Here is a 144,179-nt window from a genome sequence, read left to right as displayed (position 1 = left end):
CCTTAAAAAATCATTGACGCTTAGGGCAGGAATTTACAATTCCCATAGGACCATATATATATATAGTACAGACCAAAAGTTTGGACACATCTTCTCATTCAAAGAGTTTTCTTTATTTTCATGACTCTAAAAATTGTAGATTCACATTGAGGACATCAAAACTATGAATGAAAACATGTGGAATAAAATACTTAAAGTGTGAAACAACTGAAAATATGTCTTATATTCTAGGTTCTTCAAAGTAGCCACCTTTTGCTTTGATTACTACTTTGCACACTCTTGGCATTCTCTTGATGAGCTTCAAGAGGTAATCACCGGAAATGGTTTTCCAATAGTCTTGAAGAAGTTCCCAGAAATGCTTAGCACTTGTTGGCCCTTTTGCCTTCACTCTGCGGTCCAGCTCACCCCAAACCATCTTGACTGGGTTCAGGTCTGGTGACTGTGGAGACCAGGTCATCTGGCGTAGCACCCTCTCCTTCTTAGTTAAATAGCCCTTACACAGCCTGGAGGTGTGTTTGGGGTCATTGTCCTGTTGAAAAATAAATGATGGTCCAACTAAACGCAAACCGGATGGAATAGCATGCCGCTGCATGATGCTGTGGTAGCAATGCTGGTTTAGCATGCCTTCAATTTTGAATAAATCCCCAACAGTGTCACCAGCAAAGCACCCCCACACCGTCACACCTCCTCCTTCATGCTTCACGGTGGGAACTAGGCATGTAGAGTCCATCCGTTCACCTTTTCTACAAATCTACAAAGACAGGGTGGTTGGATTCAAAGATCTCAAATTGGACTCATCAGACCACAGCACAGATTTCCACTGGTCTAATGTCCATTCCTTGTGTTCTTTAGCCCAAACAATTCTCTTCTGCTTGTTGCCTGTCCTTAGCAGTGGTTTCCTAGCAGCTATTTTACCATGAAGGCCTGCTGCACAAAGTCTCCTCTTAATAGTTGTTCTAGAGATGAGAAGGTGTGTCCAAAACTGTTGGTCTGTACGGTGTATATATATATATTTTTATATATATATATATATATATATATATATATATTGTGGCCAAGTGTGAAGTAAACATTACGGACATTCCCACCACCACATGCGCATATTTTGCACCGTTTTCTGTTTCTTGGCTATTCAATAAAGTTTCTACATCAGCTTTGTGTCCCACAACTTTTTGCTCCACATGATAATACTATAATTTGTTTTTTGTCTTTGTTCTGAACAATAAATGTTAGAGAGGAGTAACTCACTGTGGCAGATGGTTAAACTCAAGCAGAAAGTTTCACCACAAATCCCAACACTTTCTATTACATGTATAATGAATCTGAAGTTTTCTGTATTGGTTCACAATGATTTTATATGCTGAGGTCTCTACTAATGTACGGTGTGAAAGTACATTTGTAATTTTATTCTGAAGCATGTCAAATTTTAAGCAGCAGAAAGATTTCTGTTTGGCAAAGAAAGGAAGGCTGGTAGCATTTTACCCCTCATTAAAGCATCAGCCTGACACAGTCCATGTACTCTTTATGTCCAGGAGTTTGTTAAACACCGGGATTCCTATCATTTTATTGGCCTGGCACAAAAATGGCTTTTAACTTGCTTAATATCTCCATAGCATTTTCCACAACTGGAAAATACCTAACTGTACTAGAATTGAGTGCTGTAGGATGAGGATTTAATATCCCAATAGTTAGTGCAGGATGGATTATACCCATGCTGCAATTTTACATTTGTGTTTATACTATTGTTCCAAAACCATTTAAAACCGTTAAACCAATTGTATTCCTACATGGACAAAACTGTGTACAAATGTGTGCCTTGTGTTATGTGAGCGTTCTTCTATCCTTTTATCACTTTAAGGGCTAAATGATTTTGAATTGTTACTAACTCCTTAAAGGACTTTTCCAGATATAATTTTTTATATAGGCTTGCAAAGTTTAAAAATAGCAATATGAGCTACTCATGACAGGCGTTCCAGCCATGCGATTCTGCTGCTGCCCCTGGCTGCCCTAGTGACAACACAACTATTGCACTTGACCACTGCAGCCAATCCTTGAGTTTAGCAGTCATGTCAAAGATTGTTTCCATTGGTTCCATGCTGTTGTTGTGACCTCGCCTCTGCAGCTGTGTCAACAAAGATTGGGGGCAACGGCAGAGAGGTAGTGCTGGAACAGTGGTCAGCCAGTAAAGCTTATTTTGTTATTTTTAATCTAGGTAATCTTATGGGATAAAAAAGTTATATCCAGAAGGCACCTTTGATAAAATGATGCCACATTAATCCTTTATACGTGTGATTCTATTTAAAATAAAGGCCTCTCAAATATGACAGGTAGGGTGCCACATTACAGTGCCCTCCTCAGCATTACAGCCACAATCCCAATATAACTTTTACGACAGAGCCTATTACAGCACCAGCATAGTGTCTCCATAACCTTGTTTTTTTAATATTCTCATTTTTACACTATTATGCAATTACTCTTGTTCCACAGATTGGTTCAGGAGTTAGACTATGCAGAGACAAAGGTTTTAGTGGATTTTTAAATTTTTCTGATGGATTTTCATCATTACCTGCCTTTACCTACTCTACCCATTCCCCACAATGCCTTCCTCGTCCCTCTCCATTCTCCTAGTAAGTTGGAAAGCCTTGAACAGTATTTACATATGGTATTTTTTGCCCATATAAATTTACTGGCTTGTCCTTTTCTGTTATTACAAGGCTACATTGGGACTCATTTTGTTTATAATTGTATATAAATACACTACAGTTCCAAAGTTTAGGGTCACTTAGATATGTCCTTACTTTTGAAAGGAAAGCACATTTTTTTTTCAATGAAGCTAACATTAAATTAAACAGAAATACACTCTATACATTGTTAATGTGGTAAATGACTATTCTAGCTCCAAACGTCTGGTTTTCAATGCAATATCTACATAGGTGTATAGAGGCCCATTTCCAACAACCACCACTCCAGTGTTCTAATAGTACATTGTGTTTGCTAACTGTGTTAGAAGGCTAATGGATGTTTAGAAATCCCTTGACATCCCTTGTGCAAGTATGTTAGCACAGCTGAAAACAGTTTTGCTGATTAGAGAAGCTATAAAGCTGACCTTCTTTTGCGCTGGTTGAGAATCTGGAGCATTATATTTGCTGGTTCCATTAAACACTCAAAATGGCCAGAAAAAGAGAACTGTCACGCTGTACAAAGGCTAGTAAGATGTAGTACAGCATATTCCCCACTAGGTGGCAGCAGAGTAGTGAAGGAGAGACAAAGAAACACTAACAGAAAGGCAGCTGAAGTACAGCAGAGTAACTTCAGCAGGCAGTTAACAGGCAAGCCACCAGGGGGCAATAGAGTAGTCAAACAGTCAGGGACTAGCCAAGGAAAGTCGAGTCACTGCAAAGGGAGGATCAATATCAAGTCAGAAAACAGAACTGAGTCGGAAGCTGGGAGATCAGGTATGCAGAGGGAAACACAAACAACAGACAAGAGTGGGAAGTCAGGAACCGGGACAGGCAGACGAACAGGGGAGGGTAGAAGTCAGGATACAGCAGCAGGGAGGCAGGACAGATCGGGAACACTCACCAGAGGCAGTATACAAGCTGCAAGGCAGAAATATCACTAGCACTGAACCATAGGTAGAGAGGCAATATATAGTGTCCTGGGATTCAGAACCAGGCAAGGGAAGTTAACCCCTGACATGACCAGGCTAGAGCTGGGTGTAACCAGCGGCAAGGAAAGGCCGGCCTGGATCATGACAAGAACTTTCATGTGAAACTCGACTGTCTATTCTTGTTCTTCGAAATGAAGGAAATTCCATGCGAGAAATTGCCAAGAAACTGAAGATTTCCTACAACGGTGTGTACTACTCCCTTCAGAGGAGGGCACAAACAGGCCCTCACCAGAGTAGAAAGAGAAGTGGGAGGCCCCACTGCACAACTGAGCAACAAGACAAGTACATTAGAGTCTCTAGTTTGAGAAATCGACACCTCACAGGCCCTCAAGTGGCAGCTTCATTAAATAGTACCTGCAAAATGCCAGTGTTAATGTCTACAGTGAAGAGGCGACTCAAGAATGCTAGCCTTCAGGGCAGAGTGGCAAAGAAAAAGCCATATCTAAGACTGGCTAATAAAAGGAAAATATTAATATGGGCAAAAGAACACAGACATTGAACAGAAGAAGGTTGGAAAAAGTGTTATGGACAGACAAATCGAAGTTTGAGGTGTTTGGATCACACAGAAGAACATTTGCAGAACAACTGAAAAGATGCTGGAAGAGTGCCTGACGCCATCGGTCAAGCATGGTGGAGGTAATGTGATGGTCTGGGGTTGCTTTGGTGCTGGTAAAGTGGCAGATTTCTACAAGGTAAAAGGGATTTTGAATACGGAAGGCTATCACTCCATTTGGTAACGCCATGCCATACCCTGTGGACAGCGCTTGATTGGAGCCACTTTCATCCTACAACAGGACAATGACCCAATGCACACCTCCAAATTATGCATGAACTATTTAGGGAAGAAGCAGACAGCTGGTATTCTATCTGTAATGGAGTGGCCAGCCCAGTCACCAGATCTCAACCCTATTGAGCTGTTGTGGGAGTATGTTGACCGTATAGTAAGCAAAAAGTGACCATCAAGCTAATTCAACTTGTGGGTGGGGGCTTCTGGAAACATGGGGTGAAATATCTCCAGATTACCTCAGCAAATTAACAGCTAGAATGCCAAAGGTTTGCAAAGCTGTAATTGCTGCAAAGGGAGCATTCTTTGACGAAAGCAAAGTTTGAAGGATAAAATTATTATTTCAAGTAAAAATCATTATTTCTAATCTAGTCAATGTCTGGACTTTCTATTCATTATGCAACTCATTTGATAAATAAAAGTATGATTTTTCATGAAAAAGACAAAATTGTCTGGGTTACCTCAAACTTTTGAACTGTAGTTTATATAGACGAATGCCGGCGTCACACGGGACGATTTATCGTGCGATCGCATGAGCAATCGCACCCGCCCCCGTCGTTTGTGCGTCACGGACAATTCATTGCCCGTGTCGCACAAAGTCGGTAACTGCCGTCACACGTACTTACCTCCCAAACGATCTCGCTGTGGGTGGCGAACATCCTCTTCCTGAAGGGGGAGGGATTTTCGGCGTCACAGCGACGTCACACAGCGGCCGGCCAATAAAAGCGGAGGGGCGGATATGAGCGGGACGTAACATCCCACCCACCGCCTTCCTTCCTCATTGCCGGCGGCCGCAGGTAAGCTGCAGTTCATCGTTCCCGGGGTGTCAGACGGAACGATGTGTGCTCTCTTTGGAACGATGAACAACCAGAGCACAGAAGGAGGAATGACATTTTGAAAATGAGCGACGTGTCAACGAGCAACAATAAGGTATTTTTGCTCGTTCAGTCGTTCGGAGGTGTCACACGGTACGACATCTCTAACGATGCCAGATGTGCGTCACAAATTCCGTGATCCTGCCGACATATTGCACGATATATCGTATCGTGTGATGCCATCATAAGGCTATGTGCGCACGTTGCATTTTTTCATGCGTTTATGCAGCGTTTTAAACTGCAGCGTAAACGCATGCATTCTGCTTCCCCAGCAAAGTCTATGAGAATTAAGAGAATTCAATGCGCACGTTGCGCTTTCAAAACGCAGCGTTTTGGATGCCAAATTTTTGACAAAATCGATGCATTCTAAGACTATGTGCGCACGTTGCGTAATTTCAAGCATTTACGCTGCATATTGCACTGCAACATAAACGCATGCGTCCTGCGTCCCCAGCACAATCTATGAAGATTGTACATAATCCATCCGCACATTGCGTTTGAGCGTTTGAGAGTGCAGCGATTTGCATGCTGAAATTTTGATCCAAATCTCTGTGCTCAAAAAAGTAACATGTCACTTATTTTGTGCGCTTTGTATGCTGCTCCCATTCTGTCTATGGGAGAGGAAGCATCCAGAGCGCATGAAATCGGAATCTATTCTGCAGACACACTGCATCTATTATGCAGTGTTTCTTCAGCGATTTGAAGCGCACATGCACTGCCAAATCACTGCAGATTTTTCAGCATAGACACTACGCAACGTGCGCACATAGCCTAAAAAGCAACATGTCACTTATTTTATGTGTTTGGGATGCTTTTCCCACGCCGTTAATGGCAGAGCAAGCATCCAGAAAGCATGAATTCTGCATCCATTCTGCATTCACAATGCATCCAAAACGCTGCTTTTTGGCTGCGTTTTGAAATACACCTGCAGTGACAAAACGCTGCAGAATATTTGTCATGGCAGAACGCACCGTGCGCACATACCCTAAAGATCCAAACCCCACAGTCCCTAGTGGTTCCTGCAAGAGTTGGAATAGCCTTGACCACAAACTAAATGATGGCAATTCGGACCTATTCTGCATGATCGGCCGTTGAGTGCTCGACGTTCCTAAAGAATCAGGGGGCAAAGCAGAGAGCAAATTACCTAAAGGAGGGAAGGTGTGCTGAAGTAGAAAGTGATCCCAGAGCGAGTAAGACAAACAGAATACCAAAATACAAGAGAGGGTATATATTGCTAAACAATATGCTGCCTACTTAACAACAAACAGAAGATATGTGCAGAATAAGAAACAAACAGTACTATAATAAGGCAGCAGAGTTACTCTGGACTCTGTTTGGCCTCTGTTTAGCAGTGCCCATCTTTTCAAAGGTGAACAAAACTATTGATGACCACACTTTAATGCATGTCTAAAAAGACACGTAAAAAGATGGACACCACTGGACCACAGTCCAGATGAAATAACAAAGTAACTTTTTCTGTCTGATTATATGGAATTTTTCATTGGGAATTTTGTCTGAATCACGGTTTTCAGAGATTTACATGCAATCCCCATTGTAAATGCTCAGTGTAGAGCGCAGGATAAATATGAGCTGCACCGTACTGCAATCTTTGGGAGGCAGAATGAACAAACAAACAGCAGTTGAAGAATTGGCTTTTTCTATTTATTTTTTATGGCACACACAGTAAGGTATAGGTGATTAGGTGGCTTTATTCCTCGGGTCAGTATGAATACAGCGATACCAGAGTTATTTCTTTTTTTCGGTTTGGCTTTTATGGTATCACACTAAAAAAAAACACTTTTTTTTTTTACAAAATAAAGGTTTTTTGCATCACAGAATTTTAAAGTCTATATTTTTTTTATTTTTCTGCTGACAGAGTCATGTGAGGGCTTGATTTTTGCAAGATGAGTTGGAGTTTTTCATTTCTACCATTTTGGGCCACATAATATTTTTTGATCACTTTCTGTTTTGCTTTTTGTGAGGCAGAATCAGGAAGAAACATCAATTCAGGAATTTATTTTATTTTACACCATTCACCGTGTCATAAAAATAAGACAGTTTTATTATTAGTACAATTATTATTATTATTATTTATTTATAGAGCACCATTGATTCCATAGTGCTGTACATGAGAAGGGGGTTACATACAGAATACATATACAAGTTTCAATAGACAGACTAGTACAGAGGCTTACATTTTAAAGGATTTTGGGGAGGAGGCAGTAGGTGGGGTGTAGGTTGGGCGGCAGCTCCGCACGGTGGTGGGGCGGCAGCTCCGCACGGTGGTGGTGAGCCAGCTCCGCACGGTGGTGGGGCAGTGGGGTCATTGAAGACTATAGGCATTTCTGAACAGATGAGTTTTTAGGTTCCGTTTGAAGTATGCAAGTGTAGTAGATAGTCTGACGTGTTGAGGCAGCGAGTTCCAGGAGACTGGGGATGCTCAGGAGAAGTCTTGGAGTCGGTTGTGTGAGGAGCGAATGAGAGAGGAGGAGAGCAGGAGATCTTGGGAGGACCGGAGATTACGTTTTGGAGTGTAGCGAGAGATTAGTTCAGAGATATACGGAGGAGACAGATAATGGATGGCTTTGTAGGTCAGTGTTAGCTGTTTGAATTGGATACGATGGAAGATTGGGAGCCAATGGAGGGATTTGCAGAGAGGAGAGGCGGGGTGGTATTGAGGAGAGAGGTGGATCACAGTTACAGTGATACCACATTTATATGTTTTTTTTAATGTTTTGTCACTTTTACACCATAAAAACAATTTTATAGAAAAAAAATGTTTTTGCATTGCTGTATTCTGAGAGCTATTATAGCTTTTTTATTGCCTTGCTTATGGAGCTGTATGGCAAAACATATCTCATGCTCTATTCAAGAAAAGGAGCATAAGAGTCTCTCATTAAGTCCACCTGGGAACACAGTGCAGAGTCAAAAGATCCATTGGCACTCACGTTTAGCCAGTGCCTTTTTAAGATCCCCGCCACGAGTCCCGAGGTAGATTTTGTCAATTCCGCAAACCATCAAGTTAGATTGATCACAATTGTGTTGGAGCTTAAAATGACGCGGAAGCGTCTTCAAAGGCTCAATTGACTCGACCTCAGGTCACTGATCACCAGATCATGGAAAATTTGGAGCTGTGGGCAGAGGGACAAGGGAGGGAAAGTGGTGGTCCTCTGGAGTCACACACTTTATTTCTCCTTTTAATACTCAATGGCAAACGATCCAACAGATCCTTACTAAGCATTGGTGTGTCTTAAAGACAGACCCTTGCTTACGGGGTTTCCTGTCTGATCGTCCTTTGATGACGGCGAGGCGAGGCAGGAGCCTGAAAGACCTATTGATCCATAGTCATTATGTGTCTAAAACGGGTCTTCCTTTTTACATGGGCCATCCCAAATGCGGCTGCTTCCCATGTGGCTCCTACCTTGCTTGCCAGAACATCACTTGTGCCACTACTTTTAAAGCAGCAAATTCTGATAGGTTATTTGAAATCCATCATTACATCACATGTAGCACGAGTGGAGTTATATATCATGCCACCTGCAGTTGTGGACTTATTTACATTGGTTTGACTTCTCGTGAACTATGGAGGAGGACAAGTGAGCATGTCCGCGACATTATAGCAGCGGCAGAGGTCGAGTCAATTGAGACTTTGAAGACGCTTCCGCGTCATTTTAAGCTCTAACACAATTGTGATCCATCTAGCTTGATCGTTCGCGGGATTGACAAAATCCACCTGGGGACACATGGCGGGGATCTTAAAAAGGCACTGGCTAAACGTGAGTGCCAATGGATCTTTCGACTCAGCACTGTGTCCCCAGGTGGACTTAATGAGAGACTCTTATGCTCCTTTTCTTGAGTAGCGCATGAGAAATGTTTCTGGTCCAGTTGCCCCTTTGGCTTTTCCCCACTTTCTCTAGTCCTATATCATATGACTTGTGACTTCTCGGATACTTTTGCAGGCCTTTTTCCCTCAACGTATTGATTGTCATTTTTTTCTACATATTTTATCTGTCTATATATGCTGCTATTCGTGTAACACCAGCCTTCATTGTTTTATTTTGTATCGTTTTTAGCAGTGTTTTCTCATTCATGTTTTTCTTTTCACAGATGACTTTTTGTTATATTTTTACAAGATGGATATATACTTTTCTGGTTACTTCTCCCTCGTTTTATATCAATTGAGACGGATTTGGTAGAATATTAAAATCTACCTGAATATTCAGTGACGATATTTAATAAAATGTATTTTTTGTTGCTATGATTGTAATTCTTTGCAGCAAATTGATATTTATTCTTGCTGATTTTCATTAATTGTATTTTTCTATTCTTTCTTCCTACCTTTCTCCTATCTGTGTTTTTATTTTTTTTTTCATCTATGGGGGAGCCTTTTTATCAATATGTGATTGTTTGCTATTTGCATTTAACCTTACCAGCAGCAGACATGGCCGCAGCTGCTTAGCGCGGTCTATGGAACACTGGTGCGTGTGCACTCTGTGCCAGCCTCTATACAATGATTTCTGGGTAGTTGTTGATGTCACGGAAGTCATTGTGAGCGCCGGTTACTGCAGTGAAAGCCTGCACAGCTGTCTCCTAATGCAGCGCTTATTAAAATCAGCCACATGTCTGCTGCTTGATACTATATATATCCATCCCCTCACTGCTGTGGCCTATGGTCTTCTGATGCAGCACTCGCGAAACACGTGTCTGGACCTTTCCCGTCCCAGAGCTGGCATACCCTTTGTTTCTCTGACAGTATGTAAGGTCTCCAGGTGCCACTTCACCACCAACTTCTTTCTATTCTTGATATATTAAAGGGGTTATCCGGCTTCTTTTGACTTTTTTTCATTATTACACCATTGGGCTACATTGGGGCAGGTAAGTAGATAGAGACCACTTACCTGCCCTGCTGTCAGCCCCTCTCTTCCGGCTCAGAGTGGTCATGTGACCGCTCCTGCCGCGATTTTGCTGCTTCCGATCATTTCATGTCTACATGGGCAGGGCCATGTTGACATGCAAATCTGGAACAGGTTTTAATATTAGAGAGTGTAGGTACTATCCCAACTGGGTACACCTTGACGTTTGGTGGGATAGCTTTATGCTTTTTTTGATCAAAAACAGTGTTTACTAAGTACCCTATATTTATATGCACTATGCTTTTATTTAGTCACAGCAGGGTATGTTTTCACAATTTTTTTCCTTGGTTTCTCTTAGTCTCATGGCCAGTGTGAACATGGTCTCACAAGTTCCATGTATACCATCTCATACTCTGGCTCACTTTTTTGTTTTTATGTAGTTTTTTTGTATTCAGTACAAACAGGGAGTGGCCCCCTTCTCAGCGAGCTGGACATTTCATTCTGTGAATCCCCCTGACTGTGTGTGTCCTGTTGGGACCCGGTCGCTCTCAGCCCTTAGCCACATTGAGGCCTATTTTAGACCCATGGTAAGGTTTTAATATTAGAGAGTGTAGGTACTATCCCAACTGGGTACACCTTGACGTTTGGTGGGATAGCTTTATGCTTTTTTTGATCAAAAACAGTGTTTACTAAGTACCCTATGTTTATATGCACTATGCTTTTATTTAGTTACAGCAGGGTATGTTTTCACAATTTTTTTCCTTGGTTTCTCTTAGTCTCATGGCCAGTGTGAACATGGTCTCACAAGTTCCATGTATACCATCTCATACTCCGGCTCACTTTTTTGTTTTTTGTTTTTGTTTTTTTTTTTGTTTTTATGCTTGATACTATATATATCCATCCCCTCACTGCTGTGGCCTATGGTCTTCTGATGCAGCACTCGCGAAACACGTGTCTGGACCTTTCCCGTCCCAGAGCTGGCATACCCTTTGTTTCTCTGACAGTATGTAAGGTCTCCAGGTGCCACTTCACCACCAACTTCTTTCTATTCTTGATATATTAAAGGGGTTATCCGGCTTCTTTTGACTTTTTTTCATTATTACACTATTGGGCTACATTGGGGCAGGTAAGTAGATAGAGACCACTTACCTGCCCTGCTGTCAGCCCCTCTCTTCCGGCTCAGAGTGGTCATGTGACCGCTCCTGCCGCGATTTTGCTGCTTACGGTCATTTCATGTCTACATGGGCAGGGCCATGTTGACATGCAAATCTGGAACAGCATGTCGCCGCCCTGCTGGGCTGTACAGTGCGTGGAGTAACCACCCCCGTTCCTTGCACCCTCCCACACATTCCCCTGCACCCCGTACTCTGCCCACAACCTCCCACACACTCCGTAGTCTCCTTCCCCCGCCTCCTGTGCCCAGCTACGTGCGCCCTGAATTCCAGCCGATTCAGTGTCCAGTTCAATAAGGCAAGGAACACTTGCTGTCAGATACACTGTCAGCGCTGTGTCCCCAGCGCTTTATGTTTACTGCCTGACGCCCTGGGAACTGTCTCCCCCCCTCCCCCGTGCGCGCTGTTTGTGTCATCATGGGTCACCTGTGTGTGTGCATCAGTCTGTGTCCCGCGCCAGCCCTGCGGATGCCCGCACTGCAGCGTGTCAGTGTTTGACCCCCTCTGGAGTATAAGCTGCTTCTCACCCTGCAGTGCGTGCAGCCGCGGGGATGACGAGTGCTGCTTGTCATCACTGCCCGTGCAGTCTGTGTCCCGCTCCCTGCCAGCCCCGCAGCTGCCCGCACTGCAATGTCAGTGTCTGCCCGCAGTATCAGCAGCTTCTCACGCCGTGGGGCTGGCAGGGAGCGGGACACTGACTGCTAAAGGTGGTGTCACACACAGCGACAACGACAACGACGTCGCTGCTACGTCACCATTTTCTGTGACGTTGCAGCGACGTCCCGTCGCTGTCGCTGTGTGTGACATCCAGCAACGAGCTGGCCCCTGCTGTGAGGTCGCCGCTCGTTGCTGAATGTCCAGCTTCATTTTTTGGTCGTCGCTCTCCCACTGTGACGCACAGATCGCTGTGTGTGACAGCGAGAGAGCGACGAAATGAAGCGAGCAGGGAGCAGGAGCCGGCATCTGGCAGCTGCGGTAAGCTGTAACCAAGGTAAACATCGGGTAACCAAGGTGGTTACCCGATATATACCTTCGTTACCAGCCTCCACCGCTCTCACGCTGCCAGCGCCGGCTCCTGCTGTGTGCACATGTAGCTGCAGTACACATCGTGTAATTAACCCGATGTGTACTGTAGCTAGGAAAGCAAGTAGCCAGCGCTAAGCAGTGTGCGCGGCTCCCTGCTCTCTGCACTGTGACATGTAGCTGCAGTACAAATCGGGTTAATTAACCCGATATGTACTGTAGCTAGGAAAGCAAGGAGCCAGCGCTCAGTGTGCGCGGCTCCCTGCTCTCTGCACATGTAGCTGCAGGTTAGATTAGATGAGATAATTACCTGCTGTGATGATCTCCTGCCTCCTGACGTCATTGCCTTCTCTGCCCGTCTCGCGGGCGGCCCAAGAGTGACACTAGCAGTGACGTCACGGGCTCTCGCGATACTGCGTAGAACGCGGCGGGCATAGAAGTCAGTGACAGCGCTGACGTCAGGAGAGCAGAAGATCGTTACTGCAGGTAATGATCTCATCTAACCTCCTGACGGCAGCACTCGGCATCTCCTGCAGTGACCTGGGCTGACCTATTGATGTTAGCTCAGGTCACTGCACGGCTCTCCCAGCCAATGGGGAACATTTTGTTCTTCATTGACTGGGAGTCTCATTGACTATGGTATGGATCGCCGTGCGACCCCCTTATTGGATTACGCCGGACCCGGATTGGATTGTTCTTGTCAATAAATTGTTGAAAGAGGGAATGTGGGGAGTGTTTTTTCAAATAAAACTTTTTTTGTTGTCTATTTTTTATTTCTTACTGACTGGGTTGGTGATGTCGGGTATCTGATAGACGCCTGACCTCACCAACCCCAGGGCTTGATGCCAGGTGACATTACACATCTGGCATCAACCCCATATATTACCCCATTTGCCAACGCACCAGGGCAACGGGATGAGTTGGGGCAAAGCGCCAGGATTGGCACATCCAATGGATGCGCCACTTCTGGGGCAGCTGTAGCCTGCTATTTTTAGGCTGGGGAGTGTCCAATAACGGTGAACCTCCCTAGTCTGAGAATACCAGACCACAGCTGTCCGCTTTACCTTGGCTGGTGATGCAATTTGGGGGGGACCCCACGTTTTTTGTTTTAAATTATTTATTTAATTTTAAATAGCGTGGGGTGCCCTCTGTTTTGGATTACCAGCCAAGATGAAGCTGCCAGCTGTGGTCTGCAGGCTGCAGCCGTCTGCTTTACCCTAGCTGGCTACAAAAGATAGGGGGGACCTCACGTCGTTTTTTTTTTAAATTATTTATTTATTGGCTAAATACAAGGCTAAGCACCCTTTAGTGCCACATGAAAGGCACTAAAGGGTGCCAGCTTAGAATATGCGGGGGAGGTAGGACATTATATTGGTCTTTCTCATCTATTATCTATCCCTCTATCTGTCCCTTGATTCATTCATCCATCCATCTATTTATCCCTCTAGCTATCTGTCTCTATCTATCCCTCTATCTATCTAGCTGCTTCCGTTTTTTTGCAGTATGAAAAAAATAGGAAGGTACGCAGATGACACACAGACCATATACAGAACGGAACGGATGCCACACAGTTGCATCCGTGAAAAAACATGACCATTTTTTTGCAGACCGCAAAAACGGGGCAGTCCTGTGAATGTAGCCTAATCAAGAGGCTTATGAGGGTGATGTATTTAATTACAAAAAACTGTTTTTTCTTGGTGTATGTGTTTATTTACCGTCACTTACAGATCACTAAGGGGGGGGGGTGTCTCATAGACCCTGACGATTAATATCTGGCTTAGAGGCAGCTGTGGACTGTGATTAACTTCATATTAGCCTGATTGCCACCGCCCCAGAGCAACCAGGAAGAGCCAGGTAAAGTGCTGGGATTGTCACATCTAATGGATGTGACAATCCTGAGTAGCTGCAGGCTGCTATTTTTAGGCACGGGGCGGCTCAATAAATAGGGGTCTCCCCAGCCTGACAATACCAGCCCCCAGCTTTTGTGGTTTATCATGCCTGGGTACCAAAATTCGGGGGGACTGAATTTCGTTAATTTTTAAATTATTTTTGTAAATCAAGAAAAAAGCCGCATGCAGTTCCTCTTATTTGGATACACAGCCAAGATAAGCGCACGGCTGGGGGCTGCATACTGTAGCCATATGCTTTTTCTGTTCTTGGTGTCATAATATGGGAGAAAAGCACAGTGAAAAATTGTATGCGTTTTATACCACAATAATGATCCGCAGAGTTGAATTGCTTTCCCGCTCATCAACCGTCTTGGCGCACGTGATTGGTTGTAGGCAGATGCTGTCACATACGCTAAGGGTGCGTCTGACTGCAACCAATCACAGGAGACAGGACAGCCGGAGGACGGGGAAAGCAGTGCATATGAATGAGCAGTAATTAGCAGCCCAGCAAGTGAAGGAGAAGCCACGGGAGCAGTATACAGCTGCAACGGAGCCTCGGTCAGTATGAAGCGCTTTCTTCTTTTTTTTTTTTTACTTTACTATTAATTTTTAATTTCACAAGTGCCTGATCCTGATCACACATCCGGAATCCAGGTCCTGGTTCTGCCCAACAATAGCCTCTGATACTCTGAAAAGAGGGCTGTTTACCCCTACACTGACTGATAGAACGAGTTTTTTCAGTAGCTACTCTGAAAAGATGACACAAAGTTTCATGAACCTCCATTTTCAACAACCCACAAAGTACAGTTTCATCAACACAGTATGATAGCCCCGACACAACCCACCACATTTTATAATGGCTCACACACAGTATAATGCGCTTCACATAGACATCCAAATACTATAATGTCCCCCTCATACAGCCCAGCAAACTATATTTTGGCCCCTACACAGATCAAAACAGTATAATGGCTGCCCCACCTAATGATTAAAAAAATTACTCATCTCTCCCCATTCTCCCGCTGCTCCAATCTTCGCAGCAGGTGTCCTGAATGTTCGGCACTGGTCTGCAGAGGGTGCGTTGAAGTGACATCATTGTGCCCTCTGCACTGAGACATCAAAGCTCATAAGCACAGGGAGAATAATGGAGGAGGGAGCCGTCAGATCATTGCTTTCAATTATATTGCCATTTATCGTTCAGTTGAACGTGCAATACAGGACGGAGGAGGGTCCAGTGCAGGCCCTGGAACTGGCCCCCTGACTCACAGGTCCCTTAGTAGCAACGTGGTCTGCCGCCATGAGCGGTACACAACTGTATATATCTTTCAATTTTAAATAAATATTATATATATATATATATATATAATCTAATATATAAAGCTGAGTGTGTGTGTGTGTGTGTGTGTGTGTGTGTGTGAGTCCGCTAAAGGAATCCGCACTATCTCATTTACAATAACGTTTTTTTGCACAGATGACCCATGTGACCCAGGGAACGTCGTAGAGTATGGTTTCACAGGAAAATTTAACCCTGCGCTTTACAGTTACTCTCCAAAATACATGACTCCATTAAAGTGAATGGAGCCTGGAACTACAGTTTATTAATCTCAGCTGTGGTTGGTTACTATAGTAACAAAGGACAGTGTTAGTATAAGAGGTAATAAGATGTCAGTGGGGAGACGGATAGAGAGAGACAGACAGGGAAAGAAAAGAGACGGAAAGCTAGAGACAGACAGAGACAGACGGTGAACGAGACAGACGGTGAACGAGACAGTGCGGAAATGAAAGCCACCTCACAGACCTACATCATGCTAGTAGTGACATAGGCATGCTGTGATGTATGACAGCATGACCAAAATATCATGCAGCCCAAGGAAAAAATAGTGGTCAAGATTTTTCACAAAAATCTGCAGTAACTATATTTTATTGTAGATGATGATGATTATTATTATCGCACTATTTCTTGCTTGCTGCTGCACAGTGTAGATATGTGAATCCTCACATCACATGCAGCAGACACAGTTATCGACAGTCAGAATGAATGGTCATGTGACCACTCGTATGCAATCTGCACACTCTACAATCGGAGCCCAATGTGTCAATTCACATAGTGACACATAGAGGGATAAGCCTGGAGAATCTATGTGCATATATATCCATGTGCATATATATATATATATATATATATATATATATATATATATATATATATATATACATATATATATACACATAACTATATAACACAAACCACGCACACACACACATGTACCATACATACATGGCGTATATATCTACTATAGACTCACATTGGGTGCTATATATAGTCTGCCTTAGGCCCGTTTCACACGTCAGTGAAAAACAGTGACGTTTTTCACTGGCGTGTAAAACACGCACATGTCCCTGCGTGTGCCGTGATTCACGGCACACGTGCGTTGTGTATGTGCAATCCGGGCTCCGTTCTCCGTGGCCCGTGATTGCACTTAGTAATCAACTCACCTGTGCCCGTTCCCGCTCTCCATGGTGCTGATCGCTCCAGCATCCGGCCGGCACTGACCCCCGCAGCAGCTGCTTCCGGGTCGGCTGTGTCGCGCATCATGAATATGTGTGACAATAATGAGCCGGCTCAGAAGCAGCAAGCTGCACGGGCTGCAGAGGACATCGCTGGACGCCAGGTGAGTTAAATTGTTTTTTATTTTAAAAGCATGTTTTTTTCTGGCACGTGTTTCACGGATCACACCACTGCGTGGTCCGTGGGACATCAGTGATGCCAGAAAAAAATGGACATGTCTCCGTGCAGCAATCACGCACACGCGGGTACGCCGCACGGAGACAAGTGCAGTGAAAAATCACTGACGTGTGAGCAGACATTGATTATAATGGGTCTGCGTATGTCAGTCATTCTGGTACGTTTAAAAAAAAGCACAAACGTACCAGAATCACTGACGTGTGAAAGGGGCCTTACACAGTATTCATTTATCTTTAAGGGGTGAGGAACATGTAACAACTCTTTCTGTTACCATTGTGGATGGGATGTGAGCTGATCGCTGTGTCACAGATGAGAGAAGCTGGATCTCTGCTCTGTCACATGCTGAGAGGTCAGGTGCTGGGCAGAATACTGACAGCCATTGAATGTGCAGAGGGAGGGCAGGGGGCGTTTCTGGACACTGAGGCCGGGCAGGGGGTGGGTCTGGACACTGAGGCCGGGCAGGGGGCGTTTCTGGACACTGAGGCCGGGCAGGGGGCGTTTCTGGACAGTGAGGCCGGGCAGGGGGCATTTCTGGACAGTGAGGCTGGGCAGGGGGCATTTCTGGACACTGAGGCCGGGCAGGGGGCGTTTCTGGACACTGAGGCCGGGCAGGGGGCATTTCTGGACAGTGAGGCCGGGCGGGGGGCGTTTCTGGACAGTGAGGCTGGGCGGTGCCAGCTCTGACTGAGGTTTGGCAACCAAGAATACAGGAAATTGTCATGTTTGTTGGAGCTGAATGTAAACAAGGTGCTACAGAGAATAAAGGGTGAATTCAAGAGGAACAAAAGTTAGAAAACTAAAAATAACAATGTAGGGGTGATTTTATATGACAATACAGCACAGATTAGCTTACAATTTTTTTTGGAGTGTATGTCGGATAACTCCTTTAAGCTTTTGCCATATATACTTTTCAGAATAGATGGTTGGTATATAAGCAAGTGGCCCTGTGTGTTTGACCTCCTGTCTTTTTTAGTGTTTTTTATTAGGATTGTTATCCTTATTATTGTATTAAACCCTATACCCTATACTTCTAGGACATGCCTTCTGTCATATGGGACTCTTTTCCTCCTCATACCTCGTTTATCTGGTACAATTACATGTATTTGATATTTTAAATTCACCTGCCATTTCTGGCTGTAACTAATGTGCACTTTTTCAAATAAAAAGCAGCTTAAAATAATCTTATATGGCATATTATTTACTTATACTGTAATGGCCCCCCTTTTTCTTTTGTTTTGTTTCTATGATGAAAAGATAGTTTTATAGCTCGGGTTGTTATGGAGGTGACAATACTAAATGAGTGTACTTTTTGAGGGGGAGTTTAGATAAATTTAAATATGTATTGGAATTTTTTTTTGATCTTTGTTTTCAGATTGGTTAAAATATAAAATATAAAAAACAATTGTTTTAACTTGTTCAACTTTTTTACTTAGTCCCTTTAGGCCCTGTGCGCACGTTGCGTTTTTTCATGCGTTTCCGCAGCGTTTTGAGCTGCAGCGTTTTAAAGCAAAATTGCATGCGTTTTGATTTCCAGGCAAAGTCTATGGAAAATAGGGATTTATTGTGCGCACGATGCTTTTAAAAATGCAGCGTTTTAGTTGCCTAAAATTTGTCAAAAACTCTGCGTTTGAAGAAGCAGCATGTCAATTGTTTTTGCCATTTTGGCAGCGTTTTGCTAACATTAAAGTCAATGAGAATGATCAAAACGCATCCTAAAAGAAATTTCTAACATTTTACATGCTTTTTTGATGCTAAACGCATGCTTTATTGACAAAAGAAAAGTATGCGTTTTTGGCATTATAGTGAGGTCAAGAGGTTTCCATTTGCCCTCACATCCATTCCGACTTTAAAAAATGAGTGAAACAATAATTTTACTTTAATTTGAACATAATTAAATCTTATTAATCATTTTCGGTAAATTATTATTATAGTGTTTGATTTAAAACATTTTTTTTTTTATTTTTTCCTACTCTTTGAATGATCAAACTTTATTTAGTTGTGTATTTGTATTGAAAATGCATCTCAATTTAAGCACTGAAAATGCATGTAAAATGCGGTCAAAATGCGGCAAAAACGCTATAAAAACGCTTGCATATTTCCTGCGTTTATGTGGTCAAAACCAAATTTAACAATGACAAATTCTGCCAGAGGATGCGTTAATTTCTGCAAGGTACTGAACGCAACGTGCGCACATGGCTTTATGGAACATTACTTTTCATCACTTTAATCATTCATATTATCCAACGCCATGCTCATTCATTGCACTGGATTATACAGTGCCTTGCGAAAATATTCGGCTCCTTTGAATTTTTCAACCTTTCCCACATTTCAGGCTTCATCCATCCAAGCTTTCATCTCAAAGAAGGAGAAGACTGATCAGAGATGCAGCCAAGAGGCCCATGATCACTCTGGATGAACTGCAGAGATCTACAGCTGAGGTGGGGAGTCTGTCCATAGGACAACAGTCGTACACTGCACAAATCTGTCCTTTATGGAAGAGTGGCAAGGAGAAAGCCATTTCTCAAAGATATCCAAAAAAGTGTCATTTAAAGTTTGCCGCAAACCACCTGGGAGACACACCAAACATGTGGAAGAAGGTGCTCTGGTCACATGAAACCAAAATCGAACTACACCGTGTGCAGAAATATTAGGCAAGTTGTATTTTAGAGGATTTTTTTTATTATTGATCAACAACTATGTTCTCAATCAACCCAAAGGACTCATAAATATCAAAGCTTAATATTTTTGGAAGTTGGAGTGGGTTTTATTAGATGTGGCTACCTTAAGAGGATATCTGTTTGTGCAGGTAACTATTACTGTGCAGAATTATTAGGCAACTTAATAAAAAACAAATATATTCCCATCTCACTTGTTTATTTTCACCAGGTAAACAAATATAACTGCACAAAATTTAGAATTAAACATTTCTGACAGGCAAAAACAAAACCCGAAAAAATTAGTGAACAATATAGCTATCCTTCTTTCTGATGACACTCAACAGCCTATCATCCATAGATTCTGTCAGTTTCTTGATCTATTTATGATCAATATTGCGTGCAGCAGCCACCACAGCCTCCCAGATACTGTTCCGAGAGGTGTACTGTTTACCCTCCCTGTATATCTCACATTTTATGAGGGACCACAGGTTCTCTATGGGGTTCAGATTAAGTCAACAAGGGTGCCCTGTCATTATTTTTTCATCTTTTAGACATTTACTGGCCAGCCACCCTGTGGAGTAGTTGGATGCATGTGATGGAGCAATAAGGTAAATAAATATAGCTCCGGCACTCCTTTGGGAAAAATGCAAAAAGTCTCGGGTGGTGCTGAATGCGTTTTTATTAAACCAAGAAATGAAGTCTGTCCCTTCATTTCTTGGTTTAATAAAAATGCATTCAGCACCACCCGAGACTTTTTGCATTTTTCCCAAAGGAGTGCCGGAGCTATATTTATTTATCTGAGGTTGTTTTTTCTCCAGAGCACCCAACTAGATAGTGAGCCAGGATTATTTTTTCTATGTGATGGAGCAATGTCCTGCATGAAAATCATGTTTTTCTTGAACGATACCGACTTCTTCCTGTACCACTGCTTGAAGTTGTCTTCCAGAAACTGGCAGTAGGTCTGGGAGTTCAGCTTCACTCCATCCTCAACCCGAAAAGGTTCCACAAGTTCATCTTTGATGATACCAGCCCATACCAGTACCCCACTTCCACCTTGCTGGCGTCTGAGTCGGACTGGAGCTCTCTGCCCTTTACTGATCCATCCTCTGGCCCATCCATCTGGCCCATCAAGAGTCACTGTCATTTCATCAGTCCATAAAACCTTTGAAAAATCAGTCTTAAGATATTTCTTGGCCCAGTCTTGATGTTTTATTTTATGTTTCTTGTTCAAAGGTAGTCATTTTTCAGCCTTCCTTACCTTTGCCATGTCCTTGAGTATGGCACACCTTGTGCTTTTTGGTACTCCAGTAACGTTGCAGCTCTGAAATATGGCCAAACTGGTGGCAAATGGCATCTTGGCAGCTTCACGCTTAATTTTCCTCAATTTATGGGCAGCTATTTTGCGCCTTTTTTGCTCAACACGCTTCTTGCGACCGTCTTGGCTATTTGCTATGAAACGCTTGATTGTTCGGTGATCACGCTTCAAAAGTTTGGCAATTTCAAGACTGCTGCATCCCTCTGCAAGACATCTCACAATTTTGGACCTTTCAGAGCCGTCTATTCTGACCTATTTTTGCCAAAGGAAAGGAAGTTGTCTAATAATTAAGCACACCTTATATAGGGTGTTGATGTCATTACACCACACCCCTCCTCATTACAGTGATGCACATCACCTTATTTACTTAATTGGTAGTTGGCTCACAAGCTTGGAGTAGGACAACATGTATAAAAATTATCATGTGATCAAAATACTCATTTGCCTAATAATTCTGCACACAGTGTATGCTCAGAGTGGCGCTGATCGATCCTTGTGGCTAAGGAAATCAAGGTCTCCAGGGTAGGTGGTATCTCCATGGTGGCCAAGGCATTTTTGACGTGCCCCGCAAGACTTCACCAGAACACCGGTAACAATACCGTGTCTGGCCACTCGAGTTTGGAAGCGAGTGTGCGGAACTCTATGGTATAGGTGTTGACCAATGCAGAACACTGAACCAGATCCAGATGTCATAAGGCAGTGTCATGAACTACCTGGGGGCCCAAAAACACAAAAAGCCATGATGGCAGACAGCAGCCACGTGTATTGGATGCTATCACGGAGGGATCTATGTTACTTGTGGTCTACAAGAAGCAGCTGAGTTCACCGCGGGAACAGAGGAGAGGTGAGAATAATGTTTATTGTGTGTAAACAACGGCATAATAGGGGACAAGAAGGGGACAGGTAGGAGGGCATTACTAAACAATGGGCTCATTACTACAAGGGGACATTACTAAACAATGGGCACATTATTCTAGGGGACATTACTAAACAATGGGCACATTCCTCGGGTCGGCTTATACTCGATTGTATACGGTATATCCTAAACTCTATATTTTAACTGGAAAAGTTAGGTGTCGTCTTATACACCCAGTTGTTTTATATGCCAGAAAATACGGTAGAATCCCAAACAAAGAAATAACTCCTCAGAATTTTGCACCAATAAGTGCTGCAGGGGTGTGTATAGAAATGTGAAACTTTCCCGCCCATCAGTGTTAGCTAAGTCCTATGACATCATTCAGTTATAAGACAAGATAGTTTCAATAAGAACAAAATTGATTGTATTCTTTCACCTTTTGTGATTAGTTTTGAGTATATCAGGAGGTATGTAGGAGCATGCTACCTGCGTCCTCGGGACTTTCCTACCTGCTTCACCTTAGTTTCCTACCTGGATACCCATAATTATATCCCTTAAATAAATAGATAACAGAACAAGCGCACTATGAGAAGTATCCGTGGAAACCTTTTAGCATTTAAATAATAAGAACTGCTCACCTTTGCTGGTTGTGCGCCCCCGCACAACTTCAGTGAAAGCTTATCAGTCTGGAGTTCCTCCGATCTGAATCCTGTGTTCAGGCTTAAAGAATCCAGACTTGGGGTATCGTTGTCGGCTACTGAGCTCCACCGGCACCATGGAATTCAGGTTTTTTTGGTCCTCGATCCTCCAGCTAATCAGCTGGATTCTTTAATGGGTCAGCAGGTCCTTTGCAGCTATTACCGATTCCCAATAGGGAGAAGGTATATGGATAGATTGCTTTCGGTCAAAATATAGCGCAATAAGGACGTCTGCTGGTGATATTTGTTGTACTTTATCAGATACCTGATGAAAGCATTTCTGCTGAAACGCGTTGTATCAATAGGAGTACTTAATTAATTAATAAAGTACAACAAATATCACCAGCAGACGTCCTTATTGCGCTATATTTAGACCGAAAGCAATCTATCCATAATTATATCCCAACACTAATGGATCTCTTCTTGTCTTGTTTCCGTATTCCAGGATCAGGAGTTATTTGACAGGATTTCCTGTACTGATGGACCTGATTACCTTTTTGTATTACACAGATTAGCACTTTTACGGCTACAAATACCAACAAACAAACAATATCAGTTATATACAGGTGTGTGTCATCCATTGCCCACTTAAACCCTTAAACTAATTGGCTAGCTCAGGACAGAGAATGTTTCTCCCACCATGAGTCCTTGTTTGCATTGTGTTCCTGTAATCATTGTTCCCTTGTTTTGCCTATTTCCCTTATATCAGCCCCAATCTGAGGATATCCCATAAGGTCCTATTTGAGATTGTCCACCACTATGGTGTGTTGAGACAATCATTCTGTTTGTGCTGTGACTCTTTACAATAACTGCTGTGTATTCAGATGGTTTTTCCCTCAAGCTTCATCAAAGTTTCTGTGGTTAGGAGAAGCTGAATTGGATCATCTAATCTTGGGTCATGGCTCTTTCTCACTTGTCTTTTTAGGATCATCCAGTCTCCTAGCTCTGATTTAAGCCAACCTGTTCCTGGGGCTGTGGGAGCGGGACCTCTTCCTGTCAGATCAGCTGCCGTCGATGGACCTCGTCCCCTTTTGGACGAGGTACATCGACGACATCTTTTTGATCTGGCAGGGTATGGAGATTGATCTCCATGATTTCATGAAGTCTCTTAATTCCAATGATTGTAATATCCACATCACGTATACCCTCCATACACAGTCGGTCTCCTTCCTAGATGTTAAGGTCTCGAAAGATTCCTCTAATGTCATCCAAACTGACATCTTTCGGAAGGAGACAGCAGGTAATATGCTCTTACATGCATCTTCTTCGCATCCTCAATATATGATTGAATCCATTCCCACAGGTCAATTTCTGCGATTACGCAGGATTTGCTCTGTGGACTCGGATTTTGAGAGGCAAGCTCTTGATCTTAAGCACCGGTTTTATGCTAGAGGGTACAGTAAAAGATGCGTTAAGAGGGCCTATAATAGGGCCAAGTATTCTACTCGTCATTCTTTGCTGTATACCCCTAAAAAGCCGCAATCACAGGACGTACTGAGATTTGTGACCAATTATCATGGTCAGTTTTCAGCTATGCGGTCTTGCCTACAAAAGTTCTGGCCAGTCTTGCAGGCTGATCCGGTCCTTGCCCGCATAATTCCTAATAGACCCATGTTAAGCATCCGCAGGTCCAAAAATCTTCGCGACCACCTCGTTACCAGTCACTATGAATCGGTTGTTCAGCCCTCCCCTTTTGGATCTCTTAATCCACGGGTGGGATGTACACCTTGTGGACATTGTGTGGCTTGTCCGAATGTGGATAGGGCTAATTCCTTTACAGATTCGGCTTCATCCCGCACTTTCCACATCAAGAAATTCATTACTTGTACCACAACAGCCGTCATATACTATGCCACATGCCCCTGCCCCAAAATATATATCGGTTTGACAACCAGACAGTTTAAGGTGCGGATTAGAGAGCACGTGAATGGGATAGTGGCTGCGGCTGATTGTCTTGATATTACATCTCTCAAGACTATTCCCCGTCATTTTAAGTTACACCATGGATCCAATCCAACATTGTTAAGAATTAGGGGTATCGATCATCTTGACCCTGGTATTCGGGGTGGTAAAATCAGCCAGAAATTGGCGCGTATGGAAACCAAGTGGATCTGGACCCTAAAAACTCTTCACCCCAGGGGCCTCAATGAGAACATTTCATATGCCTCCTTTTTGTGATGGTCGTGGTTTTGGGGTGCTCTGTAATTCAATTTTTATTGTATTGTTTTTAATTTCATGTTTTTATATTATTCAGACATCAACCTCTCATCATATACATTACATCTTAAGAGCTGTGAGTCCTTGGCAGGATGAATATCTCCCCGATGTCCTTATCATCTCTTTTCTTACATACGAGTGGACTCCTTTTCCTTCAATCAATTTTTCATTTTCCATTTGGATTTTGTGGGACTCCGCATCTGTATCATACATTTATCTCCGAATTTGTGCAGTGTATTTCAACAGTTGTCCTTTTAGTTCACTATATGCTGTATAATTTTGTGATACCTGTATAGCTTGTCATGCCTTATAGATAAGTTGACCTGTCTAATCCTCAAAACATTGGACGTCTGACCTTGTATAGCCCTATATGTGCTATTATGTATGATCAGTTGCTATTACCTGGTTTTGGTTAATAACTTTGATCATAACCCACTGATATTGGTAATGTAGATGATTTAACCAGGTGGTGCGTTTTATTTAGAGATCTATATAGACACATTTTCATTGTGCCCAGTGGTATTTTTACATATGATTGATGTCTATGCTGGTCATGCGTACCTATGGCATTCCAGTGATGTTAATGATGGATCGCATCCTGGAGAGCCATATGTGCATATTCATTTGGTGTCCAATGTGATTTGATATGCATGTGGATCTATTTGATGCCCTGATTGATACCATGTACTGATGTTATTCCTATGTTTTGATGCACTTATTTGGGTGCGATGCATTTAATATCCCACTATCCATGATATATAGCTATCCTCTTTGGGCACAATTTAATTATATTTATGTGCCTATATATAGTATATTATACATTATATATTATATATATTATATAGACGGAGCTATTTGAATTCAGTCCCTTGATTTTGTATTTCGCATCACAAACTTCGGGTATAATGATGGAGGTATTGATTGCTTTCCTCCTCTCCTGCTAAGTCATCTCCGCCGGGTGTGTACGCATGCGCCTTGCTGGCACCAGGACGTCATCGCTTGGCTGTGTTGCTATGACTCCCTGTATGACGTCTGCTCACGTGACCGCCGCCCGGCTGTCATGTGACCGGAAGTGTCGTGCACGGGAGTGACGCGGCCAGCGAGTGGCGTCCCTGGTTGCTGGGAGATTGCATGCGTCACTGATCACCCGCCGAATATGATTGGTTGATGCTCCTGTTTTATACGAGCACCTTCCTCCACTAACCACTCCCCCTGACGAAGGCTTTTGACAGCCGAAACGGCCGTCGGGCAGACGCTAGTCTCCACATACTCCAGGACCATCCTCCCAGGTATAACCTCCCCCTCTTTTGGGCGTTATAGTGGTTTATTTATACCACTTTGGTGGGTGATGTGGTTCAACTGAGGGTTTCTTTCGGTTCTCATATCCTTTATGAGTTCCTGCTTTACATCAGCCCCCTCTGCTTTTTTACCTTGCGATCACGTCCCAATCTTGGTTTATTATTTACTGTTTACCTGGTTGTGATATGATGTGCTACTGTTCTCATGACCAATTGTGGTTGTAAGTCAATAAGTATATATATATACATTAGTATATCAATTGTCACAGTTTTCTATTTGCACACTCATATTGTGTGCAAACGGATCCTGGAGATACGGTGACCTGCTGTCGCACCTGTATCTTGTGCCGCAATTTCACCTACCCTGTGTGTTTAATAAAATTCATCACTTTTTCACCTACTGGCGTTGTCACAAATCTTCCTTGTTGTTTATACTATATCCTGTGGAATCTTAAGTATCTGTGGGAAATATACTCATGTTCTAGGTGCTAAACCAAAACAACATCTTATATAGAGACCTATTTATTAAGACGAGATAACAAAACATTCATTCGGTCCACGACTTGCCAGTTTCCACCTTTACCTTGTGTATGTTTACCTTGACTGTCCCATTCAGCCTTTCCAGCTTTCTATAAATTATGCACTTTTACTACTTCTGGAACCCCATTATTACATACCACCTCCATCATGTATTTTTTAGCAATCACATAGTTTTCAGGACTGAATAAGCCTCAGATCAAGCCTGGAAAGATATTTACACAACATACACAAACTTATATAAATGCACTCAGGGTATATGTATATAATCAATCTGCAATCTCTGGAATGGGCAGCGCAGATGAGGGGTGTGTTTCTGTGGGCTCTTTACAGTTTTTCCTACATTGTTTTAAGCACACGTCTTACAAGACTGAATGTGTCCGGCCATCTGGGTACTGAACCCTGGTGCGGTCCATACCTTATCTACCAAAGCACACACTGATCACTGTGTTTCACAGGTGTAACACTGGTTTTACAGAAAATATGATTTTTTTTTACATGGGTCCATGGGTTACCTGGCCATCATTGAAAATAGAGTTCATGGCAGAGAAAGCTTTCAGCCCTTTAGCCACAGACCTTCCTTAGTCAGCTAGGCTCCCTGGGTCTCACTTTAAATTTTCTGCTGAATTACTTGTTTCCGTAGGGATTTAAGAACATCAGGGGTGACAGATGACGCTGAAGTGATAGGTGCCACTGAGGTGCTGGTCTGTATTGGTAAAAGACTCAACTCTAGCCCTACTTGCAGCTTCCTTGTCGGCTGCATCTGTGCAAGCATCTCCTCTGGTTCCATCATTGTCAGCTCAGGTCTGAGATTTATCTTCATTATGCCAGGTTCATTTGATGGTTGAGTTCTGCCGTCGTTTTAGGTTTCTCATGTGGCATTTGGAAAGATCTACCGCCTACATACACATTTGACTATCTTACCCTTTTCCACTCTACATGTCCCAGAGAGGGCATCTTCATCTCTGCCTCCTGTACCAATAGGAGGGGAGGGAGTGATTCGGCCTTTTATTACCTAAGGTTTTGTACACCGTAGTATATCCAATGTAGAATTGACCAAGATCTTATGATCTTCTTCCATCTATGAAAACAAACCTTAAAATTTGCGTTAGATCATTCTATAACTTTGACTTTGACTATGATACAGTTAGTGGTCATCTGTACTTTAAATGGTTGAAGGAAATAAATAAATAACATATAGGACAAGATTTTCCTATTTCTCACTTTCTCATTTAGCAGACATGCTTCTTACTAATCCAGGAAATATGACTGTTGTGGAGGAAGGGCCAAGTTTAGGGTCTCTCTAGCATGTATATCTGCTGCACCCTTCACTTTAGGAGAATATAGTACGTGACATCTTTCCCAGCTTTTTAATTTCAGTATCCTCTTTATAGCTGGATTCAAAACATAATATCAATTGAGTCCCACAGTTATGGCATGAGGAAAGGCACATTGCATCTAGATTATCATTTAGGCAATTTATATATATCTGATAACTTTGTGTTGTATCAGACCTGCGCCATCCAGAAAATCTATGACACAGCATATTTTGCTTTGTGTTACTACATTATTGGCTGATCTTTGCAAGCCAGTTCTTTTCCTTCCTTTTCTTTCCAACCAATTTAGCAAAGTCTACGGATTATGGCCTCTTTAAACTATTATTCTGTAACCAACCTTTCCTCTGTTGAAATGAAAAAAAAAGAAAAAAAAGAAAAGTAGTAACAAATTTCGTAAGATGTGACAGGACAGCAGGCAATAAATTATCTACATACTATAAACTAAAGCAACACAACCTCTGGATATACGAAGTCCATTTATATATATTTCTTTTCAGAATTGATTTCATTGCAACAATATACATTGTCGGCGAATTTTGGGTACCTCGTGATAACATGGTCCATGTATACTGTAAACTATATTCGTGAAAAGAAAAAAAAACAAAAACAAAATAAAATACTGTCAGACTGTGAGCAGATGATTGATTGCTCTCAGTGAGAGAAACAAAATTAAAATTTTGTAGTTGTGATACCTTTTAATGGCTAACTAAAATAAAAATAAAATATGATGTTATAAAGCAAGCTTTCGAGACATCTCAGGTCTCTTCCTCAGGTCAGATCCCTAACACACAGAAGGACTATAAGATTCCTGGGATATTCACATGATCCTCTTCCAACGTGGTGTACTTAATCCTGTGCACTATATGTCCTATTGGGGGCCTCTATGTTGGAGAAACAGGACAGAGACTGAGAGCAAGGATGAGATCTCACCGGCACACAATTACAGACAAAAAAATCCATTTACCTGTGGCCAAACATTTCTATGCTCCACGACACAACATAAACCACATGAAAGTTGTCATATTAAAAGGCAACTTCAGATCACAAAGCCATCGCAGGGTCTGGGAATAAAAATTCATCACAATGTTTAACTCTGTGGACACAGGACTCAATCTCTCAGAAGGATTTATGACTCATTACAAAATCTGAGAGGTCAGCTCCAGAGACTGAGGGCACCAGGCCTCTAATCCTACATGGATATTGGGACAATAAAACTCACACCAGTAATCAAAGCTAATTAAGGATTCACTTTCCAAGCTCAGTGTTTGTTTATTTAAATGTCCTTTTACTATGCATCCCTCTGCCCTGTTTTGTGTATATATTTGTGTTTCTTCAGATATTTTGTCATACCATGCCTGAGGAAGAGACCTGAGATGTCTTGAAAGCTTGCTTTATAACATCATATTTTATTTTTATTTTAGTTAGTTATCACAACTACAAAGTTTTAATTTTGTTTCTCTCACTGAGAGCAATCAATCATTTTTCAACTCGCTAACACGGTACCCTTAGATAGTCACTGGTATGCATACCTTCTCTCCACATAGTGATGTTTTTTTAGGATGCAGAATTTTTATACAACACTGCAGTCATACCTAATAGCCAACAAGAAAAAGAAACTCCACAGACTTCGGCTGAAAGCGGAATTCTTCTCAAGCACCAGCCAAGTTCCTTCTAAACACAGCAGCATGAAGCAAAACTGCCAGAGGGACACAGGTACAGTCAGCTGTGTTATTAATTTGTCATCCCACAAACCCACTAATCTAGAACTCAGTGTGCTTTCCAGAGGTCTCACATTTTGTCCTACAAAACCTCTAGACAAAACACAGCTTTGTGATATGGAACAATATTTCAGGAGACTGAGACTGAAGGAGTTTTTTGATGCTAAAGAAGACTTGAAGCTTCTCAACAGCCAAACACAAACCAAAACAGAGAACAAGAAAACGTCTCACTGGACACCTCCTCCTTACCGCACCACCATTTTGGACCAGTATATTGACTCATTTAGATATTCAGTACAGTTCACAATATTGGACAAAAAAGCAAAAGAAACATCTAATATCAGTGTGCAGGAGAGAAGGGCAATTCACAGCCTGAAGAAAAACAAGGAGATCACTATTAAGCCAGCAGATAAAGGGGGCGCCATAGTTCTCCTGAATACAACGGACTACATTAAAGAAGCAAACAGACAACTGACGGAAATACAGTACTACACCAGACTGGATGATGACCCAACCCCAAAATATATGAAGGAGTTGAAAAAAGTCATCAGATGTCTGGGTACAGATTCCACAAACCTTCTGGACCTAATACCTGAGAATCCAAGGATGGGAGTTTTCTATATGCTACCCAAGGTTCATAAACCAGGTAACCCAGGGAGGCCGATCATCTCAGGGGTGGGAACGCTCAATGAAAAAATCTCTGGGTGGGTAGAAAATGTCCTTAAGCCACTGGTAAGGAAGACCGCCAGCTATATACAGGACACCACTGACCTTTTAAAAAAACTATCTACAATAGGTCCTCTACCCTAGAGTACCATCTTAGCCACCATGGATGTGGAATCCTTATACTCTAACATCCCACATGAAGATGGACTAACCGCCTGCCAAATGTTTCTTGAGGCTAATGGGATCTCTTCTGAGTCTGTATTAAGACTCACCAGATTCATCCTCACACACAACTTTTTCTCTTTTGGCCAGGAGCTATATCTACAACGCACAGGAACTGCTATGAGAAGCAAAATGGCACCACAGTATACCAACCTTTTCATGGCTAAACTGGAAAATGACTTTTTAGCATCCTGCAACCTCAAACCATTGGCCTATTTATGTTTCATCGATGACATCTTAATAATCTGGACCAAAACTGAGCAAGAGCTTCTAAAATTTCATGAAAAATTCAATCAATTTCATCCAACCATAAACTTGACATTGGACCACTCAAAAACAGAAATCAACTTCTTGGATGCCACCATAAAAATTCAAAATGGCTCAATCCAGACATCAGTGTATCGGAAGCCTATTGACTGTCCCACATACCTTAGATGGGACAGTTTCCATCCCAAACACATTAAAAAGTCCATTGTCTACAGCCAGGCCCTCAGAAATAATCGCATCTGTTCCAGGCCAGCAGACAGGGATGAACACTTAACCCATCTTAAAAAGACATTTTTAAACCAAGGCTACCACCCCACCTCCATTGATGATCAGATCATTAGAGCCACAAGGACCCCTAGAAGTGAACTGCTTCAATACAAACAAAAAGAGGAAAACAGTCGAGTACCTCTGGTGGTGACCTACAACCCACAGCTTAAGGTACTGAGAAGTACGGCCAAGAAACTTCACCACATTCTACAGCCCCAACACTACGCCGAAGTATTTCTCTACGTTGGGGTCCCTAGCTAGTGTGTGTCCTCTCATGCAGTTAAAAAAACTGCATGAGAGGACACACACTAGCTAGGGACCCAAACGTAGAGAAATATTGAGTCCTGTGTGAACAGAGTTAAACATTGTAATGAATTTGTATTCCCAGACCCTGCGATGGTTCTGTGATCTGAAGTTGCCTTTTAATATGACAACTTTCATGTGGTTTATGTTGTGTCCTGAAGTACAGAAATGTTTGGCCACAGGTAAATGTTTTTTTTGTCTGTAATTGTGTGGTGGTGAGATCGGATTCTTGCTCTTAAGACTGCTTTACACGCTACGACATCGCTAAAGCGATGTCGTCGGAGGTCACGGAATTTGTGACGCACATCCGGCCGCGTTAGCGATGTCGTGGCATGTGACACCTATGAGCGATTTTGAATCGTCGCAAAAATGTTCAAAATCGCTAATCGTGACATGCCCCCCTAGTCCCAATTATCGTTGCAGCTGCAGGTATGATGTTGTTCATTGTTCCTGCGGCAGCACACATCACTATGTGTGACACCGCAGGAACGAGGAACCTCACCTTACCTGCAGACGCCGGCAATGAGGAAGGAAGGAGGTGGGCGGAATGTTACGTCCCGCTCATCTCTGCCCCTCCGCTTCTATTGGGCGGCCGCTTAGTGACGCGGCAGTGATGTCGCTATGACGCCGAACACCCCTCCCCTTGAAGGAGGGATTGTTCGGCGGTCACAGCGACGTCGCTGTCAAGGTATGTGTGTGTGACGTATATTGGCCGTGCTATCGCGCTCGACATCGCCAGCAAATGCTAGCGATGTTGCAGGGTGTAAAGCGGCCCTTAGTCTCTGTCCTGCTTCTTCAACATAGAGACCCTCAATAGGACATATAGTGCACAGGATTAGGTACACCACATTGGAGGAGGAACATGTGAATTTCCCAGGAATCTTATAGTCCATCTGTGTGTTAGGGATCTGTAAGCAGAGGCACAGAATAAAATGTATTTTCCAAGTAAATCACCATAAAATGCTTTCATGATTTCCAACAAATAAAACTATCATAACTCAAGAAATCAAATTTTCTCTGCAAAGTTAATTTAATCATTGGGGTAAGACCAGTAAAATAAAAACAAACTATTGCTAATTTCTTTTGTCAATGCCTTAATTCTAACTGAACAGACAATAAAATCTTGCTCTATAAGTTTAGAGAGGTTGCATTCCAATGTTATGCCACTTTCTTTTGGAGGGGGTTGTTTTCCTACTAGAAGTAATGTAAAAAATAAACAACTCATTTTCCTTTGTTCAAAGTTTGAAAAAAAACCAAAACAAAACTACTGCTCCTCTTCCCTCCTCCCTTCAGCCAAATTGCAAAGGCTTTTTTGGTATCTTGTCTCTTCGAAACACATCTCTCTTGGACCTATTTAATTATTTTACAAATAGATAAAATACCTTCTATCATCTCTTTGGGTAAAGGTAAGTCCTTTAAGATTTTTGATTGTCCCCCTATTCTGTCAGATATAATGCTGCACGATTTTAAAATACTGATCATTTTATATTGGCAGTTACATCTTTCTATTTTTTATTTACCAATTCTTCCAAGGTTTTCACCTATTTATAAATGACTTTTTATAATTTTTAAATTAAATTTAAATTTTTAAATTTTTTAAATCATTTATTGGATGTCTGATTAAGCGAATATACTATTTTAATGTTTTAGTTTTTAATGCAAGGAAAACCCCAAAAATTTTTATAGGAAGTGAGATTTCAACTTTGAAAGAAAGAACTATTGAGAGGGGCCTGGCTTAGCTGGGTGTATATTGGGAGTATCTGCATTACTCTGCAGTTATGTGCTTTGCTACTAATCTATGAACACCTACATTTATTTATAATTCATATGTAGTATACAATAAAGGGTCCACACTTCAGGGATTCAAAATCACAAAGGGATTTTGAATTTATAAACTTCCTATAGTCTCATCAAGCTGAAAGAATCCCCAAAATTTCTGATTATCAAAAAGTGCTTCAACATAGTAAACCAAGCATAGTTAATTGTTCATTTAACATTCAGTGAGGGTTTTTCTCCTACTGCAGCTGCCTAGGAGCTGCATAGCCCCCACCTTACAAGTGGTGCCTGTCTGAGCCTAGGTTTTGATCACTCCACAATCTCTATCATAGATTCTGTATGATACATTTTACACAACCACCATACTAGTCCATTTATCAAAACATTTATTCAACATGTACTTTCTTCATATTCTTTCAGTATCTTTTTGCCGACAACCTTTTAACAGCAGCCCAAACTCTAGCCAATCTGCAACTCCCTGTACAGATCACCCATCTTTTGTCTGCTTCAACAGGTACACCAAAAAGATTCAGAGAGATAAAACCAGCGGGGACTCCTACCTATCGATATGGCCATTCTCTCTGTCTTTTTCTCTGCACGACTCTTTGGTCAGACAAAATCCAACAAACTTCATGTCTTAAATTTGGAACCATATGGGCTTCCTTTCTGCTATAGCACGCTGATGTCAGCATTCATCAGCATCAAAACAATCCACCAATGTTACAATCCAACCCCACAGACCCATGACCAGTACAATGCTAAATCCATACTTACACATTGACCACATCCATGCCCACAGTTCACAAAGGCATAGGTAACTTTCTCATCTTGGATCAGACTATTTAATACAAAATAACTCACCCAGATGGAAAATAGATCAAACTCTCAGGTAAGTAAGGTAACTGTAAGAATTAAGCCTGCTTTACAAGCAGCGTCATCTCTCGCGATGTCGCGCGTGAAAGCACCCACCCCCGTCGTTTGTGCACATAATATCGGTAGCACCCATCACACGAACTTACCTGGCTAATGACGTCGCTGTGGCCAGCGAACTGCCTCTTTTCTAAGGGGGCGATTTGTGCGGCGTCACAGCGACGTCACACGGCAGGCATCCAATAGAAGCGGAGAGGCGGAGAGCAGCTGAATGAAAGTCACGCCCACCTCGTTGCCGGAGGACGCAGGTACGGTGTTGTTCGTCATTCCTGGGGTGTCACACGTAGCGATGTGTGCTGCCTCAGGAACGACAAAGAACCTGTGTCCTGCACCATCAAAGATATTTGGGATTTGAACAACGTGTCAACGATCAACGATTAGGTGAGTATTTTTGATCGTTAGCGGTCGCTCGTACGTGTCATACGCAACGACATCGCTAATGAGGCCGTATGTGCGTCACGAATTCCGTGACCCCCCAACGACATCTCGTTAGCGATGTCGTTGTGTGTAAAGCCCCCTTTAGGCTTCTTACCTTATGCTGCAGCTATTAACATTAGCAAGCACAAACTACAGAAAAGTGTGATTTTCATTTGTTTAGCACATGCAAAGCATTATGTTGTTTGTTTTGATATTTGCATATTCTGACTATGAGTCTTTTTGATATATCCATGTTTGCAGTTCATGGTTTTGTTTGTATCAAACCTTTTGGGACTTGTACAGGGTGGGCCATAAGTATCGATACACCCTGATAAAATGGAAGTGGTTGCTGATATCACCTTACCCTTTGTGGCATATTAGTACATGGGAGGGGCCAAACATTTGAGGCTTGGTGACACGCATGGTGGCCATCTGCAAAGACGCCATTTTGAATTAAACTTTAATTTTTAATGGGAAGGGGGTCATGTGACACATTAAACACATAGATAATTGCACAAGAAAAACAATGGTGTGCCCATTTTTAATGTGGCTTTATTCATTATCGCGTTATTGACACGTTTGTGACATGGAACAATGACAGTAACCCACTAAAGGATGTGCTCAAAGTGCTGCCCATTCTGTCTTATTGTCAACACAATTATCTTCTCCCACTCTTGACACAACGAGAGCAATACCGTAGATATAGGATCCAGGATGTGGGGCACTTGAAACAATGGATACAGGAGGCCTGTGTTAGAATTTCTTATGCGGTATTGCTCTCGGAGTCTCGGAGTCAGTTACAGGGTAACACTAGGGTTACTATCAGGTTGTGGTTTACCTGCATAGTCTCCTCCCTGGTTATACTCACATTAAGCTTTATACCCTGGTTGTCCACCCTTTCTTTTAACATTTGTTTTGAGTCACTACTATTTTAATAATTGATTATAATAAAAGTTAACTTTTAAAGGGATTGCCATTTTTTCAGTTACACTTATTAGCATTCCGTTCCCTAGAAGATTGATTCTCACTCGAGATCCAGATGGTATAATGTCTGTCTTGGTCTCTTTTCGGCACCATGTTTGTGAGTGACATACACTCTTTTTATGCCATTGGAACTCCAAATTAGTAATACTTGTTTTACGATCGCTCTAGAAAATCATTTCAGCTCACACGCTTTTATGGTGTACTGAAAGTTTCTGCTTTATTACATCATGTGACAAATTTATATAGTATCCAAAACAAAGAAATAACTCATCAGAACTATGCACCAATAAGAGCCACAGGGGTGTGTATAGAAATGTGAAACTGCCCTGCCCATCAGTGTTAAGCCCGCTTTACACGCTTCAATATATCTCACAATCCGTCGTTGGGGTCAAGTTGTAAGTGACGCACATCCGTCATCGTTTGTGAGGTATCTGCGTGTGACATCTACGTGCGATCAGGATTGAACGCAAAACCGTTGATCGCAAACACATCGTATCTTTGTCTAGAATTGAGCATTTTGTTGCACGAACCTAGTCAATTGTAACGTGTGACATCCCTCATACGATTTTGGTGTCTGATGCTATGTGCGCAGGTGTGCGCTCTGCACCGCAGCTTAAAAAAGGTCCGCTTCAGAGCGCAGCTGAAAAGCTGCGTTCTGAAGCGCCTCACAATGTCTGTCATTCAGTAATCTCTGTCAGTCGGTCTCTCCCTCTCGGTCTCTATTCTCTCTCTGTCAGTCGGTCACTATCTTTGTCCCTCACTCTCTGTCCATGTCAGTCTATCCCCCTCTCTCATATACTCACCGATCCCCGATCCCCGGCGCTGCACGGCATTCACACTGCTCCGGCGGCTTTTACTGTTTTGAAAAAGCCGGCCGCCCATTAAACAATCTCGTATTCCCTGCTATCCCCGCCCACCGGCGCCTATGATTGGTTACAGTGAGACACGCCCCCACGCTGAGTGACAGGTGTTACACTGCACCTAATCACAGCAGCCGGTGGGCGTGTCTATACTGTGTAGTGAAATAAATAATTAAATAATTAAAAAAAAGGCGTGCGGTCCCCCCCAATTTTAAAACCAGCCAGATAAAGCCATACGGCTGAAGGCTGGTATTCTCAGGATGGGGAGCCCCACGTTATGGGGAGCCCCCCAGCCTAACAATATCAGCCAGCAGCTGCCCAGAATTGCCGCATACATTAGATGCGACAGTTCTGGGACTGTACCCGGCTCTTCCCGATTTGCCCTCGTGCGTTGGCAAATCGGGGTAATAAGGAGTTATTGGCAGCCCATAGCATGTCCGGCGTAATCCAGGATGCTCCAGCGTTGCTTCCAGCGCAGCTGCATGGAGGTGACCGGAGCTGCAGAATACACCGCCGCTCCTGTCACCTCCACGCAGCTAATGAAGGCAATAACGCAATCAGCTGAGCTGTCACTGAGGTTACCCGCTGTCACTGGATCCAGCGGTGGCCGCGGGTAACCTCAGTGACTGCTCAGCTGATCACGCTACTCACCTCAGTTGCTGCGTGGAGGTGAGAGGAGCGGCGGTGAGTAGCGCGATCAGCTGAGCAGTCACTGAGGTTACCTGCGGCCACCGCTGCATCCACCGCTGGATCCAGTGACAGCGGGTAACCTCAGTGACAGCTCAGCCGATCGCGCGGCTGTCTTCATTAGCTGCGTGGAGGTGACAGGAGCGGATGTGTCTTCTGCTGCTCTGGTCACCTTTATGCAGCTGCGCTGGAGCATCCTGGATTACGCCGGACATGGAGGGATTTTTTGGGCTGATTAAAGTGGTTAACCAGGGTATATGTTTGTGTTTTTTATTTCTAATAAAGGATTTTTTCGGGTGTGTGTGTTTATTTACTGTAATTTACAGATTAATCATGGAAGGTGTCTCATAGACGCCTGACATGATTAATCTAGGACTTATTGGCAGCTATGGGCTGCCAATAACTCCTTATTACCCCGATTTGCCAACGCACCAGGGCAAATCGGGAAGAGCCGGGTACAGTCCCAGAACTGTCGCATCTAATGTATGCGGCAATTCTGGGCGGCTGTTGGCTGATATTGTTAGGGTGGGGGGCTCCCCATAACGTGGAGCTCCCCATCTTGAGAATACCAGCCTTCAGCCGTATGGCTTTATCTGGCTGGTTTTAAAATTGGGGGGGACCGCACGCCGTTTTTTTTTAATTATTTAATTATTTATTTCACTACACAGTATAGACACGCCCACCGGCTGCTGTGATTGGGTGCAGTGTGACACCTGTCACTCAGCGTGGGGGCGTGTCTCACTGTAACCAATCATAGGCGCCGGTCGGCGGGGAAAGCAGGGAATACGAGATTGTTTAATGGGCGGCCGGCTTTTTCAAAACAGTAAAAGCCGCCGGAGCAGTGTGAACGCCGTGCAGCGCCGGGGATCGGGGATCGGTGAGTATATGAGAGAGGGCTGCTAAACTCAGGAGTTTAGCGGTCACCGGTGAGTCTTCACTGGTGACCGCTAATCAGGACGCGACACAGACAGACCCGCAGCATGACAATGAAGTCGGGTGAGGTTCACCCGAGTTCATTCTGACTGTGCGGCTCTTTCTGTGTCTGCTGTCATCTGCCATTCAGCTCTGCTACATGGCTCTCTGTGTCTGCTGTCATCTGCCATTCAGCTCTGCTACATGGCTGTCTGTGTCTGCTGTCAGCGGCCATGTAGCAGAGCTGAATGGCAGATGACATAGTAAAAACGCATCCCTACACATTACACGCTTGGCAAGTCAATAAATAAAAAAAAAAAAAAAAAAAAAAAAAAAGGTGCCCAATGCATACGTCACAGAACACATGATCTAAAGCAGGGGTGGGGAACCTTTTTACTGCCGGGGGCCATTTGGAATTTCCTACTAACCTTTGGGGGCCGCACAACATTATCAACCTGAAAAATAACCCTGCTATATTTGGTCAAACGATTAATTAACTCACCCCTATTGTGGTGGCCGGAGCTGCTTCTCTTTGGTGCGATTGTGATGTTCGGTGATATTGATCATCTTGTTTCTCACAGCTGCTTTTCCAGGTTTATCTCTGTCTGGAGATGCTGGGGGCATACACATCACAGGAGGGGACAGGGCGCATAAATTACAGGAGACACTGGGAGTACACATCACAGGAGGGGCTGGGGCATATACATCACAGGAGGGGCTGGGGCATATACATCACAGGAGGGGCTGGGGCATATACATCACAGGAGGGGCTGGGGCATATACATGAGGGGCTGGGGCATATACATGAGGGGCTGGGGCATATACATCACAGGAGGGGCTGAGGCATATACATCACAGGAGGGGCTGGGGCATATACATCACAGGAGGGGCTGGGGCATATACATCACAGGAGGGGCTGGGGCATATACATCAGTAGGGGGCATGGACAGCCCTGGCGGTGGCACAGACATGACTGGGGACACGCACAGCACTGGGTGGCAGCACGGACTGCACTGGGTGGCAGCACGGACTGCACTGGGTGGCAGCACGGACTGCACTGGGTGGCAGCACTAGGGAGACAGACAGGTCTGGGGGAACATAGACATCAACAGGAGAGCATGGACTGGGGAGCATAGAAAGCAGTGGGAGGGTACAGACAGCAGTAGCGAGTTAAGAGCACTGAGGGGTGGCACACAGCACTGGGGAGCATGGACAGCATATGGGGGGCACAGGCAGCACTCACCGTGGCATGGACAGCACTGGTGGCAGCATGGACAGCATTAGGTGGTGCGGACAGCACTGGTGGGGGGGCATAGACATCACCCAGGGGGTACTCACTGCACTAGGGGGGGCACGGACAGCAGTGAGGGGTTACACCGCGCTGAGGGGGTACACAGCACTGGGGTGTACACAGCATTAGGTGGTACACACAGCACTAGGGGGTACACACAGCACCTGGGGGTACACAGCACTGAGGGGTACACACTGTACTAGGAGGTACACAGCATGAGGGGGTACACACAGCACGAGGGGGTACACACAGCATGAGGGGGTATACACAGCACGAGGGGGTACACACAGCATTAAGGGGTACACACAGCATTAGGGGGTACACACAGCATTAGGGGCTACACACAGCATTAGGGGGTACTCACTGTACTAGGGGGTACACACTGCACTAGGGGGTACACACTGCACTAGGGGGTACATACAGCACGAGGGGGTACACAGCACTGGGGTGTACACAGCATTAGGTGATACACACAGCACTAGGGGGTACACACAGCACCTTGGGGTACACAGCACTGGGAGGTACACACTGTACTAGGAGGTACACAGCATGAAGGGGTACACACAGCACGAGGGGGTACACACAGCACGAGGGGGTAAACACAGCACGAGGGGGTACACACAGCACGAGGGGGTATACAGCACTAGGGGGTACACAGCACTAGGGGGTACACACAGCATTAAGGGGTACACACAGCATTAGGGGGTACACACAGCATTAGGGGGTACTCACTGTACTAGGGGGTACTCACTGCACTAGGGGGTACACACTGCACCAGTGGGTACACACAGCATTGGGGGGTACATACAGCACGAGGGGGTACACAGCACGAGGGGGTACACACAGCATTGGGGGGTACACACAGCACTGGGGGTTCACAGCACGAGGGGGTACACACAGCATTGGGGGGTACATACAGCACGAGGGGGTACACAGCACGAGGGGGTACACACAGCATTGGGGGGTACACACAGCACTGGGGGTTCACAGCACGAGGGGGTACACACAGCATTGGGGGGTACATACAGCATTGGGGGGTACACACAGTACGAGGGGGTACACAGCACTGAGCGGGGGGGGCAGCGATGGGTTCAGTACTCACAGTGAGGGGGAGGGAGAGTCACACACACACACAGCACAGTTTCGGGAGGCTGGTAAACCTGCTGCAGCTCTTCTGTGTGACTTTATCGCAGCGTGCTGCTTACCCGCCCACCAGAGCACACAGGCCGGGGATAAGCCTAGAATGTATGGGCTGCAGTCAGGTCCTGGAAGTCAGGATCTGGAGAGAGCCCGTACATTCTAGCATCTACCCACAGGGCATCAGGCAGTGGGATTTAAAGGGCCGGCAGCCGGGAAAAGCGCGGCTGCCACCAAAGCACAATGGTCCCCGGGAATGTGCCCGGGGGCCGCATAAAAAGTCATCACGGGCCGTATACGGCCCGCGGGCCGGAGGTTCCCCACCCCTGATCTAAAGGATCGCACATAAAATTGATCAATTTAACATAGACTACTAACGCACGTGTGACAGCAAATGAACGACCTACGTGCAATCTCATAAGATCCCGTATGCAACCTGGGCGTGTCACATCGCAAATGCGATTGTACAACTAATTGCAATGTGTAAAGCTGGCTTTAGATGAGGCTTATGACATCATTCAGTTATAAATCAATATAGTTTCTATAAGAACGAAATGGATTTTTTTCTCTCACAATATCAACTTTCTTGTATCCAAAATGGCCGTTGCAGAGGCATGGAGAACAAACTATATGACACCAAACATGCTTTTTCTATGCTGTGGTGGCATGGTTCATATTTATAACTGATTCCTATGAAACTGCAGTAGCTTGTGCGACAAGAATACCAGACTTGGCATATCAGCACAAGCAAGTCATATCAACTATCAAGCACAATGATGGAGTGGAAATGCTATTAGCTTGTTTAACAGCCACAGGACTTAGGCACCTTGTAATCATTAAGTTGATCATGATCGCCACTATATAATAAAGTATAAGAGAGTCAATAGTGAGACCATTTGTTCAACAGCTAAAGTTAGACCAAACTGGGTCATACAACAAGACAATGATTCCAACTATACAAACAGAATGGTTGAGAAAAAAAAAAAGAATCAAGGTTTCAATAGCTCAGTGAAAGTTCAGTCCTCAATTCAATTGAAATGTGGTGCATTCTCTAAGGTCTCTGTTACACGTCCTTGAAAAACACGCACGTTTTCCATGGACGTGTCAGAAGTGCGGATTGCCATTGGTGTGCTGTGTATATGGCCTACGTGTGTTCTCCGTGTGTTATCCGTGATAACACACGGAGAACGGGAATTTTCTACTCACCTGTCCCTGGCGTCACTGTCCGTGGTGCTGATCTTCGGTCTCCGGTCCTGCCGACTCCCCGCTGCTGCTGCTTCCGGCCGCAGTGAATTGAATATTAAATGAGCATAATGAGCGACGGCTGGCAGCAAGTGACAGCAGCGACAGAGACTGCATGGCTGGAGAAGGTGAGTAAAGGTTTGTTTTTTTTAAAAAGACACATGTCTTTTCTCCGGCGCGTGTCACACGTAACACATCCGTGTGGTTCATGTGTGTTATGTGTGACACGTTTGCGTTCCGTGTGACACCCGTGATGCCGGAGAAAAACGGACATGTCGGCGTATGGAGCACATGGGCACACGTACGTACGGAACGGACACACGTTCTGTGCAAAAATACTTACGTTTGCCCGAAACTATAGGAAAACATATGTCAACGTGTGCCCGTATCTCCGGTACGTGAGAAAACTATCCATACACGTACCGGAGGCACGAACGTGGGACAGAGGCCCAAGTCTTAGATTTGGGTGAACAAGACGGACGAGAGGCAACTTGTGGATCAGCAAGGACCTGGACAGCAGGTTTGCAGTATGGGCATACATTCAAGTAGATCATGTAGAAAAGTTGAAAAAGAGCCAGGTGTGTGAATAAATACACATTGTAACAGTAACAATTGCAATACAGGAAACTAGTACCTTTCAGAAAAGAAGTTAACCACAGAAATAACATACAAGTAAACACAGTCTGGGATCTTTCAGTAGGGCAATGGTTATTAGAAGCAATGAAACTTGGAAGTAAATGCAGTCTGGTATCTTCCAGCAGGGCAATGGTTGATAGCAGCAATGTAACAGAAGTAAATGCAGCCTAGTATCTTCCAACAAGGTAATGATTATAGGAATGTAATGAAGCATAGGCAAACTAGTGATTCACTTGAAGAGCTTTGCTTAATAATTAATTGCAGAGGCTAGGTGTGAACAATTATGAGACATTGTTAACAGTTGCTAAGAGGTGGTATGGACAAAACCCCAATAAACTGGACTGAGTTTAGGAATATCTCTTGTAGCATGTACGTTAGTAGATAACAGACTCTTGATTGGATTGGGATTAAGTGAAGTAGCAGTAAACGTTTGACTAATTTGAGGCACCTGTGGACTGTGAACTTAATTCTCCTGCACCTGACCACTGCCAAAGCCAACCATAAAAAAACCTTGGGTGATGAAGTCAGATGAGTTGGACTTGCTGTCTGATGATCCTGGCATGCACTACTACAAAGGAATGCTGTTATAGAAGATGGGAGCCAGGCACTGCATTTGTGCTGCGACAGGTGAGTAACCAAAAAATGAAAAGTTATACAGAAATTAAATAGTTCATGTTATTGCTGCTAAAGGTGGTTCTTCAACTGTTGTTTCATGGTATGTACTTAAAAGGGAATTCCAATCTCCAAGATCCTATCCCTATATGTAGTAGGTGTAATAATAATAATAATAATAATATTAGCACAGACCTCCAATTAGAAATGTAGTACAGTTCTGACTATCTATGTCGCTTACGTCACGTGCAGGGCATTGCAGTAGCTTAGCTGTGCATGGTTATGACCAGTCATAAAATGATAGTTAATCAGTTAGTTGCTTGTGGTTGTAACCATGGATACCTAAGCTGCAATGCCCTGCACATGAGGTAAGAGACATGGCTATATCAGGAGAACTATACTACATTTCTAATTGGAGATATTTGCTATTATTATTATTATTATTATTATTATTATTACTACACCTACTATATATTGGGATAGGATCTTGGAGATGGGAATATCCCTTTCAATTTTAACACACACCTACTGCATTTTGGCCAAGTTTTTGTTAAATTAATGACCATGGTGTAATTTATCATGTGTTGTTGTTCCTATGAGGTTGTGCTTACATAATTTAACCCCTTTACAACCAAGGACGTACCAGTACGTCCTTGATCATGTTGGGGTACAGTGAGCCGGCGGTGATCCCTGCATATTTCTGCTGATCTGACCAGCGTACATGTTTGGCTAACAGGCGCAGTTGGATCCACAAAATGTATTAAAATGTGACAGGGCAATTTAAATGGACACACTGGGGAATGCACTATTCCCCGCGCCATTGGAGGCCCTGTGACATGATCATGGGAAGCTGATGAATTCCATGGAAGGGACGGGTCATGTGATGACCCCTGTCACTATCATGACATATTTCCTGTCAGAGCCGACATAGCTCCGGCTCTCACAGGAAAGAAGCATTTCTGCTGATCACAGATGTGAATCTCTGATCAATAGAAATGCACAAGTGATCAGCAAATGCAGTGAAAAAGTCCCCTAGAGGCACTAGTATAATGAAGAAAAAGCGTAAAAAAAAGTTCATAAAAATATGAAAAAATAAAAAACCCTGAAAGTTCAAATCACCCCCCATTCGCGCAATTGAAAATAAAGCAGTTAAAAAGGTAAAAAATGTACACATATTTGGTATTGCCGAGTACAGAAATGCGCAAGTTAATATGATCGGCACACGGTGTGGTGAGAAAAAAATTCCAAATGCCAAAATTACATTTTTTGGTTTCTGCAAAATGTTTAAATAATGCAATTACAGGCGATCAAAACGAAGCATCTGCACAAAAATGCTATCATTAAAAACATCAGCTGGAGACATAAAAAAATAAGCCATCACTGATCCCCTGATCCCAAAAAAATGAAAATGCAACAGGTTTCATAAAATGGCATAAAAAACACAATGCTTTTCTTGGACTAAATTCAGAATTTGTTACCCCTTAGATAAAAGTAAAAGTATACATGTTTAGTATCTACAAACTCATACCTATGTGAGGCATCATGTGGACACATCAGTTTTACCATATAGTGAGCACGGTGAATAAAATATCCCAAAAACAATTATGCAATTGCCCTTTTTTGCAATTTCACTACATTTGGATGTTTTTTTCCCATTTTCCAGTACACAATAACTAATGAAAACTAATGATTTGTTTCAAACGTACAACTGATCCCACAAAAAACAAGCCCTCATATTGCAAAATTGACAGAAAAATAAAAAAGTTAGAGCTTGTGGAAGAAGGGGAGCGAAAAACAAAAATAAAAAAACGGAACATTGCCCGAGAGTGAAGGGGGTTAATGACTTTGTAAGGACCAGATTATTTTTTTATTATTTCCTGCTATGCAAAACCATAGAATTTAAAAATAATGTACATAGTTTTCTTATGATTGTATGAATGACAAATGTATAGTTTCTTTTCAGTGTCAGGAAGGATGGTTGCTATAAGGTGATAAAAGGAAGCACAGAGAGATGGGATAAAGCATATGCTATTGCAGAAGGCTTTTGAAAATATTACTTTTACTTACAAAAATGATCTATTCTATGAAATAATTATTAGATATAAATATATACCATATATATATAAATATATATATATTAGAAGGTGGCCCGATTCTACGTATCGGTTATTCTAGAATTTACGTATTGTGTAGTTAATGTATGATTTTTGTTATATATATATATATATATATATATATATATATATATATAGATGTTGTTGTCTGTAGTTACCAAGTGTTTGTGTAGGGCGCTGTACATGTTCTGGGTGTTGTCTGGGTGTGGCGGGGGGTGAGAGCGGTGTTGTATGTGTGTTGCGTGTGTTGCGTTGTTTGTGGAGCGCTGTGTGTCTGTAGCGTTGTGTGTGTGTGTGTGTTGTGCGGTTTGTGTGGGTGTGGTGTGTTTTGGGGGGAGGTATGTTTTGTGCAATGTGTGTGTGTTGCGTGGTATGTGCATATATTTGTGTGTGCCGCGGTGTTTGTGTGTTGGGTGTTGTGTGTGTGCAGCGTTGTCTGTGTGTGTGGGTGTCTGTGTAGGGCGGTGTTTGTGGTTCCCAGTGTGTGTGTGGTGTATTGTGTGTGTGTGTGTGTTGGGGGAGGTGTGCACCTCCCATCGTGCTCCATCCCCCATGCTGCGCACCCCCCATCGTGCTCCATCCGCCATGCTGCGCACTCCCAAACGTGCTCCATCCGCCATGCTGTGCACTCCTAAAGAAGGTCCATCCGTCATGCTGCGCACTCCCAAACGCGCTCCATCCGCCATGCTGCGCACTCCCAAACGTGCTCCATCCGCCATGCTGCGCACTCCCAAACGTGCTCCATCCGCCATGCTGCGCACTCCCAAACGTGGTCCATCCGCCATGCTGCGCACTCCCAAACGTGCTCCATCTGCCATGCTGCGCACTCCCAAACGTGCTCCATCCGCCATGCTGCGCACTCCCAAACGTGCTCCATCCCCCATGCTGCGCACTCCCCATCGTGCTCCATCCCCCATGCTGCGCACCCCCTATCGTGCTCCATTCCCCATGCTGCACCAGCATCAGCCTCTCTGCCCTCAGCATCAGCCTCTCTCCTCCCAGCATCAGCCTCTCTCCTCCCAGCATCAGCCTCTCTCCTCCCAGCATCAGCCTCTCTGTCCCCAGCATCAGCCTCTCTCCTCCCAGCCTCAGCCTCCCCCATCATCAGCTTCTCTTCTCTCAGCCTCCCCCCTCCCAGCCTCCCTCCTCCCAGCCTCCCCCAGCATCAGCCTCCCCCTCCCAGCCTCCCCCAGCATCAGCCTCCCTCTCCCAGCCTCCCCCAGCATCAGCCTCTCACCTCCCAGCCTCCCCCAGCATCAGCCTCTCTCCTCCCAGCCTCCCCCAGCATCAGCCTCTCTCCTCCCAGCCTCCTCCAGCATCAGCCTCTCTCCTCCCAGCCTCCCCCAGCATCAGCCTACCGCTCCCAGCCTTTCCCAGGATCAGCCTCTCTACTCCCAGCCTCCCTCCTCCCAGCCTCCCCCAGCATCAGCCTCCCCCTCCCAGCCTCCCCCAGCATCAGCCTCTCTCCTCCCAGCCTCTCCCAGCATCAGCCTCTCTCCTCTCAGCCTCCTTCAGCATCAGCCTACACCCTCCCAGCCTCCCCCAGCATCAGCCTACCCCAGCATCAGCCTACCCCAGCATCAGCCTACACCCTCCCAACCTCCCCCAGCATCAGCCTACCCCAGCATCAGCCTACCCCAGCATCAGCCTACCCCAGCATCAGCCTCTCTCCTCCCAGCCTCCCCCAGCATCAGCCTCCCCCTCCCAGCCTTCCCAGGATCAGTCTCTCTCCTCCCAGCCTCCCCCAGCACGCCGTGCTCCTCTGCCGACACTCACAGATCCGATCGCATACACTCACACACACACACTCACACATCTGAACACACTCACACACATCCGATCGCATACCATCACACACACACTGACAATATCGCACATACGCGCTCACACTCACAACATCCGGAGATACCACATGCTTCTGGCCATGTGATCCTCCAGCAGGTCCTGGAAGGTCACTCCACAGTATCGCCGCCGAGAAGCAAGCGATATCCCAGGATGTTGTGAGTGTGTGGATGCGATGTGATGTGTGTGTGAGTGAGTGTGATCTGATGTGTGTGTGTGTGTTGTTATGTGTGTGCGTGTGTATGTTCCACTGCTGCAGGACCTTGAAGCGCTGGTAACTATGCTACCATGGTTACCAGCGTATCCCGTCCCCCGCTCACACGGGAGCCCACACCAGCATACGGCGGCAACCCCAGCAATGCGAGGGTATGTGTCGGCTGGGTTGGCGGCGTACGCTGATGTGGGCTCCCGGGGGTACAGTACTCACCTGGGAGTCGTGGCTCCGTATCGGTTCGGGGAATGCGTGCGGGGGGCAGGGCCAGAGCGAGCGTGCATTGCATGAGGGGGGCGGAGCGTGGCCGAGTTGCCAATGCGTGCAGGGTGCCGGGGCGAGAGGCCAATCCGTGTGGGGGGCGGAGCCTGGGCGAGCGGCCGGCCAATCCGTGTGCGGGCGGAGCCTGGGCGAGCGGCCAATCCGTGCAGGGGGGCGGGGCCATGGCGGCCAATCAGCTTTGTGTCACCGTAAGGACACAATTTTGGAGCAAGACAGACAGACAGACAGACAGATAGACAGACAGACAGACAGACAGACAGAATAAGGCAATTATCTATGTAGATATATAGATATATATATATATATATATATACTAAACTGTGTGCTGTGTAGCCGATACATGAAAAATTATCAAGCAGAGTCAGTGACCTGTATCCTGCAGACGTCTTGCATTTCTGCTCAATTGTTAACCTTTGTCTTATTAATCCAGCATACACATTGTATAAACTGTGTTTGTGTACTTGTTTTATCTGTCAAACATATCACAGCGTGTATGGCTAGTTAGTTAGAGGTATTGGCAAATTAATGAGTACCTTCTGTTATTTCCTAGGCAGCTGTAGCAGATGCCACATCTCTGAAATTACCAACAGAACTGATAGCAGAAAAAAAGAACATTTCAGAGTTGAATGAAGGGCATGCCCCGCTAGAATAAGTCTTTTTGAACTGCACAATACAAATAAATCAATATTTTTATTCTAGTTTAAGTGGGCCTCTGGGAAATAATTATGAAAAAAAATCAGATATGAATATATTGTGCAAGTGCAGGAACTTCATGGAAGGGTGGCGTATTCATTATACAGAAGATTTGTATGCTATAAAGATCTAGGGGGTATCTAGAGTATCCTCATTATTGTAATAATGGCAGGTTATAGACAGAACTAGTTGGGTGGATAGATTACATTTGTATGTAGAAATGATAGAAAGATTAAAAAAGTGTCTTAGGGGTAGAGTTGAGCGCGGTTCGTGGTTCGTGGTTCTCCAGTTCGCGGCTCGAGTGATTTTGGGGCATGTTCTAGATCGAACTAGAACTCGAGCTTTTTGCAAAAGCTCGGTAGTTCTAGAAACGTTCGAGAACGGTTCTAGCAGCCAAAAAACAGCTAAATCATAGCTTGGTTTCTGCTGTAATAGTGTAAGTCACTCTGTGAATCAAACTATTATCACATTTCAGTGTATAGTGTGCGTGAACAGCGCCTTCAGATCACTGCTGTTTCTATAATGGCGATCGCCATTTTTTTTTTTTTTTTTTCTTGTCTTCCTTCCCTAAGTGCGCGCGTCTTGTGGGGCGGGCCAGCATGTCAGCCAATCCCAGACACACACACAGCTAAGTGGACTTTGAGCCAGAGAAGCAACGGCATGTGTGATAGGATCTGCATGTCACATGTCCCTGCATTATAAAACCGGACATTTTCTTCACGGACGCCATTATCTGCCTTCTGCGTCTTTGGTGTCAGACATCACTGTCGCAGCTCCGTCTTCCTGAGTCCTATAGCCGATACAGCTGTATGCGCTGCATACACAGCGTTAGACAGCTTAGGGAGAGCACTTTATAGCAGTCCTTTTAAGGGCTCCAACCGGCAGGGTCAGAGAGCCATAGGTGACAGGTCCTGCAAACAGCAACAGCGTCTGTGTAGCCCAGGTCAGGGATTTCCTACCTGCATTTCACCATTAGGAGGGAATAGAAAGGCAGTCTTCCATTCCTCTACCCAGAGCACCACAATCCTGCCACTGTACCCTCTTGTCCTCTGCACACTCCAACTGATAACTAAGCCATTATACTAGCAAACACTCAGTGTACCTAGTGGCATCCTATACGTGGCTATTGGACTTTGCTATAGTCCCACTAGTGCAAAGACATTTGCAGAGCGCGTCTGCCTGCATTGCACACTACAACTCATTCTAACCAAGCCATTATACTAGCAAACACTCAGTGTACCTAGTGGCATCCTATACGTGGCTATTGGACTTTGCTATAGTCCCACTAGTGCAAAGACATTTGCAGAGCGCGTCTGCCTGCATTGCACACTACAACTCATTCTAACCAAGCCATTATACTAGCAAACACTCAGTGTACCTAGTGGCATCCTATACGTGGCTATTGGACTTTGCTATAGTCCCACTAGTGCAAAGACATTTGCAGAGCGCGTCTGCCTGCATTGCACACTCCAACTCATTAAAACCAAGCCATTATACTAGCAAACACTCAGTGTACCTAGTGGCATCCTATACGTGGCTATTGGACTTTGCTATAGTCCCACTAGTGCAAAGACATTTGCATAGCGCGTCTGCCGGCATTGCACACTCAAACTCATTTTAACTAAGCCATTATACTAGCAAACACTCAGTGTACCTAGTGGCATCCTATACGTGGCTATTGGACTTTGCTATAGTCCCACTAGTGCAAAGACATTAGCAGAGCACATCTGCCTGCATTGCACACTACAACTCATTCTAACCAAGCCATTATACTAGCAAACACTCAGTGTACCTAGTGGCATCCTATACGTGGCTATTGGACTTTGCTATAGTCCCACTAGTGCAAAGACATTTGCATAGCGCGTCTGCCTGCATTGCACACTCAAACTCATTTTAACTAAGCCATTATACTAGCAAACACTCAGTGTACCTAGTGGCATCCTATACGTGGCTATTGGACTTTGCTATAGTCCCACTAGTGCAAAGACATTAGCAGAGCACATCTGCCTGCATTGCACACTACAACTCATTCTAACCAAGCCATTATACTAGCAAACACTCAGTGTACCTAGTGGCATCCTATACGTGGCTATTGGACTTTGCTATAGTCCCACTAGTGCAAAGACATTTGCAGAGCGCGTCTGCCTGCATTGCACACTCCAACTCATTAAAACCAAGCCATTATACTAGCAAACACTCAGTGTACCTAGTGGCATCCTATACGTGGCTATTGGACTTTGCTATAGTCCCACTAGTGCAAAGACATTTGCATAGCGCGTCTGCCTGCATTGCACACTCAAACTCATTTTAACTAAGCCATTATACTAGCAAACACTCAGTGTACCTAGTGGCATCCTATACGTGGCTATTGGACTTTGCTATAGTCCCACTAGTGCAAAGATATTAGCAGAGCACATCTGCCTGCATTGCACACTCCAACTTTTTTAAACTAAGCAATTTTACTAGCAAACACTCAGTGTACCTAGTGGCATCCTAAACGTGGCTATTGGACTTTGCTATAGTCCCACTAGTGCAAAGACATTTGCAGAGCACGTCTGCCTGCATTGCACACTACAACTCATTGTTACTAAGCCATTATACTAGCAAACACTCAGTGTACCTAGTTGTATCCTAAACGTGGCTATTGTACTTTTGTCTATTCACAGTATTGGAACGATATTTGCAGCACGTCTGCCTGCATTGCACACTCTAACTTTTTTAAACTCAGCCATTTATAGTAGCAAACACTCAGTGTACCTAGTTGTATCCTAAACGTGGCTATTGTACTTTTGTCAATTCACAGTATTGGAACGTTATTTGCAGCACGTCTGCCTGCATTGCACACTCAAACTTTTTTAAACTCAGCCATTATACTAGCAAACACTCACTGTACCTAGTTGTATCCTAAACGTGGCTATTGTACTTTTGTCAATTCACAGTATTGGAACGTTATTTGCAGCACGTCTGCCTGCATTGCACACTCAAACTTTTTTAAACTCAGCCATTTATAGTAGCAAACACTCAGTGTACCTAGTTGTATCCTAAACGTGGCTATTGTACTTTTGTCTATTCACAGTATTGGAACGTTATTTGCAGCACGTCTGCCTGCATTGCACACTCTAACTTTTTTAAACTCAGCCATTATACTAGCAAACACTCAGTGTACCTAGTTGTATCCTAAACGTGGCTATTTTACTTTTGTCTATTCACAGTATTGGAACGATATTTGCAGCACGTCTGCCTGCATTGCACACTCTAACTTTTTTAAACTCAGCCATTATACTAGCAAACACTCACTGTACCTAGTTGTATCCTAAACGTGGCTATTGTACTTTTGTCAATTCACAGTATTGGAACGTTATTTGCAGCACGTCTGCCTGCATTGCACACTCAAACTTTTTTAAACTCAGCCATTATACTAGCAAACACTCACTGTACCTAGTTGTATCCTAAACGTGGCTATTGTACTTTTGTCAATTCACAGTATTGGAACGTTATTTGCAGCACGTCTGCCTGCATTGCACACTCAAACTTTTTTAAACTCAGCCATTATACTAGCAAACACTCACTGTACCTAGTTGTATCCTAAACGTGGCTATTGTACTTTTGTCAATTCACAGTATTGGAACGTTATTTGCAGCACGTCTGCCTGCATTGCACACTCAAACTTTTTTAAACTCAGCCATTTATAGTAGCAAACACTCAGTGTACCTAGTTGTATCCTAAACGTGGCTATTGTACTTTTGTCTATTCACAGTATTGGAACGTTATTTGCAGCACGTCTGCCTGCATTGCACACTCTAACTTTTTTAAACTCAGCCATTATACTAGCAAACACTCAGTGTACCTAGTTGTATCCTAAACGTGGCTATTTTACTTTTGTCTATTCACAGTATTGGAACGATATTTGCAGCACGTCTGCCTGCATTGCACACTCTAACTTTTTTAAACTCAGCCATTATACTAGCAAACACTCACTGTACCTAGTTGTATCCTAAACGTGGCTATTGTACTTTTGTCAATTCACAGTATTGGAACGTTATTTGCAGCACGTCTGCCTGCATTGCACACTCAAACTTTTTTAAACTCAGCCATTATACTAGCAAACACTCACTGTACCTAGTTGTATCCTAAACGTGGCTATTGTACTTTTGTCAATTCACAGTATTGGAACGTTATTTGCAGCACGTCTGCCTGCATAGCACACTCAAACTTTTTTAAACTCAGCCATTATACTAGCAAACACTCACTGTACCTAGTTGTATCCTAAACGTGGCTATTGTACTTTTGTCAATTCACAGTATTGGAACGTTATTTGCAGCACGTCTGCCTGCATTGCACACTCAAACTTTTTTAAACTCAGCCATTTATAGTAGCAAACACTCAGTGTACCTAGTTGTATCCTAAACGTGGCTATTGTACTTTTGTCTATTCACAGTATTGGAACGTTATTTGCAGCACGTCTGCCTGCATTGCACACTCTAACTTTTTTAAACTCAGCCATTATACTAGCAAACACTCAGTGTACCTAGTTGTATCCTAAACGTGGCTATTTTACTTTTGTCTATTCACAGTATTGGAACGATATTTGCAGCACGTCTGCCTGCATTGCACACTCTAACTTTTTTAAACTCAGCCATTATACTAGCAAACACTCAGTGTACCTAGTTGTATCCTAAACGTGGCTATTGTACTTTTGTCTATTCACAGTATTGGAACGTTATTTGCAGCACGTCTGCCTGCATTGCACACTCTAACTTTTTTAAACTCAGCCATTATACTAGCAAACACTCAGTGTACCTAGTTGTATCCTAAACGTGGCTATTGTACTTTTGTCTATTCACAGTATTGGAACGATATTTGCAGCACGTCTGCCTGCATTGCACACTCTAACTTTTTTAAACTCAGCCATTTATAGTAGCAAACACTCAGTGTACCTAGTTGTATCCTAAACGTGGCTATTGTACTTTTGTCAATTCACAGTATTGGAACGTTATTTGCAGCACGTCTGCCTGCATTGCACACTCAAACTTTTTTAAACTCAGCCATTATACTAGCAAACACTCACTGTACCTAGTTGTATCCTAAACGTGGCTATTGTACTTTTGTCAATTCACAGTATTGGAACGTTATTTGCAGCACGTCTGCCTGCATTGCACACTCAAACTTTTTTAAACTCAGCCATTTATAGTAGCAAACACTCAGTGTACCTAGTTGTATCCTAAACGTGGCTATTGTACTTTTGTCTATTCACAGTATTGGAACGTTATTTGCAGCACGTCTGCCTGCATTGCACACTCTAACTTTTTTAAACTCAGCCATTATACTAGCAAACACTCAGTGTACCTAGTTGTATCCTAAACGTGGCTATTTTACTTTTGTCTATTCACAGTATTGGAACGATATTTGCAGCACGTCTGCCTGCATTGCACACTCTAACTTTTTTAAACTCAGCCATTATACTAGCAAACACTCACTGTACCTAGTTGTATCCTAAACGTGGCTATTGTACTTTTGTCAATTCACAGTATTGGAACGTTATTTGCAGCACGTCTGCCTGCATTGCACACTCAAACTTTTTTAAACTCAGCCATTTATAGTAGCAAACACTCAGTGTACCTAGTTGTATCCTAAACGTGGCTATTGTACTTTTGTCTATTCACACTACTGCAAATCTATGTGCAGCACCTCTGCATGACAACCTCGTGCTCTGTTTTTAATAAGCTATAATGATAGCACAAAATACTGCCATTTTGTGGCATCATAGAACTGGCTGTTGTATTCCATTAGTGCCCCACTGGTGACAAGCTATTTCTAGCACCTCTACATCACACCCTCATGCACATTTAGCTACGCTAATGTTATAGCAAACTCATGGAATTCATTGCTGCATTTCATAATTCGGAGGGATAGAAAGTCAGGCTTCCTTTAGCTTTTCCTTCTGTTCATAGACAGCATCTCCAAGACAAATTTCCCCTCCACGTCTAAGTGTGGAGAGGCAGCTAGTGCGCATGCGTGTGCCGATGTACCCCAGCTGCAGCATAATTACAGTGTTTCGCCTAGTGAGTATGCTCAGCCTGACTGTGCCATTCCTGACGCTAAGTCTTCATTTCGGGATACAGCGCATGCTCCCACACTAAGTGTGAAAAGCCTCTTTGCACAGGTGCTTGCATTCTGTGCCGGGTCTAAGTCCTGTTTTGTGCCTAGACACCATGCTAAAGCTGATAGTCTTTTTTCAGAGACTGTATTTCATGCTACTGAGCATGCTCAGGCACTTCCTGCATCAGAGACTAGGTCCGGTAATGAACTCTTTGGCCCTGGCCCTGATGTGGGGGTCCCATATAGACCACAGGGCATCAGGTGTCCTCCCAAATGGCTTGCAGAGGCCCACACCTATGACTTGTCACCGCATTATTGATGGTCAGACGATGACTGGTGAGGTGTTTGGGTCATGGCAGCCATGAGGTCATCATTGAAGTTGCGTTTCCAAATAGGACGCTAGTTATGCCACTCATGACGTGTCACTCTGCTTTTGTCTCCAGGAGGTGCATTGTGGTTCACCCTGGTTTGGGGCGGACCCAGGTTATAAAAGGGGCTGGAGCCAACAAGGAGGTGCGCAGTCTTCTATTATGCTCCGAAAGAGCACACCTCCATGTGTTGAACCCATTGCGGCTTTAGGCCAGAGGTAGGCAGGGATAGGGTGGTGGATGCAGGCCACCACCACAGTTGGTAACGCAGAACGGTTAAGACCAGCTCCTGTCCTAACAGTCCTGCTTGTGCAGCCCAGTGGCATTAACAGGCCTGCTGCTGCTGATGCGCCTGCTGTCCACAGGTGTGGCCCCTACGCACACGGTCAGCGTACTCAATGGCCCCTGTGTTGTTAACAGGGAGTTCCTGGGCTGGGTGGGCATGTGGACCCTGTGACGCTAACAGGGCTCACAGTCTCCAGATCCGAATGGCGTCTAACTCGGTTCAGGCTACTATTAGTTTCATAGCCACACAGCTCTGTATCCTCCACCAAACCTTCAAGTTGCCAACCTCTCCTTTTCCAACTGGGAGCACGGTGGACACTGACTGCTGAAGGTGATATATACCTTTCTCTTTCTTTTCTTATTAATTTTTGTTATATAGCGGTCACAGATTATATACCACTTTATCCAAATCTGCCAGTCCCACTGTAACAGATGTTGTTTCTTCAGCAAATGTTACAGTTGTTTAACCACCAAATCCACGGACCAAAATTTTTTTCCCCTTTCCAACACACCTGTTCCCCTTTCCAACAGCATCTGTCCTTTTTCAACTCATTTTGGGATATGACCAAAAGTGCAACTGTGCAGGGACACCGTACTCAACGCCATCTCAGCACAGCAGCCATCCCTCGGTCCCTCCGATGTGGACAAGTAAAAGACCATTTCCTCCTATCCATGACAAAGTGTTGAGATTCACTCTGTGCAGCACTGGTGTTTAGTGGAAAAGTAGATCTAAGATTGCGTACCACATTCTGCAGATACTCCTGTATACGTGCGTCTATTTCTATGGCAGGAATTAGTTCGCCAAATTTTGTCTTGTACCGGGGATCTAACAGTGTGGCAACCCAGTATTCAGGATTACTTCAAATTCATACAATCCGAGGGTCATGTAGGTAGTGCAGCAAGAAGGCGCTCATGTGTCTTGTGCATCCAGGAGGACCAAGTCCTTGGTGTGTTGGTGGCAGAGAGGTGAGAATCGTGCATCCTTCCTCTGCCCTCTACCCACAACCTCGCACAACCGAAATGTGAGCAAGCTCTCACTCATCTGCTGAGTCTTCCATGCCCATCGCCAGTTCGTCCTCCATTTCTTCATGGGCTCCTGCACTTTCATCAACACTTTTTGCTGATACTATGCGCCCTTGTTAATCCCTCTCCCTCACCATGACTGCCGCATAGGTGCCGCTGACCATCTGGACCTCGTAGATCTTGTTATCCCTTCCGCATATGACTCCTCCTGTACTTCCTCCCCTTCCTCTTGTCCCAACACCTGACTCCGAATAATAATTACAGTGTGCTCCATCATGTAGATGACCAGAATTGTCACGCTGAGAATGACATTGCCAGTGCTAAACATCTTCGTCGACATTTCAAAACTGTGTAGCAGGGTGCATAGGTCCTTGATCTGACACCACTCCAGCAGCGTGATCTGCACCACCTCTGGATCAACTTATCCCAGGCTATATGTCTTACCGTATTTCAGCAGGGCTCTGCGGTGCTGCCACACACGCTGCAACATGTGCAGATTCCAATTCCTGCGTGTCGGAACATCGCATTTCCGGCGTTTAACTGCCAGACCCTAAGACTTCCGGAGTGATGAAAGTTGTTGAGCTGCTGTGTGCGCACGATGGAAGTGAGCACATAGCGAGCGTGCCCGCTGCACAAGGCCATGTAGGCCGTGATGGTGTTTTAAAAATTGCTGGAGAATTCGGATCAACACGTGAGCCATAAAAGGCACGTGTGTCACATTGCCCTGAGGATGGCCCGCAGCCAGGTTTGCATCATTGCCGCACACGGCTGTTAAGTCACCAACGGAGTCCGCTCCGTCAATTTGTACTCCGGTCGCCAGGTGACAACGTGTTCCTTTCATGAATAGTGCTGATGATGGGAGAGTAGTCGATGCCAGCGGCGCAGGTGGACGCAGGTTATGCTCACCCACTGGGCTGCATTACCTTGACAGATGCAGAATCTCTGGCTGAATGTAGCTGGTGGGTATCTCACAGATGAAATACCATCATTCAGCTACAACCAATGGGAAGACACCACACCCTTTTTTATGCCCATCCTGTCTGCAGACCACTGCCAGACATAGCTATGAACCTCTGGTTAATTTTACCCCCAGTTCAGTTTTATGATTTTGTGTGCTTGTTACCTGACTACTTTTCCTGCTTGCTGTTTATGTACCTTGTTGGCCGATACGCATTTCACCTCTGCTTGTTTTCTGATTAAGTCCTGGCCGTCCCATTCTGTTCCTGTTCCTCAATTAATGTTTTGACCCTGCCTGACTACTATTCTCTGTAATAGCGGTGTGACTCACATTTCCCATACATTTCAAAGTAAAACTTTGACCGCCTGATGGCATTGAGCTCTGCTGCCAGCATAGTAAGGAGGTGTGTGGTAGTCCTTGTGCGCAGTTGCAAGGAAGGGTGGCCTGACCACACAGGGTTTGCGCAAAGGTAGAGGACCCAAACGAGGTTGAAGAGGCAGAAGCAGTGTATTAACTTCTACATACAGAACAAGGATTGAAACAACTCGTGGGGACGGCAAGACTTGTACAGCAGACCCTTCTCCATCTCTCACCATAGTTTGCCAGTGCCCAGTCAGTGACATGTAATGACCCTGTCTATGCTTACTGGTCCAAGTATCTGTGTTGAAATGCACCCTGTCGCACACAGATTTTCTCAAGGAAGTGGTGATGTTGTGTGCGACATGCCGGTGTAGCGCGGGCATGCTTTTCTTGGAGAAGCAGTGGTGATTGGGCATCTGGTACTGGGGCACAGCGACAGACATAAGGTCTGTAAAATCCTGTGTGTCCACTACGCGTAAAGGCAGCATTTCGGTAGCCAACAGCTTACAGAGGGATAGAGTCAACCACTTAGCTTTGTCATGGGTCGCAGTAAGTGGCCTTTTATTTGACCACATCTGAGGGACAGAGATCTGGCTGCTGTCTGTAGACGGTGTTGAGTAGGGTGTCCCTGGAAAAATGCAGGTTTGTGAGAAAAGTGCAGGCGGAGACATGATGTTGGCTTCATCTTGCCTTCAGATCTGTTCATCTTGTATCATTTTTAAAAAACACAGCAAGCAAGGGTTACTCCAAGCGGAGTCTCCCTTTTTTTCCAAAAATTGGGCCCCACACAGACACCTTATCAGTGGCAGCACTTGTGCCCTAGTTGCAAACAGGATGTTTTGATTTGCATCAAGCACATTCCAAATCCACAAGCATTTACTCTCCCCAGGATGACACAGGGGTAGTAAATTCCTTCTGGATCCATGACTTGTTCATTTTGATGAACGTCAGTCTGTCCACATTGTCACTGGACAGACGCGTGCGCTTATCTGTCAGCACACACCCAGCAGCACTGAAGACACGTTCAGAGACAACGCTGGCAGCTGGACACGACAAAATCTTCGAGGCGTAACTGGAGAGCTCTTGACATTTTTCTAGATTTGAAGCACAAAAGGAGCAAGGCTCCATTTGCAAAGTCATTGCATCGATGTTCATTTGGAGATACTCCTGTATCATCCTCTCCATCCGTTGACTATGTGTCAGACTTGTTGTCTCTGGTGGCCTTGCAAAGGAGGGTCTAAAAAAATTATGAAAAGATTCCATAAAATTGCTGTTACCAGCACCAGATACGGTCCTACTGGTACGGGTAGACTGTTGAAGATGACGAGGCCGTCCCATGTTTGTCAAGTTACAACTGGGAGAATCACTCCCTTCACCTGCACGGTTGTTTGGTGGAAAAGCCGAGCTAAGATCGAGTAACAGCTTCTGCTGATACTCCTGCATACGTGCGTCCCTTTCTATGGGTGGAATTATGTCACAAAATTTGGACTTGTCCCGGGGATCTAATAGTGTGGCAAGCCAGTAGTCATCATCACTTCTAATTTTGACAATACGAGGGTCATGTTGGAGGTAGTGCAACAAGAAGGCACTCATGTGTCTTGCGCAGCCATGCGCACCAAGTCCACGCTGTGTTTGTGGCATAGAGGTGCTAACCGTTCTTTCTTCCTCTGTCATCTCCCCCCAACCTCTTTCAACTGAAATTTGACCAAGGTCCCCCTCATCTGCTGAGTCTTCCATGTCCATGGACAGTTCGTCCTCCATATCTTCATGTCCTCCTGCACCTTCCTCAACATCTCACCTGCTACCATGCGCCCTTGTTGATCCCTGTCCCCCATGGTCCCATGCCTGCCGCGTTGGTGATGATGAACGTCTGGACCTTGGTGATGTTGTTGTGTCTTGCGCATATGAATCCTCCTGTAGTTCCTCCCCTTCCTGTTGTCCCACCCCCTGACTACGAATAGTGTTTAGCGTGTGCTCCAGCATGTAAATGACTGTAATCGTCATGCTGATAATGGCATTGTCAGCGCTAAACATATTCGTCGCCATGTCGAAACTGTGCAGAAGGGTGCATAGGTCCTTGATCTGAGATCACTCCATCAGGGTGATCTGCCCCACTTCTGCATCTCGTTGGCCCAGGCTATACATCATGACGTATTGCACCAGGGCTCGCCGGTGCTGCCACAGTCGCTGTAACATGTGGAGAGTTGAATTCCAGCGTGTCGCCACATCGCATTTCAGGCGATGAACCGGCAGGCCGAAAGACTTCTGGAGCGATGCAAGTCGCTCAGGTGCGGCGGTTGAACGGCGGAAGTGAGCACTGCAGACAGTTTCCGTGCCCTGGTCAGAAGGCCATCTAGGCCGGGATAGTGTGTTAAAAATTGCTGGACAACAAGGTTAAACACGTGAGCCATACAAGGCACGTGTGTCACCTTGCCCAGGCGAAGGGCCGCACCCAGGTTTGCAGCATTGTCGCACACGGCCTTACCAGGCTGCAGGTTGAGTGGAGACAACCATTTATCAAAATCAGTCTCCAGAGCTGCCCACAACTCAGTCGCTGTGTGACTCCTATTTCAAAGACATGTCAAGCTAAAGACCGCCTGATGCCGTTGCGCTCTGCTACCAGCATAGTAATGAGGGGTGCGTGATTCCTTCTGCGCAGTGAGAACGCTGGTGGCCTGACCAGGCAGGCTTGGGGCGGAGGTGGAGGACCCAGATGAGGTGGAGGATGCAGAAGCAGTGGCGGAACTTGGACAGACAGAGGATTGACACACAAGTCGTGGGGACGGCAAGACTTGTGCAGCAGACCCTTCACCATCTATCACCATAGTTACCCAGTGGCCAGTCAGCGACATGTAACGTCCCTGTCCATGCTTACTGGTCCAAGTATCGGTGGTGAAATGCACCCGTTCACACACAGAGTTTCTCAAGGAAGCGGTGATGTTGTGTGCGACATGCTGGTGTAGCGCGGGCACACCTTTCTTAGAGAAGTAGTGGCGACTAGGCATCTGGTACTGGGGCACAGCGACAGACATAAGGTCTCTAAAATCCTGTGTGTCCACTAGGCGGAAAGGCAGCATTTCTGTAGTCAACAGCTTACAGAGGGATAGAGTCAACCTCTTCGCTTTGTCATGGGTCGCAGGAAGTGGCCTTTTATTTGACCACATCTGAGGGACAGAGATCTGGCTGCTGTGTGTAGACGGTGTTGAGTCGGGTGTCCCTGGAAAAATGAAGCTTTGTGAGGAAAGTGCAGGCGGAGACATGATGTTGCCTTCATCCAAAGTTGGTGCTATCGATGTCTGAGAGAGCTGTACACACTCACTTGTTTCCCCTTCCAAACCAACTGACGACCTACCAAGCAAACTGCCTGTTGCGGTTACAGTGGTGGAAGTTGTGGGTGGAAAAACAGGTGTGACAGCTGTCCCCACAGTCCTAGAAGATGACGAGCGCGCGGATGCACTGGAAGGGGCAGGCGGTGGATGGTTCGCTCCGCTAGGCCGCATTGCAGCACGGTGAGCTTCCCATCGGGCCATATGATATTTATTCATGTGACGATTCATGGAAGAAGTTGTCAAACTGCTGAGGTTTTGACCTCTACTAAGAGAACCATGACAAATTTTACAGATCACATAATTTGGGCGATCTTTTTCTATGTCAAAAAAGGACCTGGCTAGGCAAGGCTTAGAGGCCATGCGACCTGTTGATCCACCCCGAATAATGCTCAGAGGCAGAGTGGTGGCTGAGGATGCAGTTGTAGACGTGCTACCAGTGCTCCGACTGTGTCCAGGAAGGCGCCAGGTTACTTCGACGTCGGTTGCATCCTCCTCCACCGCCTCTGTTGACCTCCTCGAGTGTCTGACTGTGGGTTGACAGTAGGTGTGATCTAGAACTTAATCATCAATTGTTGTGTTTGCACTCCCCTACCCCTCAGACCGAGTTTCTTCTTGCCCTGACCGAATATTTAAGTTGTCATCCCAATCGGGTATCTGCGTCTCATCTTCATCAGTATGTTCCTCATTGCCTATAACCACAGTTGTTGGAAAGGCAGCATTTTGGTAGCCAACAGTTTGCATATGATGAAAGTCAACCTCCAAGCCATTTCATGCCCTTCTAAAAGCATGTAAAACACAGCGAGGGGACTCCAACCACAGTCTCCCTCGTTGCCACTAACTGGGCCACACACACCCCACTTGACTGGCATCGGTTGAGCCCCCTTTTGAAAAAGAAAAAGATGCTTTGCATGAAGCACTCTCAAAAATACGCGTGCCTTTCCCGTCCCCTGGCTGACCCAGGGGAAGAAAAGTCCTCTGAGAGCCATGACTTGTTCATCTTGGTTCTTTTAGAGACACAGCGAGGGGACTCCAACCACAGTCTCCCTCGTTGCCACTAACTGGGCCACACACACCCCACTTGACTGGCATCGGTTGAGCACCCTTTTGAAAAAGAAAAAGATGCTTTGCATGAAGCACTCTCAAAAATACGCGTGCCTTTCCCGTCCCCTGGCTGACCCAGGGGAAGAAAAGTCCTCTGAGAGCCATGACTTGTTCATCTTGGTTCTTTTAGAGACACAGCGAGGGGACTCCAACCACAGTCTCCCTCGTTGCCACTAACTGGGCCACACACACCCCACTTGACTGGCATCGGTTGACCCCCCCTTTTGACAAAGAAAAAGATGCTTTGCATGAAGCACTCTCAAAAATACGCGTGCCTTTCCCGTCCCCTGGCTGACCCAGGGGAAGAAAAGTCCTCTGAGAGCCATGACTTGTTCATCTTGGTTCTTTTAGAGACACAGCGAGGGGACTCCAACCACAGTCTCCCTCGTTGCCACTAACTGGGCCACACACACCCCACTTGACTGGCATCGGTTGAGCCCCCTTTTGAAAAAGAAAAAGATGCTTTGCATGAAGCACTCTCAAAAATACGCGTGCCTTTCCCGTCCCCTGGCTGACCCAGGGGAAGAAAAGTCCTCTGAGAGCCATGACTTGTTCATCTTGGTTCTTTTAGAGACACAGCGAGGGGACTCCAACCACAGTCTCCCTCGTTGCCACTAACTGGGCCACACACACCCCACTTGACTGGCATCGGTTGAGCACCCTTTTGAAAAAGAAAAAGATGCTTTGCATGAAGCACTCTCAAAAATACGCGTGCCTTTCCCGTCCCCTGGCTGACCCAGGGGAAGAAAAGTCCTCTGAGAGCCATGACTTGTTCATCTTGGTTCTTTTAGAGACACAGCGAGGGGACTCCAACCACAGTCTCCCTCGTTGCCACTAACTGGGCCACACACACCCCACTTGACTGGCATCGGTTGACCCCCCCTTTTGACAAAGAAAAAGATGCTTTGCATGAAGCACTCTCAAAAATACGCGTGCCTTTCCCGTCCCCTGGCTGACCCAGGGGAAGAAAAGTCCTCTGAGAGCCATGACTTGTTCATCTTGGTTCTTTTAGAGACACAGCGAGGGGACTCCAACCACAGTCTCCCTCGTTGCCACTAACTGGGCCACACACACCCCACTTGACTGGCATCGGTTGAGCCCCCTTTTGAAAAAGAAAAAGATGCTTTGCATGAAGCACTCTCAAAAATACGCGTGCCTTTCCCGTCCCCTGGCTGACCCAGGGGAAGAAAAGTCCTCTGAGAGCCATGACTTGTTCATCTTGGTTCTTTTAGAGACACAGCGAGGGGACTCCAACCACAGTCTCCCTCGTTGCCACTAACTGGGCCACACACACCCCACTTGACTGGCATCGGTTGAGCCCCCCTTTTGACAAAGAAAAAGATGCTTTGCATGAAGCACTCTCAAAAATACGCGTGCCTTTCGCCTCCCCTGGCTGACCCAGGGGAAGAAAAGTCCTCTGAGAGCCAGGTCCACATTGTCAGTGGACAGACACGTGTGCTTATCTGCCAGCAGACCCCCAGCAGCACTGAAGACAGGTTCCGAGAGAACGCTGGCTGCAGGACACGACAAGATCCTCAAGGCGTACGTGGCGAGCTCAGGCAATTTATCCAGATTGGAAGCCTAAAATGAGCAGGGCTCAAGTTGCACAATAATGGAATCGATGTTTCTTTGCATATACTCATATATCTGTGTGTCTCCCTCTTTTTCCTTGTCCAGCTGTTTTGTTTTCACATGAGTATATGTCCTTGTCACTTTCCCATGTGTTTGTGTTATGTTGTGAGTTGTTTGTCACCTTTTGGACACCTTTCAGGGTGTTTTCTAGGTGTTTTACTGTGTTTGTGATTGCCTGCCATTGTTTCCTATGGGCTCGAGTTCGGTTCGTCGAACGTTCGACGAGCCGAACTCGAGCCAGACCCCCCGTTCGGCGAACCGCCTCGAGCCGAACCGGGACCGGTTCGCTCATCTCTACTTAGGGGTACTTTGCACGCTGCGACATCGCTAGCCGATTGTAGTGATGCCGAGCACGATAGTCCCCGCCCCCGTCGCAGATGCAATATCTTGTGATAGCTGCCGTAGCGAACATTATCGCTACGGCAGCTTCACGCGCACTTACCTGGCCTGCGACGTTGCTCTGGCCGGCGACCCGCCTCCTTCCTAAGGGGGCGGGTCGTGTGGCGTCACAGCGACGTAACACGGCAGGCGGCCAATAGAAGCGGAGGGGTGGAGATGAGCGGGACGTAAACATCCCGCCCACCTTCTTACTTCCTCATTGCAGGCAGGTAAGGAGATGTTCCTCGCTCCTGCTGCTTCATACACAGCGATGTGTGCTGCCTTAGGAATGAGGAACAACATCGTACCTATAGCTGCAGCGAAACTATGGAAATGATCGACACTACACAGATCACCGATTTTCGACGCCTTTGCGATCGTTTATCGGTGCTTCTAGGCTTTACACATTGCGACGTCGTAACCGGCGCCGGATGTGCGTCACCCCGACGAGATTGCAGTAGCAATGTCGCAACGTGCAAAGTACTCCTTAGCCCCTGATATTTTTCTACATACTTTTTAATTGTATTTTAGTCTCCATGTAGGTATTCATGAGCCTTCTTTAAGCATATCCAAGCCTACTTGGCATTGTTTTAAGATCTGTTAAGATCACTTTATAGAGCTACACTAAGCCTGTATCCTGGAAAAAGGTTGTGCTGTATCGCATGTCCATAGACTTCTATTCACCTGACGGGGGCCAAAAGAGAATCCTTTTGACCTACAACTGACTTTAAGGATGGAGTCACACCATCATATGGCATCCGATTCATGTGCATTGGATGCGATATTCTAATGACCCTCAGCTCCCGCTGTGCTACCAGTGTGAGCCGAGTGTCGTGAAAATGTGATCCGATCCTGAAATCAGATCACAGATGCAAAGGAGAGGGAGGGGTTAATCTCCCCATCTCCTCCATTGTCAACTGATGTGATTATCGCTCTGCACTTGGATATTATCTCAGTGCAGTCCGATGTTTCACTCGCACCCATTAACTTGTATGGGTGCAAGTGACACGGCTCTCACTGACAATCGGAGCATGCTGCGACTTTTCTCTCTTCCAAAATCTGCATTAATAAAAAGCTGACCATCCGATTTTCTCACATTGCACTCGTCCGATTCATACACTCCTGTGAGTGTACTCTTATAGTATAGACTATCCTATTCCCTATAGCAGTGATTCACAACTTTTCTTACCTCAGGAGCCACGCTCAGGTCTGAGAGAGGGGCAACAGCTACATCCAGAGCCCCCAAAATATGACATCCAAAGCCTTCCTCCCCTACAGTAGTGACATCAAGGGCCCCGATTATCAGTAAAATGACAGCCAAAGCTTTTCCACTGAAATCACACCGAGGCAATATACTTGGATATATGGGTTCTCACCTTATCTTCATTGGGATTTTTTTCATCAAGCACACCCACCACACTATTGGATTCAGCCACAAGCACCGCCTCTATCTGCCAGTATCATCCTATGTTCAAATTAGCACTTAATATATCTCCCTAAAGCCAGTATATCCAGATCTGCTTTTCTGTGCAGGGCTACTCACAAAAGTCACTACATTGCTAGACCTGGTGTTAATACATGAAGCGGGCAAACAGCCACAACCACACATCATGGTCCCGCGAGCAACATGTAACTCTGAGCCAAAGATCGGTGCTCCATTCTGTATGAAAAACAACGACAAAAAGACCTTTCCAAATACAAATTCAAATAGAGAATCTCCATTCAGTGGCAGTTATAAAGCTCCCAAAATAGCTCTCGTCCTAACAAAACACCATCACAATCCAAAGAGCATGAATTGCAAGCCACGGTTTCTTTAGAGCCCCCATTCATTGCTAGCCATTACCTGCCACTGAGTCCATAGATCTCCATCCAGTGCAAATAACCTTGAGCAGACTTTTTGATATGATCTTGTTGGATGGGAAAAATAATAGGTACAAATCATTTAAAAGATTTTTATTTATTTTTAATCCATCATATGGATCCAGAGATATGGACCTTTTAACTTCGTACCATTTTTTATGGGCTTCACCAAGGGGTATGGCCCACAGATTCTCTGGCCGGGAATGTCTTTGAACTGCTTTGCAAAATTCTCCCATAAGCCATTCCTCTTTGGTAAAAACCATAAAAGTTAGCAGTAAATATAATGTGCACACTAGAAAAGTGATTTTTCTCAAGAAAATTTCTTGAGAAACTTCTGGGAGTTGAAGATTACCGCACCTGCGGTAAAATAACGCACCAAAACCGCGGGAAAAACGCATGCGTTTTTGCCATGATTTTGCCGCGGTTTTGCCGCGGTTTTTCCGCAGGTTAGTCCCTGCGGTTTTTTCATGCTGAACTTCAATAAATAATATAGATAATAGATAGATAATCGATAGATAGACAGATAATGGATAGAGGGAAAGATGGATAGATGAATAGATAGATAGATAGATAGATAGATGAGAAAGACCTATATAATATGCCACCCCCCTGCATATTCTAAGCTGGTACCCTTTAGTGACTTTCATGTGGCACTAAAGGGTGCCTAGCCTTGTATTTAGCCAAAAAAATAAATAAATAATTAAAAAAAAAATGACGTGAGATCCCCCCAATCTTTTGTAGCCAGCTAGGGTAAAGCAGATGGCTGCAGCCTGCAGACCACCGCTGGCAGCTTCACCTTGGCTGGTAATCCAAAACAGAGGGTACCCCACGCTGTTATTTTACATTAAATAAATAATTTAAAACAAAAAACGTGGGGTCCCCCCCAAATTGGATAACCAGCCAAGGTAAAGGGACAGCTGGGGTTTGATATTCTCAGACTAGGGAGGTCCACTGTTATTGGACACTCCCCAGCCTAAAAATAGCAGGCTGCAGCCGCCCCAGAAGTGGCGCATCCATTAGATGTGCCAATCCTGGCGCTTCGCCCCAACTCATCCGTTGCCCTGGTGCGGTGGCAAACGGGGTAATATATGGGGTTGATGCCAGATGTGTAATGTCACCTGACATCAAGCCCTGGGGTTAGTGATGTCACGCGTCTATCAGATACCCGACATCACCAACTCAGTCAGTAAGAAATAAAAAATAGACAACACAAAAAGTTTTATTTGAAAAAACACTGCCCACATTCCCTCTTTCACCAATTTATTGACAAGAACAATCAAATCTGGGTCCGGCGTAATCCAATAAGGGGGGGGTCCCACGACGATCCATACCATAGTTACTGTCCCAGTCAATGAAGAACAGAAGGTTCCCCATTGGCTGGGAGAGTAATGCAGTGACCTGAGCTAACATCAATAGGTCAGCCCAGGTCACTGCAGGGGATGCCGAGCGCTGCCATCACAAGGTTAGATAATATCATTACCCGTGGTGATGATCTCCTGCAGTCCTGCCATAAGCGCTGTCACTGCCTTCTATGCCCGCCGCGTTCTTAGCAGTATCGCGAGAGCCCGTGACGTCACCGCCAGTGACAGTCTCGGGCCGCGGGCATAGACGGCAGTGACAGCGGTGACGTCAGGAGGCAGGAGATCGTCACAGCAGGTAATGATCTCATCTCACCTCCTGACAGCAGCGCCCGTCATCCCCGCGGCTGCACGCACTGCTGTGTGTCAGTGTCTGCCTGCGCTGCAGGGTGACAAGCTGCTGACACTGCGGGCAGACACTGACACTGCTGTGCTGGCAGCAGCGGGGCCGGAGCGGGACACAGACTGCACGAGCACCTGGAGGTCACACGGAAGTGCTTCTGTGCGGCGTCCAGGGAGTGTGACGTGTGTGTTTACTCTCTGCTCCGCTTCCTCTTCTGTCATAATGACATCACTTCCTGCAAAACCGCAGGCAGCGATGAACATTGCCGCAGGTAAATCGCGGCTATACCGGGGGTATACCGCACATCATTTGCTACCTGCGGTATACCCCCGGAATTTCGCAAATACATTACAGTGAATGGAGTGAAATACCGGGGGTATACCGCAGGTACCTGTGGAAAAGAAGTGACATGCACATTTTCTCAAGAAATTTTCTCAAGAAAATCTTCACAAAGAATATTCTTGAGAAAAAAACGCAGCGTGCGCACAGCTATTTTTTTTTCCCATAGGTTTTGCTGGGAAATGTCTGCAGAAAGATTTCAAACATTTCTCAAGAAATTTCCGCAGCAAAACCGCGGATAAATCTGCGGGTAAAAATGCCTAGTGCGCACATAGCCTTAAGCACTTTAACCCATTAGTTACTGTCGTTAGTCAGAAAATTCCAACTGGGGGCACAGTGATTAATGGGGATCTCAGCATTCATTGCCACCCCTCCACCCCCCTCCCCCCAACTCATGACGGGTACAGCAAATATATTCTTTACTTATTCTAGTTCAACAAGCAGCAGTTATAAAGTAAAAGAAGTAATGATGATCATTATATATCTAATTATTAGTATTATTTACTAGGTTGCTTCAGGAATATTCAATGTTCACACAATCAGGCTTTGTATTACGCAAATCTGACTTTGAAATAATTGCAGCATCAGATTTCCATTGTGGATTGACACACACTGATTAGCTCCATTGAAAATCCGTAAAGGTAATCCACTACTTTTCAGTGCAGGATCCTCCTGAATAATGAACATGCTGTGTAGTATTAAATCAATAGTGTGGTCATTTTCTGCTCTGATTTTTTTTCAGACCGTGTCATTTCTAGTCCTATCACATGCATCTTAAGCACATACATTGTCATTGCTGGAGACAACACATAATGAGTGTTTTTTTATTATATTTTTCACCTTCCATTTTTATATGTTAATATTTGATGACTAGCTGGCTGTCTGTCTTATTAACAATGTAGGCATTGGAAAGCGTTACTTCATTAGATTTGAGGAATAACTGTCAGAAATGCTAATGTCATGCCTCAATCATGGAAAGTTGGCTTATCCTTCCTTTTGTATCTGCAATGTGTTTGGTTTCTCAGTATATCCAGGACACGATTCCCTTTTGAAGTCTTAATTTTGACTGATCTGTGTCTTTAAACTCTTTGACTTCTTACATCACTTATCTGTTGTGCTTCACTAAACAAACTGATATTCTGACTTTCACTGGGCCAATTTGCTGGTACAAACAAAAAATTGTAAATATAGAAAACTGTCAGTAGCAAAACAGATCCAAAAAATGAAGGACACCACCAGGGCTGTCACTAGGAATTCCAGGGCTCCATACTGACAAAATTGTCAGGCCCCCTTGAGACTCCACCCAAGCTCCACCCCAGCTTTGCCTCCACCCCTCAAACCTTCCACAGTCTGACCACCACTCTTGGAAAAACGTGTATGTATAATATATATATATTATTATATTATAATATATATATATATATATATATATATATATATATACACACACACACACACACACACACACACATGGTCATGGCCAAAAGTGTTAGCACCCTTGAAATTGTTCCAGAAAATGAAGTATTTTCATCAGAAAATTAATTATACACATTTGTATGTATAATATCCCCCCAGACACACTGCCCCTGTGTATAATATACCCACACACAATGCCCCTCTGTATATCTCTCCCACACACACTGCCTCTCTGAACAATTTCCCCCACACACAGTGCTCATTTGTATAATATCCCCCCACACGAACTGCTCGTTTGTATAATATCCCCCCACACACTGCTCCTCTGTATAATATCCCCTCCACACACTGCTCCTCTGTATAATATCCCCACACACAGTGCTAATTTGTATAATTTCCCCCATACTGCCCCTCTGTATAATATCCCCTCACACAATGCTCCTCTGTATAATATTCACCCACACACTGCCTCTCTGTATAATATCCCCCCACACACTGCTCCTCTGTATAATATCCCCCACACACTGCTCCTCTGTATAATATCCCCACACACACTGCTCCTCTGTATAATATCCCCTCACATACTGCTCCTCTTCATAATATCCCCCACACACCCCGCTCATTTGTATAATATCCCCCACACACAGGCTCTTTGTATAATAACCCCCCACACACTGCCCTTCTGTATAATATACCCCACACACTGCCCTCTGTATAATATCCCCCCACTTCTTAAAAAATATTTTTCTAGCATTTGATTATACAATAAGGTTGGCAGAAATTATTCTTAAACTCATGCTGCAACACTAAACAATTCTGGTGGGAACCTCTGGGTATAGAAGCGAGGAAAAAACAAAATTGCAACTGTATTAGAAAACAAAAAAACATAAGATAAATAGTTAGGAAGGTAACTGGACGTTATAAGAACAATAGGTTGTATATTAGCGTAACTATAACCAGTGGCATTATGGGTGATGGCTGGAGTGGGTCTTTTATACTGTATATTACCATGTATTGTAATAATAATAATAATAATAATAATAGATCTTTTTAAACATTGTGACATTAACTCAGACAACATAATATTTGGGGGCTTTATCACAATGTAACCATTAAACAAAGCGAACCCATTAGCCACAATTGCATCCCTCAGCTTGAAATGGCAAATAACAATAAGTTTCAATGAATTAAAATCAATGAAGTATTGAAGTTTGAGTTTTGCCATATGTCACCCAAAGATGTGGACATGACTGTTGGACAAAATATTCCAGTTAATTAGTACTCTGGAGATTAAATTGCAGACATTAACAAATTATTACAAACATTTGTCCTTGGTGTTTGATAAATGAGGGTTTGGTTCATTAATGAGTAGGACTGTGGTGTCTTTTCTGGATTGTTTTTCTTATAGTAAAATTAATGTGATTACTGGTTTTATCAGATTAATTCATGCATATTATTAGGAACTGTAACTAAAATAAATAGAATGCAATATTTGTAACATGCATAAACCACATAAATACAAACAATGCAATATACACAATCCACACTATATCCGCATATATACCTTTATCCAGGTTAGCTTAAAGCGTAACCACTATTTTCATTTTTATTTCATAAATCATTCGTGCCAATGAAAATAAGCAACTTTGTAATAAATCTTATAAGACAAATTTGCTCTTTTCTCTAACAGAATAGATCAGTCATTATCAAAATTCTAAATTCTGAGGTCAAATCTGTATTCAGTGAAAACTTTCCCATTACTGAGATAGGAGATGGCAGCTGGTACTGATGAGACTGTATGTAGATAGACGAGGGAAGAGGTGGAGGAAACCCTGATGGCCCACAATCCGCGGTGTTGTTAGCATGTGTGCCGTTCCAGGGTTCGACTTTTTCCTGGCCTCCACAAGTTTCACCCAGTGTGCCATCAGTAGAATGTAGCATCCCTATCCACAAACACTTGTCCACGTGTCGGTTGTTAAGTGGACCGTTTCAATAACTACGTTGGTCAGGGCATGGGTAATGTTATGGGACACCAGAAAAAATAGAGGCAGCTGGGGATCGAATACCAAGGGACAGCCACCATGAGCATGTAAAAAGCCTCAGTGTCCCCAAGCCTAATTCGCAACCATTCCAGGGCAAGCAGTTTGGAAATGTGTCTGTTTAGTGTTTGGGCCTGGGGGTGGCTGAATATTTATGTTTGTATTCCATGGTCTGGGGTACGTGCAGCTGAACACTGTGCTGGTACAATAGACTGGACATTGTTGCTGATGGTGCTTGCGAAACTGCAATGACAGATGCAGTGTGGAGGCATCCATGACTGCGTTCTGGACAGGGAATTTGTAAACAGGTAGCACATGGGGTGGAGGTAGTGTTGTCACCCGCAGAGACTGATTGATTGTGGACCCAGGTGTTCAGCCCAGCTAGTTGGATGCTTTGATGACATGTACCTGAGCATGCTGGTGGTGGTCAGATTGGTAATGGTTAGGCCCTTGCTGAGCTTGGTACAGCACAGACAGCAAATGGTCTTTTTTAATATTTTTTTTTAAACTTTTTTTTACGTATTTTACTGTTTTTATTAGTCCTCTTAAGGAACTTGAAGCTGCTATACTCATAACGCTTGTGCTGTACAGCAGAACTGCTGATCTCCTGTGGATGCCCCATCATGACAATCCATCTGGACCCTGTGATCATGAAACGGACCGCCAATGAGGGCGGGGAATGATGCGCTCCCACACGGCCCACATTAAATCCCGCTAACAAAGATTGACAGCGGGATTTAACTAGTTAAAAGGTATGGGTGGAGCTTTGATCAATCCTCGCCTGTTAGCTGCACATGTCAGCTAACACGTCATGCGAACCTGCATCAAAGGGAGTGAAACATTCTATGATGGTACGTCATAGGTCGTGAAGGGGTTAAACACCATTGACTTATATAAAGAGAAAGTGGAAAGGAAATTCCATTGAGGAATAATAAAATAATATAAATTAAAATAATTATACTGTAGAAAAAAATAAGAAAATAAGAAAAGTGATGTATTAATTACAGTCAGTTCTTTTAACCTCATAACGACGGCCGTACGACTTAAAGCGGCGGCAAAACAGGGTACTTATTCTGTTCCGCCGCTTTAAAGCGGCGGCCCGAAAAAACCCTGTAGCGCCCCCCAGCGACCGAAAATCTCGGGGGTTTCAGCTACCGGGGGTAGCTGAGACCCCCCAGATTATGAATCGGGGTGTTTTTTTTGGACCCCGATCATGTGATCGTCGGTATACGGTGTGAAAAAAAAAGAAATGGCCGGTAAAACTGATTTCTTTTTCATCTGACATGATCAAACATGTCAGATGAGAAAGAAATCTAACCCCCTAGTGCCCCCAAAGCCCCCGGTACCGGAGAGTCCCCCCACCCCCACCCCTACCCCCACCGGACATCCAAAATGGCGCCGAAGCGCACAGAAAACTGCCGCCGGCGCCGGCTCTGCAGTCATTTCCCTCCGATCTGAAATGATCAAACATTTCAGATCGGAGGGAAATGTCCTCCCCCTGACCCCTCCTTCGGTCCACCGGAGCCCTCTGGTCACCGGAGCCCCCTCCGGTCTCCAGAGCCACCCCCCCCCTCCCCCCTCCGGAGCGTGGAAGATGGCGGCGCACAGCGCGCGGCCGCCTTCATTCTGCTCTTTCTGCCGCATGTGACACGTCACATGCGGCAGAAAGGTGTCCCCAGGTCCCACTAGGTCACCCCCCGTCACCCCCCGTCACCCCCCAAGCCCCCGGTTATACGTTACCTGTCTGCCGCTCCGGGCCCGCGATCGCCGCCTCCTTCTTCTTCAATGCTGGCGGCGCATGCGCAGACAGCGGCTGTCAGCTGGATCCCTGCAAGCAGGAATCCTGCTGACGTCGCTGATGCACAGGCTCCACTGTGGACCGGGGGAGGGTGAGTGCAGTGATCTGCAGCCACACTCCTCACATGGAGAGGCTGCTGTTCCAGAAAATGGGGGGTACGTTCTGTGAGCGTGCCCCTCATATTCTGGAATGAGGTTACTGCAGGTCACTCTGCCCTAGGTTGGACCGGGGCAGTGTGAGTGCAGTATTCTCAGATTACTGCACCCACACTGCTCATGGAGAGCTTGCTCTTCCAGAAAATGGGGGATACGTTCCCTGAACGTGCCCCCCATATTCTAGAAGATCCAGAGCCGGCGTGGGACCTCCAAAATGGATTACAGCGACCGGAATTTCTTTATTTTCAATAAATTGGTAAAAGAGGAATGTTTCGGGGAGTGTTTTTTCAAATAAATTTTTTTTTTGTCTTTTTTTTTTCTATTACTGACTGGGTTAGTGATGTCGGGTATCTGTTCAGATGCCGTGACATCACTAACCCCAGGGCTTGATGCCAGGTGACATTACAGCTGGTATCAACCCCATATATTACCCCGTCTGCCACCGCACCAGGGCGCGGGATGAGCTGGGGCGAAGCGCCAGGATTGGCGCATCTAATGGATGCGCCACTTCTGGGGCGGCTGCGGCCTGCTATTTTTAGGCTGGGAAGAGTCCAATAACCATGGCTCTTCCCACCCTGAGAATACCAGACCCCAGCTGTCCGCTTCACCTTGGCTGGTGATCTAATTTGGGGGGGACCCCACGTTTTTTTTTTTTTTTAAAAAACGCCTGGGGAGCCCTCCAAATTGATCACCAGCCAAGGTGAAGCTGTCAGCTGTGGTTTGCAGGCTACAGCTGTCTGCTTTACCCTAGCTGGCTATCAAAAATAGGGGGGACCCCACGTCGTTTATTTTAATTATTAATTTTTTGGGGGGCTAAATACAAGGCTAGGCACCCTTTAGTGCCACATGAAAGGCACTAAAGGGCGCCAGCTTAGAATATGCAGGGGAATGGGACGTTATATTTGTTTGACATCTATCCATTCATCCATTGTAGCATTTTACGCTGTGTGCCCACAATCAGGGTTTGCAGCGTTTTGGGCGCAGAGTGTTTTCCCTGTGTCCATAACGCTGCGTTGTGCAGTAGAAGCACAGTGGAAGGATTTTTAGAAATCCCATGCCCAATGGGCTTCTTTTCTCCGCAGCATAAACCGACCTGTGGCGCAGCTTCCCGAGCCTCAGCATGTCAATTTATGCTGCGGAGATGAGTGTTCTCTGCAGGTAGCATAGAGCTCCACAGCGGCCTGAACCCAAATCGTGGGCTTGGGCAGCTGCGTTCTCCCGTGGACAACACTCACATCTCTGCAGGAGGCTGACACTGTGTACTAGATGCCGTGTCGCTGGATCATGGCCACATAGCCTAACAGTGAGACATTTGTTGCTACAGCAACATTTTTGTGAAGTACCTGTGGATTCAAAATGCTTACTATACTCCTGAATAAAATCCAGTTTCCAAAATGGGGTCACTTGTGGGGGGTTTCTGCTGTATAGGTACCCAAGGGGCCCTGCAAATGTGACATGGTGCCCGCAATTTATTTCAACTTTTCCAGAATTCAAATGGTGCTCCCTCCATTCCAAGCCCTCTCATTTATCCAAACAGAGGTTTTTGGCCACATGTGGGGTATCCCTGTGCTCATAAGACATTGGATAACAACCTGTGGGGTCCACGGTTTGTTGTTGTCTCTTGAAAAAGTGAGAAATTTGATGCTAAAGCAACAGTTTTGTGAAAAAAATGAAAATTTTCAATATGGCAACCTAAGCTTATCAAATTCTGTGAAGTACTCGTGGATTCAAACTGCTCACTATACACCTTGATAAAAGCCTTGAGGTGTCTTGTTTCCAGAATGAAGTCACTTGTGGGGGACCGCCACTGTTTAGGCACCTCAGGGGCTCTCCAAATGCAACCTGGCGTCCGCTATTGATTCCAGCCAATTTTGCAGTCAAATGGCACTCCTTCCCTTCCGAGCCCTGCCATGCGCCCAAACAGTTGATTTCCACCACATATAAGGTATCGCCAAACTCAGGAGAAATTGCACAATAAATGTTATGCTGAATTTTTTCCTTTTACTCTTGTAAAAAAAAAAGCTACCTGGTTGAAATAACAATTTTGTGGTAAAATTTTTTTTTTTTTTTTTCATGGCTCAACGTTATAAAATTCTGTGAAGCACCTGGGGGTTCAGGGTACTCACCAAACATCTAGATAAATTCCTTGAGGGGCCTAGTTTCCAAAATGGGGCCACTTGTGCGGGGTTTCTGCTGTTTAGGTACCTTAGGGGACCTCCAAATGCGACATGGTGCCCGCAATCTTTTTCAGCCAAATTTCCTTTCTAAAATTCAAATATTGCTCCTTTCGTTCCAAGCCCTCCCATTTGTCCAAACAAAGGTTTCAGACCACATGTGAGGTATCACCGCGCTCATAAAAAAGTGGTTAACAAACCTTGAGGTCAAATTTTTGGAATTACCTCTTGAAAAAGTGAGAAAATTGATGCTAAAGCAACATTTTTGAGAAAATTATTAAAATTTTCAATATGACAACGTAACGTTAACAAAATCTGTGAAGTACCTGTGGATCCAAAATGCTCACTATACCCCTAGATAGAAGCCTTGAGGGGTCTAGTTTCCAAAATGGTGTCACTTGTGAGGGATTTCTTCTGTTTAGGTACCTTAGCGGACCTGTAAATGCAACATGGTGCTCGCAATCTATTTCAGCCAAATTTGCTTTCCAAAATTCAAATATTGCTCCTTCTGTTCCGAGCCCTCCCATTTGTCCAAACAGAGGTTTCTGACCACATGTGGGGTATCGGCGCGCTCATAAGAAAGTGAAGAACAAGTTTTGAGGTCCATTTTGTTGTGTTATTTCTTCTAAAAGTGAATAAATTTGGGTTAGAGCAACATTTTTAGGTAAAATTTAATTTTTGCTTTTTTTCATTCCACATTGCTTTTGTTCATGTGAAGCACCTGAAGGGTTAATAAACTTCTTGAATGTGGTTTTGAGTACTTTGGGGGGTGCAGTTTTTAGAATGGTGTCACTTTTGGGTATTTTCTGTCATCTAGGCCTATTGAAGTCACTTCAAATGTGATGTGGTCCCTAAAAAAATGGTTTTGTAAATTTTGATGTAAAAATGAGAAATTGCTGATAAACTTTGAACCCCTCTAACTTCCTAACAAAAAAAAATTTTGTTTCCAAAATTGTGCTGATGTAAAGTAGACATGTGGGAAATGTTATTTATTAACTATTTTGTGTCACAGAAATCTCTGGTTTAACGGTATAAAAATTCAAAAGTTGAAAATTGCTAAATTTTCAAAATTTTTGCCAATATTCAATTTTTTTCATAAATAAACACAAAAAATATTGTCCTAAATTTGGTACTAACATGAAGTCCAATATGTGACGAAAAAACAATCTCAGAATCACCGGGATCCGTTGAAGCGTTCCAGAGTTATAACCTCATGAAGTGACACTGGTCAGAATTGCAAAATTTGGTCTGGTCATTAAGGTGAAAATTAGCTCCGTCACTAAAGGGTTAAATAAGCTGAAGTATTTTTGGTGACAGGGTCCTTTTACCTAATACTTGATTTGTTTAACCATATGTAACTGCAGAACAGACAAAGGTAAGGAAAGACAAAGCTCTTAAATGACTTTATGTTCCAGATTCTTTCCGCTTTTTGTATAGATGTGTGACGCCCTGGCAAAACCAGGTAGTCACAAATAGTTCACATCCTCCTTGTTACCATCACAACCCACACCGAAGGCATAACACTCAGCTATAAAACCCTGGTCAACCCCTCATGATAACTAGGACACACCAGGGGGCGGGATCAGGCGGATGAGAACGCCTACCTAGGGGTCCTGAGGAGTCAGGGGTGGGAACTCGAGAGACAAGCTTTGACAGTTGAAGTGTGGAGAGCTGACTGTAGTGTAGTCAGGGGTCGTAGCCCCTGGACTACTTGGCTAGGTGGCAGATGATGAGCAGAGCCACAGGCGACGGAGATCTGGTCGCGAGAGACCTAAAGTGGACCAGGGCAGGGTTGTAGCCCGCCGGTACCGACAGCGGGAATCCGGTCCGGAGGCCGTGCACAGTCGGGGTGCCTGGACCCTAGGGCGAGGAAGGTTGCAAGCCCCTCTCCAATTAACCAGCCGGGGACAAGGTTCCAGACATTGTCCCAATTTACTGTCCAGATAGGGCGAAATGGAAGCCCAACGCGGGGGATAGGGTGTCCGCCAAAAACCCACTAAAATCCCAAGGGTCAGCTTTCACGGGCCACAGCTCCCAACACAAATAGAACCAGGAGTGGACTTCTCCATTCCATGCGAAGTCGTCCAAAAGAGAAGGAAACACAAAGTGCAGGAGGAAGGGTTATCTGCTCATCAACCTGGGTGCGGGACCCGAGTGCACCCTCCAAAGGCAGCCGGCCACTGGCAACTTGGTTTACTACTGGACTTGTGTGAAATTATTGAACTGTGAGTACACCACTGTCCCCTGGTCAGGTCTGACGCGCCACCTCCAGCAGCCATCCTTCCCGTATTACGACACAGGGCCCCGGGACTACACCTAACCTACCCGTGGAGGGGATCCCATCTTGCTGCCCCACTCCATCAGCCCCGGGCGCCCCATCACCAGGCAGCGGCGGAGTCACTCCCTCACTGCAACCCAAGGATGGTGTCACAGACAGCCTCCCTTGTAAATATCCCCTTTCCAACGGTTGTGAGGACGGGCGGCCGTGCGAGCCTGGGTCCTGTCACCACTTGAGCCGCAGCAGCGAACCCGGATCCGAACAGGCCCCCTGAGAGTGAAGCGGCAGCGGCCCCCGCCCGCAACAGATGTATATTTAATGTCAGGTCATTTTATACATGATGCGTAGTCTATTGCTGTACAATGAGGCAATCCGTAAAAGGAGATAATGATACAGATGCCCCAGGGTCAGTCTGATACAAGCAATTTAATTCTATTCCTGTCCTTTGAAACTTCTCTAGAGTTCTTTATGACCCAGAGATAGATATTTACATCCAGTAGTATAAGCAGAAAGTGAGAAATGTACACAAGTCCATCAGATGAGAACAGGTGCATACTTTACTGAGTTTTGAATGAAAAAAAGCAATAAACCACAGGTCATTCGGCATCCTGACCTCCACAAACAGTCCTTGTATAGTCCATTCTTATTTAAAAGTAATGGACACCTTTGACATAGAAACAGTGATTTTTACATTAATTTGTGACTACTTTTTGTAAAAAAGTTTCTCTAAGTTTCAGCCTGCGGTTTTAATTCCTTCATTCACTTCCAGACCCCTAATATTGTCACAGACTTTTCCCTGTTGCAGAGTTTTGTGACATGTTCTGGGTCAGAGTCTCATTTTGTTTTGTGGGACTCTGCAGATTAAATTAATTCCCTTTCCTTTTGTGGAGGAGAGGGTTATTTCCAGCAGTTCCTGACTCCTGATCAGGTGTTTCCGGTGGGGGACACGCCCAGGTTCTATACCTCCACCGGAGGGTGCCAGTTATTTTCTATCTATAGGAAGCTTGGCCAGTAGGTGGAAGGAGCTGTTATTTACTCTCTCAATTGTTGTGTCGGCTGCAGCATTGGAGTTTGCTTCAGCATTCTCAAGTGTGTTTGTTCTGGTTTGGAAGTTCCCACAGTAGTCTGTTTATTCCCCTTTATGTTGTCTCCCCTCGTGCACCTTTTGTGGCTCCTTTGTGTGTGGTTGCCTTGTGTACTAGTAAGTTTTGTTGTCGTTGTTACCCCTGCCTGTTCATATTTGTTGGTGGGGTGTTGACTCCTGTTCTTGCTGATTCCCCCAGAGTGGTGGGTTGTGGAGGGGGGTCATAACATCAGGGATGAGGATAGGAGATAGAGCCTAGGGTGGTGACCTGGACCTCCCTACCATTGAGGGTACCTCCAGGATTAGGGTGAGCACAGGGGTCCCAGTTTTAGGGCCAGTATAAGCTCCCCTGGCTTCACCTAAGTCACTCTGTGACAGATATCCAGTTGCTCTTAGTTTCAAACTATTCTTATGTGGAAGGGTTTCTTTCCGTATCTCAGTAATACATGCTGCCATCACTAGCTCAGGCGTCCGTGTAAAACACACACATGTCATGGTCTGTGGTGAAGGTGCATATGTGTGTGCATGTGTCAGTGTGTGTGTTCGGTGTGTGCTGTCAGTGTGCTATTCATGGGACATCCACATAGCACAGAGACAGCATGTATCTGTATATTTGCCTGTCCCTGGCGATGCTGTCTCCGGCGCTGCTACTGCTTCTGGGTCCATGGTGCAATGAATATTCATGAGCATAATAAGTGGGCCCAGAAGCAATTGACAGCAGCGCCAAAGACAGTAGCACTGGAGACAGGTGAATATAAAAAAAATCATTTTATTTCAAAAACATATGTTTTCTCTGGTATGTGTCACTCTGATGTCACATGGATCACATCAGTGTGCAGTCCGTGTAACATCTGTGCTGCTGAAGTAAAATGGACATGTCACTGTATGGAGCACACGGACATGCGGTGACAACACGGACATGTGTGGCGCCCTGGACAAGCCAGGGCCCACAGATAACAACACCTATACACCCCACACTCCCGGTCAGGCACACCAAAGTCAGACAAAAACCCTTGTTGCCTCCCTCCAGGGGCTGATGTCCCTGGGTGGGCCAGGCGGTTGGTCCCACCCACTGAGGAGTTCACAGTCCTGGAGGCGGGAAAAGGAACAGATGAGTTTGGGAGTTGAAAGTAGAAGGAAGGAAAGTGGTAGTAGAGCAGACTGAAGTTGGTCCGGGTGTGTGGCCCGGACAGATCAGCAAGGTTGGCAGACGGTGGTGACTGTCTGCAGGAGTGGCCTATTGGAGCTAACCGTAAGGACCGTGGACGGGCGGTGGCCCGGCGGTACCGGACCGGTATGCAAAGAGAAGCCAGCACCATCCGGCAGGGGCTTACGGACCCCGGCAAGGCTAGGAGTCGCCGTTAATTTGCCAAATCCGTTAGCGAAGAGAACCTCCTGGGTTTCCCAGCAGCCAAGTCCCGACAGAAGGTAACCGTCCAACCGAGAGAGGGAAACACAGTCACCGCCAAGGCTAAAGTTCCCAGGACCAGGGCCTGCGGGCAAAAGGGACTCCTTCAGCACCCATCCAAGCTGGGGAGCGGGTTACCGGTGGGAACCCATTGGAACCGTTACACTACATAGGTGCAGGGAAAGGCAGTCACCATCAACCTGCCGGGAGAAACAACACCGCAGCCGTCTGTAGGACCCATCCATCCAGCCGTGTGTTTTACCGAGAACTGTGTCCTCATCATTGGCTGAGTGAGTTCCACCGTGCCGTGCAGCACAGCGCTGCCCCCGCGACCCTGCACCTCACCAGGCCCCGTAACCCGCCTGCCATCCATCCCTACTCCATCACCGGGCCCCGGGACAACCAACCCCCTACCCACGGAGGGGAGAACTAACCTCAAAGCTGCTCCCTGTCACCGCTCCCGGGATCCCCGTCCAGAGCAGCTGTGGTGTCACCAACTTCACCACAACCGTGGGTGGCGTCACGGACAATAACCAAATCCCCACCATCAATTCCCCCTTTTCACTTACGGGCGAGGAACGCCGCTCGAGTCCCCGGGATCCGGCCCACCGCTCGAGCCACCACCGAGCAGCAGCAGCTGGACCCGAGCAGTGGGAGAGCGCAGCGTCCCCTCCTCCGCCCGCGACACATGCGGTGACAACACGGACATGCGGTGACAACATGGACCTGTGCGCAAACCCATTGATTTTAATGGGTTTATGTGTGTCTATGTCTCCGATACGTGTGAAAACAGACATCACATGTACCGAAAACACGGACGAGTGAAAGAGGCCTCACATGTACTGGGATAACTTTAATCCTGGAGACATTTGACCTTCTACCACAATTGTGGGATTTCTTCTTCATTGAGAAGTCTAAATTAGGTGGTAGCCACCGCCACCTTACCTGTAGGGGTATCTTAATATTGGCAATGTACAATACAGTATATTTCTTTTGTTGGATGATGTGCAGTGGAGTAACTAGTGTCTGATGGACCCCCATGGAAAATGTGGACCTGGCCCCTGCAAGTTGGTCAGATGTATGGGCCTGTGTAGTTTAGCGCCCTGGAAAACCAGGTAGATGTACATGTAGGCCCCCGCATAACACCCATCCCACAAAGGGTTAAATCAGCCGACCTGAAACCCTAGTCACCCCCCTCAGGGATAGGGCAACTGCCAGGGCCCGTAGATCCCAAGGGTCAGCGTCAGACGGGCACGGCTCCCAACCAAAGGACCGGGACATAGGGGCGTGGGTTGCTTACCCGCTCCTCCGAGGTCATCAGTTCCTGCATCTCGGCCATCCATCTCTTTAATAGGGCCTAGATTCTTTGGCACATCCATTCTGTCTGGGCTTCCACCCAGACGGCAGTACCGGGGGCAAATTCTTCCATCTTCGGGTTGCCGGACCGGTCAGACATCCTCTCGAGGTGGTGTCCAGGAATGGAAGATGGCAGAGTCCTGGTGTCCCTGCCTCTTATTTCCTCGGATCACATGTCGCTATTCTCGCCTGCCCCCCTGGTTTTTCGGGAGCAGTCCTCTGATGCGGTTGCTAGTTTCAATTTCGGCCTCACGGTCTTCCTTACGGCCTTGTTCCCAGGGGGCGGAGCTTCAGCTTTGCGCCCTTTCTCGGGGAAGAAGACGCTGAGTTGTCATTTTTCACGCCTAAAAATGGCGGCAAAGATGGTGGTGTTTCCAAATTTTGCAGCGGAGCACCGCTGACTGTCCAGAACAAGGCGCACTATCACCAGGTAAGTGAATGGGTAAAGCGGGCTTTACATGCTACGATATATCTAACGAGATGTCGGCGGGGTCACGTCGTAAGTGATGCACATCCAGCATCGTTAGTGATATCGTAGCGTGTGACAGCTATGAACGAGCAGAAAGCTATGTCTCGTTCATCGTTGACACGTCGCTCATTCTCTAAAAAGCGAACGTCCTGTTGTTCATTGTTCCCGAGGCAGCACACATCGCTACGTATGACACCCCGGGAACGATGAATTGCAGCTTACCTGCGTCCCGCCGGCAATGCTGAAGGAAGGAGGTGGGCGGGATGTCTACGTCCTGCTCATCTCCGCCCCTCCGCTTCTATTGACCGGCCGCTGTGTGACGTCACTGTGACACCGAATGTCCCACCCCCTTCAGGAAGTGGATGTTCGCCGCCCACAGCGAGGTCGTTTAGAAGGTAAGTACGTGTGAGGGGGGGGTTACAGCATTGTGCGACACGGGCAAGAAATTGCCCGTGCCGCACAAATGATGGGGGCAGGTGAGATCGCAAATGTGATTGCATGCTAAATTGTAATGTGTAAAGCAGGCTTTAGAATCCGGTTCGTGACGCCAAGTTTCGAGGTGTGCCGCCCCATGCCAGCAGCCAGTGCTGCTCGGATCCAGATCTGCGGTACGGTTCGAGGGGCTCTCCGGACCCGGGGGTCGCGCGGACACACAATAAAAAGGGGGACGTATTTATACGGGATTGGTTGTAAAATGTCTGTGACGCCACCCACGGTGTGTGGTGAGATGTAGCACCACCGCTGCCGTTGCGGGGCTCCCGGGGACGTTGGGCTGGCAGCTGGATGTTAACCCCTCCGTGGGTAGGGATGGATGTGACGGGGCCCAGTGTCTCTATGCTGAGGATGGTGGTTACAGGGACCAGCACACCCGGCCAGCCCGGAGATGTTACTCACAGTCGAATAAAGCACACAAGTCCTGTTGTAAAGCAAGGTTATGGTGGCCAGCTGCCGCAGAAGGGTGTATTTAATCCCACACCCGGGTTGGTAGTCAAAGTCTCTCTCCTCTGCACTCAGTGTGTTGTAGGTAGGACTTCCCGGTTTGCAAAAATTGAGATACTTAGCACACATTTGAGCTAGATATCTCATTTTTTGCACGGTTTTCATAGCAGTAATGCACATCTATATTCCCATATTCATTGTTCCCCATGTCTTAGTGCTACACAGTGCAAGTGTCTCCTTTTTGTTACTATGTTTCATGTTTAGTTTGCACATATTCACATTAGAAAGGTAGGCTATGCCATCAGTCTTTTTCTTAGATTACAGGGTCATGTCTTCTGATGGAGCACTCCTGCTCTTCAGCCTCAGGCTATTTTAATTCTCCATATGCAGGTACATCCTCCTACAGTTAGGTCCAGAAATATTTGGACAGTGACACAAGTTTTGTTATTTTAGCTGTTTACAAAAACATGTTCAGAAATACAATTATATATATATAATATGGGCTGAAAGTGCACACTCCCAGCTGCAATATGAGAGTTTTCACATCCAAATCGGAGAAAGGGTTTAGGAATCATAGCTCTGTAATGCATAGCCTCCTCTTTTTCAAGGGACCAAAAGTAATTGGACAAGGGACTCTAAGGGCTGCAATTAACTCTGAAGGCGTCTCCCTCGTTAACCTGTAATCAATGAAGTAGTTAAAAGGTCTGGGGTTGATTATGGGTGTGTGGTTTTGCATTTGGAAGCTGTTGCTGTGACCAGACAACATGCGGTCTAAGGAACTCTCAATTGAGGTGAAGCAGAACATCCTGAGGCTGAAAAAAAAGAAAAAATCCATCAGAGAGATAGCAGACATGCTTGGAGTAGCAAAATCAACAGTGGGGTACATTCTGAGAAAAAAGGAATTGACTGGTGAGCTTGGGAACTCAAAAAGGCCTGGGCGTCCACGGATGACAACAGTGGTGGATGATCGCCGCATACTTTCTTTGGTGAAGAAGAACCCGTTCACAACATAAACTGAAGTCCAGAACACTCTCAGTGAAGTAGGTGTATCTGTCTCTAAGTCAACAGTAAAGAGAAGACTCCATGAAAGTAAATACAAAGGGTTCACATCTAGATGCAAACCATTCATCAATTCCAAAAATAGACAGGCCAGAGTTAAATTTGCTGAAAAACACCTCATGAAGCCAGCTCAGTTCTGGAAAAGTATTCTATGGACAGATGAGACAAAGAACAACCTGTACCAGAATGATGGGAAGAAAAAAGTTTGGAGAAGAAAGGGAACAGCACATGATCCAAGGCACACCACATCCTCTGTAAAACATGGTGGAGGCAACGTGATGGCATGGGCATGCATGGCTTTCAATGGCACTGGGTCACTTGTGTTTATTGATGACATAACAGCAGACAAGAGTAGCTGGATGAATTCTGAAGTGTACCGGGATATACTTTCAGCCCAGATTCAGCCAAATGCTGCAAAGTTGATCGGACGGCGCTTCATAGTACAGATGGACAATGACCCCAAGCATACAGCCAAAGCTACCCAGGAGTTCATGAGTGCAAAAAAGTGGAACATTCTGCAATGGCCAAGTCAATCACCAGATCTTAACCCAATTGAGCATGCATTTCACTTGCTCAAATCCAGACTTAAGACGGAAAGACCCACAAACAAGCAAGACCTGAAGGCTGCGGCTGTAAAGGCCTGGCAAAGCATTAAGAAGGAGGAAACCCAGCGTTTGGTGATGTCCATGGGTTCCAGACTTAAGGCAGTGATTGCCTCCAAAGGATTCGCAACAAAATATTGAAAAAAAAAATATTTTGTTTGGGTTTGGTTTATTTGTCCAATTACTTTTGACCTCCTAAAATGTGGAGTGTTTGTAAAGAAATGTGTACAATTCCTACAATTTCTATCAGATATTTTTGTTCAAACCTTCAAATTAAACGTTACAATCTGCACTTGAATTCTGTTGTAGAGGTTTCATTTCAAATCCAATGTGGTGGCATGCAGAGCCCAACTCGCGAAAATTGTGTCACTGTCCAAATATTTCTGGACCTAACTGTATATATTTTAGTTTTTTTTAACCCAAAGAGAGACATTAGTTTGGTAGGGACCCAGCAAAGAGAGGTTGCCTTGCCGTTGGCTGTTGGGCTCACATAAAACTGGCCATTTTAGTGTGCTAAGTACCTCAATTTTTACATGTTTTCCATAGCAGTAATGCATGTCTATATTACCATATTCATTGTTTCACATGTCTTAGCACTTCAAAGTGCAACTGTCTCCTTTTTGTTTATAGAATTTAAAATGCTACAAAAGCCCATACATGTGACAATTTCTTCATGATACACCCACTAACATAAATACATTTTATTGGGATTTTATGTGCTCTTTTTTCCACATGCTAGCTGTGTCCACTACTGTCATGCTAGGTATGAGGTAATACCAGAAAAATGGCGAAAAGGGTGAGGGGTGAGGGGAACCCTTTCTCTAGGATCAGGAGAAGATGATGATCCCTGATAAAACCTACTGCTGGCACCTGGCTCCCCCTGAAGTCCCTAGATAGGTTCTGCACCTATACGCTGATCAGGATAACTAGGTCCTGGCTGTCTCTGAAATAGACCACAGGTAGTGATAGGACGGGATGAGCACTAGTCAACCCCATTAAGACCTAAAGAACAGACAGGGAAAACATACAGGGGAATGCAAACGTATCTGCAATATGACTTTGAGAGAATGACAGCAACATACAACAACATATAAGGAAGATTGCAAGTTGACTGCTTGCAATCTGCACAGCATAGGAGTAAACTCTATCACCGGCAACACTGCACATTAACCTGAAAACACCATTCCCAGTGTGGCGCCCTGGACAAGCCAGGTCGTCACAGGTACTGCAACAACACACCCCACACCCCGAGATAGGCACACCAGTCACACACAAATCCTTGTTGCCTCCCTCCAGGGGCTGATGTCCACACCAGGTGGGGTGGAGCCAGGCGGTTGGCCCCACCCACTGAGGAGTTCACAGTCCTGGAGGCGGGAAAGGAAGTCAGAACAGTTAGGGAGAGTGAAGGAGAAGGAGGAAAGTAGCAGTAGAGGAGCAGACTGACCGTGTCCGGGTACGTGGTCCGGGCACCAAGAGCAAGGTTGGCAGACGGTGGGGGCCGTCTGCAGGAGAGGCTGATTGACGCGGAACCGTAGGACCGGGGACGGGCGGTGGCCCGCCGGTATCGAACCGGGGAGCGAAGAGAAGCACAAACTGGCAGGGCCTACGGACCCCGACCAGGCTTGGAGTCGCCGTTAAACCGGTCAAATCCGTTAGCGACCAGAACCCCCGGGGTTTCCTAGCAGCAAAGACCCGACTGAAGGCAACCGTCCAAACCGAGAAAGGAAAATACAGCTACCATCACAGCTAGAATTCCCAGGGCCAGAGCCTGCGGGCAAAAGGGGCTCCTCCGGCACCTATCCAAGCTGGGGAGCGGGTTACCAGTGGGAAGCCATTGGGACCGAAGATACACAACAGGTGCAGGGAAAGGCAGCCACCACCAACCTTCCAGGGGTAACCACAGCAGCCGGCTCCGGGACCCCTCCATCCAGCCGTTTGTTTTACTGGAGACTCTGTATCCATTCTTGGCTGAGTGAGTACCACCGTGCCGTCTGGCACTGCGCTGCCCCCGCGACCCTGCATCTCGCCAACCCTGCCTCCCCGTCACCTCACCGGGCCCCGGGACCACCAACCCCCCCTACCCACGGAGGGGAGAGAACCATCTCGGCTGCTCCCTGTCATCGCTCCCGGGATCCCCGTCCAGAGCAGCGGTGGTGTCCCAACCTCACCACAAACCGTGGGTGGCGTCACGGACTAACTCCCCAAACCCAAACTACCCCCCCGTTCACTCACGGGCGAGGAGCGCCGCTGGAGTTCCCGGATCCGGCCCACCGCTCGAGCCACCGAGCAGCAGCAGCAGCGCCGGACCCGAGCGTGGTGAGCGCAGCGCGCCCTCCTCCGCCCGCAACACCAGCATCAAACGTGGTGTTGGAACCATCATGCTGCGGAGATGATTTTCTTCAGCAGGGACAGGAAAGTTGGTTACAGTTCATGGGAAGATGGATGGAGCTAAATTCAGGACAATCCTGTAGGAAAACTTGCTAGAAGCTGCAAAAGACTTAAGACTTGGGTGTAGATTTACCTTCCAGCAGGACGACAAAACCAAACATACTGCCAGAGCTACAATGGATTGGTTTAGATCAAAGCATATTCATGTTTTTGAATGGCTCAGTGAAAGTCTAGATAGATCTAAATTCCATTGAGAATCTGTGTCAAAACTTGAAAATTGCCGTTCACAGATTCTCCCCATCCAATCTCACTGAGCTAGAGCTATTTTACGAACAAGAATGAGCAAAAATTTCAGTCTCTAGATGTGCAAAGCTGGTAGAGACATACCCCAAAAGACTTGCAGCATCATTGCAGTGAAAGGTGGTCCTACAAAGTATTCTCTCTAGGGGCTAAATAAAAATTCAGAATTATCAGATGTATTTTTTAAATATTTAGAAAACCATGTATCATTTTCTTTACACTTCCAAATACTTGCCACTTTGTGTTGGTAGATTGCATAAAATCCAGATTAAAATACATTTCTGTTTGTAGGTGTCATATGAAAATATGTAGGAAAGATCATGGGATATGAATACTTTTTCAAACACCTTTGTGTGATGTCAGCGCTTAATAGCATTATATTTTTCTCAAAGATCATGTTATAACCAATGGTTCATAAAGTGGTCATCGTGACAGATGACATTCAGAGTAGGGCCTTCTTAAACAACAAATTGTTAGCTATCACTAGAGGTTCATAGCAACTCGATAAATCTAACTACCGTAATACAGAGGGCCACCTCTAGCCTTCCTGCTGCCTAAAAATTGAAATAGCATGCCTCCCCACAGTATAATATAAACTTGCAGTTAAGAAACACAATTCTTTCATTGTTTCGGGAGTTTTGCTTTGTATAGTAAAAGTGATCTGTGAACTTTTATAGATTTTATTTAATTTGGTTTTGTAATGACATTTTAGAGACAGATAACATTTTATTTTGTGTTTCATGGAGCTGTGTGAGGTTTGATTTTTGCATAATGAGGTGATGTTTTTATTCAGATCAATTGTTGGAGAATACAACATTTTTATTGCTTTTTTTGCATTGTTTAGAGAGTTGAGACGCTAACAAGATCCACAATTCTACATTTTGATAGACCAAATTTTTACGATGCAGTGATACTAATTATGTATATGAGGGAGAAGAGGCAGTGATTTGATTTTTTTTAAACATATTTTTTATTTTTGACTTTATGTTTTTGTTCCTTTAGCATACTTGAACATGCCATTGTCTGGTTGCTTATACTTTACATTGCAATGCTACAGTATTGAACTATATAGGACAAATCACAGCCTATGGCTGAGCTTCACATGAATTCCAAAATGACAGCTACTGGAGGATTTAAAAGCTTTAAGCTCCTAACATAAATACAAATATAGTAATCTTTATTTTTTTTTTTTATTTTTAAATGGTGCAATACTTTACATAGACATGTGGCATGTCATCTAACAAAATTGCTACATGTGCATAGGATCTGAGCCAATAATATGACAGGAATACAAAACTGGTACCATATCAGTATATGAATAGAGATCCAGAATCAACAACGATACAGATCCATAACCACCATTAGTACATGAATAAAGCACTAGAACCACTAACTACATGAATACAGCATCAAAACTACCCTGAGTAGATGAAAACAGCACCAGAACTACCATCAGTACATGCAAACAGCATCAGAACTATCATCATTACATGAATACATAACCAGAATCATCAGCATTACATGAAAACATCCCCAGAACAATCATCAGTACATGAATACAGCAACAGAATGAGCCACAGTACATGAATACTTCAAAAACATAATCAGTACCTGAATATATCACCAGAACCACCATCAGCACTTGAATATATCACCAAACCATCAATATATGAATACACCACCAGAACCACTATCAGTACATCAATATACCACGATAAGCTTCTACATTACATGTATGCATTACCAAGCTTAGTACATCGATGAATTGCAATGTCAGGTCATCTCCCATCATATACACTGACGCGCAAAGGGGTAACAATGTTTTGAACTTTTGTATTTCATTTCTCGATATCTCACCATCCACTACACCTTTGAGCTTGAGACTACATTCATTTTATAGACAATCATCTTGGCTATCTCATACATAAATTTGAATTGCAACTATTTAGCAAATGATTAATTATGCAGATACTCATCATTTCAATGCGTTGTTACTGTTTTGCTCCTAGTGGTGGAAAAAAAATGTGTTCATGTATACTACAAATTGCAACCTGTCCTCACATTCCCAAATAGCTCAGTGTGTTTTCAGGTTATTTCCCAAGAGACACGTCACTAGCTTGAATCGAGGAGCAGCCATTAAGAAGACTTCCCAAGGAAAGAGAAACAGCATCATCCAGCTCATTGATAGTCTCTTAGCCAAGAAAATTGCCAAATTGCATCATATGAGTGCCATGACAGTTGGAAAAGTACAAAATTAAGTCTGTCGATCCATTCTAAAACCAAGATGTTAACGTTCAGGATAAATATCAAAGTCATTTAGTAGGCTTATCACAATGTCTATCAGTTCTTGGTTTTCAAATATGGCAGTGGAGGTGGCTTATATGCTCATAAAAGTGAGATCTCGGATATCCATGCAAGCACTGTGCAAAGCACTTTACAGAAGTCTGGAATGCTGGCCCCCAAAAAAGTAAAGAAGCTTCTGTGACTCCCTGGCAAAACCAGGTAGTCACAGATAGGTCCCTACACAACACCATCCCCCACTTAGGAAACACACAGCGCTCCTAAAACCCTAGTCACCCACCCTTAGGGAAAGACAAACACACCAGTGGGGGTGACCAGGCGGTTGGACACGCCCAATCAGGGGTCTAGACAGCCCAGGTTGGGAAAACAAGAGTCTAGTCAGTCTAACTTTGGAGTTCAGTTTGGAGAGGAGTGTGGGCTGGAGCTAAGTGTAGCTCCAGCAGGCAAGTTTAAGTTGAACGGTGCCAGGGTAGGAGCCCTGGTGCCTTTGGCTAGGAGGCAGACGGTGATCTCCGTCAGCAGGAGACGGGAAGACGGCTCGGCAGAACCGAGGTGGACCGGGACAGGCTTGTAGCCCACCAGTACCGACACGGGGAACCGACCCAGAAACCAGAGCACAAAGGGGGTACTCGTACCCTGAAGACAGGACTGGAAACCATCGGCCTGGTTAATTAACCGATTGAGGCCAGGATTATAGGTCCTGTCCCACCCAAAGTCCCTCATAGAAGACAACAGCCCACCGATAGGGATAAGAGGTCACCGCCAGGGCCCATAGATCCCACGGGCCAGCGTCTGTGGGCACGGCTCCTTAGGCCACATCCAGCCGGGAGCGGAATCCTGGGTTCCAGATTGGGAAGTCCATCTTACACAAAGTCAGTGCAGAGGAAAAGGATAGCCCGGGTGGGGGACCCGAATGCAACCGGCCGTGGCACCGGCCACCAGCACCTTGGTTTACCAGAGACTTGTGTGATTTATTGACTGTGAGTAATCAAGCATCCCCCTTGCCGTCGCTACACCCTGCACCAGACACCGGGTCCCGGGGCAACCATCCCTACCCACGGAGGGGTTAACATCCAGCTGCCACTACATCTCCCTCGGGTGCCCCATAACAGCAGCGGTGGTATCCCAACTCACCACACACCGTGGGTGGCGTCACAAACTTTATACGGCCTAGCCCGTACATCTACGTCCCCCCATTTATTCGGCGTGTCCGCGAGACCCCCATGGTCCGGAGACCCTCGAGCCACTACCCCAGCAGGCCCGGATCCGAGCAGTGCCGGCTGCTGGCACGAGGGCGGCACACCCCAACTTTAATATCATCATAAGACACATCAGTTTGAGTTTGCAAAAAAGTATGAAAAGTGGACAGTAGAAGACCAGAAAAGGGTGCTATGGAGGGATGAGGTAAAAGTCATTAGACTAGGCTCTGATGGGTGCAAATAGGTCTGGAAGACACAAGGGAATTAGGAGCTAATGTACCAAGACATTGAAGGAGCCATCAAGTTTGGTGGAGGAAGCCTGATGATATGGGGTTGTTTCGCAGCCAAATAAAAATAATTATAATAATAAAATAGAATTTAGATTTTAAGGAGAAAAACAGTACTAATGCAGTGACATGACAAGAATCTGCATAACTAAGCATATGCTCAGGGCCGCCACTAAGAATTTCAGGGCCCCATACTGGCAAAATTTTGGGGGCCCCTTGAGACTCCACCCAGACACCACCCCAGCTCCAATCCCCACCCCACAAACCTGCCACAGCCTCACTGCCAATTTTGGAAAAATGTGTGTTAGTATATATATATATATATATATATATATATATATATATATATACAGTGCCTACAAGTAGTATTCAACCCCTTGCAGATTTAGCTGGTTTACACATTCGGAATTAACTTGGCATTGTGACATTTGGACTGTAGATCAGCCTGGAAGTGTGAAATGCACTGCAGCAAAAAAGAATGTTATTTCTTTTTTTTTTAAATTGAGAAAAGTTTATTCAGAGGGTCATTTATTATTCAACCCCTCAAACCACCAGAATTCTGTTTGGTTCCCCTAAAGTATTAAGAAGTATTTCACGCACAAAGAACAATGAGCTTCACATGTTTGGATTAATTATCTCTTTTTCCAACCTTTTCTGACTAATTAAGACCCTCCCCAAACTTGTGAACAGCACTCATACTTGGTCAACATGGGAAAGACAAAGAAGCATTCCAAGGCCATCAGAGACAAGATCGTGGAGGGTCACAAGGCTGGCAAGGGGTACAAAACCCTTTCCAAGGAGTTGGGCCTACCTGTCTCCACTGTTGGGAGCATCATCCGGAAGTGGAAGGCTTATGAAACTACTGTTAGCCTTCCACGGCCTGGACAGCCTTTGAAAGTTTCCACCCATGTCGAGGCCAGGCTTGTCCGAAGAGTCAAGTCTAACCCAAGGACAACAAGGAAGGAGCTCCGGGAAGATCTCATGGCAGTGGGGACATTGGTTTCAGTCAATACCATAAGTAACATACTCCACCGCAATGGTCTCCGTTCCAGACGAGCCCGTAAGGTACCTTTACTTTCAAAGCGTCATGTCAAGGCTCGTCTACAGTTTGCTCATGATCACTTGGAGGACTCTGAGACAGACTGGTTCAAGGTTCTCTGGTCTGATGAGACCAAGATTGAGATCTTTGGTGCCAACCACACACGTGACGTTTGGAGACTGGATGGCACTGCATACGACCCCAAGAATACCATCCCTACAGTCAAGCATGGTGGTTGCAGCATCATGCTGTGGGGCTGTTTCTCAGCCAAGGGGCCTGGCCATCTGGTCCGCATCCATGGGAAGATGGATAGCACGGCCTACCTGGAGATTTTGGCCAAGAACCTCCGCTCCTCCATCAAGGATCTTAAGATGGGTCGTCATTTCATCTTCCAACAAGGCAACGACCCAAAGCACACAGCCAAGAAAACCAAGGCCTGGTTCAAGAGGGAAAAAATCAAGGTGTTGCAGTGGCCTAGTCAGTCTCCTGACCTTAACCCAATTGAAAACTTGTGGAAGGAGCTCAAGATTAAAGTCCACATGAGACACCCAAAGAACCTAGATAACTTGGAGAAGATCTGCATGGAGGAGTGGGCCAAGATAACTCCAGAGACCTGTGCCGGCCTGATCAGGTCTTATAAAAGACGATTATTAGCTGTAATTGCAAACAAGGGTTATTCCACAAAATATTAAACCTAGGGGTTGAATAATAATTGACCCACACTTTTATGTTGAAAATTTATTAAAATTTAACTGAGCAACATAACTTGTTGGTTTGTAAGATTTATGCATCTGTTAATAAATCCTGCTCTAGTTTGAAGTTTGCAGGCTCTAACTTATTTGCATCTTATCAAACCTGCTAAATCTGCAGGGGGTTGAATACTACTTGTAAGCACTGTATATATATATATATACAGTTAGGTCCAGAAATATTTGGACAGTGACACAAGTTTTGTTATTTTAGCTGTTTACAAAAACATGTTCAGAAATACAATTATATATATAATATGGGCTGAAAGTGCACACTCCCAGCTGCAATATGAGAGTTTTCACATCCAAATCGGAGAAAGGGTTTAGGAATCATAGCTCTGTAATGCATAGCCCCCTCTTTTTCAAGGGACCAAAAGTAATTGGACAAGGGACTCTAAGGGCTGCAATTAACTCTGAAGGCGTCTCCCTCGTTAACCTGTAATCAATGAAGTACTTAAAAGGTCTGGGGTTGATTACAGGTGTGTGGTTTTGCATTTGGAAGCTGTTGTTGTGACCAGACAACATGCGGTCTAAGGAACTCTCAATTGAGGTGAAGCAGAACATCCTGAGGCTGAAAAAAAAGAAAAAATCCATCAGAGAGATAGCAGACATGCTTGGAGTAGCAAAATCAACAGTCGGGTACATTCTGAGAAAAAAGGAATTGACTGGTGAGCTTGGGAACTCAAAAAGGCCTGGGCGTCCACGGATGACAACAGTGGTGGATGATCGCCGCATACTTTCTTTGGTGAAGAAGAACCCGTTCACAACATCAACTGAAGTCCAGAACACTCTCAGTGAAGTAGGTGTATCTGTCTCTAAGTCAACAGTAAAGAGAAGACTCCATGAAAGTAAATACAAAGGGTTCACATCTAGATGCAAACCATTCATCAATTCCAAAAATAGACAGGCCAGAGTTAAATTTGCTGAAAAACACCTCATGAAGCCAGCTCAGTTCTGGAAAAGTATTCTATGGACAGATGAGACAAAGATCAACCTGTACCAGAATGATGGGAAGAAAAAAGTTTGGAGAAGAAAGGGAACGGCACATGATCCAAGGCACACCACATCCTCTGTAAAACATGGTGGAGGCAACGTGATGGCATGGGCATGCATGGCTTTAAATGGCACTGGGTCACTTGTGTTTATTGATGACATAACAGCAGACAAGAGTAGCCGGATTAATTCTGAAGTGTACCGGGATATACTTTCAGCCCAGATTCAGCCAAATGCCGCAAAGTTGATCGGACGGCGCTTCATAGTACAGATGGACAATGACCCAAAGCATACACCCAAAGCTACCCAGGAGTTCATGAGTGCAAAAAAGTGGAACATTCTGCAATGGCCAAGTCAATCACCAGATCTTAACCCAATTGAGCATGCATTTCACTTGCACAAATCCAAACTTAAGACGGAAAGACCCACAAACAAGCAAGACCTGAAGGCTGTGGCTGTAAAGGCCTGGCAAAGCATTAAGAAGGAGGAAACCCAGCGTTTGGTGATGTCCATGGGTTCCAGACTTAAGGCAGTGATTGCCTCCAAAGGATTCGCAACAAAATATTGAAAATAAAAATATTTTGTTTGGGTTTGGTTTATTTGTCGGGACTAAAACTTAACTTTTACTAGTACATAGATAAAATCAGTAATAACAACAATAAGGTGCTTGTGCATAAATTGTGCAAACAACAGCAAAGTGCCACATGGCAACGCATAGGCTTGATCTCACCCAAGCTTCATCCATGGGCTGGACTGCACATCGGTCCCAAGGTGAAAGGTCACAGGCCGGAAGGATCAGGTAGACAGGTATATTACAAACCCTGTTGTGCCCCGTGAATTAACTTCCGCCCTGACAAGGGCAGCACCCAAGTGGAATGTCTGCCCCACAACCAAAAAACAAAAAACAAACAATTCCTCCCGACGCGTTTCCCTCTCAGTAATGAGAGTTCCTCAGGGAAGGCAGAGGAAAAATTGGGAGAGATCAACCTGCAGTGGCAGGGATCAACACAGGCCAACAAGGTGATGGACCTATGTGTGCTAGGCAAATGGTGGCGCTCAGTCTCTGATAGAGCTAATGCCTTTATACACCCTTAAACCATGTGAATCCCCACATCTGTGCAAAAGGCTATACTTACTGTGAGCATGATGGAAACCGATAATCAGCACCATGCCGGCGTCTGAGATCACAATCAGAGCGACAGGTACCGCCCCCTTGCGTTCCAGGTTGGAGCGCATCGCGCCCAGATTACACGCAGTCACAGGCTGCATACCACAGTGCCAGGCGCACATTACCGTGCTCCACACTGGGGCGCAGAAGAACCAATGAGAACCCTGCATGCGAGCCCTCCCACAATCAGATACCATTCTGGGAGATTCGGACCGGAAGTCAGCGCAGATCCATCAACTGACGGCTAAGTTCACCAATCAGAGATGAGCATTGGAATAGGTCATTTCCGGTTATACTGACAGGAGCGTCCACAGTAATATGTAAATACGTCACAGTGGGCAAAATCCGGACATAGCCGCTCAGTGTACATCCCAAACGCAGGCATGATTAACCCCATAAGGGGCGATCATGCACAAAAATATGAGGCACTTCTTGCAGTGGTCGCCAACGGTAACCAGCGACCAGAAGGCACAGTGGTGCATGATTAACCCCATAAAGGGCGATCATGCACAAACGTATAGACACTAATTGCAATGGTCGCCAATGGTAACCAGCGACCAGAAGGCACATTGGTGCCCATGGAAATCATGTAAATCATGTAAAAAGGACGCACAGTAAGCATGCCTGCCATAGACAGACAGATGGGGGGGGGGGGGAAAGGGGAGACTGCCACAACATTTATAAATGGAAACATGCAGGTGAAACACAAATATAAACAACATGGTAAAACACCATAATAAGAGGGAGAGCAAATAAGGAGAGATTTCTACCCTTATTATATCCATAACTGGACCTAATCACAATAAAGAGAAGCCCAGCTAAATTACAGGCTCCCTAAGGGCCCCTGTCACCTTATAATAAAGAAGGGCCAAAATAAAGGGCTGGAAAATTGTTTTTGGTTAGAAAGCAAGGCTAAACCTTCCACACGAGCGAAACAGCCAAGCAGCCAAACGGAGACCTGTCAGATAAAGCAGCCATAGTTGATTTGATCATTGAGGCCATCAGGATGACAGGTCTTAAGGCGAAATATCATCCTGGCCTCTTTTTGTAGTAGGACACGATCCAGATTACCGCCTCTGGAGGACATTTTGACTTTGAGAATACCCATAAATGCAATGGCTTCCTTGTTGGAACCGTGACGTGTATTCATGTGCCTGGCAATAGGGGTGTCACAATCATTTCTGATGTCCCCCATGTGTTCGCCAATACGTCTGCGGAATTCCCGCACAGTTTTGCCCACGTATTGTAAGCCACAATGACACGTGGCAAGGTACACCACCCCTTTCGTTTTACAGTTGATGAATTCCCTAATGGTCAGGGACTCACCCGTAGAGGTACTGGCGTATTCTTTACCTATCCTGACGTTTTTACAGGCAACACATGACCCACACTTAAAACAACCAGACGGTTTACCTGGAAGCCAAGTGGTTGCCGCACTAGGGGGTACAAAGTGGCTGTGGGTCAGCCGATCACCCAGCGAGCGATTCTTACGGAATGTGATCGCCGGTTGAGATTTAATACAGTCAGCAATATCTGTGTCCATTCCAAGGATACCCCAGTGTCGCTCAAGTATTCTTCTGATGGTTGGGACACCTTTAGTGTACGTGGTAATAAGTCTCACAACACTCCCCTCATCATTTTGTCTAGATTGAGGGGATAAGAGTCTTGTTCGGTCCTGATCAAGGGAAAACTTATAGGCTTGTTTAAGGACCCGATCAGGATACCCCTTCTCCATGAAGCGGGACCTCAAGTCAGCAGCTTTAGCCACAAATTCACTCCGATCAGTGCAGTTCCTTCTCAGACAGAGGTATTGTCCCTTAGGGATACCCCGCCTGAGAGGCAATGGGTGATGACTGTCCCACCTGAGGAGTGAATTTGTGGCAGTAGGCTTCCTATAAATCGTAGTCCTGAGCCTGCCATCGGGATCAACTGACACCAATAGATCCAGAAAAGGCAAGCTCACAGGGTGGATGACATAGGTGAAGGTAAGTCCCAAGGGGTTCATATTCAAGTTGTTAACAAATTCAGTGAATGTCTCAAGGGGACCCCTCCACAAAACAAAAACGTCATCAATAAAACGGACCCATAAATCAATCATATTAGTAAATGATGACATAGACTCTTCAAACACAATGGTGTCTTCCCACCAGCCCAGGAACAAGTTGGCGTAACAGGGAGCACATGGGCTCCCCATAGCCGTGCCCCTGAGCTGGTGGTAGGTGGAGCCATCAAAAAGAAAAAAGTTGTTATGTAAAACAAATTCCAGCAAGGAAATGACCAGACTATTATGGGCCTCAAATTGTCTGCCCCTCGTGGCCAGAAAGAATTTGACGGCTTCAACACCCCGATCATGTGGGATGGACGAATAGAGTGTTTCCACATCAATGCTCGCCAAAAACGCGTTGGGACCAACCGTGATGTCCTCAATCCTATTGATGAAATCTAGACTGTCACGAATGTAAGAAGGTAAAGAAGTTACAAACGGGTTAAGAATCTTATCCAAGTACACTCCCACGTTTTGTGCAATATTACCAACACCAGAAACAATCGGTCTCCCCCTAAGGGGGTTAACCCCCTTATGGATCTTAGGGAGGGTATAGAAGGTAGACATCAAGGGGTGGTCCGGCAACATAAATGTAGATTCCTCCTTACTGATTAACCCCTCGGTCTCAGCCCTGTTCAGTAGGTCCCTAAGACAATTTCTCGCAGTTATGACAGGATTGCCAGAGATTTTACAATAAGTGTTAGCATCCTTCAGGATGTTCAGACAAACATCACGATAGTCGACCGCATTCATAACCACTAAATTCCCCCCCTTATCGGAGGGTTTTATAGTGATAGTAGCATCCTTTTCCAAGTCACACAGTGCTCGCATTTCAGTCCTAGATAGATTGTTCCTTTCCTCCTGTAGAGAGGTTGTACCCATCATGCTCAATTGGGTTTTGGTCAGGGCAAGAACCTCTTTGGTCACCTGACTGAGGAAGATATCTATAGCCGAAACATCAGTAAGATTAGGTGGCATTTTAGTGCTGGGATTTTTTAGAGTGGTGAAGGGACCTTTACCAGTAATGGATGTGATGGGTTCATCCAGTCCTGCCAACAACCTAACATCATCCAGCATATCCATCGGTATATCCAGACCCATGCAGATTTTATTGTCTTTTTGTCTAAAAAACTTCTTCCAACGCAGTTTGCGGACAAACAGATTGAGGTCTTTAATAAAGTCAAATGTCGAAAAATCACTAGTGGGGACAAACGACAACCCCTTACTCAGGACCGCCATTTCAGTATGATTTAAAGATCTATCAGATAGGTTGATAACCTGGGTGCCTAATCTTTGTTCCCCTTGCGACTTCTGAGAAAGTAGTTGCGGTCTAAAAAAGAGGAAGAAGAATTGTTGGAATTATTCGTCTGAGCTGATGGATATGCTGGATGTTCAGTCCTCTGGGGTCCCCTACGATAACGTCTACCCCTATACTGTGGACGAAAAGGAGGGCCCCTCCCCTCTGTGTCCGAGCCCTCAGCCTCGGTGGAAGACAAGTCTGATTCCCGCTCCCTAGGTGCCGGACCCTCACTTGGAAAAATCTGATAAACCTTATTATCCTTGAAGTCTTGGAGATCACGTTTAAATTGCTTATGTTTTCTCTCTTTTAAATGAAACTGAAATTTCTCAATAGAATTTTTTAGGGTATTTTCCTTCACAGAAAAATCAGTCTCGTTTTGATAAGTCTTTGTGACCTCAATTTGTTCTTTAAGTTTATTATTAATTACTTCAAGGTTATTTTTTTCCTCTGTAAGCAGGATTTTCATAAGAGAGCTGGCTGTGGCCTCCTTCTCCCAGGCACTCATCAACTGAGGAGACCGGCACCTCGCAGCTGGTATGAGGTTAATGCGTAGACCCCTAGGGACAATGCCACTCTTTATATAGTTATCAAGACTCTGCACCTCCCACCAGCTAGTGATCTGCTCCTTGTATGTCTTGGTCACCTCCTTAAAGGCTGCCGTATAGGAAGGGATATACTTTTTCTGGATAAAGTCTCTTTCAGAAAAAATATCCTTGGCCTCCGTAAGCCAACTCGCCGTATCTGGTCCAGTGGAAAGGAAGCCGGCCATACCAAAAAATATATATATCAAAAAATAACAGCAAATCTGCTTAGCAGAAAAAGTGATGCCCTATAGTCCAAAAGGTAAGAGGAATTACAGCAGGGACTAAAACTTAACTTTTACTAGTACATAGATAAAATCAGTAATAACAACAATAAGGTGCTTGTGCATAAATTGTGCAAACAACAGCAAAGTGCCACATGGCAACGCATAGGCTTGATCTCACCCAAGCTTCATCCATGGGCTGGACTGCACATCGGTCCCAAGGTGAAAGGTCACAGGCCGGAAGGATCAGGTAGACAGGTATATTACAAACCCTGTTGTGCCCCGTGAATTAACTTCCGCCCTGACAAGGGCAGCACCCAAGTGGAATGTCTGCCCCACAACCAAAAAACAAAAAACAAACAATTCCTCCCGACGCGTTTCCCTCTCAGTAATGAGAGTTCCTCAGGGAAGGCAGAGGAAAAATTGGGAGAGATCAACCTGCAGTGGCAGGGATCAACACAGGCCAACAAGGTGATGGACCTATGTGTGCTAGGCAAATGGTGGCGCTCAGTCTCTGATAGAGCTAATGCCTTTATACACCCTTAAACCATGTAAATCCCCACATCTGTGCAAAAGGCTATACTTACTGTGAGCATGATGGAAACCGATAATCAGCACCATGCCGGCGTCTGAGATCACAATCAGAGCGACAGGTACCGCCCCCTTGCGTTCCAGGTTGTATCAGAGACTGAGCGCCACCATTTGCCTAGCACACATAGGTCCATCACCTTGTTGGCCTGTGTTGATCCCTGCCACTGCAGGTTGATCTCTCCCAATTTTTCCTCTGCCTTCCCTGAGGAACTCTCATTACTGAGAGGGAAACGCGTCGGGAGGAATTGTTTGTTTTTTGTTTTTTGGTTGTGGGGCAGACATTCCACTTGGGTGCTGCCCTTGTCAGGGCGGAAGTTAATTCACGGGGCACAACAGGGTTTGTAATATACCTGTCTACCTGATCCTTCCGGCCTGTGACCTTTCACCTTGGGACCGATGTGCAGTCCAGCCCATGGATGAAGCTTGGGTGAGATCAAGCCTATGCGTTGCCATGTGGCACTTTGCTGTTGTTTGCACAATTTATGCACAAGCACCTTATTGTTGTTATTACTGATTTTATCTATGTACTAGTAAAAGTTAAGTTTTAGTCCCTGCTGTAATTCCTCTTACCTTTTGGACTATAGGGCATCACTTTTTCTGCTTAGCAGATTTGCTGTTATTTTTTGGTTTATTTGTCCAATTACTTTTGACCTCCTAAAATGTGGAGTGTTTGTAAAGAAATGTGTACAATTCCTACAATTTCTATCAGATATTTTTGTTCAAACCTTCAAATTAAACGTTACAATCTGCACTTGAATTCTGTTGTAGAGGTTTCATTTCAAATCCAATGTGGTGGCATGCAGAGCCCAACTCGCGAAAATTGTGTCACTGTCCAAATATTTCTGGACCTAACTGTATATATATATATATATATATATATATATACTAATTGCCTTATTCTGTCTGTCTGTCTTGCTCCAAAATGAGTCTTTACAGTGACAACCGTCGCCACAGCGTGTGGGCTAAAGAGCCTGCGACTAACGGCTCAGCTAAGGCTCCCTGCACACGTAACCAGGGTTCACATCGGGTTACTAAGCAAAGTGCTTTGCTTAGTTACCCGATATTTACCCTGGCTATGTGTGCAAGGAGTCAGCGCTAAGCGGTGTATGCTGGTAACCAAGGTAAATATCGGGTAACCAAGCAAAGCGTTTTGCTTAGTTACCCGATATTTACCCTGGCTACGTGTGCAGGGAGCCTAACTGAACAGGCCGAACTACGGGCCGACAGGACAACGCCTGCAACTTCTCTGCTCGGCTCCGCCCCCCCCTCGCACTCCACATGTATACACTAAACACACACACATACACACTCACCTGTCCCCAGCCATGTAGTCCCCGGCACTGACGTCCTCAGCGCCATGGGCCCGCTCAGCTCCACCCAACCCGTACTCCGCCCCCGCATACATTAGGCTTCTTTCAAACTTGCGTTGTGAGGCATCTGTCACAGTGCGTCGTGTGACGCATGTGACGGATGCGTTGCAAATAGTGAGCTAATAAAGTAACAGATTTCTGTAAAAGAACGTTTTGCAGTTTTTTTTCTTTTTTTTTGTTTTTTTTTTAATGTTTTGCCGGGAAAAGGAGATTTGCGGTCAGGAGAGAGAGAGGTAACCGCAAATCCCCTGAGTGATCGCAGTGAGCCGCGCGATCAGCTGTGCCGTCACTCAGGTGACCCGCAGCCACAGCTGCAGTCCTCCTTCCGAGAGCTGTGTCTGCGGGTCACCTGAATGAAGGCACAGCTGATCGCGTGGCTCACTTCAGTTGCTGTGTGGAGCTGATAGAGAGCGGTCGTGTTCTACTGCCGCTCCTGTCAGTTTTATGTAGCAGAGCTGAAAGCGTCGTGGGACCTTGTGGATTACGTTGGACCTGGAGGGGTATTTGGGGGTTTAATAAAGTGGTGAAAGAGGGTTTCTTTTTTGTCTTTTATTCCAAATAAAGGATTTTTTTCAGGTGTATGTGTTTATTTTCTTTAACTTACAGGTTAATCATGGAAGGTATCTCGGGGAGACGCCTGCCATGAATAACTTAGGACTTAATGGCAGCAGCTCATAGCTGCCACTAACTCCTTATTACCTCAATTGCCACCACACCAGGGCAATTGGGGATGAGCTGGGTAGAGATCCCGGGACTTCCGCATCTAATAGATGCAGCAATTCTGGGCGGCTGCTGGCTGATATTGTTAGGCTGAGGGGCTCCCCATAACGTGGGGCTCCCCTTCCTGAGAATACCAGCCTTCAGCCGTGTGGCTTTATCTTGGCTGGTATCAAAATTGGTGGGACCGCATGTCGTTTTTTTTTTTAAATTATTTATTTATTTTACTGCACGATATAGACCCGCTCACCGGCGGCTGTGATTGGTTGCAGTGAGACAGTTGTCACTTAGTGTGGGGGTGGGTCTAACTGCCACCAATCATAGGCGCCGGTGGGCAGGGGAAGCAGGAAGCTTTGTGACAGCCGTGCAGCGCCGCGCCCGTGATCGGTGAGTATGAGAGAGGGGGTAGAGGGGTGAGAGAGACCAGGAGTGATTTTAAATGATTTAGATCGTTCTGCTGGAGATGCTGAGCATGCTCAGTAGAACGTGACGGAATTTGTCAGCGGATTCCGCCGCTTAGCGCATAGCGGCAGAATCCGCCACCATAGACAATCATTAGACACCTTGGTGGATTTCAATGGAATTTGTCAATGTGCGTTATTTTAATGACCCAAAAAACGCTACACGTAGTGTTCCCTCCACCCGACGCTGCGTCAAAATAATGACGTCGTCAATACAAGTCTATGGAGAATAGCGCAGTGCGTTAAAATACTGCGCTATTCTCCATAGTGGTGGATTGCGCTGAACGCAAGTGTGAAATCACCCTTACCCCGCAGGATGGGGGCACATTTCAGGATGGTGGGTGCACTACGATGGGGGCACATACCAGCATTGGGCCACATCACAGCATCAGCATATTTTTACTTAACTTTACACTGTTCATGGCCTTCTTTCATTACAAGCCATGGACATCATTAAACAGTCATGGGTACGGGATTGAAATAGACCAGGTGAGTGCTGCTAAGAGCAGTTCTACTATTCATATGTGAGGCCGTATGGCACATTTTATAAAAATATTTTAGTGTAGGACTGCTTCAAATGAGATTTGCCGTGACGTGGCGAAGCAGCTCAAGAAATTGCAATTTTTTGCCAAAAATCTCAAAAATTTTTTTATAATAAGTACAGTTTGGAATGTTTAGTGCTGTAGTGCACATTTGGTGCTGGCTTTTTGTTTTTTCTTCATTGAATTGGTCGGTGGTTGACCTCCACCTTGCTATGCACCCCAATTTGGGATGTATTCCATCTGTCTGGATTTTGGCGGTTGGTGACTGTTCACATTAAGTCATCAGGCTTTGTCCACAGGCTATTTACTTCATGCAGCATTTGCTTGGACCTGTCCCGCCCACAGCCATGACTCAGTCATGGGTACGGGATTGAAATAGACCAGGTGAGTGCTGCTAAGAGCAGTTCTACTATTCATATGTGAGGCCGTATGGCACATTTTATAAAAATATTTTAGTGTAGGACTGCTTCAAATGAGATTTGCCGTGACGTGGCGAAGCAGCTCAAGAAATTGCAATTTTTTGCCAAAAATCTCAAAAATTTTTTTATAATAAGTACAGTTTGGAATGTTTAGTGCTGTAGTGCACATTTGGTGCTGGCTTTTTGTTTTTTCTTCATTGAATTGGTCGGTGGTTGACCTCCACCTTGCTATGCACCCCAATTTGGGATGTATTCCATCTGTCTGGATTTTGGCGGTTGGTGACTGTTCACATTAAGTCATCAGGCTTTGTCCACAGGCTATTTACTTCATGCAGCATTTGCTTGGACCTGTCCCGCCCACAGCCATGACTCAGTCATGGGTACGGGATTGAAATAGACCAGGTGAGTGCTGCTAAGAGCAGTTCTACTATTCATATGTGAGGCCGTATGGCACATTTTATAAAAATATTTTAGTGTAGGACTGCTTCAAATGAGATTTGCCGTGACGTGGCGAAGCAGCTCAAGAAATTGCAATTTTTTGCCAAAAATCTCAAAATTTTTTTTATAATAAGTACAGTTTGGAATGTTTAGTGCTGTAGTGCACATTTGGTGCTGGCTTTTTGTTTTTTCTTCATTGAATTGGTCGGTGGTTGACCTCCACCTTGCTATGCACCCCAATTTGGGATGTATTCCATCTGTCTGGATTTTGGCGGTTGGTGACTGTTCACATTAAGTCATCAGGCTTTGTCCACAGGCTATTTACTTCATGCAGCATTTGCTTGGACCTGTCCCGCCCACAGCCATGACTCAGTCATGGGTACGGGATTGAAATAGACCAGGTGAGTGCTGCTAAGAGCAGTTCTACTATTCATATGTGAGGCCGTATGGCACATTTTATAAAAATATTTTAGTGTAGGACTGCTTCAAATGAGATTTGCCGTGACGTGGCGAAGCAGCTCAAGAAATTGCAGTTTTTTGCCAAAAATCTCAAAATTTTTTTTATAATAAGTACAGTTTGGAATGTTTAGTGCTGTAGTGCACATTTGGTGCTGGCTTTTTGTTTTTTCATCATTAAACATTAGACTCATCTATTAAAACTGTTCCTTCTGTTGTTTGTCATATTAAAACCAATAAACAATTATAAGAATACTAAATTAAACCCAACAGTCAAAATTGTTAGCACCCTTGCACACTTTTTTCAGAAAATGAAGTATTTCCCTCAGAAAATTAATACACCCGCTACACCGCCCCTCTCCATAATATCTCTCCCACACTGCTCCATATATAATATACCCCCACACACTGCCTCTCTATATAATATACCCCCACATAATGCCCCTGTGTAAAATATCCTCACACACACTGTTCCTCTGTATAATATCTGTTCCACACACACAAGTTCTCTGTATTATATCCCACCACACACTGCTCCTCTATACTTTAGCATACTACAGTGATTCGAGATCAGAACCAAGATTACTACGAGATACAAGATCAGAACTCAGCTTACTACAGAGATATGGGAGCAGAACTGAGCTCCCTACAGAAATACAAAATCAAAACTGAGCTTACTACAGAGATACAAGATCATAACTGAGCTTACTACAGAGGTGCGAGATCAAAACTGAGCTTACTACAGAGATACAAGATGAGAACTCGGCTTACTACCGGCATACGGGAGCAGAACCGAGCTGACTACAGATATATGAGATCAGAACTGAGCTTAATACAGAGATACGAGATCAGAACTGAGCTTACTATAGAGATACAAGATCAGAACCGAGATCATTACAGAGATATGGGAGCAGAACTGAGCTTACTACAGAGATATGAGATCAGAACTGAGCTTACTACAGAGATACAAGATCAGAACTGAGATTACTACTGTGACGCCCTGGCCGCAACGGGGTGGATTGGGTCCCCGCTGCCATCAAAACAGGTGGCATCCCCCTGCTGGCAGATGAACTCTAGTTTGGTAACGTTTAAGAAAAAGAGCCTCCCTAATGTGGGATGAACCTGTTAAATAAATGTTATTTATGTTAACCTTTTTTCCTTTACAAAGTTTAATAAATGCTTCGTGTCTTGTAGCTCGCATACGAGCTACATTTAACCAAGGGGAATGTGACGCCCTGGCCTATCAGGTCGTCACAGGGTGCCGTGCAATCTGCCCTTCTGTATGGTACCCACTCCTCCTTGATTACGGGTCCTGTCCCTTTGGTGTTGCTAAGAACAGGTATACACAAATCCTGAAGAACACACTGCACCACACCCACCAAACACCCATTGGGCGGCCTGAGGGGAATAGGGCCACCCAGATGGGTGGATGGTAGAATGAGGGCCAGAAGTGTCAGAGTAGTCAGAGAGTGTCAGTGAGCCGTGACAGTACAAGGTCACGCTGCGGAGCTGGGCTCCTGTACCCGTCCCAGGTGCCAGATGTTGGCCTAGCCTGGAAGGAGCTGGAACTCCGGTCGCAGGGGGTAGTGACAGGGGGCATGGTACTGCCACGGAGTGCAGACCGGCGGCCTTGTGCTACAACCGGGCAGGGGCTAGGGCACGGCGGGGTACGCGGACCCTAGGCTGGGAAGGAGCTTTATGCAGCCCAGTAATTCACCCGACGAGGATGGAATCTTCACGAACTGTTCTCCACCCACTCCAAAATTGGGGTACTAGCGCAATGAGGGGAATGGGACTTCCCAAATCCGCCCAGAAAATCCCAAGCGTGAACTCTGAGAGCAAGCTCACCCTGCTAGCCATGCAGGTGAGCGGGAGCCGAGTAGTTCCAAATGAAAGGGATCCACACAGAGTAAACACAGTGCCAAGGGACAAGGCTTCAGACCAACCAGCAATGCCAAAAGGGCACGGACCCAGCGTGCTCAGCCAAAGGTTGCAAGTCATTCAGAACTTTGTTTTACATGGTGTCAGCATATCTGGACTGTGTGAGTACATTGTGCCCCTCTACTCTCGACGGGTCCCCAGCCAACCACCACCGAGCCCCGGGACACCATTAGCCTGTACAGGGAGGGGTTAACATCACAAGCTGCCATCCCATCGCTCCCGGGCGCTCTCCCCCAAACGCAGCAGCAGTGGTATCCTGCCTTACCATGACCCGTGGGTGGCGTCACAAGCACTATCCAATCCTTTCACCCCCTTTTGTAAATATCTTTTCCCCCTTTATCATTTCAAGAGGCAGCGTGATCCCACCTCGGGTCCTGAGACCCCTCGAGCCACTGCGGATCCAGATCCGAGCAGCCCGTCGGCTGTCGCGGGCGGCACAAGTACACAGGGCAATATGTCTCCAATATATAGCGCAGCACACAGTACACAGGGTAGTATGTCCCCAGTATACAGCGCAGCACACATTACACAGGGCAATATGTCCCCAACATACAGCGCAACACACAGTACACAGGGCAATATGTCCCTAGTATACAGTGCAACACACCGTACACAGGGCAATATGTCCCCAATATACAGCGCAACACACAGTACACAGGACAATATGTCCCCAGTATACAGCGTAACACACAGTATACAGGGCAATATGTCCCCAGGATACAGTGCAACACACAGAACACAAGGCAATATGTCTCCAGTATACAGCGCAACACCCAGTACACAGGACAATATGCCCCCAGTATACAACGCTACACATAGGGCAATGTGTCCCTAGCATTTAACAGTAGAGAGTGCAGCACCACTCCCGCAGGGTAGCAGACCTCAGCCCCTCATAATTAACATAGCAATAAACTCTCAGGCCATTATAATATACCCAGCGCAAACCACCCTAGCTTCTTATAATACACACAGTCCCCCAGCCATTAATAACATTCCGAGATACAGACCACAGTGCACAGCACACCCATACCCCTATCACGAGCTGTCATCACACATCCATCTTACCAGCCTGTGACTAGCCAGCAGCTCTATGTCGAAGTGAGAAGCCATGAATCACAGCACAGGAGGAGAAGGGGTGGAGCCTGCACTGAGCTCCGCAGGTCCTGTCTGGAGAGAAGAGAAGATGCTGGGATCTGCCAGGTCCTGACCATGCACAGCATGCTGCGTAGCCAGACAGGAAGATATAAAGGTACAGTGCCGCCAGTGGGCCTTGTGAAGAGGGGGCGGACAGGGCTTAATAAAGTTGTTTAATTACCCCAAGCTCCCCCTCTTCACCGGGCCTGGTATACCAGTCATGGTTGTAATGCCCTAAATAGTTGAAAGCCAAATTTATGTAAGGCCTGCGCCACACATCCGTGCCTCCGGCACGTGTTTGTCATTTTTTACACGTACCGGCGGCACGGAGACACTTTAACCAATGCTACCCTATTGTAGCAGGCACACACACGTAAAACCACACGGAACGTGTGTCCGTGTGCGTTTGTACGTGTGTGCGTTTTTGAAAGCGCTGACATGTCCGTTTTTTCACCGGCAGCACGGGTGTCACACGGCCCGCACCCGCACCACACGGGTGTAGTGTGGATGCGGTCCCGTGTGACACGCGCCGGAGAAAACACACATGTCATTGAAAAAAAAACAAAACATTAACTCACCTTCTCCAGCCCTCCTGTCTCTGCCGCTGCTGCCTCTTGCTGCCGACCGCCGCTCATTATTCTCATTGAATATTCACTTCACTGCCTGACAGCAGCAGCAGCGGGGAGACGGGAGGGCTGGAGCCCGAGGATCAGCACCACGGACAGCAGCGCGGGCAGCAGGAAGGACCAGGTGAGTATAATAATTACCGGTTCTACGTGTGCTATCGCGGATAGCACACGTAGAACACACGTGTCACGCACGTACCAGAGACACGTACTTACCTGCACGCAACACGCAGGGAAAATACGTGTCTCTCGGCACGTGCGTGAATTTCACGTGAGTGTGGCAGAGGCCTAAGAGATAGCCAAGATGATTGTCTATAAAATGAAGGTAGTCTCATGCTCAAATCTGTACTGGATGGTGAGATATTGAGTCTGAAAGTCAATAACCAGATGAATTTCACTCCCGGGGGTAGCAGAATGCCACCCACTAGGAGACATCTCCAAGCACCATCAGAGACGTCATGCTCATTTCACCCCTTTGCTACCGTCTTTTTCCAAAATAAGACATTGTCTTATATTTTTTTTGCCCCCCAAAAAAAGCATTAGGGCTTATTTTTGGAGGAGGTCTTATTCTTGGAGAAATACGGTTGGGGGGTAAGTTTAGCCCCCAAAAAAGCAGACCCCCCTCACTTCCCAGGAGACTCATACGCACCAGACCCGGACGTCTGGGTGGCTCCCAGGTCCTCCTGTGATCTCCGGTGGGTGCTGCATGCCGTCCTCCCCTGCTGCTGGCTGACACACACACATACACACACACAGCAGATTGCAGACACACACAGCAGATCACACACACAGCCGATCGCACACATACACAGCCAATCACACACACACAGCCGATCACACACACACACACACGCACACACACAGCCGATCGCACACACATACACACAGCCGATCGCACACACATACACAGCAGATCGCACACACAGCAGATCGCACACACACACACGCGCACACATCACATCCAGCGCAACCGGCCGCAGGGAATGATGGGAAGAAGTCACGTGTCTGGCCGCAGGTCCTGTTCTGCAGGTCCTTGTGCTCCACTGCACTGAATCTCAGGATTTTGCCGGCAACAAGAGATCAGTGTCGCTGGATGTGGTGAGTATGTATGCAATCCGATCCGAGGTTTGTGTGTGTGATTTGATATTTGCATGTGATCCGATGTTTGTGTGTGCGATCTGATTATATGTGCGATCTGATTGTGTGTGTGATCCACTCTTTGTGTGTGAGATCTGATTGTGTGTGTGAGATATGATTATGTGTGTGTGTGTGTGTGTGTGTGTGTGTGTGTGAGATCAGTTGTTTGTGTGTGAGATCTGGTGTGTGTGTGTGAGATCTGATTGTGTGCGTAAGATTTGATGTGTGCGGGTGTGCGATCACTGCAGGTCCTCTGCTCTACATCTGGGGAGTATGATTACGGGGTGCCCGCTGTGTATAATGAAGTGTCCTGCAGTATCTCTATCTTTTTTAGCTGCACGGACACTTCATTATTGATCCGCGACTAGGGCTTATTTTTGGGGGAAGTCTTATTTTTGGGAAAATACGGTATATCAATGCTAGAGATAGCAGCAAAGAGGGTGTTTTTACAGATTCCTGCCGTTTGTAATAGGAGAGCTGCTTTTCTGCAGATCTCAGCTGTGTAGCTGTGATCTGAAGAAATTCAAGAGCGATCAGACTGCTGATCCTTATAGTCCCCTAGGGGGATTAGTAAAATAAAAAAAAGTAAAAAAAGTTTTAAAAAATGTAAAAAATAAAAAAAACAAAGTTTTTTTTATATGTTTTTGCCGTGAGCGGCCAAAAACGCTGTATTTTTGTGGTTAAGAAAAGATGCAGTGTGTGAACATAGCTTAAATTTGCTGAAAGTACCAAGGAACCCATTGGCTCCACAGCGCCTCCCCTGTGCTGAGCTAGCACCAGGGCCTAGCAACTAAGGAACTAGTAACTGATTTATGTGTCTGCATATACTTTTTTGTGCTACTACCTTGTATCTGCATATCTGACTGTAATATCTCATGTATATAATGATTTCTCTGGTATGCCCTTAAGCTAATTAACTATATCATTTAATCTTGGGGTGCTCTTTTATCTTGATCCACGATAACCACGTTCGTGATATCAGGTCAATATCACAGGCTGCCTAGGCTGGTTTCTGGCCTGATATAATCCTGCTAATGGACCAGGCTTATATCTTAACTAGGAACTGGCGGCAGAGTAAAACTGCACCAAGCGGACATTACTAACCCATTGGGGTGCGTAACGTCAAGTGTTGGAGGAAGTGACAAGGCTGCATAACGTGGCTCCGACATATTAGAGACGTCAGTAGTGATGGGCGATCCCCCTGATTGTCGGGATCACGAGCTTTGCCCGATCAATTTGTAAAAATCGGGATCGAGATAACACGATCTTGCGTCCGATCATCGATCTCGAGCTTTACAGTTATAGGATGGGGCAGGGTGATGCATTGCGAGATGCAAGTGAAATCATACCCTCACTGTCAGCTCTGCTACATCGCTCTGTACAGAGCAATGTAGCCGAGCTGATAATGCTCTCTCTGCTTCTCACTTTGTATAGACTGTGTCTGTACAGAGTGATGAAGCAGAGTTGACATTGCTGTCCCTCTGAATTACGTCGGACTAAGGATTTTTTTTATAATAAAAATGGAGTTTCTAAATGTTTTTTTTGTTTTATTTCTAATAAACCTTTTTTTTCTCTGTGTCATGTTTTTTTTACTGTTTACTAAAAATTCATGGTGGCCACGTCTAATTTGGCGTGACACTATGAATTTCGGGCTTAGTACCATCTGAGAATACAAAGCTAGTATTAACCCCTTTATTACCTAGCGTGCCACCGCCACCAGGGCCACTGGTCGAGCCGGGTAAAATGCCTGGAAATTGTGCTAAGAAACAATGCGCCATTTCCAGGGGTGGCTGCGGGCTGTGGAGAATCCAAGCCCCCAGCTGTCTGGCTTTACCTGACTGTTGATCAAAATATGGTGGCAGCCCATGCATTTTTTTTTTAATTATTTTTTTTAAGAATTTCTAGTAAACAGTAAAAAAAAAAAAAACACAAGACAGAATTTTTTTTATTAGAAATAAAACAAAACACATTTAGAGACTCCATCTTTATTATAAAATAATCCTTGGTCAGACATAATCCACAGGGAGAGCCATGTCAACTCTGCTTCATCACTCTGTAAAGGCAAGCATCTCTACAGAGAGAGAAGCAGAGAAAGCATTGCCAGCCCTGCTACATCGCTCTATACAGAGCAACAAACAGGCTGACAGTGATGGTATGATTCCACCTTCTTTATTCCAGGACCTTCAATGACATCATAGTTATGTGACTGTCTGTAAGCCAATGTCTGTACAACATTCACACCAGACTGGTCACATGGCTATGACGTCATGCAAGGTCCTTTAGGCAGTGGTTCTTTTTTTTTTTTTTAAATTCTTTATTTTAAAGACCGACTCGAGAACATACAAAATAACAACTGCGCCACAAAGAGCAGAATAACAGATTTCAAATATTTAACATTGACATGTAGCCCACTCTTCCTCTCCCCTGTACATATCCAGTTACTGCAACTGCTCGAGTCAGGCCCAGTTTAATCCTTTTATGAACCAACCCAACAAGGGTAGAATACAGAACATACATAGAAAGAGAAAGCAAAGCCCAAAAGAATTTAGAACAGGATAAGAGAAAGAGGAAGAAAGGGGAATGCAGGGGAGGGGAGAATAGGAGAAGATAGGGGACAAAGAAATGAGAGGAAGGGAAAGCGAGAGAAGAGAGGAGAAAGAGAAGAGAAGAAGAAAAAAAGAAAAAAAAAAAAAAAAAAAAAAAAAGGGGGGAGGAGGGGGGGGAGAGTGCTCCTCCAGAGCCTCACAGCAGCCGTGGAGCAGCGAGTAATCTGGCGTAATCCGCCGAGTAAGTGAACTCCAACCATGGGAACCAGGTCCTACGAAAACCTTCCTGACTGTCATTGAGAGAGGATGTCAGGTCCTCCATGTGCCTTAGATCGTTAACCCTTGAAACCCACTGTGCCAATGTGGGGGGGGTAGAGGACTTCCAGCCCAGCGGGATGCACGACCTGGCGGCCATTACCAGAAATCTAAGCAAAGAACGCTTGTATCTATGAGCCGGGAGTTCCGAAAGCTGTAAAATAAACAGTTCCGGACCCAGTGTCTCAGCCGTGCCGGTCACCAGTCTAATTACCTCCCTCACTCCTGACCAAAACCGCTGCAAGGAAGGGCAAGACCAAAAGATGTGCACGTAATCACCCTCCCCCGAGCCACACCTCCAGCAAACGGGATCGACTGAGGGGAATATCCTATGAAGTCTGGTCGGGACTCTATACCACCTAGTCAACAGTTTGAAGTTGGCCTCCAACATTCTGGAACTGATCGAAGTTTTATGTGCCATCATTAGGACGTTGTTTCGTTGCGTGTCTGATAGGGCCGTCCCAAGGTCCCTTTCCCACTGCCGCAAATAAACCGGGGTGGGCAAATCTCCCGGGTCTGATAGCAAATTGTATGCCAGGGAAAGTGAGTGCCGCAGGGCCCCCTCTCCCAAGCACAATTTTTCGAATCTTGTGAGAGGCCCGGCATACCGGGCGAAGCAGGGAAGGGAGCTCAAGAAATGCCTCAACTGCATGGCCCTCCATCTCCCCAGGGGGTCCGGAGGCAGGAGACCACATATATCCGAAAAAGATAGCCAGTCACCCTCCTCTCCCATCTGGTAAGCTCTGAATCTGCCCCCCTGTACCCAACTCCGAAAAACTGGGTCCGAGAGGCCAGGACGGAAATCCGGATCTCCTATAATTGGTGACATGGGGGAAGGCAACGGCAGGAGGAGGCGCCGAACCTCTCCCCTCGAACAGCATTCCAGAGTAGCGCCAATGGTGGGGTGAGATCTCAGAGAGGCCGGGGAAAAACTCCCGACCCAAGGCATGGCCGGTAAATGCACCGCCGAGAAACTCTGTTCCAGGGCGACCCATGGTTTCATCCTAGAGTGACGGCACCAGTCCAGAACCCTAACCATATGTGTGGCCCAGTAATATTTTTTCATATCAGGTATTCCCAGCCCTCCCCTACGCTTAGGTCTGCACAATAGGGAACGGGAAAGTCTCGCCGGCTTATTCGCCCAGATAAATTTGGTATATAGTGAGGCCAATTCCTTGAAAAAAGAGCTCGGGATCTTAATTGGCAGGGCCTGGAAGAGGTAAAGTAGTCGTGGTAATATGTTCATCTTCAATATTGCACACCTCCCAAACCATGTGAAAAGACCCCTCGCCCAGTTTGCGCAGTCTGTTCTAATGGACTGCAGGAGAGGAAGATAGTTCAGCTTATATAGTTGGCTGTTATCCGCTGCCAGCTGGACCCCCAGGTACCTCAGAGAGTGATTAGCCCACTTAAACCCGAACGCCGATTGAAGCGAAATAACATGATCTTGGGGGAGAGATACATTCATAGCCTCCGATTTTGACATGTTAATTCTAAAATTAGAAAGAGAGGAGTATGTTTCCAGCTCTCTCAGTAAATTGGGCAGGGAGACCCGAGGATTGGTAATAAAGAAAAGTAAATCGTCCGCGTACGCCGCGATTTTGTAGGTGGAACCCGCAACTGTAGGGCCAGAAATGTCAATGTTACCTCTAATTCGGCTAAGCAGGGGTTCCAGGGTCAGGATAAAGATCAGGGGTGAAAGGGGGCATCCCTGCCTTGTGCCGTTAAGAATGGAAAATCTATCTGAAAGGAGACCGTTCACCCTGACCGCGGCAGAGGGGTTGCTATACAGAGAGCATATCCACCTGAGCATCATCCTCCCCAACCCCACCTCCCGCAGAACCTCCTCCATGAATATCCAATTGACTCTGTCGAACGCTTTTTCTGCGTCGGTCGACAAGAGCATCAGGGGCAACCCTTCCGAATTAGCCCTGTGGATTAAATTCAGCGCCTTAGTGGTGTTGTCCCTCGCTTCCCTTCCCATCATGAACCCAGCCTGGTCAGGGTGGACAATCCCCCCCAGCAATGGAGAGAGTCTCTCTGATAATATTCTGGTGAAGAGCTTCAAGTCTGTGTTGAGGAGGGAGATGGGTCGGTAACTAGAACAAGAGGTAGGGTCTTTACCCTCTTTAGGAATGACTACTATATTAGCGGCCAGAGAGTCTCTCGGCAAGTGGACTTTTTCGGAGAGTGAGATATTGTTAAAGGCCGAGAGAAATGGGGGGAGCAGCATGGAGCCCATCTTTTTGTAGTAAAGCAGGGGGAAACCATCTGGGCCAGGGGCCTTACCAGTGGGGGAATTTTTAATTGCAGCCCAGTACTCCTCTTCTGAAATGGGTCTTTCCATGGCGTCCGCATCCTCCGGTTTAAGGTGTTTCAAACCGGAGTTTGAAATGTACTTCTGGATACGCTGCCGTAGTTCCGTCCTGGCCCTCTCCGACCGCCCCCCATCTATTGAGTAGAGAGAGGAGTAAAAGTCTTTAAAGGCGGAGGCTATGTCTTTTGGAAGAGTGGCCCACCTGTCGCCAGAAATGTGCACTCTAGGAACATAGCCCCTCGCCCTCTGGATCCGGAGGGCCCTAGCCAGGGTCCTGCCACTTTTATTGCCATATTCATAGAAATGCCGCCTGCACTTAGCTAGCACTCCCTTGGCCTTTTGATATAACAGGGACCTGAGTTCCTCCCTCTTCCTAGCCAGATTGACACCCACATTCCCTCCCAGAGACCCCTTGTGCACTGCTTCCAACTCCCTTATGTCTGCTAGGAGAGATGTAACCTCAGCTTCCCGTTCTCTTTTCAGACGGGCCCCATGTTTAATGAATAATCCCCTCACAACACATTTGTGAGCTTCCCACACAATGTTGGGGGACATCCCCTCCCCCCCCACTACAGTCAAAATATTCAGTCAGGGCCTCCCTTATTTCTTGCATTGTCACCGGCTCATTGAGTAGCGAGGTGTTCAATATCCACTGACCCTGCCTCCCGATGGGACATTCAAGGGACAGAGTGACCGTGATCAGCGCGTGATCAGAGAAAGATATGCACTCAATTGAAGCATCCACCAGAGAGTGTAGGTCCCCATGTTTAATAAAAAAGAGGTCCAACCTAGAATAGCAGTCGTGCGCTGCAGAATAAAATGAAAAGTCTTTGTCTGATGGGTGCAGCAATCGCCAAGTGTCTATCAGTTGGTGGTCATGTAGTCCCCGTCTCATCCGCCGCAGCGTCATGTGTGGCATACCGGACACCCCTTTTGAACTGTCTCTCAATGGTTCCAACACTACATTAAAGTCACCCCCGAGAACCAGAGTGCCCTCCGAGAATTCCTCTATCTTCTCAAGGTACCGCAACAAGGTGGGACATTGGCCCGCATTTGGCAAGTATACTGCCACGAATGTGAATAACTGAGTAGCTATGCGTCCCTTGAGCATCATAAGCCTACCCAGGTCGTCTGTCTGAGAGTCTAACAATTCCCAAGGGAGCGTACTGGACATGAGGATGCTCGTTCCCCTAGATCTAGGATCAGGGGAGGGTGAGTGGTGCACAATGGGGTACCTTCTGTCCGAGAGTCTGTAAGGTTTAGCTTCACAGTAATGTGTCTCTTGTAGGAAGGCTACCTGGATTCGGTTTTTCCAAAGAAGGTTCAGCAGGATAGACCGTTTCTCCGGGCTATGAAGGCCCTTGACATTCAGGGAGCCCACCCGCAGATCGGCCTGCCTCTGTTTCGCCATTCTCTGTCGCGAGACCCTAGAGGAGCAAACCAAAAAAAGAAGAGGGGAAGGGGGAAGGAGAGAAGAGAAAAAAAAAAAAAAAAAAAAAAAAAAAGAGGGAAAGCTGGTAAAAAGAGAGGAGGGGTAGAAAAAGTAGGAAGTAGCTGAGACCCTTTAGCAGGGGGAAGAGAGAAAGGCAAAAAGTTCAGAGAAGAGAACAAGAAAGTGGAAAAGCAGCAGGACTGCCGCTCGCAGAACCAGGGACCAGCCCAGGGACTACTAAGGAAAAGATAGGGACAAGAACTGACATGCGACCAGAGCGCATACCCGCGCCCCTCTTATTAGCACTAAATGACCCCTCTCCCCGACGGAGAGGAAGGGTCAGCCGGTTAACCACCCACACACCCCACCACCCAGGATGAACTCGGTAAAGAAAAACATCCCCCCCCCCCCCACCCCCGAACCTAAACTAGACATTGCCATAGAAATAGAATTTTCAAAAACGTTAGACAATAAACTATGTCCAGAGAAAACTAGCCCAAGGCCAGGACTCCTGCTTAGGAGTCGTAGAGACGAAAGAGAGCCTCCCAGCTCCCCGTACTTTGACTCCGTCTCCCGTTGAAAGCACCTTCGTCTCACGTCTTGGACCACTCCTTCCTCCCAGCAGCATCCGGTACATGCCAAGTCCCTCAAGGGACCCCGCTTTGAGCAGAGCGGTTGCCTCCCTTCCTCCTCCGCAACCCCGGGGGTGCCTGGGGTTCCCACTCCAACCAGTCCGGAATTGAGCAGTCTGGTATTCCCAGGAAGGCAAAAAGATTAGGAAGCTCTGAGTGCCTCCTCAGCAAAAACACAGAGTCCCCCTTGCGTACTATCAAATGGAAGGGATGGCCCCATCTGTATGAGGCGTTTGCTTCTTTGATGCCAAGCAGGAGAGGATGAAGCAGGCGTCTCATATATAGTGTGCGGCTGGAGACATCAGGAAATAACTTCACCATGGCCCCATCCATCTCCACCGGTCCATATGACCAAGCTCCCTGTAGGATCCTCTCTCTGTCTCCATAATAGTGCAAACGACATAGTACATCTCTAGAGGAGGGGACTGATCTAGGGCCCGACCTTGCGACTCTGTGAATTCTGTCAAAGAGGTAGGTAGCCTCCAAGGGGCGATCAGTGACCCGGTTGAAGATGTTTAAGACTTTAGTACGCAGGAGTTCCTGGGGCCAGTCCTCCGGTATACCCTTTAGCCTGATATTATTTCTTCTGCCCCTGTTCTCTTGATCATCCAAGAGCAGGGCAAGGTCTCTGATGCGGGCATTGGATGACTCACAGTCTCTCTCAATCCTCTCCATTCTGCTCTCCAGGGACTCCTGAGCCTGCTCTGTGGCCTCAATTCTGTCCTCCAGTACCACCATTTCCTCCCTCAAGGCAGACAGCGCCATCTGCTGGGAGGATTCAATTCTAGCTACAACGTCCTCCAAATCTTTCTTGCTGGGGAGGGCCAAAATAAGCTCTCTCAGGGCTTGTATGTCCCCCTGTGGGGGGCCAGCATGCATGTTGTTTAGTGTAGCCTGAGGTTCCGTGTGCCCCGTGAGCGGGGGGGTCCCCTGTGTGCAGAGCATGGCTGGTATCCCCGGGTCTGGTGATCCCCCCAGGGCCCCCTCACTATCCACAGCAGCGTGCTGCGAGGTAGGCTGAGCAGCCTCCCCCCTCCTCCAGTCCTCTGTACCTGGGCCCGCTCCGTCCAGTGCCACCGCCGCCTCTGTCCTCTGATTCTCTGCACCGCTGATCCCCTGCACTGCTGTACAGGCTGTGGGAGAACGCCGAGCGGCTCCTGGGGAATCCCCAGCTGGAGGACGCCACGCGCCCGCCGGCGCCATCTTGCTCCGGACCGCCTGCGGAGGTTCAGAGCCCGGCGCCGTCAGGAACCTTGTGAGGCTCCCCTGGGGTCTCTGACTCGTCACCGGGGAGGCAGAAGCGGGCGCTACCCCCGGTTTCTTCTTGGGGGCCATCCTGGGTAAGTGGGGGCTGCAGAATATAATAGTATTAGGCTGTGGGCGCAGGAGCTCTGGGATCCAGCGTCCTCACGCTTCCATGTCAGGACACGCCCCCCTAGGCAGTGGTTCTTACCGGGGGCACAGCAATGATCGGACATGGAAGCAGCGGCCGGGAGATAGAGTCTGCAGGACGCATCGTGAGACCTAGAAGTATGAGCATAATGTTTTTTAATAATGTACTTTTTTTGACAGCCCGTGGACCCGATCTGGACTTGAGCTGTAACACGAGCTTCCCAGGAAAGCTCATGATCGGGATCATGTACACGATCACTATGTGATCAGTATGATCTTTACAGTTCGGGATCGCCCATCACTAGACGTCAGAGTGGGGTTTGAGGTGCAGGTTCAGCACATGCCCTATTTAGATGCAGAAATAGCAATTTAGAGCTGCAACACAGATGTGGCCCTATATAGATACAGAAATAGACATTTGGAGCTGCAACCAGGATGTGGCCTTATTTAGATGCAGAAATATAAATTTGGAGCTTAAGCACAGATGTGGCCCTATGTAGATACAGAAATATCAAGTTTTAGCTGGAGCACACAATGAGCTTCACTAGATAATGAAATGCCAATTTGTGGCACACAACCTTCCCAGCACTGCACTTCCCTATTCTACATTATCACTCTACATCCTAACTATCTCAACTAGCTATGATTAAAACCTTAGCTAAGCCGTCTAGCAGCAGCAGCGGCTGCATCATCCTTAAGCTTTAGCAATCATAAAATGGTGCAGATGCCACATATCCGCATTTTATATGCAGCAGGACGTGTGACTTAAGCCCACTTTACACGTTGCAATTAGTTGTACAATCGCATTTGCGATGTGACACGCCCAGGTTGCATACGGGATCTATGAGATTTCACGTTGGTCGTTCATTTGCTGTCACACGAGCGTTAGTAGTCTATGTTAAATTGGTCAATTTTGTGTGCGATCCTTTAGATCATGTGTTCTGTGACGTATGCATTGGGCACCTTTTTTTTTTTTTTTTTATTTATTGACTTGCCAAGCGTGTGTAATGCGTGTGTAATGTGGGATGCGTTTTTACTATGTCATCTGCCATTCAGCTCTGCTACACGGCCGCTAACAGCAGACACAGACAGCCATGTAGCAGAGCTGAATGGCAGATGACAGCAGACACAGACAGAGCCGCACTGTCAGAATGAACTCGGGTGAACTTCACCCGACTTCATTGTGATGCTGCGGCTCTGTCTGTGTCGCGTCCTGATTAGCGGTCACCTGTGAAGACTCACCGGTGACCGCTAATCTCCTGAGTAACTGAAGTTAGCTGCCCTCTCTCATACTCACCAATCCCCGATCCCCGGCGCTGCACGGCTTTCTCACTGCTGAGGCGGCTTTTACTGTTTTGAAAAAGCCGGCCGCCCATTAAACAATTTCGTATTCCCTGCTTTCCCCGCTCACCAGCGCCTATGATTGGTTACAGTGAGACACGCCCCCACTCTGAGTGACAGGTGTCACACTGCACCCAATCACAGCAGCCGGTGGGCGTGTCTATACTGTGTAGTGAAATAAATAATTAAATAATTAAAAAAAACGGCGTGCGGTTCCCCCCATTTTTAAAACCAGCCAGATAAAGCCATACGGCTGAAGGCTGGTATTCTCAGGATGGGGAGCTCCACGTTATGGGGAGCCCCCCACCCTAACAATATCAGCCAACAGTCGCCCAGAATTGCCGCATACATTATATGCGACAGTTCTGGGACTGTACCCGGCTCTTCCCGATTTACCCTGGTGCGTTGGCAAATCGGGGTAATAAGGAGTTATTGGCAGCCCATAGCTGCCAATAAGTCCTAGATTAATCATGTCAGGCGTCTATGAGACACCCTCCATGATTAATCTGTAAGTTACAGTAAATAAACACACACACCCGAAAAAATCCTTTATTAGAAATAAAAACACAAACATATACCCTGGTTCACCACTTTAATCATCCCCGAAAAAGCCCTCCTTGTCCGGCGTAATCCAGGATGATCCTGCGTCGCATCCACCGCAGCTGCATGGAGGTGACCGGAGCCGCAGCACACACAGCCGCTCCGGTCACCTCCACACAGCAAATGAACACAGCCGTGCGATCAGCTGAGCTGTCACTGAGGTTACCCGCGGCCACCGCTGCATCCACCGCTGCATCCAGTGACAGCGGGTAACCTCAGTGACAGCAGCTGATCGCGCGGCTGTGTTCATTTGCTGTGTGGAGGTGACCGGAGCGGCTGTGTGTGCTGCGGCTCCGGTCACCTCCATGCAGCTGCGGTGGATGCGACGCAGGATCATCCTGGATTACGCCGGACAAGGAGGGCTTTTTCGGGGATGATTAAAGTGGTGAACCAGGGTATATGTTTGTGTTTTTATTTCTAATAAAGGATTTTTTCGGGTGTGTGTGTTTATTTACTGTAACTTACAGATTAATCATGGAGGGTGTCTCATAGACGCCTGACATGATTAATCTAGGACTTATTGGCAGCTATGGGCTGCCAATAACTCCTTATTACCCCGATTTGCCAACGCACCAGGGTAAATCGGGAAGAGCCGGGTACAGCCCCAGAACTGTCGCATATAATGTATGCGGCAATTCTGGGCGGCTGTTGGCTGATATTGTTAGGGTGGGGGGCTCCCCATAACGTGGAGCTCCCCATCCTGAGAATACCAGCCTTCAGCCGTATGGCTTTATCTGGCTGGTTTTAAAAATGGGGGGAACCGCACGCCGTTTTTTTTAATTATTTAATTATTTATTTCACTACACAGTATAGACACGCCCACCGGCTGCTGTGATTGGGTGCAGTGTGACACCTGTCACTCAGAGTGGGGGCGTGTCTCACTGTAACCAATCATAGGCGCTGGTGGGCGGGGAAAGCAGGGAATACGAAATTGTTTAATGGGCGGCCGGCTTTTTCAAAACAGTAAAAGCCGCCGGAGCAGTGTGAATGCCGTGCAGCGCCGGGGATCGGGGATCGGTGAGTATATGAGAGAGGGGGATAGACTGACATGGACTGAGAGTGAGGGACAGAGATAGTGACGGACTGACAGAGATTAGTGAATGACAGACATTGTGAGGCGCTTCAGAACGCAGCTTTTCAGCTGCGCTCTGAAGCAGACCTTTTTTAAGCTGCGGTGCAGAGCGCACACCTGCGCACATAGCATCAGACAACAAAATCGTATGAGGGATGTCACACGTTACAATTGACTAGGTTCTTGCAACAAAACGCTCAATTCTAGAGAATGATACGATGTGTTTGCGATCAACGGTTTTGCGTTCAATCCTGATCGCATGTAGCTGTCACACGCAGATACGTCACAAACGATGCCGGATGTGCGTCACTTACAACTTGACCCCAACGACGGATTGTGAGATATATTGAAGCGTGTGTAGCGGGCTTTAGGCAGCCAATGACCCAAGTTATTGTGTCTGAACTTTGTGAACGTTTTCTGCACCCTGTTTGGCTGCCAGAAAATCCACACAAAGTTAAGCCAAAAAAAAATAAAGTGGGCCCCTCATTTGACTTCTCCCCAACCCCTCCTTTCATCAAACATGTCCCTTCACTCATTATACAGCACCACTATAGTAACCAAAGTAATAGTAAAGTATTAGAAAAGCCCCAAACAGTTATCGAACAAAACCGTACATTGCCAACTTTTGGGCAAAGTGTTCCAAACCGAAACCGGCCAAGACTCTTACTGAACTTTGAAATTGGTGAACCTTTATCGAACAAGTTTGCTCATCTCTAATTCCCACCTCCTAACATCACTGTTGGATTTCACAAGCTTGTCTAAATGTTGTTGAGCCAAATTTATACATGCTTGAACATGCTTTTTGTTCAGCAATGGACTCTTGCATGGTGTGCGTACATACAGGCCATGGAGGTTGAATGCATTACTTATTGTTCTCTTTTAAATAAATGTACCTGCTAATTCCAGTTCTTTTTGTAGCTCTTCACATGTGGTTGTAGGCTCTTAGACAACTCTTCTATTAATTATTTTCACATGTCTATCCGAAATCTTGTGAGGAGCATCTGGTCGTGTCTGGTGTACAGTGAAATTATGTTCTTTCCACGTTTGGATAATGCCCCCAACAGTGCTCACTGGAACCTTCAGTAGTTTTGAAATTGTTTTGTAACCAATTCCAGCTGTATGTTTTGCAACAATAAGCTTGCAAAGGTCTTGAGACAGCTCACTGGTTTATGGATCATGAGTTGTTTATTGTGTGACACCTTGGAAATGAGACACCTTTTATAGGCCATCAGTTGAATTAGGTGATATTATTTTTCACTAAGTGACAGAATTGCTTTCTAATTACTAATAGATTTCAGCTGATGTCATGATTTTCCATAGCTTTTGCACCTCACTTTCTTCATGTGTTCATGTATTCGATACTTTTTTCATTATTACTCATAGCTTCATTTGTAGACATCTTTGGTTTGATTTCTTTACCTGTGTGGATTGGATGAGTTGTGTTATGCCCTCGGCTGCAGACCCGGTCTCTGCTAAGCAGGGAGACCGGACGGTTCCCCTCATTTTGATACCAGCCAGGGTAAAGTCAAATGGCTGAAGGCTGGTATTCTCAGGATGGGGAGCCCTAAATTATGGGGAGCCCCCAGCCTAACAATATCAGCCAGCAGCCGCCCAGAATAGCCGCATCCATTAGATGCGACAGTTCTGGGACTCTAACCGTCTCTTCCCGATTTGTCCTGGTTCGTTGGCAATCGGGGTAATAAGGAGTTAATGGCAGCAGCCCATAGCTGCCACTAAGTCCAAGATTAATCATCTCAGGCGTCTCCCCGAGATACCTTCCATGATTAATCTGTCAGTTACAGTAAATAAACACATACACCCGAAGAAATCCTTTATTTACACTAACAAATACCCTCGTTCACCACTTTATTAAGCCCGAAAAAGTCATCCATGTCCGGCGTAATCCACGGAGGTCCCGCGTCACTTCTGTCAGCTCCACACAGCAACTGAGGTGAGAAGCGCGATCAGCGATGATGTCACTCAGGTTACTCGTGGCCACCGCTGGATCCTCCAACTGTGACTGCAAGTCGTCCGAGTGACAGCGATGAAGTCACAGGTGAGTTGTGGTCTCGGGTGGAGGATCCAGCTAGCCGCGGGTAACCTGAGTGACGGCAGCGCTAATCGCGCTGCTCACTTCAGTCACTCAGAGGATTAGCGGTCACCGATGAGTCCTTCACGGGTGACCGCTAATCAGTACGCGACACAGACAGAGCCGCGGTATGACAATGAAGTCGGGTGAAGTTCACCCGAGTTCATTCTTATCGCGCGTCGCTGTCTGCTGTCAGCCGACATGTATCAACGTCATTGTGCATCACACATGGGACATTTCACACGGGCAACACACGGACATGTCACTTACGTATCTCATGCACACACGGACATTCCACACGCACACACGGCTAGCATACACAATTCACACGGATGCCACACGTACCATAAAAACGGACTTAAAAACGGAAAACGGACCCGAAAAATGGAACGTAACACACGTGCATATTTTTCACGGATGTGTGTCGGAGGCCTAAGTGTGGGAGAATGCTATCAGGGTTCACGCTTGGGATTTTCTGGACCGTTTTGAGTGGAAAGTCCTATCCCCCTCGTTGTGCTAGTACCCCAATTTTGGAGCGGGTGGAGAGCGAATCTTGCAGGCTCCGTTCTCCTCTAGTAAATTGTCAGGTTGCCTGAAACTACTCCCTGACGTAGGGTCCACGTACCCGGTTATGCCTTGGTCCCAGCCCGGTGATGGTGCAAGGCCGCCGGCTATCCTCCTCGACAGTTCCATGCCCCTTGCCATGATCCCCTGCGACCGGGGGTCCAGCTCCTCTAGGCCCAGACCACCGTCTGCCACCTAGATAGCTTCCCAGGAACCCTGCTCCTGACCTCCTCTCACTTTGACTTCTCAAGCTCAACTCTCTCCTTCTGACACTCCTGACCTCCCTTTGCAAATCCCCCCGGTTGGCGAGCCTATTCCACTCAAGCCGTCCACTGGTGTGTTTGGTGGGTGTGGTGCAGGGTGTATCTAGGATTTGATTAGCTGATGTAGGCAACACCACATGGTTAGGGACCCAAAACCAAGAAGGAGGTGGATATTGCACAGGAGGGCAGATTGTGCAATACCCTATGACGGCCTGATAGTCCAGGGGCGTCACATTCCCCCTTGGTTAAATGTAGCTCGTCTTCGAGCCTTCAAACCTCTGATGGTTTATTTTTCTTTTTTAAAACTGCAAAATAAGAAAGAATAACATTTTTATTTACAAGGTTCATCCCACATTAGGGAGGCTTTGCACTTAAACGTTACGGTATTTTGAGTTCATTGAGTCAACAGTGGAATGCTAACGGTTACGTTAGTAGCGGAGGTTCAACCTGCTCTGTTGCAGCCTCTTCCTGCGACAGTCCAGTCCCAATGTCCCGGATCCCGTTAACCCGCCACCCAAATAACCTGACCCGCTGCATACCTATTTGTGGGGCCGTGACCAGGTTAAGGTCCCGGGTGTTGCAAAAGACGGCTCTGGTGGGCACAAGAAGTGCAACTATTTACAATACATGAGTCTGTGTTGGTCACAACCAGTCCCATGACCATGGTCCATTTTTACTACTAAACATTGGTGCATAAATGTAATGAAGTACATGCACCTGGTGCACTCATTATATAATCTTCTTCATAATCAGATGAATTTCTCTATTGATTTGAACCTGGTTGATTAAAACACTATTGTTTCCTAACATTACTCTATATGGAAAATAACAAACTTTATAAAACAATAAAAGAAAACACGGATACCTAACAATTTATACTTTTCACATTACACGACCGGGTCCCGTAGTCATGCTTCCTTGCAACTACGCACCACTGACGCTGGTACAAACTCTTCCTCCATCATCACCTGTTTGATCCCATCTAGGGCATACCAGCCCCACTCTCCACAATGCCGAGTGTAGGTTACCATATCTTCTGGCTCTAGATTTCGCTCAGGATGTCCTCTGGGGAGGTGCTGTGCCACATCCCGTCAGGATACAAACACCCTGGCTGTGAGGCCTGCCTTCTGGATGAACTCCCATCCCTGAACGGGGTCAAATTGATCCACCAGACCACGGCATCGTGGCCCTCAGACTCGGGAAGCAGCGCAACTCACCTGCTCTTTCTCTTCTCGGTTGCAGGCGGCAAGTTCCCGTCGTCGCCGATCTCGTGCTGTCATCTCCATCTGCAGCTTCTGCTGGTGTCATTCCCAGTAGGGGGCGTCAGCGTCCAGCCTCTTCTCCCTAGCTGGCATAGGCTTTAGCTGCACTCTTGCGGCCCCAACAGCCGTTGGGATGCCGCGCAGTAGCGGAACCGACAGCTCCCCAGGCTCCACCTCTGCCATTGTGAACAAAGGAACCGACTGCTCCGCAGCCAGGGTTGCAGAGTCCGGGTGCTCCGCCTTTAAGGACGGGCCCAGTGATGTGGCCGGGTCTGGTCGGGCCGGTGTCTTGGTGACCGCTCGAGGACCTGGTCGGGTGACAGAACCGGGGGTTCCGCAGCTGCTTCTTCATAAACGGGGGGCTGAAGGTTCCGCTGCCATGGTGGAAGCAGGCAGCTCGTCGTCCGCCGAGTACGGGGTTGGTGGCGGCGGAGTGCTTGCCGGGAGCGGGGGCGGTCTGTATCCCACAGCCGCATAGGCCGGATTAGTCTAATCATCAGGGACTGGGTAACCGCTTACCCTCTCTTCATGTGGGATTTCGATCTCACGGGCTCGCACCTCCACAGCCAGGCTCCTCCTCTCTTCCCTCCAGTGATCCAATATGAACAGTAACTGCGTCTGCATCCTTCTACAAAGCTGCTCCGTCTCTTCCTCAATCCAGGTCGCGGTCCCGGGAACAGCTCGTTCCGGTGACCAGCTCCGCTCAGCCGCCATATTTCCTCTGTGGGGTCCAGGAACATTATGGCAGAGTCCTGGTGTCCCTGCTTTTCTTCCGCTGCTACATGCCGTCACGCCCCCTCGGTTTTCGCCCACCACTCACTTTGATGCTGTGGCCCTCTGGAAACTTCCGGTTCCGGGCTGACTCTCAGGACGAAGGGCGGGGCTTCGGCTTCGCTCGCTTTTGATGGAGAAGATGGCGTTTTGTCTCCAAAAGATGGCGGAAATGGCGGGAAACAGGGATGTTGACTCACAGTTTCGACTTCTAAGGCGCACGTCTCCCAGGTAAGTGGGTCCTGCTTGTATCCTGTTCGTGACACCAGGGATTTGAGGTGTGCCGCCCCCGTGCCAGCAGCTGAGCTGCTCTGATCCAGATCCGCAGTGGCTCGAGGGTCTCCGGACCCGGGGGTCGTGCGGCCACTCAAATGAAGGGAGTATTTACAGGGGATTGTATTAGAGCTTGTGATGCCACCCGTGGTATGTGGTAACTAGGAGTACCACCGCTGCGGTTGGAAGTACCTGGGGATGATGGAATGGAGCAGCCAGGTGTTGTGACCCTCCACGGGTAAGGGGGTTACCCCGGGGCTCGATGATGGTGAGGGGGGAGTGCCGTTGGATACAAAGGGGTCACTTGCGTACTCACTCAGTCCATTAAGCTGACACCGACAACTGGATAAACCAAAGTTCTGGATACCGCTGCCACTGAGGGGAGCTTAGTTTGGGTCCCGTCCCCAGTGGTGCTGCCTGGTGATCCGTGACCTGCCTCCTAGCACTAAGTTTAGTTCTCTGTTGCTCCCGGTAGTATGAAACCTGCCGGGTCCCGCTCCCCACTATGGATAAGTGTGGGAGAATGCTATCAGGGTTCACGCTTGAGATTTTCTGGACCATTTTGAGTGGAAAGTCCTATCCCCCTCGTTGCGCTAGTACCCCGATTTTGGAGCGGGTGGAGAGCGAATCTTGAAGGCTCCGTTCTCGTCGGGTAAATTGTCAGGTTGCCTGAAGCTACTCCCGGACCTAGGGTCCACGTACCCCGTTGTGCCTTGGTCCCAGGCCAGTGATGGTGCAAGGCCACTGGCTATCCTCCTCGACAGTTCCGTGCCCCTTGCCACAATCCCGTGCGATCGGGGGTCCAGGTCCTCTAGGCCCAGACCACCGTCTGCCACCTAGATAGCTTCCCAGGAGCCCTGCTCCTGACCTCCTCTTACTTTCACTTCTCAAGCTCAACTCTCTCCTTCTGACACTCTTGACCTCCCTTTTCCAACCCCCCCCCCAGGTGGGCGACCCTATTCCACTGAAGCCGTCCACTGGTGTGTTTGATGGGTGTTGCAGGGTATATCTAGGATTTGATTAGCTGATGTAGGCAACACCATATGGTTAGGGACTGAAAACCAAGAAGGAGGTGGATATTGCACGGGAGGGCAGATTGTGCTATTGCACTGATAGTCCAGGGGTGTCACAGATCTAGTTCAAGTGTTTATTTCTGTTAATGTTGATGATTATGGCTTACAGTCAATGAAAACCCAAAAGTTATTATCTCAGAATATTAGACTAAGTACCACAAAACGCACTTAAAATGGTTCCTTAGTCTTTGCAGGTGTTTTGTGGTAATTATTCTAATTTTGTGAGATAATGATTTTTGGGTTTTCATTGGCTGTAAGCCATAATCATCAACATTAACAGAAATAAACACTTGAAATAGATCACTCTGTTTGTAATGACTCTATATATTATATGCATTTCCCTTTTTGTATTGAATTACTTAAATAAATTAACTTATTGATATTCTAATTTATTGAGATGCACTTGGAATTGTGATTGACTTTGTGACATGAATTTTACCGTTTGCAGTGTAAAGTGTGAAGTACTTTGTGGAATGTGCTACTGGTGACTTGCTGCACATATGGCTGGTAATATCCTGTCATTTCTACTTGACATTTAACCAAAATGGGGAATGGAAATTGATTGAGGAGGTGATCCCATTTTGTGTGATAGGATCATTCTTAGGCTAAGAACACAGATCCGGCTTTTCTGCCGTTTGTCGGATCCGGCGCGCTCCAGTACAGTCTATGCAGTACAGTGGCTGCACTGCAACTCCCTGGTCACATGCTCCGGTCACATGACAGCACGTGACCGGAGCTTGTCGCGCAGCCACTGTACTGTATAGACTGTGTGGGAGCGCGCCGGATCCGATAAACGGCAGAAAAGCCGAATGTGTGTTCTTAGCCTTACCTGTCCTGTACCTCAGTTCTATCATTGGTCCTATGGCCTGATCACACCATTTCATGTGACATTTTTATCTAACCCAAGACCAGTGAATGGTAAAAATATCTGATAGCAACTGTTGCATTTTTTAAATCAGTTTTTCAATCAGATGTGATTCACTTGAATGACTGCATCCTGATGCAACGGATATATGTGATCCTAGCCTAAGCCGTTTAGAAATGAATGCAGGCTAAAAATGGATTTGCCATGGAATTTTCCGCCTCATTTTAACTCAATCTAAGACATAAATGTGATTAATCAGGGTCAGTTTTTATAGCGTTTTACAAAGAAGTATAAAGAATAAATATGTACATGTCTATTTCATGTGTTCCAATGAATACCTCATGACATAATGACTTTTCTTTTCATCTGGCCTCATGTAGTCTTGTTAGTTTTGCTTTTTCCCAAGAAATTCTTGTGTATACAAGTAAATTCTGCCTATTCTTTTCTATCCAAGAATATCTAAAGGGTTTACACAGGTTAATACGTTCACACATTGCTAATACCTGCCATTAACTGCCATTACATCATGATATGTTTTATTCCAGGGTCCTGCTAGAAACCACAGAAGAATAGGCTTTTATAACTAACATATTCCCATGGGTGGTAAGATTTAAAGTGATACTGGTGCTAAGCTCTCTACACGGTTGAAAGGGGAATATTTCACTCTCAACACCTCCATGTATTATACTTTCATTTAGGACTTAAAGGAACATTAAGGGCAAAGTTTGTAACTTTACGGTTAACTGTTACATTAGATATCAATGAGAATCCATTAATTCTATTTCATGTTTTCTTAAAGGGGTTGCCCACTACTCAGACAACCTCTTGTTAAACTTCATATTTCCAAGTGTAAAATAAAATAACAGTTACTCATCTCTTGCACAGGTGCTGTTCCAGCAATTTTACCACCAGGTTTCCCCAGGCTCGCGGGACATTGTTGTGCCATACGGGTACAGCAGCCAATCAACAGCCGCTAATATGCTGCAGTTCTTACACTTCACACTTCCTTCGGATGTCTGATGTTCTTAAAATGAAAGTGTGAGTGAAGCAGACAATTAGTGGCAGCTAATAGGCTGCCATGCTCATGTGGCATAACAATGAAAGGATCGCTCCCCTGTGATTAGGATTGATGGTCTGATGACCCCAGAGTACGGTTGCCTGTTAAGCTGGGGTCACACTAAACGACAGCGACAACGACGTCGCTGTTACGTCACCATTTTCTGTGACGTAGCAGCGACCTTGTAAGTCGCGGTTATGATCGCTGCTTAGCTGTCAAACACAGCAGCCGAAGAAGCGATCATAACGACGGGCGTCGCTGTGCTGCAACATGTGCAGAGAGCAGGGAGCCGCGCACACTGAGCGCTGGCTCCCTGCTCTCCTAGCTACAGTACATATTGGGTTAATTACACGATGTGTACTGCAGCTGCATGTGCAGAGAGCAGGGAGCCGCGCACACTGCTTAGCGCTGGCTCCTTGCTTTTCTAGCTACAGTACACATCGGGTTAATTAACCCGATGTGTACTGCAGCTACATGTCACAGTGCAGAGAGCAGGGAGCCGCGCACACTGCTTAGCGCTGGCTCCTTGCTCTCCTAGCTACAGTACACATAGAGTTAATTACACGATGTGTACTGCAGCTACATGTGCAGAGAGCAGGAGCCGGCACTAGCAGCAAGAGCGGCGGAGGCTGGTAACGAAGGTAAATATCGGGTAACCAGGGAAAGGTCTTCCCTTGGTTACCCAATGTTTACCTTGGTTACAGCTTACCGCAGCTGCCAGACGCCGGCTCCTGCTCCCTGCTCGCTTCATTTCGTCGCTCTCTCGCTGTCACACACAGCGATCTGTGCGTCACAGCGGGAGAGCGACGACGACAAAATGAAGCTGGACATTCAGCAACGAGCGGCGACCTCACAGCAGGGGCCAGCTCGTTGCTGGATGTCACACACAGCGACAGCGACGGGACATCGCTGCAACGTCACAGAAAATGGTGACGTAGCAGCGACGTCGTTGTCGTTGTCGCTGTGTGTGACACCACCTTTAGATCCTGCTATGAGTAGGATCTAACAGGCTCTGTCAGCACAGGACTACTGCAATAGATAAGACCAGCGATCAAAATAAAAAAATATTCATGTCTGTTTTCTGACCCCCTCATTGGCGTTGATGTGTTGTCATGACAGCCATGCATTGCAGATTCAAGTCCTCTAAGGGGACTATAAAATACAGTTAAAAAAAGTATGAAAACATTTTTTAAAAAAATTAAAAGGTAAAATCATTCTCCTTTTATCACATTAAAAATAAATTAACAACAGAAAAAAATGTAATAACAGGCGATCAAAACATTATATATACTCCAAATACCAATAAAAACATTAGCTCAGGTCACATACAAATACAGTCATATGAAAAAGTTTGGGCACCCCTATTAATGTTAACCTTTTTTCTTTATAGCAATTTGGGTTTTTGCAACAGCTATTTCAGTTTCATATATCTAATAACTGATGGACTGAGTAATATTTCTGGATTGAAATGAGGTTTATTGTACTAACAGAAAATGTGAAATCCGCATTTAAACTAAATTTGACAGGTGCATAAGTATGGGCACCTCAACATAAAAGTGACATTAATATCATAGTGTCATTCAAAAGTACAACTTATCTCTCAAAAAACAATCCATAACAGGGCCAAATCGCCAGAAAAATTAAGTAGTTATGGCCATTGGAATAAAAGGAATGAAAAAAACGAAAGCACAAAAATTAATAATCGTGCAATCCTTAGGAGATTAAGGATAGAAAAATTGAAAATTTGAAAATTGCTATTTTGTTTTCAAAATTTTTACAAAATTCAATATTTTCACAATTAAAGGCAAAACATTCTACATATATTTACAAGATCATAAAGTAGAATGTCTCAACTCATGATAAAATCTCAAAATCACTGGGACCTGTTGATAAAAAAATTGTTTAAAAGAGCTGTGATGCCCCCAGATGCTCTAAAGTGTACATTTCTTAATTGATGAAATGTGCTCTTCACACCATCTGGGGGAATCACAGCTCTGGACCAGACCCCAATCAGAGGACAATAAAACTTTCACACTGCTTATCTATGAACTGCTACAATATTTATGGCCACAACAGTTTCTCCTCTTGCCATACTGATCGTTCCGCTACACATAACGTGTCTTTTTTACTGCTCCATTCTTTGTCCTGTTGTGTATAAATATGTGTGTGCTGCCCCTGCGTCAGCAGCCGGGCTGCTCGGATCCGGATCCGCGGTGGCTTGAGGGGTCTCCGGACTTGGGGGGGAGGGGGGGCGTGCGGCTACTCAAATTAAAGGGGGACTATGTACAGGGGATGGTATAGACAGTTCGTGACGCCACCCACGGTGCGTGGTAAGATGGAGTACTACCGCTGCTGTTGGGAGCGCCCGGTGGCGGTGGTATGACAGCAAGGTGTTTATCCCCTCCGTGGGTAGGGGGTTGCCCCGGGGCCTGGTGATGGTGATAGACTGGTGCTATTGGGAAGGAAAGGCTCTCTGCGTATTCACTCAGTCCAAAGATACTGACACCGACAACTTGTAATTGTATAGATAAAGTCTGGCTCAAAGCACCATAGGCTAGGTGCTTGTAGGGTAAACAAATCAATATCAAATAGACAATACCCAAGCACTCAAAGGAAGGGAGGAGAAATTGTTTTTCATGCAAGTGTTTATTTGACAAACTGCAAAAATGTGAAAACCCAACAGTAGCAACACCAACGTTTCGGTTGTGACACCTTTATCAAGGTTGTTGCTTAATGTAGGGAAGTTATGATACACGGGTCTCCATGGATGCCACTGCTGCAGATACCACCGCTGTTGCAGCTCATCCTGGTCATTCCTCAACAGGTGTCCTTTTCCTCACACTCCTGCTCTCACCAAGCTTACCCACATAACTCTGACGCGTGATTCTGCAAAATATGATGCGCTCTACTTGATCTCACTGACGGTTGTCCATGGAGACCCGTGTATCATAACTTTCCTACATTAAGCAACAACCTTGATAAAGGTGTCACAACCGAAACGTTGGTGTTGCTACTATTGGGTTTTCATATTTTTGCAGTTTGTCAAATAAACACTTGCATGAAAAAGAATTTCTCCTCCCTTCCTTTGAGTGCTTGGGTATTTGCTTTTTGATACCGACAACTTGTAAACCAGAATTCTGAGCACCGCTGCAGCAGGGAGGGAGCACGCGTGGATCCGTGCCCCTTGGTGTTGCTTGTTAGCCTGTGACCTTTTCCGTGGCATTTTCTTCACTATGTGGACCCTGTAGTATAGAACTAGTCGGGTCCCGCTCACCCGTATGACTAACGGAGTGAGCTTGCTCTCAGGGTTCACGCTTGGGATTTTCTGGACTATGGGAAAGTCCTATCCCCCTCGTTGCGCTAGTACCCTGATTTTGGAGCGGGTGGAGGATGAATCTTGAAGACTTCACCCTTGTCGGGTAAATTACTAGGACGCATGAAGCTACTTCCCGGCCTAGGGTCCACGTACCCCGTCATGCCCTGGCCCCTGCCCAGAGATGGCTCAAGGCCGCCAGATGCCCTCCTCGGCAGATCCGTGCCCCTTGACACGATCCCCTGCGACCGGGGTTCCTGCTCCTACCAGGCCCAGACCAACGTCTGCCACCTAGTAGTCTCAAGGAGCCCTGCTCCCAAACCTGTGACCTCTCACTTCGAGAGTCACCAATCCACACCTCACTCTTCACTGCTCCTAATACCTCTGACTCTCCCCTACCAACCCTCCCCAGTGGGCGGCCCGATTCATTTCAGGCCCCCCAATGGTTTGTCTGGTGGGTGTGGTAGAGAGTGTTCCTAGGGTTTTGACTGGCTCTGTTCTTAGCAACACCGAAAGCCAGGGATCCGTAACCAAGGAGGATATGGATACTGTGCAGAAGGGCAGATTGCGCAATACCCTGTGACGACCTGATAGTCCAGGGCATCACATGTGACTCTTCAGATTTTGTATTATATTGAGCCTGATGAAGAGACCTGCGTAGTCTCAAAAGCTTGCTATTATTACCATCTTTTCAGTTAGGCTGCTTTCACACTACGTCTTTTTAACATGCGTCCTGAACGTTTTTTTAACGCAGAAACGGATCCAGTGCAAATGCGTTTTCATTTCAATGCATTTGCAATGGACTCGCGTTAACATGCGTTCACCTGCGTTTGCGTGCGTTATAGTGAGGATCCAGCGACTTGCAGTTTTTTAACATCTTTCAAAAACGCTACTTGTAGCGTTTTTGAGCTGCGTCCAACTTCTGCAAATTGCTGGATCCTGACTAAACAGCACGCAAACGCATGTGAACGCTGGCATGCGGATAGACAGGATCCTGCTTGCTCTACTGAGCATGCCCAGAACCAGCCTCCGTGATCAGTCTATCTCTCTCCTCCCTCTGTCTCTCTCCCCCTCTCTCTCCTCCCTGCCTCCCCCTCTCTCCCCCTCCCTCTCCCCCACCTGAGAGCTGCGGACACTCGTAACCAAGGTAAATATCGGGTAACCACTTATCTTAGTTACCCGATGTTTACGTTGGTTACGTGTGCAGGGAGCCCGGCTCCTAGCAGCTGTAGACGTTTGTAACCAAAGTAAATATCGGGTATCCAAGCAAGTATACCCGATGTTTACCTTGGTTACGAGCCTCGCAGCTGTCAGATGCCGGCTCCCAGTCTGTCACGTTTAGTTCCCCTCACTCCCGACCACATGACTCCAATGCCCGCCCCTAAACATCCAGTGACAGGATCCTGCAAAATAAGACATGCGTTTGCATGCATTTTTTGCTGTAAAAGCAGGATCCGCTTTTGCAGCAAAAAACCGTTCAGGACGCATGTTAAAAAGACGTAGTGTGAAAGCAGCCTTAGCCATTAAAAGGTATCAACCACTGAGGACTCTCAGTTTTTTTAAACAATTTTTTTTTATCTCTACTGGCTAACACCTAACACGGTACACAGATATACAGTTAGGTCCAGAAATATTTGGACAGTGACACAATTTTCGCGAGTTGGGCTCTGCATGCCACCACATTGGATTTGAAATGAAATCTCTACAACAGAATTCAAGTGCACATTGTAACGTTTAATTTGAAGGTTTGAACAAAAATATCTGATAGAAATTGTAGGAATTGTACACATTTCTTTACAAACACTCCACATTTTAGGAGGTCAAAAGTAATTGGACAAATAAACCAAACCCAAACAAAATATTTTTATTTTCAATATTTTGTTGCGAATCCTTTGGAGGCAATCACTGCTTTAAGTCTGGAACCCATGGACATCACCAAACGCTGGGTTTCCTCCTTCTTAATGCTTTGCCAGGCCTTTACAGCCGCAGCCTTCAGGTCTTGCTTGTTTGTGGGTCTTTCCGTCTTAAGTCTGGATTTGAGCAAGTGAAATGCATGCTCAATTGGGTTAAGATCTGGTGATTGACTTGGCCATTGCAGAATGTTCCACTTTTTTGCACTCATGAACTCCTGGGTAGCTTTGGCTGTATGCTTGGGGTCATTGTCCATCTGTACTATGAAGCGCCGTCCGATCAACTTTGCGGCATTTGGCTGAATCTGGGCTGAAAGTATATCCCGGTACACTTCAGAATTCATCCGGCTACTCTTGTCTGCTGTTATGTCATCAATAAACACAAGTGTCCCAGTGCCATTGAAAGCCATGCATGCCCATGCCATCACGTTGCCTCCACCATGTTTTACAGAGGATGTGGTATGCCTTGGATCATGTGTCGTTCCCTTTCTTCTCCAAACTTTTTTATTCCCATCATTCTGGTACAGGTTGGTCTTTGTCTCATCTGTCCATAGAATACTTTTCCAGAACTGAGCTGGCTTCATGAGGTGTTTTTCAGCAAATTTAACTCTGGCCTGTCTATTTTTGGAATTGATGAATGGTTTGCATCTAGATGTGAACCCTTTGTATTTACTTTCATGGAGTCTTCTCTTTACTGTTGACTTAGAGACAGATACACCTACTTCACTGAGAGTGTTCTGGACTTCAGTTGATGTTGTGAACGGGTTCTTCTTCACCAAAGAAAGTATGTGGCGATCATCCACCACTGTTGTCATCCATGGACGCCCAGGCCTTTTTGAGTTCCCAAGCTCACCAGTCAATTCCTTTTTTCTCAGAATGTACCCGACTGTTGATTTTGCTACTCCAAGCATGTCTGCTATCTCTCTGATGGATTTTTTCTTTTTTTTCAGCCTCAGGATGTTCTGTTTCACCTCAATTGAGAGTTCCTTAGACCGCATGTTGTCTGGTCACAGCAACAGCTTCCAAATGCAAAACCACACACCTGTAATCAACCCCAGACCTTTTAACTACTTCATTGATTACAGGTTAACGAGGGAGACGCCTTCAGAGTTAATTGCAGCCTTTAGAGTCCCTTGTCCAATTACTTTTGGTCCCTTGAAAAAGAGGAGGCTATGCATTACAGAGCTATGATTCCTAAACCCTTTCTCCGATTTGGATGTGAAAACTCTCATATTGCAGCTGGGAGTGTGCACTTTCAGCCCATATTATATATATAATTGTATTTCTGAACATGTTTTTGTAAACAGCTAAAATAAGAAAACTTGTGTCACTGTCCAAATATTTCTGGACCTACCTGTATTATACCTGTATCAAAATGAGACCTGTTGAAGCATTTCAGAGTTATTACCATATAAAGTGACACTGGTCAGATTTCTAAATTTTCGCTAGCTCATGATACTCAAAATTAGCTCAGTAACTAAAGGTTTAATAAACATTGTTATGTTATTTGAGCGCTATGGTTAAGGGGGTTGGAAAACCTCTTAAAACATAGTCATTAATAATGTGACATTGAATCATTATTTATTAGGGTCTCTTAACTCAGAGCATGGGAAATTCTGGGTCTGCCACTTACTAGGAGTGACCTATGGAGTCTCTTTCTCAGATCGAAGCTCCATAGGTTCAATAGGCGTCATGGGATATTACACTATTGACTACGTCGGAACTTTGAAGATTTCTTTTGAATTACTAAATTGGTGAATGATGGCGTGTGGGAGAGTTTTTATTCCCCAATTGGATTACATTGAAACTTTTTGGATTTTTTAAAATGAATAAATTGGTCAGCGAGGGAGTGTGGGGGAGTGTTTATTCAAATAAACTATTTTTTCCCAGTGTGTGTGTTTTTTAATTGTACACTTATCGGGTTAGTTACGGGGTGTCTGATGGATGCATCTACCTTATTAACCCCTTGGTTTGATGCCAGTTGTTAATTCACAGCTGAGATAAACCCCCAAATTAATATCCAGATTGCTACCAAACCAGAGCAATCAGGAAGAGCTGGGTAAACGCCCAAATTGGCACTTCTAATCAATGCGCCACTCCTAGGACAGCTGCTGGACACTATTTTTAGGCTGGGAAGAGACAAATAACCATGGGCCTTCCTAGCCTTATAATACCAACCCACAGCTGTCTGCTTTACCATGGCTGGCTATCCAAAATACTGGGACCCCATGACAATCTTTTAATTATTTGAATAAGATTAAAAAAAGTATGAGATCCCCTCTATTATTAATAACCAGCCAAGGTAAAGCAGAAAACCTCTTTTACATTTTTTCCTGTCTCCTTTAAATGCTTACTAGGCCTTGCACTTAGTGTATATGACACACCCACTCCAAGGCCATAGAGTACTCGGAACCGGGCCGGACTAGTCCAGGGACGTCAGTGGTGGCGAGCGTCCGGCTCCATGACCCTGGTCCGTTCTCAGGCAGCGCGAACCTGTAGTGGGCTGGATCTAAGTCTCAATTCCCAGGCTCTCTGTGCTGCTGTGCCCCGGACACTGTGGTAGGTGAAGAAACGTGAAATCTTCTCTCCCGGTAGATTTATTAGGCGAGCTTGAAGCATCCCCTAATCTAGGGCTCTACACCCCGACTGCGTGGGTCCGGGGGAACTAACACCTTATCCAACCGGCGACCGTAACTCCTCTGTCCCACCGACGTCACTAGGTGAGCTCCTCTCTCGACCGAAGTCCCTCCTGACTCTCTCTGCTCCAACTGTCACTAATTGTTCTTTGGCTCCTCCCACTCCCCGGTGACTCCTCCTTCCTGACCCTGAGTCCCGGATCCAGTGGATCGGGAGTCCCTAAGTGCGGTGGCATCCTATAGACCCAACTGCTGTGGTGACCCCCTTTTTGACCCGACCATGGTCCCAGTCCCCATTGGGAGGGAAGTCTACAGTGTGTAGTTTGTGGTGTTGTGTGGAACCAGCACTTTGTCACCCAGGAATCCGGCATGAGCACAGCACCTAAAATCAGGTGCAGCACCCTGTGGTGCCTGAAGCCTCAGGGGCGCCACACATAGGCTTTACCAGTGTAGGTGTCTCACACTTTATAAAATGTAAAAAAGAAATATTCTGAGGCTTTCTTGTATGTGTGTTCCAGGGTGTATTGCAATCTCTTTTTTAAATTTTTGCTAGGCCTTGCACTTACTGTAAACAGGTGGTGAGTTGGATGACAGATAATGGTTCCCGGCACCAACCTGTTTTCTACATGGTCCAGTCTCAATAGCCAAGTGTCTGGACCAATTAACCTTACCAGGATACTCTTTCCACCCACCATAGTGAGTCCCGGGAGATAAGCTCTTTATATTTACATATATTGATTCAGGCCTCCTTCCCTACACGTTTTAAGAGGCAAATAAGGAGATTGTGTGTAGGGATGCCCAAATATTTGAGCAGCCACGGTCAGAAGACAACGAGGTTGGTGAACAGCAATAACTGTCTCAAGAGGTGATGAGACACAGTTGCCAACAAGTCATGTTGTTAAGTCAACAAGTCAGGAGGAGGACTAGAGTGCGAAAGTGGAAGACAAGGTGGTGGACATTACAATAACTTACTTAACCTTTGGAGGTAGCATGCAAAGTGAGGAGAGCACTACAGAGGGGGAGGGAGCTGCAGCACCATAGCAGCAAGAAGAGGCAGTGAGGTGGCTAGAGGGAGTATGCATTATATTGTTCCCTATAGCACACACACAGGGCATGTTTCCATACTAAAGGCATCGGAGTTGGCGCCTGCCCATAGCGCTTATCTCTGGCGCCATGTTTCTGAAGCACGAATTACCTAGTCTTGTGCCTGAGAGGGCGGCGTATGCGCCCTCGCTTCTTCAGATCTCGTTGTGACTGTGGGAGCGTGCACGGTCACAATAGGACTGGAGAACAGCTGATCTTACCGATTAGCTGCAGCAGACGTCTGCTACGATATCGTCTGCTGCAGCTAATCGGTATGATTAGCTGTTCTCCAGTCCTATTGTGACTGCAGATCACAGGCCAGTTACATCAGATCTTGGTGCATCACTGCTAGGTGGGTATAGGGTGGATTGAACAATTTTGAAAAATGATGGAAGGCATACAGGAACTGAATGGATGTTATAGGTAGGCAGCAGAACCAAGAATTTGCTTGTAGCTTTCTTAAAAATGTATTTTATTGGGACTCTTTAAAGGCTTTCTTTATTATAGATTAATATGCTATATATTATACCATTTTTTTTATTAATGAAAGTAAAGTGATGTTTCTAAACAATGTCCTAGTATATATAATCAGCTTTGCTTTAAATTTTTAACCCTGTCTTCAACATGTTCAGTAGAGAAAGAGGTGCCCTCTAGTGGTCCATTTCTGTAAGATGTCAGACGGCTTTTGAGCTGGATGAGATATTGAATGAAACTGATTTTCAGTCACTTGTGAATATGTCCATATACAAAACCTTCCAGGAATTAGAGAATATTTACATGACTGTATGTGAAATCTATTTTCCATCTGAATATTTCTTGCCAAAACAGGAACAGATCCCATTCTAATTGTTGGAATGGACTGCAAATCCCAAAGTCTAGTGTGGCCTTGAGAAAAGGAATAGTATTAATCATTTGCACGATGGAGAGAGCTTGTATTTTGTAATGCTCTTCTTTTGTGTTATTAATTATGCAGTAAACATTTCTATTTAAATATATATTTATAAATATATATATATATATATATATAAATATATATATATATATATATACACATATATATATATATATATATATATATATATATATATATCCAAGACCACAAAGACATAACAGAAGGGCATTACAAAATTCAAGCTCTCTCCATCATGTAAATGATTAATACTATTCTCAAGATTAATACTATTCTCATTTATATTTTATATATATATATATATATATATATATATATATATATATATATATATATATATATATTATGTATATATATATATATATACATATATATACATAGATGGATGGATAGATAGACAGATAGATATCAGTAAATATTTGCTAAGTGAATATAAAATGTATATAAACATGGATTAGATGCAAGGTTCATTGCTTCACCCCCTATGCCAACAATGACCTCTAGTTAAAAAAATGATTTTTCTGTTATTTTACACCTTAATAATAATAAATGTCTACAAATTTCAGAGGCATAAATAATAAGATTTATGAGGTTTGAAAAATATGGCTTTTTCTTTTAGGAAAGGGACAAATGTATTCACAGGCTATGAGTGACATTTCTTATCTTCTCAATTAATGTGAATAGAGTTAGCTGCAATACCAGGCACAGCCAGTGAAAAAGAATGGCGCTGTCTGTAGAAGAAAGCATTATTATTAATTTTTAACATGGGAATAGCACACCTTTTTTTAAACATTACTACAAAGTATAGACTTATTATTGTATTAACCCAGCATTAGTCCTCTATTATTTCATTCAATAGATCTAGTAAAAGCTTCTTTTTTTACTTGTGACAAGCACACACACACAAGCGCACACACGCACCCACACATCCCCACACATACACACACACCCACACACACCCACACACACCCACACACCCCCACACACACACACAAGCGCACACACGCACCCACACCCCCCCACACACATCCACACACATTCCCACACACACACCCACACACACACACGCACCCACACACGCACCCACACACGCACCCACACACACACACACACACACCCTCACACACACACACCCACACACACACACATGCACCCACGCACACGCACACGCACACACACACACATGCACACGCACCCACACACACACACACACACACACACACATGTACCATCCTTCAGGCAGCCATATGCAAACAGGCATCTCCAGGACAATTACTCTGTATCTGAATCTGAGATTGATTGCAAGTCACCATTTATAACAAGTTTTTGACAGGACAATTCATAGAAGACTTATGTATACAGCAGCAGCTCCCCAGTACAGGGCAGTTTTTGCAGCAGCTATATGGTTCTGGGGGAGTGAGGCAGACTGGTATACAAACTAGGGTGGAGTATGAGCCCTAGAGGGACTTAGCAGCAGTAATAATGGTATATGACCAGGGCACTGTACATGGAAGGTTGTACCTAAATATATAGTCATCAGCAGGAGAGATGGATGGTTATGAGCTCAGGGCAGTGTGGTGCAGACTGATGTGTGTGTGTATATACCATCTACAGACATGTGTATATACTGTACCATCAGTGGGGATAGTATATATACTTTGGACAGGACATCATAAAAAAGACTTGTGTGTGTTTAAAGCAGCGACTGGGAAAGTGTAAAACGTGTATAGGAAGGGAGTATGGGGTTTGCTCCCATAAGAATAAATGTCTGTATGAATAAATTATTCACTCTGCAGTCCATGACCTTCCTCTATGATCAGGAGAAGCCCGAGGTCCCAGGAAAAGCTGTTGAGTTCTTTATTGGTCTCCTGTCACAGGCAGCAGCCACTGGTCTTTATGGGATTAGGAGAATTAATTAATATGAAATGCAAACTTTTTAATTGAGTGTCAAACGAAATCAGATGAGAGGAGGCTCCAGCGTTTATTCCTTCTTCCTAGGAGATGATACATTGGGATCCTTAATTTATTGATCCCAGCTCCTCTGCTTGCTGCATTTATCATATAGGTCATTAATCACAGGAGAAAAACCTCCCCAGGTCTCCCCATGTATCCCTACTACCTGAGATGCTCTTGTCTCTGCTCAGACACTACACCTCCATTTGTTTCTAAAATCAATTATTTCTGTGTTATTCTATACTGGACATTGTGCAAGTTAGCCTAGATATTGTGATGGGACATAAATGGCCTTAATATAAGGGAATGAGTATTTTTATATTAAAACTCTTTATAATAAGGGGGCTGGGCACTATTATTATAAATGTATTATAAATGTATCAAAATTTGTTTTACCAGCTTATTACTTATGCAGAAGAATTAACTTATAAATTAAATTGTATTGTATGATACATATAATGTACCTCAAAATACTTAATAAATATTAGTAATATAGAATATGACACTTATAATATACAATACATATGCTAAAAAGTATGAGGAAAAAATTGAATTATATACTAGATATAGTCTCCATTATAATACTTTATATAACATTAAATCCTTACATAACACACACATATATATATAAATAAATATATATACATATATATACATATATACTGTATATATATATACACATATATATATATATATATATATATATATATATATATCATAGTGCTACGTAATGTAGCATACTGCTTAATATCTGTGCAGAATATATTTAACAAGGTACATCCACTTCTTCCTTACTTTTATTAGATCATTTAAACTGGGTTGTCTTGCATTAAATAGATATTAAAGATAAGACAAAGTGATGATATTTTGTTGTACAGACTAAGCAGAATAATATTTTATACATATCTGACATTCATACTCAAATTGGAGAATATTATACTTTGACATAGGATCACAGTCTGAATGATATGTCTTGCAGCTCTTATATTGACAGCCAATTTAATTGTCATTTTAGTGGAAAAAGTGCATAGTTTTAATGGCATAATACAAGATTAAATAATGAAAAGAATCTGAAAATAAAATTGAACAAATGTGATAATAATATAATAACAAACAATATATCAGAAAAAAAAGTATGAAAACAAGATATTGTAGAATAAGTAATAATATACACAGATAACAATATTTAAAAAAAAAAAAAAAGTGTAGCATGAAATCCAGTATTAGTGACCTGTATCCTCATGAGAGGAGCATTAAACTGCCCCCCAGTAATCCTCATGCCCATTATTATTAATGTACTGGCTGATGGGCACAGTCTGTGGCACAGTGAGGGTTTCTGACTGAGGCAGCTGATGTCCTGATTCCTGCACTGGTGGAAGATGTTAGGACTCCGATAGATAAAAAGAAGTTTCATCAAGAGTTAGTCCTGATTCTGAGTCTCTGAACCCCATAAAAAAGTCCTGAAAAATGTATGAAATATTCAGATCCTTCTATTGTAATATAAACTTCGGGAAATAATAGAACGCTAAACTATTTTTATACAAATATGTTTCTTGTGCTTGTCCTTATCCCTTCATATATGATTTTTTTTAGGATGCAGATATTATTGATAGGGATACATTAAATACATTCGTTAATAAAGAAACACAAGTTACCAGCGCAAAACTGAAATCTGACAGCACTGGTTACAGTAGGCTTCACAACATTCATTAATTATCAAACCAGGACGAAAACTGCACAGTGATGCAACATATAAAGTCATCAATTACATAGCTAATACGGGGTAGAGCATACTGTATATGGTGTAGAGATAGAACATGAACAGCACAGGGATAGAACATATATAGTATAGATATAAAACATAAACAATACAGAGATAGAACATATGTATTATAGCACATACACTGTACATGCATACAATGTATTCAATATAAAGACAGTAAATACATAGCTAATACGGGGTAGAATATATATGTTATAGAAGTCGAATACGAACAGTACAAGGCTAGAACATATATAGCATAGACATAGAACATAAAGAGTACAGGGATAGAACATATATAGTATGGAGATAGAACATATATAGCATAGAACATACACTACATGGATAGAACATATACAATATAAAGACAGCAAATACATAGCTAATAAGGGGTAACATATATATGGTGTAGAGATAGAACATAAACAGCACAGGGATAGAATATATATATATATATATATATATATATATATATATATATATATATATATATATATATATATATATATATATTATAGATATAGAACATAAACAGGACAGGGATAGAACATATACAGTATAGAGACACAAATACATGCGCACTTGGGTAAAACTTGTACGAAAGAGGGATAAAACATAAACAGTATGGGGAAAGAACATACACACTATAGGAATATAACATGAACTGTGCAAAACTAGACCATAATTAAAGGCAGAACAAACACATTATAAGGACAAAGCAAACACAACAGCAGGAATAGACTATTTACAGTATAATGATAGAACACACACATTACAGATATAAATAATATACATAATACAGGGTTAGAACATAGATTGTGCAGACAGAACATGCACAATACAAAGATAGAATATGTTCTGTATAAAGATTCAGGAATAAAATTGACATTGCAAAGGAATGGAACAAAGAATACACAGAATAAAGAGATAGAACACACCTACTATAGCGATATCACATTCGCAGAACGGGAAGAACTTCCATAGTATAGACCATAGAGAGTACAGTATAAATCAAACAGAGTGTAGTATGGACCATACAAAGTGTATAGTGTAATATAGCTCATACACAGCAAAGTATAACCATACATAGTATAGACTATATATAGCATAGTATATTATATACCATACACAGATTAGTTCAGACCATATGTAGTATAGTATAGACCATGCATAGTATAGACAATATAGTAAAGTATAATATAGACCATATATACAGAGTTTAATATAAACCAAATATAGTACAGTATAGTATAGACCATACACAGCATTGCATAGATCATATATAATATAGTGTGGACCATACGTACTGTAGTATGCTATAGCCCCTACACAGTATAGTATAGCCCATACACAATATAATCTAGACCATGTACAGTATAGTAGTATAGACCCCAGTATAGACCATACATAGATTAGAATAGACCATGTACAGTATAGTAAAGACCATATATAGATCAGAATAAACCATGTACAGTATAGTATAGACCACAATATAGACCATATGTAGATTAGAATAGACCATGTACAGTACAGTATAGACCATATATAGATTAGAATACACCATGTACAGTATAGTATAGACCATACATAGTCTAGTATAGACCACAGTATAGACCATATGTAGATTAGAATAGACCATGTACAGTACAGTATAGACCATATATAGATTAGAATACACCATGTACAGTATAGTATAGACCATACATAGTCTAGTATAGATCATATGTAGATTAGAATAGACCATGTACAGTATAGTAAAGACCATATATAGATCAGAATAAACCATGTACAGTATAGTATAGACCACAATATAGACCATATGTAGATTAGAATAGACCATGTACAGTACAGTATAGACCATATATAGATTAGAATACACCATGTACAGTATAGTATAGACCATACATAGTCTAGTATAGACCACAGTATAGACCATATGTAGATTAGAATAGACCATGTACAGTACAGTATAGACCATATATAGATTAGAATACACCATGTACAGTATAGTATAGACCATACATAGTCTAGTATAGATCATATGTAGATTAGAATAGACCATGTACAGTACAGTATAGACCATATATAGATTAGAATAGACCATGTACAGTATAGACCATACGTAGTAGCACTGAGT

Source organism: Anomaloglossus baeobatrachus, chromosome 1 (assembly GCF_048569485.1).
Source record: "Anomaloglossus baeobatrachus isolate aAnoBae1 chromosome 1, aAnoBae1.hap1, whole genome shotgun sequence".
In the NCBI taxonomy this organism is placed as follows: Eukaryota; Metazoa; Chordata; class Amphibia; order Anura; family Aromobatidae; genus Anomaloglossus; species Anomaloglossus baeobatrachus.
Note: the sequence above shows the minus strand (reverse complement) of the source record.